This window comes from Tyto alba, unplaced genomic scaffold (assembly GCF_018691265.1).
Source record: "Tyto alba isolate M040663 unplaced genomic scaffold, T.alba_DEE_v4.0 Super-Scaffold_14, whole genome shotgun sequence".
NCBI lineage: Eukaryota > Metazoa > Chordata > Aves > Strigiformes > Tytonidae > Tyto > Tyto alba.
The window spans coordinates 43678101-43820527 of NW_024881276.1; the positions used below are offsets into that span (position 1 = coordinate 43678101).

At 50.3% G+C, this 142427-nt stretch overlaps 2 protein-coding genes across 4 annotated transcripts; one reads left to right on the plus strand and one right to left on the minus strand.

Moving 5' to 3' along the window:
- The first annotated feature begins 3043 nt into the window (after positions 1 to 3043).
- ADPRH (ADP-ribosylarginine hydrolase) lies at positions 3044 to 14359 on the plus strand. Of its 2 annotated transcripts, XM_032988241.2 has the most exons (5): positions 3089 to 3192; positions 3488 to 3554; positions 3918 to 4264; positions 11768 to 12128; positions 12869 to 14359. In XM_032988241.2, exons 2-5 carry the CDS (start codon positions 3529 to 3531, stop codon positions 13254 to 13256), a joined length of 1122 nt encoding a protein of 373 aa, XP_032844132.2. In that variant the 5' UTR covers positions 3089 to 3192; positions 3488 to 3528; the 3' UTR covers positions 13257 to 14359. The 2 variants fall into 2 exon arrangements, with proteins under 2 accessions (XP_042644541.1, XP_032844132.2); XM_042788607.1 differs by lacking the exon at positions 3488 to 3554 and having other exon boundaries at positions 3044 to 3192.
- A 268-nt stretch (positions 14360 to 14627) lies between these two features.
- IGSF3 (immunoglobulin superfamily member 3) lies at positions 14628 to 113724 on the minus strand. 2 transcript variants are annotated; one of them, XM_042788605.1, is made up of 10 exons: positions 113258 to 113724; positions 85442 to 85819; positions 50244 to 50654; positions 48995 to 49384; positions 46919 to 47320; positions 42940 to 43344; positions 25317 to 25727; positions 23154 to 23561; positions 18407 to 18844; positions 14628 to 17653 (listed from the first exon to the last, which is right to left on the minus strand). In XM_042788605.1, the coding sequence occupies exons 1-10, from the start codon at positions 113298 to 113300 to the stop codon at positions 17403 to 17405; spliced, it is 3537 nt and encodes a 1178-aa protein (XP_042644539.1). In that variant the 5' UTR covers positions 113301 to 113724; the 3' UTR covers positions 14628 to 17402. The 2 variants fall into 2 exon arrangements, with proteins under 2 accessions (XP_042644539.1, XP_042644540.1); XM_042788606.1 differs by lacking the exon at positions 46919 to 47320.
- Between the last annotated feature and the right edge of the window lie 28703 nt (positions 113725 to 142427).

Genomic DNA, 142427 nt, shown 5'->3' on the forward strand with positions numbered 1-142427 from the left:
GCAAACATCCAGCCAGAGCGAGCGCAGCAGCCCCGAGCGTCCTGCAACGGCGAGCGCTCCCCTCGCACGTGTGTGCGGGGTCACGCACCGCTGCCCCACCAGCAATCGCTGCCGTGGCGAGCCAGCCAGGTCCTGAGCAGACTTCACGTGGCGTTTGCTGCCCCTGTTTTGAATGCCCCTGTTATAGCGTGTTATTATATACTGGCCAGTGACAAAGACAGACGTGCACCTGGGGACTGAGAATTAGGGTAAGCCCAGAAATATTCCCCACTCAAAATGTGCCTGCTGTCCTTACAGAGAAAAAAGGGCTATTAAAAGAATGAGAGACTGTTAAGAGGTTGGCACTGGTCCAAAATGAACATGGTTGAGGGTCCCAGAAGATCCTGTGGAAAGTCACCTTTGAACCTGGGGGGCAAGGAGAAGATGAATAGGAGAGGTGAAACATGAGAATCTCAGATGTTTCCTTGCAGTTGTGCTTCGGGGACAACTGTAGGATCTAGAACAGGGGCACTGCCATGTTTAAGAGGGTGCACCATGCACTTTTAATGTTCATCTTCTTCCAGCTCTTGACCTGAAGGTCTTATGTAGTTCTGAGGATATGTCCCACATGGTCTAAACCAGCACGTAGTTCCAGTGCCTCAATGCTACCCTTCACAGCCCCTCCAAATAGGAGCCCTCAACACTGGGCTCATCTAGAAAGGCACGGTTTTTTTAGTCAGAAAGAATTACCCATTTTTTCCAGATGAATATGAAGGAAAATTCTGAGTCTAAACAAGTGCTAACCACAGTGTCCAACACATGGCAGGGGCATGCCAGCAAGCTGCTCCAAGGTGGTACTTTCCAGAAGGCACATCCTGGCCATTGGTCCACCACAGCTTAAATTTTTATTAAAAAAAAATACAACAAAAACCCCAGAAAAGCGCAACACGGTGAGTCTTTAACTCTTTGCATGGCTCAGCACCAAAAGGCCATCCTTGCAAAGGGGGAGCAACCGTGCCCGCCTCCTCACACTGTGGGGTGACTCAGAGCACCTCTGCCCTGCGCCATCTCGGAGCTGGAGGTGCTCCCTGACAGAAAGTGCTCTCCTCGCCCACCTCGTGGGAATCTCACAGGACTCTCACAAGGAGATCCCTCTGGGATCATTGCGTGCATTCAAGCCTGAAGACTGCTGCTCTCCCCACACGAAGTTTGCAGGCTCCTGATGATGGTTCCTGATGCTGGCTGTGAACGAGGAGCCCTCTATGTTTTTCTGTGACGTGTCTCAGATACACTTAACTGCATTGCATGTCTTGGTTTCAGTTTTTAGGAAGCTGAAACTGCTCAGGAACCAGGAACCAATGATAAGGTCCAAAGATTTCTGTGTTGAAGGCATTTTGTGCTGATGCAGTGGCGTTCGCCCATCTTCCTGTCCTTTTGGGAAACCCTGCAACTTCCCTCTCTCTGCTCCTTTGCCCTTCGGGCTGCAGCAGAACCTGTTCCTCACAGATAGCCAGCCAAAAGTGGGAGGGGTTTTCCCTCTTGCAGGCTCAAACCTTAGGAGAGAAAACCCCCACTTTGCTTTTAAGCACTGCGCTAACCTGAGTAAATTCAGAGTTGTTCTGTATAAAACAAAATGAAGCAGAGAAGCAGAAAAGGTCAGCAGGCACCGCTGGCAGTGCTGAGACACCAGCAGCTTCTTTTCCCACTTCCTTTTCTGTTACTATTTTCTCTACTAGATGCTTCTCAGTCTCCATGTTTGCAGCGGGGTGCAGAGGAGCAGCAGGCATCTCAATGGGCACGGCATGCCAAACCACCGCAGCCTCTGGGGCAGAGGCTCCCGCGCAGCCCTGTGCTCTCAGCTACCTGAAATCCCCCAGGGCCCTGCTTTGATCCCCCACTCTCACTTGCCCCTAAATTCCCCAGGGACTCTGTTCTGACCCTGTGCTACATTCATGATTGCCCTGAAATCCCCCAGGGTTGCAGCTTAAAAACTACCACTGCTTTCTCTCCTAGGGGGGGATTTTTTTTTTTTTTTTTTTTTTTTCCCTTCATGTAAGAGGTGCCGGTACCTTCTGGGGTGAACCGGGGCTCTGGAGACCTGGAGTGCGGCACATCAAAGTGACCACCGGTCAGTCAAAAGGTTTGGCCTCCGCAAAATGCAACCCCGGCCGTGCTCAACCTTGTTTCTTGCTCGTGCTTCCTGCTGCTGTCCCTTCCTTGCCCGTTCGCTAGGTGCTCTCAGCCGCTTCACCACCACCATCATTAAAAGTAAAGGATAAAGCAAGGCAATGGGACCACCAAGTGCCTCGAGGCGCAATGTAAAGCAGCACCACTGGACGCAGCAAAGATTGGCTCCGGTTTGGAAGAGGCTGGGGTCACCAGGGCCCTGAGCTGGGCCACGTCGGTGGCTGCGGGGAAAACCCTGACACATAACACCGAAGGACGGGGCAGGTGCGTAGGCAAAGACTCCCATTAAAGGCCGGAGGCTCTGCTCAGGCTGCAGCGAACGAATGCGGCAAGAAGCGGGGAAAGAAAAACGAAGGCTGGGGCAAGCCCCTGCCAAAGTTTCCCCCCGGCGCAGAGGCTGAGCGGGGCCCGCAGCCCCGGCCCTGCTCCCCCCGGCAGGCAGCTGCCCCGGCTGGGGCTCTGCCAGGAGCAGGGGGCTGCTTATGCAACTAGTGAACACTTTCAATAGAAAAAGCGGGGGGAAATACCGAAAGCGCCTTTCATTTTTACTTTTTTTTTTTTTTTTTTTTTTCCCTGTTGTTTGTTTAAATGAAATGAAATAGTTCATTTCCATGTGGTGACTTCATTCCCATGCAGCAGCTTCATTTCCGAGTTGACTGTTGTATACCCGCAGCGCAGCAATTAAGAGACAATCCAGAAAATGAAAGAAAACACCCGTCTCCCACCCCCCACCCCCCACCCCCGTTCTCTGGGCCCCGCGGCCCGGGGATCGAACCCTCCGGCCGGCAAGGAGGGGCCTGGCTCGCACCGCCCCGGGGGAGGGCGCGGCGGCCGGGCCTGAGGCGGGCACCGGGCACCGGGCACCGGCCGGGCCTGAGGCGTGAGGCGGGCACCGGGCACCGGGGGGGCCGGGCCTGAGGCGGGCACCGGGCACCGGCCGGGCCTGAGGCGGGCACCGGGCACCGGCCGGGCCGCGCCGATGTCCCCGGGGAGCCGCCGGCGGCCGCTGTTCGCAGGGCTGGCAGCGTAAGTACCCGCCGCGCCCGGGAAGAGGCCGCCTCGGCCGGCGGCGCGGATCCCCGGCTCGGCCTCGGCCGGCCGCGCTGCCCTTCCCCACCTCAGCTTCTCCCAAGCGGAAGGGCCTCGCCGTCAGGCAAACTCTGAGGAGGCGTGTGTTTTCTGTTGGGTTGTGGTTTTGGTTTTTTTTTTTTTTTTTTTCTGTGGGGTGGGGCATGGCTAACGGTAGCCGCTGGCTTTGCCAGCTCTGCCTGTACGAGCACCCCTGCCAAAGTGACCGAGCTCAGCCTTACGTTATCCCCAGGGTACAAGAACTGCCGGGAGCTGACCCCAACCTCCTTGCTCATGCTGTGGGCTGCACGCCCAAAGTGGTAAGCGTGGGTACGGTCACATAACCTGTACACATTTCTGCAGGCGAGCCCTTACTTTTCGGTTGTTGACCCGGCTACGACATGCAGCGTCGTCCTGAGCTGCCGCCGCTACCCAGGGAAGACATGGCCGGCTGGTCTGCCCGGGAGCTTTTGCATGCTTACCCACTGGTGGGCGTGAGTGGGCAGAGGTCCACAGGGAAGCAGGTCCTTTGAAAAAATATATCCTCTGAGGGAGACACAGGTGCTGGGCCAGGTATTCAGCCTGCTGGAGCTTAGCAGTAGAGGCTTGTACTGAACTGGGAAAGATTGTAATTTTAGTCTCCCTCTCTCTCTTTTTTTTTTTTTTTTTTTTTTTTTTAATAGGGTTTTCTGCATTGAAGCAGTCCTGGGGCAAAAATTGTGTCCTAAGGCGATGGAAAACTACGTGGCATCGATGGTGCTGAGCGCAGTTGGTGACACGCTAGGCTACTACAACGGGCAATGGGAGTTCCTGCAGAGCGGCCCAGCCATCCACAGGGAGCTGGCAGAGATGGGGGGACTTGGCAACTTCAGCATCCAAGGTTGGAAAGTCAGTGATGATACAGTGATGCACTTGGCCACGGCTGAAGCCCTGGTAGCTGCCGGGAAGAACCCAAGTTTAGCACATCTCTATTCCCTGATTGCAAAGAACTACAAGGAGTGCATGAATGACATGAAGGGCAGAGCTCCAGGTAACCCCTCTGTAACACTGTCTGGGTAGGGCTGTCCTCTCGCTCACGTCTCTCCCTTTCTTGCAGCTTGGAGCTGAGGCTGGGCCAGGCTCTGCTCTTGGCTGTTCATAGCATTAAATGTAGTTCATGTAAAGGCAAAAGTTTTCCACACTCAGTACCTGTTTCAGAACGAACTAAAGAGAACAGAATAAGGCAAGCTGAAGTGATTTGGGCTTCTCTGAATTAGATGAAAAACATTGTTTTGTCCATGTTCACAAACCATTCTTACAGGTGTGTTTGAGGCCTGGCCTTGAACTCAGGGGATATGTGTTGGCTTTTGTGCTGGGAATGCCTTTCCCTACACTCTGGATGAAAAACACAAACTCAACCATGTATAATGCACACCCTGAGATGCTGTGTTAAAGCAACACTTTTAAACAGAGAATTAATAGAGAACTTCGCATAATAACTGCAATAAATTATACATAAAATATATTTAAAGGCGCAAAGATACTTGCTTGGAATAATTAAGTTTATTAAACCCAAAGTCTGCTTTTAACTAGCTCCGCATGCCTGCTTTCTGTGACAGGGCAGTCAGGCCATAGTTGTCTTTTCTGAACCCTGTACCTCCATCATCTCTCTGTTCTCTGCATAGACACAGTGGTGCCAAGTTTGTGTGACAGGCAGTGGGGACTGGCAGTGTGTGGCAGTATTCAGGAGGGGCACCTTGACAGGCTGCAGCAGCCAAGCCATATACAACATATTCCTGTAGTTCCTACTTTACCCAGGCCTGATGTCCTGATTCTTCCATGTGGACCCCATTTCTCTCTGTGCTCCTGGCCCAGCCTCTTCTGGGTGCTTGAATTAATCTTAAATCGGAGCAACTGAGGCTGGGCCTCTACTGTGACTAGTGCAGGCAGGGTAAAGTGTCTAGGAAGCACTCATTCAGCAATCCTATGCAAAGTCTATACATCATAAGGAAATTGCCTAGACATCCCTATTTGGAGTGGCCAGAATATATCAAGAATGTTCTGGATTTACGTTAAATGTGGGAAAAGTCAAAGCATTTGACACCATCCTTCATGACATCCTTGTCTCTAAATTGGAGACATGGGATTGATGGATGGACCATTTGGTGGCTAAGGAATTGTCTGGATGGTCACACTCAAAGAGTTGCAGTCAGTGGCTCGCTGTCCAAGTGGAGAGTGGTGACGAGTGGTGTTCCTCAGGTGTCACTGTTGGGTTTGGTGCTGTTTAATATCTTTGTTGGTGAGACAGACAGTGGGACTGAGCGCACCCTCACCGAGTTTGCTGACCACACCAAGCTGTGCAGTGTGGTCGACACACTGGAGGGCAGGGATGCATCCAGAGGGACCCGGAGAGGCTGCAGAGGTGGGTCTGTGCAAATCTCATGAAGTGCATCGAGGCCAAGTGCAAGGTCCTGCACATGGGTCGGGGCAATCCCAAGCACAAACACAGGCTGGGCAATGAGTGGATTGAGAGCAGCCCTGGGGAGAAGGACTTGGGGGTGTTGGTTGATGAGAACCTCAGCATGACCCAGATGTGCGCTCGCAGCCCAGAAAGCCAACTGTGCCCTGGGCTGCATCAAGAGAAGCGTGGCCAGTGGTTCAAGGGAGGGGATTCTCCCCCTCTACTCTGCTCTCGTGAGATCCCACTGGGAGCACTGTGTCCAGCTCTGGGGCTGCCAGCATAACGAGGAAATGGACCTGCTCGAGCAGGTCCAGAGGAGGCCACGAAGATGACCAGGGGGCTGGAGCACCTCCCCTGTGAGGCCAGGCTGAGAGAGTTGGGGCTGTTCAGCCTGGAGAAGAGAAGGCTCCAGGGAGACCTTACAGCGGCCTGCCAGTGCTTAAAGGGGGCTGCAGGGAAGGTGGGGAGGGACTCTTTGTCAGGGGGTGTAGTGATAGGGCAAAGGGTAACAGTTTTAAACTGGAAAAGGGTAGATTTAGATTAGCTGTTAGGAAGAAATTCTTCCCTGTGAGGGTGGTGAGACACCGGCACAGGCTGCCCAGAGCAGCTGTGGCTGCCCCCTCCCTGGAAGGGTTCAAGGCCAGGTTGGACGGGGCTGGGAGCAACCTGGTCTGGGGGAAGGTGTCCCTGCCCCTGGCAGGGGGTTGGGGCTAGATGGTCTTTAAGGTCCCATCCAACCCAAACCATTCTATTTTGGGTTGATGATGAAATCTTGCATTGCTCTCTTGGAGCTGCTGAGCATAGTATGACAGAGGTGTGAATTTCCAGGATAAACCAGATTGGAAACTCAAGCAGGAATTTATTCTGCTTACCTTTCCACAGTGACTCCTACCCTTGTGTAAAGAGCTAAAATATCAGTATTCTTTAACACAGATAGTCTCAGTTGTTGGAGTAGGCTAATTAATAAAATATTTAGGAAGGGGTAACGATGCTTGCCAGGATTATATTTCCAAGAGACTAACTGCTGTTTGGGTAAAGGAGCATCTTGTAGTTCCTCCAGCTGATGGGGTCTGTCAAGGTGGACTAATCACAGCTGGCAGTGAGACAGCACCTGGAAGTTATTTTTGCCTCCGCTATCTAAGCTTGGTGACTAAAACAATTAGTTTTTGAGATGAAAAGGAGAAGATTCTAAAATTTAAATGTTAGTAATTAATATCTAAGGATAATAGCACACCTGCTGCAGTCCTTCTGTGAGTAACTGAGCTTCAATATGCCCAAAAGCAGTTCTCATTTGGAAGTGAGTAAGTTTAAATTAAATTTGCTATGGACACTAATTGGAGTAGACAAGGAAAGGTCAAGTTATCAAGCTAAACAAAGAAATGCATCTTCTTTAGTGGGTCCATGGACACTTCACCTCATAAAATTTTGAGGCAAGTGGGGGAAGTAATGTGGAAAAAGATGGAAGTCTGTTGGGAATCTTCTTGAAACAACGTTCTGGAGTGCTCCTGCTGCAGCCACAGGAAAGGCACTCGGCTCTGAGAGCTTAAATCCTGACACTTAACAGTTTAATGCCCACTGACATGCTACCAAAGGGAATACCTAATCCATATCGTGAAAAGCTGTCTGCAGTCTAGAGCCTCTGTGCCATATTGATGAATCCTAATGGTAGAAGTTGTATGTCGTTAGCTTCTTCCGGCAGTTCAGAGTAAATGGATTTTAACTGAGAACATAACCCAAGGTCTCTTTGGGCCAAAGTCACAGGGGAATTGCAGCCCTTAAGGCTGAGAATGGAAAGTTGCTGCTACAACTTTCACCCAGAAGAGAAGAGATTCCCCCAGAACAGTGGGGGAAAGTCACATTGCTCGCCCACACAAGGGAGTCCAGACCTGAAAACCAAAACCGGCAGTAACAAAGGGATTCCCACACTGTTATGAGTCATCAGAAGGCCACGCCAGGGTCCCTCAAGTGTGTTGCCCCAGGAGAGAACTCATTGTACTAATTCAATGACAAGTTAATCCTTACATCCATTATTGCTATTTGTGATGTGCCACAGTCCCAAATTCATTGTTCTTTGCAGATAACGAAGCCAATGAATTAAGTGACACAAGTATAGACATATTTCTTTTTTCATGGTACAACTATATGTGCCTCCACAGCTCTCCAGGAAACCTGCTTCAAAACTGTCTTTCGCTCTAAGTCCTCCCTGTGGAATTATTTACCACTATGTGGTTGTTTTAACTCACCTTTTTTAATATGCATTGATTGATCCCAAACAGCATGCCTGTGCTCATGAAGAGACTAAATAAATGGAATGGAAGTTTATTCAAGAAATAGCATCCAGTTGTACTTGAAACTTTTTCAGGTTGTCTTTCTTCACACACTGCTCCTTGCTCGTATTTCTTCTTTCCTTAGACCAGTATCCTCCTCGGGTTACTTTTAGTTTGTTACTGTTAGTACAAAGGATTCCTAACCAGGATTTGGTGGTTTTCCAAAACAGAATTTCCTGATTCAAAAACTCCTACAGCGCTTTTTTTTTAAAACCTGTTTTTTTAAAAAAAGACCTGGCAACCTGATTTCAGCTTAGTCTTCCTAAATCGGCTTTCAAATGTTTGAATGTTTTAACTGTTTAAAAGCATGAGGATAATACTCGTAATACTTCATAAATCACAAGAATCTTAGCTGTTGTATACTGGTTTGTTTTACACATTTTTTTCCATTTACAGGTTATCAGTAGTCATCTCCTAAAGTAGTATGTGCAGGCTTAAAGCTGCAAGCAAATTGTATTGCAAAATAACCAGTCTTTCTTTACAAGTTAAGCCTTGTCATTTGCCTCATTTCCTTTTGACTACACTTAATGCAAGAACAATTGCACTTTTTATCAAGAACTGAGTTGCCTGGTCTCAACCTGCCCAAACATGTCCTGAAGAAGTAAGTTTCTCACAGTTCCAGCAAGATTACAGAGTTCGTTTTGCTTTTGTTATGCAGATTTTGATTTTAAGCTACTCTAGTACCTTTGCTCTCTCCCCTTCCCCTTGTCTTCCTGGCAGAAGGACTGTTTTACCAGGAACATATGAATAGGTTAGTTGGCACAGTTTTTAAAAACATGGCTTTGTTTGACAGGTTCTTTTTAGTGTCCTGTTACAGGTCATGAGTGCAGTGCTTAGCATAATTAGATTTTTGAAAAAAGTGCCTCAGTTTTCTGTTAATCATCATAAAACTGGAAATTATACCGATATCCTTCTTAACGATTTTGATACGTAGCAGCCAGCACTGAATTAATAAACTACATGTAAAGCAGATCTAGAGGCCTGAACATGTTCCCACTTTGAGACGTCACAGAAAACAAACTCCCAGGCAGTGCTGTTAGAGGTCGGTGGCTGTCGGTCCCGGCAGAGCCTGGTGCTGCCCACACCCAACTCTCTGCCTACTGCTTCTTCCAGCGGAGAAACACGGCCCTGCAGTGTTCACTCTGTAAATCACCGGGAAGCAGGAGGTGTGAGGAACATCTGGGCTGACCCAGGGCTTGTCCGGCTGCCTGGCACCGCAAAACCTGCAGGTCTCATCTCCTGGGCCGGGTGTGACGGTGGTGTCACACGCGCGGTTGGTGTGCCGGCACAGCAGGCATGGATGAGGCCGGTGAAATTGCAGGTCTGGTTGGTGCCCGGGACACGCTGCGGGGAATCCAGGAGAGCTAACGGGGCCTGACGCCATGGGCTGCGCCGATCAGCAGCCTGTCTTTTCTGAGGGGGGGGGGGGGGAAGACTTGCATAGGCCATTTCCATTCTCAGCGTTGATTTCAGCTGGCAGGCTCGCGGGGCAGAGCCCCGACAGCCACAGGACGGAGCGGCTTTTCCGGTTTGAAACTGCCGTTCACGGGGAGCTGGCCTGCCCGTTCACACTGCACAGGGGGCTGTATCCTGGCTGAGCGAACAAGCCTCGAATGTAACAACCCTGTTAGAAAAGAAAGACGCTACAGACACTTAGACCAGCACGTGACCTTACGCCTGACAGCGGCCAGCCATTATTTATTTTTAGCGAATGTCCAGAAGCCAATCATAAAGCTGTGCTTGGGCATGGAGTTATTTCAGTTGCAAGGCTGCTGTAAATGCCACGTGCAGGTAAAATAGACTGCCGTGTGCCAAATCCTGCTGCCAGGCGTATACATGAAAATGCAGAAGTGAAGAGCTCTGCAGAGTAGTACTTGGTGCAGTGCCTGGCTGTGATTAGCAACGTCCCAGATCATGGTGATTGAATTGCACCAAAGGTAGTTGAATTGTGGAGCTAGGTGAACTTTCTCGACCAGGCTTCTTCCTTGCTACTCTATTCTATTTAGTTTGACTTTCAAAGTAACGGAGCATCTGCAAGTTTATCAGCTACCTGTCCCAGTTAGGCAGCAGGGTACAGGAGTAATGGTCTAACTTCAGGTCTGTGACCATGCCAACTGCTGCTATTACCCTGTGTGTCTGAGAGAGGACTGGGCATGCTGTGGTTAGGAAAAGACTAGTCTTTTAAGAGTCCACTTTTGCCGTTGTCCAACACATTAACGCTTAAATTAAGCTGCTTGAAATCTGCCCTTGATTTATCCTTCTGCTGGAAAAGAAGTGTTTCAGATTTGGTCAAAAGAGAAGACTAGGTGAAAAAAGGCAAAGTAGAAGGGAAGCAAAGCTAATTTAATGTTTCAAACCTGTTCCCTCTTCCTTGCACACAAGCATTTGGACTTGGTGCTCAAAACATGTTTCACAGTCTTGGCTGGAGAAGCTGGCCTGGGCTCTGAAATTTGGATGTGTTTGTGCAGATGGCTTTATTCTATGAGTGTGCTGGACTAACAAGTGAGTTTCTGAAGAAGCAGCACTGGAAGAAGCAGAGTAATTTCTTTCAAAAGTAAATAGCAGAACTATGAAAGACATGGAGGTGGGCAAGGAAGAGTTATGGTGTGGCTTCCCACCTGAAGAGAGGCAAAGTTGGACTAGTGTGTCAGCTCAGAGCGGGAGAAAACTGAGGAAGAGGGACAAAGTATATACAGTCTTGAACAGAGTTGAGCCTGAAAAGTCATTATTTCTTGTAAGAATTAGAGGGAAATCTAAGGAAATTGTCAAATGGTGGTTTAAAACAAAAGAAAATGCGTAACAAAATCATGGCTGTGGTTACCATGGGATGTTGAAGGAGTCTGAAGGCATGCATGGGCTCAAGCTAAGGAGACCAGTTCATGGTGGCTAGGTCGGCTGGGGCTTATTGACCATCTTCTGACTCGAGCAGGCTGTGCTCCTCTGTCTGCGGGAAGCCAGGCAGGTCTTCCTGGGGAAACACTGTACTTGCCTCGTTTTTTGTAGTCTTTCCGTAGTTATCAGTTAGCGGCTGTGTTTGGGGATGAGCTACTGGGCTGGAGAAACCGCTGGTCTCACCTGGTGCAGCTGCTCTTCAGGTTACTGGAGTACAGTAAATCCAGTTACGCCGGCCGTGTTGCGGTGAGGGAGATGCTGCAGGCGTTGCTTTCTGACAAACTTAAACTGCAGCAAGGGGGATCTGGAAAACATTTCCCATCAGTGAGGCAATGGGAAAGATTCCTGTGGAGTTTGTGGGGTCTCGGCCTTTAAAAGGCCCTGTAAAGAGGCTAAACAAATAAAAAAAGCAGAGGTGCTTAGTGGGGCCTTGGGTCAGGGATCCTCCAAACCTCGTTTCTATTTATATATATCTATCTAGATATATATGTACATAATATACCTGATATATATAGCGTGTATGTTTTATAGATAAGTTATTAAATAAATAACGTTAAATGTAAATATAAACAATCTAAATAAATCAGCAGTGGAGTGTTTCTTACCCCTCTAGACTTTTAAATTGTTTTCACAAGCAGGAATTATCAGGTCTGCTTGGGAGTATGCAGGACGCACTGGCAATTTCAGGCAGGGTATGTGTGTGAGGCAGGCAACTGATGTTTTTAAAGGGAAGCTCAAATCTCTTAGGCAGAGCAGTGCTTCCTTCCCCACTACCTTGCCTGTCTTCCCTTGATGCCCAAGCTACGTGACGCTGTCTCCTACTGATGTCCGCTTCTGTTTCTTTTCTTTGTGGGGCTCGGCCGCTCCTGTCCAGGTGCCACGTGTCAGGAGAACGCGCTGAAGCTGGATGGGGGGCGGCCGGACGGCTGGAGGATCCCGTTCAGCCCCCGGGCGGGAGGCTGCGGGGCCGCCATGCGCTCCATGTGCATCGGGCTGCGTTTCTGCCGCCCCGCTGAGCTGGACACCCTGGTGCGAGTCAGCATCGAGAGCGGCCGGATGACCCACCACCACCCCACCGGCTACCTGGGGTCCCTGGCTTCGGCCCTCTTCACGGCTTTCGCTGTGAACGGCGTGCCCCCCCCGGCCTGGGGGAAGGGGCTGCTGGAGGTGCTGCCACGGGCGAAGGCCTACGTGCGGGACGCCGGCTTCTTCGTGGAGGAGAACATGGGGCAATGGTGAGCCGCACTCCTAGCACCCGGTTTTGTTATTAAAATAAACCTCACGTAGGAGAGAGCGAGCTCTGTTTATGCTTAAGCTTCAGTAATCACATTATGGTAAACTCCCAGAGCAGCACATGCCTGCTGTGGGATCGAATCCATTCAGAAAGTCTCTGAAGTCCACTTCAAAAAAAAAAAAAAAAAAGGCAGGTCGTGTATGGGTCATGTAGTTGTGACATTTTTTGGCTCCAGTACGGGGTAGCTAGACTTGTCATCTCAAGCAACCATGATCTGATGAAAGATGGGAAGCAGGGCTGGGGAACAGCACCAGGCTGAGGGCTGAGCTCACTTTGAAAGTTATAACCAAATCTGGCTGCAGATTCGGCGCGGCTCTGTGCGCAGGGACGCGCACAGCCAGGGGTGGAGGTGCTCTGAATCTGGGAGGATGACTCAGTTCTCGCTCTGAGCCTCTGAATCCTGCGTGGCGCAACAGCAGCAGGTGCTGGGCTGCCTTCTCCCACGTGGCTGGAGGGAGGGGAAATCTAACTCCCTGACACGCGTTCCTTGTGCCTCTTACTGTAAATCATGTCCTTCGTTTGACAAAGGGGGGATGCCTGCCATTTCGCCGAGCCATTGCTCCGGGCTCTTGACGTGGCATGTTTTCAGCTGGCGCTGGGCGGGCCTGCGGGGAGCTCGGGTCCCTGCTTCTGCGGCGGGAGGTCTCTGACAGCTCCTCCGTCCCGTCTCCCGTTTTGCAGGCATTACTTTGAAGAGCAATGGGAAAAATACCTGGTGGAGAGAGGCCTGTCGGATGGGGTCTCGCCCCCCACCTTCCCCCCCAAGTACGGCGTGGAGGAGAGAGACTCGTTCTACACCTCCCTCAGCTACGACGGCTGGGGGGGCAGCAGCGGGCACGACGCCCCCATGATCGCTTACGACGCGCTGCTGGGCGCGGGGGACTCCTGGGCAGAGCTGGCTCACCGCGCGTTCTTCCACGGGGGCGACAGCGACTCCACCGCCGCCATCGCGGCCTGCTGGTGGGGGGCCCTGCATGGCTTCCGGGGGGTCCACGCCTCCCTCTACGCCCACCTGGAGTACAGGGACCGCCTGGAGCAGGTGGCCAAGGGCTTGTACAACATGGCCTAGGCGGGGCGGGGGGTGGCAGGGCCCCCCCAGGGGCGCACTGACCCTCTTCCCCCCCCCCCCCCCCCCCCCCCCTCAATGTTTTGCACGAACTCTGTTTGCGAACCCGCCGGATTGAAGCGCGCGAGAGCCAGGCCTGCTTTTTCTGTTTGTCTGTGTCGGCTTCGGTGGGCGGGCCATTTTGGAGCGAGCAGCTTGGGGCTTGTGGGCGTAGGGAAGCAGCGGCGAGGGGGTTTGATGGAAGCACGCAACGGTGCCTCGAGCAGCCAAGCCCCGAGACATCCCTCCTCCGCTGCGCCGCGGCGGCCGCGCGTCGTGCCGTCCTCAGGGGGAGCGGGAGCCACGCTCCAGCAGCAGGGCGGGCAGCAGAACCCACTCAGGCCGCCCCAAACCAGGGTCCTGCCCGTAGGAGCACGCCAGAGGGGGCCAGGGGTGCGCACCCAGAGGCGCCCCCCTGGCAAACCCGCGGTGGCTAGCCCACACTCGCTGCCTGGTACTGTCAAGGGGCAGTGCTGGGGACACCACTTGCCGTCTAGCACTGAGCAGCTGTGGAGCTGAAACCTCCGCTCCTTAGCACAGAGACTGTAGCCCAGGAGAGCCTACTGGGGGCAGCGGGCAAACTGCCAGTTGTGTCTGGGGACAACAGTTTTCTCACACAATTATTTCAGCGGAGGGTATTTTTTTGTTTTAAATGATTTTTGGGGAAAAAAAAACAACAACAAACCCAACCTTAACAGCTGTGTTAGCAGTGCATTTTGCACAATTTCACAGCGCTTTTGCTATACAGGTAAGAAGGTATCCCACTACTTCCCTATTTCAATTTATGTGGGAGTTCAAGACTACTGACCAAACCCTTACTAAAGGTAAAAATGCGAGTAATGAGCTTAACAGGCTGCATTTTACATCAACTTAAGCAACTTCTGTAGTGAATTATATTATTCTGCTTACATCAAGGTTACTAAAGGATATTTGCTTAACATTTGTTATCGATAATTCTATAAAATGTGGTTTTTCTTCAAACCCAGACTATGGAACAGCAAAGTACTTAATACTGTCAGAGCAATTTCAAAAATGGTGTATCCCATTCAATAAAGAGCCCTGACACATCTCTCTTTCAATGTTATATTCTATTATGGGATGAATTAAGGGATGGGAGAAGTATGAACAGTCAGAGGGTGCAGGGTGTCTGCAAGCTCCAGCCCACGAGAGAGAGATGCGCTACCAGGGTGGGAGGAGAGGTAATGGATCAGGGAACAGGGGTGGTGGGAGAGGGAGAGGCTGCCTAAAAAGGGGAGTTCAGCACACCTTTATGCCGGGAGTGCGCATAAAGGCATAATGAAAGCCCAAATCTGACAAAAACCAGCAGCAATAGGATTCACAATTTCAACACGGTTTACTACAGCTCTCAGGTGTGTTGTATAAAACATGTTTTAGTGCAACATAGTACAAAGGTTTGTGGTTTTTTTTTTGTTTTTTTTTTTGTTTTTTTTTTTTTTTTTTAAAAAAACCCAAACATTTTTCCACATCATGCATGGATAGGGATATCTCTCTTCTTGGGTTCATTACAGAAAGTAGACAGCAGAGAGAGTGGTTTGAAAAGCTTCGTGTTAAAACTCATTACAGGAAGAGTCTGCCTTATAAAAACAGAAGTTTGAGGCTGGGCAACACACTGCCAGCGCAATGGAGAAATGTCACCAGCAAGGTTCCTTCAGGGACCACCGTGGGAGCCGCTTCCCGGGAAAGCCCAGGCTCAGAGCAGGAACCACAGGGCTCAGAGCAGGATCCCGTTCCGGCCGGGGGGACGGGGCTGTGGGGCAGCCCCCCAGGAGAGCCCTGCGCCGGGGCAGACAGGCTGGCGAGGAGGAGCGTGGCTTGGACACAGAGCAGCGCTCTCCCAGGGAAGAGGCGCTCCTGGTGACTTCGTTTTCTTTTTTTCCGTTAAAGCTGAAATGAGCTGCAGTTCCTGCCCGGGAGCAGTATGTACAGGAGATACTACATTTCCGAAACAATACCCACTGGCTGCAGCTGCTGCTGTTTGCGCCTCGGTTCTTCATTTCCACTCACTTCTCATCCCACTCCTCTCTTTGCAGACGCCTCATCCAGAAAGGGAAGACAAGTGTGTGGGTGTGCGATACATACATATATAGGGGTGTGATATTACGCATATGCTGGGGCCAGTAAGCAGTTACGTCTCGAGGAGGCAGACTTCACAGAGGGATGAGTGAAATTTGGGCTTCCCAGCAGAAGAAGAAACCAATGCCATTCTGGTGGAGGAGCAGAGGCGGCTGACTTGGAATGCCCTGGCACGGGATGGTCCGTGGCCACGTGGGTCCTCTCCCAGCTGGGAGAGAGGATGCGCGGTGCAGATCTCCCGTCCGAGGCTTCACCACCTCTGAAACATCAAGGCATCAGGGTCTAACCTACTAATGCTACAGAGCATCTGTTGAGGTCCCCTTCTCTTCACAAAGAGCAGTCCGACCCTCCCGAAGAGGACAACGGCTGTGGGTATGGCACCTCTCACACGCGAGGCAGGGGGGGGTCTTGCAGCTTGCGCCCGTCTGCCCCGGCTGGCTTCAGCTAAGCTTCAAAAAATAAATGGCCGGATTTGCCAGGAAGACATCAAGGAAGACAACAAAAGGCCATTTTTGGCAAACATTTTCTTCCGCCGGACATAACGCTTAGGGCGTATGGGGGAGGAGGCGGTTTCCTCCACAGGACAGGGCAGGGGTACTTGGCATTACGGGGTACGGGAGCTCAGGTGCCCCACGTGGCGAGAGCCCTGGTTTGGTTCATGAGAGCCATATCTTTCACAGAAAGAACAGCATTTCCTGCCACAGCGACTGCCTATGACAAGAGCAGGTGACTGCCAGAAGGGGAAGCTTATGGAGAAATGTTTTCTCCTCCTAAAGCCCCAGAAACGAAAAACGGCAGATGCACATGCAAGTGCAGGGGAAGATTTCTCTTGGCCCAAGGGGACAGGGAAGCCCCCAGGGTGCCGATGCGGTGCAGGCTCCTTGCCTCGTCCAAGCTCGCGCTGGGAAGTAGTGCAAGCTGCAGGGAAACTCGTGACACGTGGTGGTTAATCGCATGTCCCCGCTGCGTGGCATGGCTGCAGCTGGGCTCCTGCAGGACGAACCATCCAGGGGCCGTGAACCCAACTGTGGAGCTTCCCCGTTCCCCCTTCCTAGAGTCATTACTTTGGTCATGTTGAAGTCTTCAGAGACTGGATTCAGCCACCCATCCCCAGGTGACTGGGGCACGGAGGGGACCCCCCTAGCCAGAGGTGGCAGCGTGGACACCAGGGGGGAGCACGACTCTGGTAAGCTGGACCGTACCAGGACCCTCTTTGCTACCAACAAAGTCAAGGCTTTCAGGTGTCCTCCTTCCACTCCCCTCCTTCAGTTCCTGGAGACAAACTAAATTGCTTTTGTCCTGACTGCAAGCACACTGAATATTCAGTCTCTCCAAGACCTGGGAATGCTCCCAAAAGGTGAATTGCTCCCTCCTGAGAGGGCAGTAAGATGGAGGCAAGAAGATGCTGAGGCTACAGCCAGTCTTTGAGATGGACCTCCCGATAGCTCAGCTAACCCCTCTGGAGGTGGACCTGGCTGTGTCTGTTTTGGTAGAGGGAGGAGCTAGCTCAGCACGCCTTGGGAAAAGATCTTCTTCACCGTGGCACCGAGTCTGAGGAGGACAACCAGTCTGTTTTGGAAAACATACACATTTACTTCCAAAGAGATCGTCCCAGGACCAAACGCCCCCTGGGAACTCCTCACTGTGTGGAGGGCAAGGAAAAGCCTACAGTTCTTTGAGTGACTGAAAAAGAAACGACAACAAAAAAGTAACGGCCCAAAAGACAGCAACTGATGGGAACAAAATTAATCCGAGAGGAACGTCTGCTATGTACAGCAAGCGCAGGGACCCTCTGTCCGTTGGGGTGAGGGGGTGCATTCCCACAGGCGCTGGAGGAAGCCGCGGGCCTTCCCGTCCCTGCCGGCTGGGCGCTCCGCAGGGCTCAGCCGCCGCGTCGGAGCACAGACACGGAAACAAATGAAACAAGAACAACAAAACCCACTCTGTTCCTTAGGGTTCCCGGTGTGTCTCTGCTTCTCTCTCTCTCTGCGCGTCCCCCCGGGCGCCTCTGCCTCTTTAGTCTATGGTTCCCGGGTGGATGCTGAGGACCGGCGGCTCTAGGCAAGTGGGAGAGTAGTTGAGGTGAGGCTCTTTGATCCACAGCAAGGGGACCCCATTCTTGCCCTCCGAGTTCTTGCTGGAGTTTCGGCTCTTGAACCGCACCAGGAGGATGGTGATGATCAAGATGCCAAAGATAGGGAAGGGGTAGAAGAACACAAAGTAGAAGAGGGCGTCGTTGGAGCAGATGACAGACTGCAGGGTGGAGCCTGGAAAGAGACACAGAGCGGTCACGTTTCACGGCTTCTCTGCAGCGCAGGACCTACAGACTTCTTCAGAAGCACAAAACCCCAAATGCTTATTAATCTGTGTCAGTGCAGGAGGTGGGGCTCTGAGAAAAATACCAATATGGGAAAACAGCAGCAGAAGAAAGGGCATGTTTTGGCTTTATCCCCCCGAGAGTTTCACGACTGCTTCAGAGAGTCCTCCCTGGTGCAGATTTTATGGTATCTTAAAAAAGTGGGGAGCCTCACAAAGTGTTGCTTCCCTCAGTGATGGTACACAGAGGCAGCACCCCAGCGTACCTCCCTTAAGGGCCCACAAAACTCTCATGAACTCAGTTATCTCTGGGGCCTCTGAACCATCCAGCAGCTTCAAGAGTTGCTGGGAGGAGATCCTTGTGCCACAGCCTGCACCCTTGCGCAGAACTAAGCCAAATTCCAGGGTGTTTCCCAAAGGGAAGGGTTAAAGCCCAGTGGGTGGGCAACGCCTGCCCCCACTGACTTGAGGCACAGCAGGCAGTAAGTGCTGCGGGGCAGGCAGCCCCAGGACAGAGCTAAATGCAGTGCGGATGCTCAAGCCCAAGAAGAGCTGATGGGAAAAGCACCGGCACCACACAGCCTTGCCCCGGTGCAGGGGGCACCCAGTCCCACTCACCCCGTGGCCTTTTTACCGTGGCTGAACCGAGGACGCAGGGGATGCCAGGGCCGTGCCCCCCCGGGAGGGTTGTTGCCTCTTCTCACCTGCATCCTGCACGTGAACGGCGACCGTCCCCGACTCCTCCTCCGCCAGCCGGTACCACAGGCCACTGGGGTCCGCCAGCCACTCCTCCACGCGGCACGAGTAGTTGCCCGTGTCGGCACCGCCGGCCTGCAGCACCGTCAGCCGGAAAAGCACCGCCGACAGCTTCTGGAAGCGCAGGCGGCCCTCCCAGCGCCCGGCCTCGGGGCTGAAGACGGCGTCGGGGCCCACGCTCAGCACCGCCTCCCTCTCCTCCTCCTCCTCCTCCTCCTCCTCCTCCTCTGCGCGGCCGCCCGCCTCTTTGGCCCGCAGGTTGTACCACGTCACTGCGAAGTGGGACTCTGGGCTGGAGCGGGACAGGATGCTGCAGTCCAGCGGGAAGGACTCCTTCTCCTGCACCGTGAGGTTGGCGGTGGCTGTGTCCACCTGCAAGGTGGGATCTGAGATGACAGGAAGGGAGAGGTGAGCAGCGAGCAGAACGGCATCAGCAAAGCCACCCTGCCCTGGTGCAAACTCCAGCGCTGGGCGCGATCCAAGCAAAACCCAAAGGCTCGACGCAGCCTGCCAAGTCCCACAGGTCCCTCTGTGGTCAACCCCCCAGGCACAGCACCCTCGCCTCACCGCGCTACCGCCCTGCCCACGCAGAGCCTCACACCGACTAACGGGCGGGCGTGTGAGAGGAGAGAGCTGCTGCAGCTCATCCAGACGCACTACAAGAACACGTCAGGGAGGCACCGAGGTTTGGTGCGTGTGCTGAGGAGCAACGTACTACTACTCCCCAGCTCCCGGTGTGAAGAGCATTGCGCTCCATGCTTATTTTTTAGTTCTTTGAGAGCACTCAAAGGACTTGAAAATCAGCATGACAGAACAGGAGAGGATTTTTTCCAGCAATTTGGGAAGTTATTTAAGTAAGAGGTTCCTCCATGGAGATGTCCTCAGCGCAGACACAGCAAGGACGCTTCCAAAAGTCTCCCTTTTTTTTTTTTCCTCTAGTGCTTGCTGCAAGGCTAGAGATGTTTTTACCTAACTGAGATACAGCGGCCAGAACCCAAGAGGAGTTGATTAAAGGCTGACTTCAAGAGCAATTAACATTTGGTTTAGTCATCTTGCCAGTGAACACATACTCCAGGGATCGCAATCAGTCCGGATCTAAGATTTCATTTAATGATTAAAAAGCCCCTTCTGACGTGGGAGCTGAGCAAGAAGGGCAAGCTGAGAGCTCACCAAAGAGAGAAGCACCTTCTCCTCCTGCAAAGAGAGCTGGGCAAGCCCTTCTTCATGCAGACCCCGGGCGTCCCTGCAGGAGGGGGCCGCTGTCCCCCAGCTCTCATCAGCCATGGGGCTGCTGTGCCCAGAGGGGCTTCTCATTACAGCACCTGCCCTACACTTTGTAAGTGGTCCCATAATGAAAATCTTCATTAAGGCCAGAGCTGTTCAGGCCATAGGTAAGACAAATGTTTTCAGTTCACATCTTCCCCGGGAAGACTCCTGTGCAGAAACAGGTATGAGGTAAATCCTGAGATTTTAGGGACTACTAGGGTAAAAAGGAGGAAGGGAAGCAAATGGCTTGTCAAAATCAACACAAAACCTCCCCCACCTCAGCACATTAAGCAGAAAGAGAAGAACTGCTGTCTAAAGGTGCTAAGAGACTTTTTTCCCCAACTTTGCTCACGATTGTAGTCCTGAAAGATGAGCACGGAGATCCTCACTGATGAGACATGAGTCACAAGCTATGCTATTTTTAAGTTTAGTCATTTTGTTAGCTACTGGCTGCCATGAAACAAATACAAACAACAACAAAGCACTTTTAGAAAAAATTATCTTGAATTAGTGCACCCCCAACCCCCTCTCTTCTTCTCACTCCACAACCTTCCACAATTCAAAATGAGCCTCAAGGAGTTCCCCTGCTGTTTGTTCCCTGCTCCATCAGGGCTGGCCATTCTCAGCCTGGACGAAGAGCTGCACTTAACAACGGTGTGGGTACGCAGGGTACAGGGGTTGCCTGGCGGGGGGCGTGGGGAGTGGGTGTCTCTGCTCAAGCCATCTTGGCCAGCAAAGTTTCCCAAGCAAGGATCTGGCGGATGAGGGCTGCGCTGTCCCCTGAGAGAGCTCTTCCTTGCAGCACAAATCTTCTCTGCCAGGAACGACCACTAAAACCTTTCCAGAATCTTACCCTTTTGCCAGCTGCGTTGCACAGTGACGAGGCTGACACTGGGCAGGAATGGGCAGGCATAAAGCACCACAGCAGTACTTGCAGAGCAGTTGCTTTACATGCTGGAAAGTACCCAGCAAATGAAGACTGTAACTGTTATTTGACCTACAGCTTTTAAGACAGACATTTAATCTTGATTTATTTGCCTCAAGAACTAGAGAATATGTATTTTCCAAGGTAAATTGTGCTTGTAGCTTATCTGTTGTTACAACAGATGAAACTTAGCAGAGTACCCTGGGAATCTGCTTTTGAGGGCTTAGGAGTCCATGAGTGCTGGTCAGTCTTTATGAACCACCTTTTAGAAGCACAGGAGCAGGCAAATCACTGTGTCCTAAGTCGAGCAAGCAGGGCAGAAGACCAACTTGGCTGAACAGGGAACTCCTCCTGGAGCTCAAGAGGAAAAAGAAATTGTATGATCTCTGGAAGCAAGGTCAGGCTTCACAGGAAGGCTACAGAGCTGTGGTTCGTGTATGCAGGGAGAAGACATGAAAGGCCAAAGCTCAATTAGAGTTGAAAGTGGCCAGTGTTTTGTGAGGTAACAAGAAGGGCTTTTTAAAGTACGTTAATAGCAAGAGGAGGTCTATAGAAAACACTGGATCAATACTTGTTGAAGATGGTCATCTGACTAACAGGGATGAAGAAAAAGCAGAGGCATTCAATGCTTTTTTTTTGCCTCAGTCTTTAATAATACTGATAGACCTTGTGCTATCTGCTCCCCTGAGCCAGAGGATGACAAGTTGGGAACGGTGACTTTCCATTTGTGGACACTTGAAATTGTAAGGGACCAGTTGCACCAGCTGAATGTTGACAAGTCTGTGGGGCCTGATGGGATTCATCCATACTGAAGGAGCTAGTGGATATTATGGAAGGATCCCTGTCGATCATCATCTAGAGGTCTCGGGAGTCTGGGGAGGTCCCCACTGACTGGAAGCTAGCCGATATTATTCCAGTTTACAAAAAGGGCGTGAGGGAAGACCCAGGGAACTACAGACCTGTTAGTCTAACCTCAGTTCCTGGAAGATTTATGGAGATTATACTGGTACTATTGAAAGGCATTTAAAGAACAATGCAATCATCAGGCACAGTCAACACGGGTTCACAAAGGGAAAGTCCTGTTTAACTAATTTAATATCCTTCTACAATAAGGTCACCTATGCAGTGGATGAAGGGAAGGGGGTGGATGTAGATTTTCTGAATTTAATAAGGCTTTAGTATCTCCTTAGTAAGGGATACTGTCCCTCATAGCATCCTTCTGGACAGAAGGAGGGCAACAAAGCTGGTGAAAGGCTGGAAGGCATGTCCTATGAGGAGCAGCTAAGGACTTTGGGTTTGTCTAGTTTGGAGAAAAAGGAGGCTAAGGGGCAAATTCATTGCTCTCTGCAGCTTCCTGAGGAGGCAAAGTGGAGAGGGAGGTGCTGATCTCCCTGGTACCCAGTGATAGGACATGTGGGAATGGTTCAAAGCTGTGCCAGGGCAGGTTCAGACTGGACATTAGGAAGCATTTATTTACCATGAGGGTGACCAAATACTGGCACAGGCTTCCCAGAGAGGCGGTTGATGCCCCAAGCCTGTCAGTGTTTAAGAGGCATTTGAACAATGCCCTTAATAACATGTTTTAGCTTTTGGTCAGCCCTGAAGTGGTCAGGCAGTTGGACTAGATGATCACTGTAGGTCCCTCCCAATTGAAATATCTTATCCTATCCTATCCTATCCTATCCTATCCTATCCTATCCTATCCTATCCTATCCTATCCTATCCTATCCTTTTCGCAACCCTTTGAAACTGGAGCTGAACTTCTGTAGCACTTTTTTCTCTGCTAGATCCTGGAAACAACAAGAAGCACCTGCAGCAGCTGCAGATGCCCAGGCATAGCCAAAATGGTGGTATTAGGCAGTAGGATCTGCCTGAACCCCTACCACCAGCAAGAGGGTGACCAGGAAGGCCATAAGTACACCCTTGTCCATATAGAGGCAAACTCTGCATAGCCAATTCCTGTCCCATCAAGAAGCCCGAGCCCTTGTCCCAGCTGACAGACGAACCCTTGGAGTTGCACACACTCTGCATCTGCTTCCTCACCCGCAGAACGGGGAGCAGCAGCGTAAGAAACTGCCTGGACACCAGCAAGGGTCTTGACCTCCTCTGCCACCCTCTTTTTATGCACGGATACTGCACCTGAGGCACACATCTGGGAAGCACAGATAGCTTCTCTCATCTCATTCTCAATCAAAATGTGAATAAAATCGGAAACCTATCCTACTGAATCTGCCAAAAGTGCTGTAGAAGACTAAATTTGCAGATGCAGTGGTGACAAAATCCCAAGCCCGTCTAGCAGCGGTTGCAGAGCTTGCTCCACGCTCCTTCCAGAAAAGCAAGGGTGCACCCAAGAAGATGCGCAAGAAAGCATCAGCACGGTCTGTAGCGCAGTGGTCCTGCCCTCTGCCCGGATCCGCCGTCGGTGACGGACAGACAGTGACTCACGAGTTCGGTCCAAGAGGGCAGAGTGCTGCTCAGAGCTGTTGGCACGAGATCCTCCTCACCTGGCTGCTTGACGGTGAGGGTGATGAGTCCGGAGAGGTCCTCTGCCCGCTTGTACCAGCGGTCGCTGGGGTCGAGGAGCCACTCCTCCACGCGGCAGTTGTAGGCCCCGCTGTCCCGCACGGTGGCGTTTTGGATGGAGAGGAGGTAGAGACCCGGGGACGGGCTCTCCAGGTGCAGCCGGCTCCGCAGGTTGCCCAGGGCCACCAGGTCCCCATAGCGCAGGGTGCTCTGCCGGCTCAGCCGGGCCACCGCCTCCTTCTCCGGGTGGCCCGGCCGCCAGACGTACCACTCCACCGAGAGCTGGGATGAGGGGCTGGTCCGGCTGCTGACCAGGCACTCCAGGGCCACCCACTGGTTCTCCAGCACCGTGATGTTCTTGTGGGTCTGGTTCACCTGCAGGCGGTTATCTATGGGAAAAGGCCATTAGAAATGCAAGGTGAGCGAGGGACGCGAGGGTCCTTTGTCCCCCCGCAAGCCCTTCCTGCAGGGCCACAATCCTGGGGTGTGATGAAAGAAATGAGGAAAGGGAGGAAAAAAAAAAAAAAAAAAAACGATGGGGTGGGGTGTGGAAAAAAGGGAAGGAAAAGAAACTGTGACTTGTGGTTTTTAGGGTCTTCTGAAAATCTCAGGCTAGCCACTAACAACACCCCATTCAGCACAGCGAACTGGAAACCCAGTATCTCCCAGTAGGACCTGGGGGTTCTTAAGTGCACAGACACCTTGTGAAGGGAGGTCACACATGAATCTTTTCTCATTCTCCTCCAGGGGCAGGGCAGTAGCCCGGTCACACAGCAACCACTAAGCCCTCCTGTTGTGGGAAAAGGGAAAAAAGCAAGGCAGAGAACAGATGGCTGATTACAGGGAATCACCACTGTAAAACAAGAAGTGGCATGAGGGCAAAGTCATACACGGCGTTTTGCTGCCTTGGAATGTCCCTGGTTTTTGCTCTACGATTTCATTGATACATGTGAGGGTGACTGCAATCAGGTCTTTTATGTGAAATGATGTGACGTACACTCCTAACTCCTTCATGACTTCTTTCCAGGGGCACAGCCTGGACTTCCCTGATACAGCCACTGCAGCAAGAGACAGACACTGTACTTCCCAGAGAAAGGTAGGCCATGCAAAGGAGGGGACAGATCACAGCTCCCCCCTCCCTGACTGCCCCACAGCCATCTCAGGACTTTGCAGACAGAAATGAGGAGCTGGGACTGGCAGCAAGCAAGGTGCTGTGGCCCCAGGCAAAGGGTCTGCGCTGCAGACCATGCTCAATATCCCTCTCGCACCCTCATCCACAGAGCTTGTGCCTAGTCAGCCAAATCCAGAGAGAGAAAAAAGTATTAAGCATCCTAGTCCAGCCCTGCTATCCAGCTGTGTTCCTCCTGCCCTGAGGGATTTTATCCTCCAGAAACAGGCCCCAGGAGCAAGTGGGGACAAGGCAGGTTTCCTCGTGAAGCACTGACACTGCCTCAGCAGCACAGATGGGGCCCAGGCTGCTCTCAGAGATGGTGCCTGCCTCCTCGCTTTGCACAAAATTAGAGCTCTGTCCCCAGTTAGTGGGGGCCATCTTTAGCTCCCCCATCAGCCCACCTTTACCAGTGATGTCAGCTGCCATCGAAACCACCAGCAGAGCAGATTTCTCCGTTTCTGGCACACGGCTCCCCACCTCATTAAACTCATTACTCACATCTCATGTGCACAGTCCAGAGGGAAAAGAGACAAGGTTCCCTGCGCCTGCCAGGATACAGGCACAGAGTAGAATTAAACTGTGTGCAAAACATAAAAATGCTTTCCCAGACAGGCAGACATCAGTTCTCTCTCAGTAGGTCGCTAGTCGACACTCTTGCTACATGATGCTCTTGAGGATAAAGAAAGCTGGCTGGATGCAGCGGCCCTCTAGATCATGGGAGACGGACAACCTTCACACGGGGACACTGAAATGCATGCCAACCCAGCCTAACTGGAGGAGGGTCACATCAAAGGGGGAAAAGGCCCCTCTTTGCGCCTGCAGATGCAGGCATAAGGATGCAGGGAGGGGGCGACAAGGCTGTAGTGGGAAGAAGAGCAGAGGATCCCTGCCGCCCCAGAAAAGCTCCGCGAGCTCACGGGCTGTGCACCCGAGCCGATGCCAAGGGGACCCCTCCCGGCGTGGCGCGCGGTACCTGGCTGCTTGACGGTGACCTCCGTCCGCCCCGACACCTCCTCTGCCAGCTTGTACCAGGCGTGGTTGGGGCTGAGCAGCCACTCCTCCACGTGGCAGTAGTAGCTGCCGCTGTCCCGGACCTCGGCCCGCTGGACCGTCAGGCTGAAGAGCCCCCCCGACGCCGAGCGCTCGAACTGCAGCCGGCCCCGCAGCCCCTCCTCCTCCGCGTAGGTGCCGTACTCAAAGGCCGAGCTGTGGGTGGTCTTCAGGATGAGCTTGCCGTCGGCGTCGGAGGGCTTGTGGACGTACCACAGCACGGCGAAGTGCGAGTCGGGGCTGGTCTGGGACTTCACCGAGCAGTTGAGGGGGATGGGCCGGTTCTCCACCAGAGTGATGCTCCGCTTCGACTTGCTCACCTGCAGCTTGGTCACTGCGAGGGAAGAATGGAGAAGGATGAGGAGAGGTGGATCATTAACACAGAAAAGAAACTCACCTGGTTTGGGGAGGAGCAGGGAGTCAGGCATGGCTGCTCTTGCCTGGGTCCCACTTGCATTGGACCTTCAAGACAAAGGCGTTTAGATGTTCTCCTACCACATCTTCTCTCTTCTTGCACCTCCAGCTCTACTCCTGGACCCTCCTACCCTGTCCCTCAGCAAGATGCTGCTTTTTCACAGTTTGTCCTTTAGAAGATTCCCTTTCTTAATTCACCATGGTCTAAGGCACCAAACCTAAGCAAGAAGACTACACCCAAACTCGCTGAATTTTTTAATGGTGAAATCATATCATTTGCACCTCAGGGCAACGAGCTGTTGACCAGTTTCAAAGAAAACCATTTTCAGGAAGAGCGAATTAAATGAGACTCTACTGCTGTCACGTGCCAGACATCTCACAACTGGAAAAGCAGGAAGACCACCAGACTGGAAAGCATCAGCAGCGAGCAAGCTCTGCTCCGGCAGCCAGGAGATCTGGCTCCAGGTCCACCACAGACCACAGAGCCCAGGACAAGCCACAGGCACGTCACCTCCCTCAGCTTCCCAGTTGCAACTGCAGCTCCCATGTGGGTAGCCAAGTGGTCACAAAGCGTCGAGGATGACACGGCAGCATCACCAGCTCTCGTCCCTGCAGGGAGAGAGACAGAGCCGTTTCCAATTCCCTTTTCCCTGCAGGAGCAGGAGATAAAGCCTCCCCTGCGTGTGCTCAGGCTATGCCCAAGTCCTGACCCAAGGCACTCCCGTCTGCAGGGGAGGACACAAAGCGCCCTCCTGTGTCACTTGTGCTTGGCGTGCCCTGGAGCCCAGCTGGCTACAGACCAGAGGAGCAGCTCCTGGCCAGACACACCACTCCTCCCAGCAGCTCTGCCACCACCATCCTCCTTCGCCTCTCCTTGCATGGCAGCTTCTCTCTGAAAGGGGGCATGCTGTCTTGCTGCCGGGTGAAGGCATTCTGCTGACAGCAGTATATCTCTTCACAAAACCTAGCGAGTGCCCTGGGCACGACAGAAGCGTGGCACCACAGACACGAACAACTGAAGGCTGCAAGGGGAGCTCTGCCCATCTGCACCCTGGAAATCTTTTCCATGCATCCTGCGTTTACAAGGAAGCAACGGCATCTCCTCCACCTCACCGAGGCACAGGCTCCTCGCTTTGCACCACGCTTAGCTTCCAGCTTCCCTTGGGCCCCAGGGTCTTGGATGCCTGTTGGCACAAGTGATGAGTGATGGTGCTGAGAGAGAGGATGGGCACTGGAAAACAACATCAAATGGGAGGGAGAAACTCCCACCACAGGGACACTTTCTCGCTCTAACACAGCGTCTGAGATAGGCATCCTGGTAACGCATTAGACATTCCCCTGGAGCCTGGATTGCCTGTGGCTTTAATCAGCATGCTAATAAAGACTCGATAGCTGTGTAATGGGTATGGCATGAACACAGTGGAGGGAGGGAAAGAGGGAAAGAGTCCTTAGCCCTTTGTTTTTCCTCCCCGGGGACTTCAGCCTAATGGAGAGATTTAGCATCACCCTGTTGTATTTCCGCCATACCCCAGACACACTCCTTCCCCTTTGTTTCACTTCAGGATGGCAGCCTTAGGCAGCACACCCACACTCGTCCCACCTTTTTGGCTCACTGTTGGTTAAGAACGGCTATTTCAAGCATTAATCAATCTTCCAAGTCCTTGGGAGATGAACCAATAAAGGGGAAGGTGATTCTGAGCAGTTTCCTTTCTCCCCCAGCCCCCTTTCCAAACAGTTTATTTTTAATTGGTACTGGATTATTTTCTGCAACCGTTACTAAGGAAACCTCTGTTACTATAGCAACCATGTATGTTAAGTCAGTAGCCCTATATCTATTAAAATGCAGTATATACACATGCTGCATGTGGTGGGGTTGCTCAATATCAACACACGCATAGAGACAAAGCCAGGGGATGCAAGGTCCCTCCCAGTGCTCTTCCCACATCGCGGCACCTCCAGGAGATTGAAGTGAGGAGGACAGGCACCGAGTAATTTTAAGCTTGGTGTTTGGGGCAACAGGCCTGCACCTTGTACGTGACAAGATGTACTTCACTGAAGCAGTGAGAGCTCGTTCCCAGACCATAATCACGGCAATTCTCACTGTGTACAAACAGCACAGACCCCTGACGTCATGCAAGGGCCCTCGGATGGCCTCCGTGCAGGTCTCCATCGGAGACATCTTCTTTTGTGGGGGTGAGGGTGATGGGGAAGAAATCTTATTAAGTCTCGCAAAAATGAGATCTTAAGTTCCACACATGCACTCCAGCCCTCCTGGACAGCCACTGCAGCCAGCGTTCAGGAATTTGCCCACCCAGGCACAGAGTTCCCCAAACCTTGATGAGATGATCGCTTCTGCTGCGGCTACCACTCAAAGCAGCAGGCCCTGTCAGGGAGTTACAGGTCTTCCCTTTGCTAGACTGCACGTACTTGCACAGGTTCGTAACACCACGCACAAAATTTCGTCTAGATTAGAGGTATCGGTGATATGTAATGACACCCCTGCCAATGCACTTCTCATCTAACATGACTTATTTTCCTAACGGAGGCACACCACGGAAGACGAAAGTGCAGGTTTCGTTTCCCTCCCACAGAATCAGAGAGGATATTCTCAGTCTTTTCCAATCTGTGAACACCAAATGCTTCCCCGTCCAGGCGCTGGCTCCTGCATAGTAAATGCACACCTACCTCTTCTTCATTACCTTCTGCAGATCCTATAGAAATAATTCACAGCTTTTACAGACCACAGGCTGAAAACTGCTGAGTCGGAAACGCTGTGGCACACAGGTCACCTCGGGGCAGCTTCACCTCAGGCTCCAGACTGGTTTGCTTGCTTATGCAGGGGAGAGATACTTTGCCCACAGCCTGGTTAAGACATGGGAAGCTTTGTGGGGCGGCTCGTATTTCTGCTCCTCCACAAGGATGACCATCAGCCATCATTCACAGGTATGCAAACTATACCAAACGGCTCACGTTGCATTTGGGAAAAATGATTTTAAAAGGGGAGAAAAAAAAAATAACCATGAAGTTAGTGGTCCAGGATGATGGTAATGGTGCAATGTCAGGGAGTCCATCTCCTTCTGTCCTGGTGGTAAGTCTACTCCAGCACAAAGTGGGTCTCTATGCCCCCTGCAGCTTGTAAAGATGCTTGCCATGACATGGAAATGATTGTAGCTGCTGGTGCACAAGTGAAACTGCAAGAAGACTGACATCCCAGGCACTGAGCCAGCCAAACCTTGCCCTCCTGACACCTGGGAAATTCCCTTTCCTGGCTTGGGGATTTGCCAGGGCAGTGAGCCAGGAAAGGGCTTGGCCTTCAAACGCCGAGTTATCTGGTCTGGCCCAGGGGCTGGGGTTTCGGTGTGCCAGGGCAGGGCTGCTCCAGCCCTCTGCCAAGCAGCGGGGGCGGTGGGCGCAGCGATGTGCACAGGCACAGTTACATGGCATTTTCTGCTGCGCTGTCAGGAGGCTGATGTTCTCTTAACAGCCTCCCGAACATCTGTTTAGTGAGGGAAACAGGTGCATGTGTCTAGGTGAAGTTATCATGCATATCATCTGCAAACCATAATCCTGTTGCCACAGTGTCTCCTGGCTCCCTGGAGGGTGCCAGTAAAGAGGATATCATACCTTGATGTACTGTAATTGGCCCTACACACGCTATTAAGACTTTCAATTTACACTGGCAACAAGTCATGGTTACAACCCTCATTTTTTTTTTTTTTTTTTTTTCCCCAAGCCAGCCCGCTGGTCTCCCAGCCCCACTGAAGCCACACAACCTGCATGAAGAACATGTGCAGGCACTGAACTCTGCAGCGGTGCTCGGGCAGGGGCCCTGGGGGGGCAGCGCCGGGGCAGAAGACATCAGCTCTTGGATGGCACGGAGACACGCTGTCCCGTGCCACTGAGGGCATCCCGACGCGCCTGCTGGAGGAGCTCTGGGAGGTTAAATGGGTGACGGCACACGCTGGAGCCTGGCCAGGACACGGGGCACCTTCCCTGCCCGTTGGGGTGGAGGGGCTGGCAAGGATGCTAGGGTACCCACAGCAAGCCCACACACTCACTAGACACCTCGCTTCACAGATCGCCCTCCAGCATCACAGTCCCTTTGCAGTAATTCCCAGGCTGAGGAAAACGTCCTCACTCCTTCGCAGGGACGCGCGTCGTCTCAGGATACCTGCGGCAGCCTCTGATCCTCCAAGCTTGTGCCTCAGGGCTGGGGGCCTGGTCAGACACACTCTACAACCACCGCTGGCTACGACACGGCTACGCGCTCTACAAACGGATACACACGGTGGGGGCTTTCTGCACACCATCAAGCAGGCAATCGGTCTTCTCAAGCTGGGCCTGTGGCAAGCACAGCTACACAAATATTTGGGGGAAGGGAGAGCAATCATCAAAGGAGGAGGGCAGAGGCAGTGACGTGATTCACAGCTTTTCTGCTGACTCGCTGCCATGGTGAAGCCACTTGGCTCCCTCCCCCCCCTCTGTTTCCTAATCATCAAGCAGGGGTTACAACACTTACCCTTACTAAAGCGCTTTGCAATCTGTACCTAAAAATGCTGTGATAAAAAGTTGCTCTGTCTCAGACTCCTTACATCATCCTCCCTTGTAGGCAGCAAGAAAATACAGCAGCAAGAGTTTACTTCCCACCTGGGAGCCACTGTTATCAAGTCCTGGGAATGGCAATGTTTAATTGCAGCTGAAGACAACCTCCCCCCCCAAAAGCCCCATACGAAACCCCAACATGCTGCCCTGTGGCGGAGGAGGAGGGGGTCACTGGCCAGGGAAGGAGCCAGCCCCGCACAAGCCACGGCGCAGGGGTGGCAGGGGGACGGCCACCAGCATCCCTCAGAGTCCCCAGGGAGCCTTGTCACCGTAGCAGGGAGGCGGTGTCCCACTTTGGAGGCTGCTGCCCTCTGGGGAGAGCTCCTCCAGAAGACGCTCTTGCTTGGAGAGAACTGATGAAGTGTTGCATGAAGTTTTCCTGAGGAATGTCCTACTTTTAAAAGCTTCCATGGGGATTTCACTGTGCTGAGGTGTGGGGGGGTGGGAGGTGGGGAGGGGAACCGAAATGAGGCCAACCCAACCCAAACCCAGCCCCGGTTTAACACCAGATATGGGGTTTAGCAGCTCGATCAGGAGAGACTCATTTCCAGGAGCACAGCCCCAAGGCAATTCTTCCCATCTCTCCCCAGCACAGACAGTGCACAACCCTGAAGGGCACTGGCCAAGCTTTTGGCACAAACTCAGCCAACCCCTCAGCCTGCTGTCACAAGCCAGAGATGCCTCCCTTGCTAGGGCCTGAAAAGCACTTGGTGCCCAAATTCTTCCAGGGGGATGTTCACCAGGGATTCAAGAGAACCATGTGTGGGTCACTGCCCTGTCACAGGCTCAGATGTGCACTAATGCTCAGCCCTCTGCCAGCCCTTCTCCCTTCCACAAAGCAGGACTGAAGAGCCTCCCCCACCTCCACGCACGTTGCAAGGACACCCGCATTAATGACCGTGGGGAACTGGGGCGATGGGAGTCAAGCAAGTACACGCCAGCCTTCTGACTTGGCGTGGAGGGGTGGGTGACTCACGTTTACTAGGTTAGCAGAAAGCAAACCAATGTTCAAAAGGGAAAGATGTGCGAGCCCTTTCAGAGAAGAGGCATCAGAGGAAAGGCATTCATAGAAGGGAAGGAGATGAGATGCTCCTAGGAGGACCTTGCTCATTAGGCTTAACTGTGGCATAGAAATCATAGCAAAGTAAAGACAAAGACTTCCAGTGCCAGGGCAGTCTCCCCAGAGGTGGTGGGAACATGGCAGCACAGCTCCCAACTCCTGCTATTCTAACAGAACACAATTCCTCTTGAAACTGGATTAGCGAGGTTGTAAATTACATTAGCTAACATGGGAGGCTGCTGGTGCAACAGGAGCAAGAGAAAAGGAAATAGCATTAGACTTTGCCTGCCATTATTACTGCCATTATTAACTTGTCACTTTACTGTAGTGTTCCTATAACAATGAATTATTGCCTGCAAACAGGCTGACATGATTGAATTACTGGGAGAGCAGCTCCATGGGAAGGAGACACATTAACCCTTTCACAAGGAAGGCTCAGTTGCTGTCCCCTCCCAAGTTGGCAGACAAAATGAGCTGAGGCTTTGACTTTCAATGCCAACCTGCCATCTTGACCTTCAGCAGTGCTGGTTTCAGAGCAATGCCAAAAGTTTCTATGGTCCCCACACTGCTCAAGTCCTGGTTGCAGGTGGGCTGCTCTGGGTTAGACACGCAAACAAAAGCAGAATATATGTCTGTCTGTCTGCAGCAGCAATGAAGATCCACAGCTGGAACTCTCCCATCTCTGCAGGTCTTCCTGCAACCTCTCCAGTTTACTAATTTTGTAAAGCCAAGTCCTCACTTTTGCATGATCCTCCTTTCTGTTATACAGAAGATAGGTATCTGGACAAGTCACCAAATAGAATGACTGCTAGTCTAGACAGACGTGGGTCACCTTGTTTCTTGCCCTCCCCCCTCGCAGAGTCGGTACTGCCTGCTTGCAACCAGACAGGCTGTTAATCCAACTGCTCTCCCCTGCCCGACTGCCCTGGAGAGGTGCGATGGCTCTTCCACTGAGAGCTGTACCAGGGCAGAGCCCCTGCATGGAGCGCGAAGTACCAGGCATGCCTTCCCCCACCCATGCCATGCCCCTTGGCATCACCCTGATGCCTCCCAAATTCTACCCCCTGCATGGAGCGCGAAGTACCAGGCATGCCTTCCCCCACCCATGCCATGCCCCTTGGCATCACCCTGATGCCTCCCAAATTCTACCCCCTGCTCCCCTGGGGTTTGAGAGGCTGACTGCAACTCCTGTACGTTTTGCTAAAAATCAGCTACATGACACTTCTCTCCCAAGTCTACTGTTCTGCGTATGAATGCTGCAAATAGTGCCTTGTGCAGCACAGACTGGTGGGTGCTCCCAGCCCCAGGAGCAAGCCTAGGAGCCGGCTGTGACCCACCTCCTCTCAGGGACAGAAAGAGGCCGGGAATAAACCACCAAGTAACCCGCATTTCAGGATGTTCAGCAAGTCACTGCAAAGTCCATAGCCCAGCAGACACATTCTCCAGCCTCACAGCCTGCTGCTGAAGCAAGACGCGCCAGGTACTTCAATAGCCATGCTGACCATCACTCATTCCAACAGCCCCAGCCCAAAATTCAGACCCAAGCGCAGGCACGTGCCCTACTGCAGCTTGGGGAAGAGCAGCTTGATGTGCTCCAAACGCTACCACAGGGTGTTGGGGCAGAGCAGAACAGGCACCTCTCCTCAAACCCTGTGGTAGACCCACTGGCTCTGCTGTACCCCCAGCAGCTTCAGCCCCACAGAAGGTGAGCCCCGCATCAGTCAAACCTACTGACAAGCAGCCCGATGCCCCCCCTCTCCTCCCCAAAAACAGCACAGTCAGATCGCTGACCTACCAAACACACAGGCTGTGGGTCAAGTCCATCACTGCATGCCTCATGCTGTGGTGCAAAGGCGGCAGGCGGTGACAAGGACATCTGCTTAGCTTGGGGACAGACTGGGATTACCAGCTATGCCATGCTGGAGCCTGGGGAGCAGCTAACAAACTAGCAGGTAACCAAGCAGGGCCTCAGGGAAGCGTGCATATGTGACCCAGAAAGTATCTTTAAAGCCCAGAAGCCATACATCTGTGACCATATACGGAAAAGGTTGTGTGTGTAGCTGCAGGGATGGAGAAAGCTGGGAAGCCCACAGCCTCCAAGGTCCGGCCGTGGATAAACCAGAGACCACCGGCTGGGACGTGCTGCTGGCCTGGGAAAAGCAAGAGCTTCCTCAAGAAATAGAAACCACATCTCTCTGAAGGACAGCAAGAAACAAATATACCCCAAAGCAAAACGCCCCACAAACCTAAAACCAGAAACCTTCCTGCCAAACCCTGAAATGAATGTAAAAGTTCTGCAGGAGAGAAAAGATGGGAGGGAGGAATAAAAGATTCCCAGCATGTGTTGTGTCTGCTGTCAGAAAACAATATATGGCTCACTGATCACTTGTAAATTAAAATATGGAGATAGGATCACTGGAATATAAATTCAGTATCAAGCTACAGCCACCGAGGATAAAGAAAGAAAAAAATAACATACTGAGATATTTAATCAACTCCTCATCAGAAAGATTTCAAACAAAGGAGCGCTCTGTCAATTAGGAAAAAAAAGTAATTAAATGTACCCGAAGAGCAAGTTGTAACACATACAGCAACACCACACGCAAACTCCCATGTCATTCTGGAGGCTGGGCATTAACGGCTGAATTTCCTAACAGGGTGTCTGAAAAATATTGAAGAATTTTGTGTAGGTGCATACTAAGAGTACAACTGCACCCGGTAGCACGTGGCTGACTTTTGCACGTGCTGTATCTGACAAGCATTTTCAGCAGCTACTGCTGAAAAGCTGGCTGTTATGCAGAGATGAGATGCTGAGGATGGTATGAAATACCATTTTCTTGCTACCCAGAGAGCAAGCTCTCCAGACAGACCGCAGGCAGGATCATGACATTTTCTCGACGCTGCCCACACCAGCGCTGCCAGCACCAGGTTGTCAGTGCTGCCTTCCATGCAAAGATAAAGTCCCCTGAGAAGGACCCAGCTGAATCCACCCAAGAGCTAGCTCACTCCACACACCTTTAACTGTTCCTTTCCACCAGGTTATTTTTCGGCAGGTTTAGTAAATTGAGCTGTTGCACAGTGGGACCAATGCTGGCACAAGACCTTGCAGCCAGCCGCACGCATCAGGGATGAGGATCACCTCCTTCTGTGCAACCAAGTGCCAGATCAGCTCCACCTGCACCCTAAACGCTCATGATGCTGCTGCCTCCATAAATTAACTGGCAAATTCAACCACCGTGTGGAAGAACAACCAAGTGAAACGAGACTTCTGTCATTTCTTAAGAAATTGTCTTCTTGAACTTCTTAAGGACCTAGGAAGAATTAAAACAGGATGGGCTACATCATTACCTGCACTCCCTGCTTCTCTGCTATATGGGACAGAGAAAGCTGTAGGAATTTTCTTGAACAGAGTCTCAAATTCCTATTTAAGCAGGCAAGATGGCTCTGGGAGCCAACTTGTGTGTATACATGTTAAAATAAGAGACCCCCGAGCCATAGGTTCAGCATGTCTGGAGCCTGCCATTTTTCTCTGAAGAAACAGATCGCAGGTTCAGTGAATCCATGAACTTAGTCTTCAACCAATGTCAGAACAGGTAGAAACCCCAAAATAATCAGGCCCCAATGAACCAAAGTTTGGGAAAAGCATTCAGATAAAAATTGTCCTTGTTTATTCTGCTGTCACAGAGGCATTAATTTCACAAGGTAAAATCACCATGGTAAGAAATGGCTGGGTTTCTTTTACTGAAGTTGCTTCCTTTACGGGTGCATTGCTACACCATGAGGTTAGGCAGGCCACTGTTACGGTGAAGAGCAAAGCCATTGTGTCCAGCCAGCTGTGCCCCACCAGCAGAAGACACTCTCAGACCATCAGTCAAACCAACGCTCACGAAGGCAAGAGGCAGGGGATTTACAGTAATTGGGGCTGGGTCATCTCTGCCTGGCTGTTCAGCACTGTTCTTCTCAAAACAGGACACAGCTTGGCTGTGCAAAGGACTGATGGGGAATACGTAGTTTCTCATCCCAGGAGAAGCATCCCACATGATGCAGAAGATAGAAAAATGGTGCAGGTCCCATGCACAAGGATGGATAGCCAAAGCTGCTGCTCGGGACACCTGGGCCGGGTACTGTGCTGATGGAGGGCTGAGAATGCAGCGAGAGAAAAATCGCACTGTTGCAGCACTGAGCCTGCTGGCTCTGAAGCCACTCACCTTGAGGAGACCAGCAGGGCAGCCAAGGGGCTGGGGGTCCATGCATGGGCTGGGGAAGGAGAACAGTCACACCTGGCTGGAAACCCGCTTATCACCAGTGCTCCCCATCCCACCCGCCCGCCAGCAGCTGCCCCTGCAGACTCTGCTTTTGAAATCTTCAAGGACATGAGGGATGCACAGAGCTTTTGAGCTGGACAATGCCTAAGTACTGTTCATTGCAGAGTATTTTAGTCCAAGGAAGGCAAGCAGGGAATCGATGAGAAGCTGAAGTGTGTGGAGAGAAGATGTTCAAGACAACATCAAAGAAGCTGCATGTGCACAGACTGCAAACAGGCTGACACCATGGTTCTGTATATGCATGCTGCAAATGGGAATGGAAAACCACTCAGGAGATATCAAAGAGAGAAGCCGAGAGTGCTTTGAAATCGAAGTGAAAAAATTGCTCCTAAAAAAGTAACCGTGAAGAGAGCTCATTTGAACAGAGCAGCATATTCTGAATACAGCCCAGGTGTCTCCGGGCATCGTCATTCTTGCTAGGGGGCTGAAAAGCAAGACTGCCCACAGTAAGATCAGCAGGCACACAGCAGGCTGAGCCTGGTTAGGGTCCCACCAGGTGCAAGGATGCATTCCCACACCCTTCACCCTCGTGAAATGCATCCAAGATGCTTCGTACATTTAAAGTCCAGCTTCTCAGGTTATGCCCATGGGTGTGTTTTCCAGGCTGAAGCCCCAGGGGAAGCCCTGAACATAAATAACTGCAATCAGCTCAACACGCTTGGCTCTGACAGAAACATTGCACTGGCAAACCTGCAGAGGAGCCAAGTATCACTGCTCCCAGATGGGAAACCAAAGGCAGGGGGAGGGGGAGGTGAATCACAGCTCTCACCCTGCAAGGACAGTGTCAGCACCTCCAGCACGGGGCCGGGAACGCTGCAGCGCATCCAGCATGAGCTCCCTCCCCTGCTGCTCACACTGATGGGCTTGTTTCGATATGGCAGTCTTTTTGTGGGATTAAGATGGCATTTGCTCTGGGTACTTCGGCTCTGCTGACACCAATGTCACCTCACACCAACGTGAGCCTGCATTGGGCTGGATCTGCTCGATGGAGTGATGTGGCAGAGCACCTCTCTGATACCCATGACTGAAAAACCACAGCTGGCTTGACAATGCCAGCCAGGAAGGGTCCCACTTGGAGCGGGGCAGGGAGAACATCCTCATGTGGATGTGTGCCCACGGGCGAAACCCCACCTCAAATCTATTTAGAAACCTGTGCCCAAAAACTGTTACGCACCACAGCAGCAGTGAGGAGGCTCTCAGGGGTGTGTGACAGTGACATGGAGTACACGGACAAGATGGGGGACAGGGATGTTGGAAGCAGGGTGTGATGGCACAGTGTGGAGGAAAAGCACCCTGGGGTGCCAGCCTGGGGTAAATAACTGTGCCAAGGAGACAGCAGCAAGTCTAAGTGTGGAAGCTGTCCCAGGGGACCTGGGAAGTGTGGAGACAGAGCTCCCCAGGGCAAATGTGCAGGGGTAGGAGACTACCAGACATATGAGGTGGAAGAAGCAAGCCCACCTGTGCTACCTGGAACAGAAAAAGGGCTCCAGCTGGGTTTCTAATGCAGGTCTATGCAAGGGGACAGCCTTGGGTCACGCAACACTGGACCCATTCATTTTGTCTGTTCAGTGTGCTGGAAGCCGATAGCAAGAGCAGCAGCTCTGAGGCGGAACAGCCCGTCTTACACCGCGGGCAGTGAAGGGAAAGGAGCAAGTCCCTGAGCACCCAGGGGAGAGGAGACTGCTCTGTGCTGCTGATGAACAGCCTCCTGTCTCTCCTGAGCACTTCTTGAACTCCTTCATCACTCAAGCAAGAGTACTATTATCTGCCAGATGGAGCAGAAGGCTGTAAAGCAGGGAAGCAGTGCTATTCTACAGAGCAAAACCACGAAGGGATCAAGCAAGCAGCAAACTTAAGTTTCCAGACTTCACTTCTGTGAGGAAGTCTCCAGCTCATTAGCTTTCCTTGTTTATTGCTGGATGTTGCCAGCAGCAAAAAGTGTCAGGTTTTTAAGCAGGCACTTTGTGGCTTTGAGCCTGCATTCAGGAGTCTGGTCAGTACTCCACTAGCCACCCCTTGCAGGCAAGGGTCCTCTGCTCTCTTCAACTTAGCTTTCTCTGGCCACTGCCAGCCCAAGGCAGCAAGGCTGCTGTCAGTGGTGGTTCCTCATGGACAGCAGGAGAGCGGCAGAGCGATCTGCACCCACCCAAGCGCTGGGTTTCAGGGGGAGCACAGCTCTGGCTCACCCTGCTCTCAAAGTAAGGTTCAGACACAAGCGTCCCCCAGCTTCTCCAAGGCCAGCTTGAGGAGTCTCCACCTCTCCCTCCCCACCATGATGGTTTCAACCTGACAGCTCCTAATAAACCAAACTTTATGAAGCAGCTCCTGGAGAGCCCTGGAAGCTAATTAATGCTCTAGTGAAGAGCCTGACTGCCTTGCTTGCTTGACGGCTCCCACGTCAATCAATCTGCCGTAGCTCGGCTTGCAAAAAAGCAGCGAGGAGCCCAGCACTCCTGGCGTCTGCTTGGTTATCATCCTCCGCCACCCCTCCCCATCCCTCCTCCCACGTTCATTACTGTCAAAAACCCGGCAGCAAGAGGGCAGATTTACAGAGGCGACTGCAGCTTCTCCCTGTGAGCCTGCTCCAGGATTAGTCATGAAGGAACCATCCCAGGGACAATGCGAGGATGGAGGGGTGGGAAGAGCACGGGGGCATGGGGAGGTCTGTGCCTGAGGATGAAAGTGGTGAGGGGGGTGTCTGGGCCAAAGGCTCCTGCTTGTGTGAAAGCCCTGCTTTTTTATTCTGCTGTTGCCGGAGAGACTTCCCAGCTCTCACACCCCAAGCCCTCTCAAAGCTCTGCCGAATCACCCCCTCGCTTGTGCTGCAGGGGAAAGATAAGTGCGGTAAATGCATACGAGGACAATGGCGATTTAATACACCAGCACAAATCTGCTCAAGCCTCCTTGCCAAAAGAGTCCTATCCAGACGTCCTAGCCTGCCCAGATCACAGCAGAGTCCTCATCATGCACAGTGCTGCCAGAGACTGTCTGCGGCCCTTGTCTGAGTCCCACAGACCGCCTGGATGCACGCTGCTCCCAGACAGCGCCTCCTGTCTCAGCCAGTCCATCCCTGAAAACCTGGCAGGGAGAAGCAAGATCCAAGGAGGAGCCAGGAACAGAGCTCGCCTGACAGCCCTCAGGTCTCCCCTTGACCCGCATGGATCTACCTACCACCTTCCTCCCTCAGGCAGGACCCAGAGCCCAGGAGCCCAGGCACCATTCCCCCTACACGCTGCGTGAGCAGCCAGGGGGTACTGCTCAGCCAGCATCCTCACACCGACAGCTCAGCCTGAATCCAAACCCTGCCAGGGTCACCTGGATTCAAAAAGAACTGCCTGCACCTCTGCCTGCCCTGAAACCCATGAGATCAGCAAGTGCCAGGGAGTCACCACCCTTGTCCCCTCCAAGGACAGGACCTATCTGTCCTGACCAGTCTCTTGCAGATCAACCCAGTAAAGCTTGCATGGAGGATGCTCTCCTCCACCTGGAAAGGGGCAAGTGTGCAAAGGGCAAGGCAACATCTCTAGAAGGGAAAGGGGTGGTGAACCCTCAGGGGAAAGAGGCAGTGAGACTTTGGGGCAAGCCCCAGCTTTCAGGGATGAAAGAACCAGGGTTTCAGAGGCAGGCCAGATACCGCAGCAGAAGGGGAGCCCCAAACACAAGGATGTGTGTGGGAAGACATCTCCAGCCTGGCACTTGTTGTTCACTCCAACCTCAGCCCGTGCTCCTCTGCGTGGTCTCCTGCCAGCTTTGGATTCTGAGAAGCAGCTGGCGTGAACTGAGCCCTACTTTTATTGTTCCTCCCCCTCTGATGCAACATGAGCTCACCGAGAAAGAAACAACAGGCAGCTGGAAAGATGGAAGTAAAAAGGAGAGCACTGTGTTGTAAGGACGCGAAACACCCACAGGTGAGCTAGCTAGCCTGGTCCACGATCCTGCCCGACAGACCCTCACACCAGCCTGGATTTCTGCCCCAGCCTACAGAAGTCAAAACCCAGCACTCACCCTAGAGCAGTGCAGGTCTATCTCCCTGCAAAGCACACACGAGCTACGTGGGTCTGTGTGCCCCTTCCTGCGCACAACTCTCCCTCTGCTTTGCAGCCCAAGGTGTGCAGGCTTGCGTGACATTGAGAAGCTGGCCATGAAAGGGAGCTTCAGACCCTACTGGTGCTGCTGGTGAGTTTCACACACCAGAAAGTGATGAACACCATACCCTCACGATACCTAAATTCTGTATAAGCTCTCACACATACAGCCAGCAACCTTCATAGGGCTCTTCCTCACACTGCCAGTCCTTTTAACGGCTTTGTGCCCAAGGGGCCAGGAACGTCACACTCAAAGGCCAAATGTGGCTCCAAATGCCACACAGGACACTTGTGCCATCCTGCTTACAGACCTTCTATTCAGAGCTGGGTTAACGCTACCATTGCCTGCCTTATTCACTCCCTCCTTCAGGAGCTATGTGTTTCACTCCTCAAGTACTGCTCATTTCTTCCTGGGAGTAGGAACAAACCAGAGTGTTTCAAGCTGCTGACGTTTCCTCAGCTTTACCTGTTGGCCACGACATAGCTGTAGATTACATTACTTTGCAGCCACATTAGTATATGCAATTCAAAACCAGCGCTGCCACATCTGCAGTTACCCCTCAGCACAGGTGACAACTACAGATATTACCCACTGCAAGAGTGCCAAGGAGAAACAGCCTCAGCACTGAAACAGCAAACTAACAGACTAGGAGAAGCTCCAGCAGCCAGTCCCTTGAGGATGTGGGATTTCATAAAGCAAAGAGATTAATGAAGCAATCAGGCAGCCACTATTTTACCTTTCTCACCTGAACACACTTCAAAGGCTGACATATATCGATTGCCAGGTCTGCACCTGGAAACTGTCAAATAGAAAGGTTGCTCTGACAAACAGGGAGCAGGGGTTTAAGAGGAAACTAGAATCTCAACATTAACTTACAATCTGGAAACACACGCTGGCTCAGTTTGCCAGAGGACCTCCAGACAAGCCTTCTTTACAGTGTGGATTGGTAGTGGAGATAGTTCACCCCAGACTCACTGGCATATGGGTCAAGGCAGGAACCTATGGCTAGTGGCAAGGGAAAGGAGAAAGCTAGGACTAAGACACCTGATAGCAGCCTGAAGTTATCTCAGATTAAGGTGAATATAGAGGTACAGAATTGGACTGACAGCACTCTCGGGTGTTCAGTCCTTCAGGGTCCTGGATATTAACCTGAAAACCAGCACCTGCTTCATCACTCTGACTATGGGGGCTCTAGGACATTTATTCAGAGGTGTCCGAGGAAGGTGCCTCCCACAGCATCCTGGATCGTCTCTGGAGATTATCCATCCAAAGACCCAGAATTGACATGACACAACCCCCTGCAGCCTGCAGAACCAGGGAAATCCACAGCAGTTGCTGGTACAACTGCCAGCATTGCATTCATGGAGGACATCAACTGTCCCCTCTCAGAGGCTGCCTGGGACATGGAAACAAAAGACAGAGAGAGTGCAACCATGGTGCTGGAGATGCTCTGAGGAGTCTCCCTCTACTGTTCCATTCCCCCTTGTGAGCGATAAAACCACAAACATTATGCAAGGCTCATTGGACTGACAGCTAAGATTTGTGTAGCAGTAGTTTGTTGAGCAGCAGGGAGATGGGGAGAGGTAAAAACCATGGAGACCTAGATGGCTTGTTCTGTTAAGGCATCACTTGATGGTTACTGCTTCAGTAAAGAAGAACTGGCTGCCAGAGGACAGTTTAAATGTCCTTTAAATGGTCTCCTTGCCACTCTGAGCTGTGACACAGAGGCTCTCTTCTGGAAGCTGTTATCAAGGATTTCTCTTTCTCTCTCTGTCTTACACACATATGCATACACAAAGATGTGCCACAAAGAAGCATATTACTCCAGGGACCATATCCAGTCAACGCTGTTTCCCAGGGAAATAAGCTAAAATGATGAACATCACCAACCTGACCTTGACAGCAGTAAAACATGTATTACAAGGCAGTATAATCAAGATAAATGGAGAAGATTAACCCAGAGATGAGGGGAAGGAAAGAGAGAGGGAAGAGAGATGATGGAGAGCTCATGAGGTGCCTGGAGCTCAGAGCATCCCCTGACTTCTCTAAAGATGTGCTAAGGGCTGGGGAAGGTGGAGGAGACTATGAGAAGGGTCACTGAGGGGAAAAACACAAAGCCCAAGCCAGAAGGCAGACCCTAGGGAGGAGTCCCCCTGCACAGGAACACGAAGGGAGGACGACCTTGCTGCAAGGACCTGAGCCAAGAGTCTTGACAGTGCTAAAAGCCTCACTCCAAACATCAACTCCAGCCCTAAGGCCAAGACAGTAATAAACTGTTCAGCTCAGCGATGGCCCAGAGCTCTGCCCCGACCACGTATCTCTGCACCTTTCATGGACAATAGAAAGCACCACCCAAATATCAGTGACAAGGCCTGCAGGAGGCACCTGACTGTTTCCACTGGCTGTACAGGGAGCATAAGCACCCTGTAGGTTTTCTGACTCTCCCTGTCCATTGCCTAGCTGTTGCACACTCTGTGTGGGCAACCATGGCCTTGGCGACTTCCAGCTGGAAAGGGCTCAATTTCTCATGGGGATAAAAGTCAGGCTCTTTGATCACTAGCTGCCTCTCAAGATGCCTCCAGCGAAGTGAGAGATGCAGCCAGTTACTAGACAAGAGCTGCAGCGCCTCAGCTATGGTGCATGTGCACGTGCAGGCTTTGGTGGGAGCATGTCTCTTTTCTTTGATCCTGTTTGCCCCATCCCTCTTCTCTCTTCTCCAGGTTAGTCTGCTCTGACAAACAGAGGTGGCAACCTGAAAGCCACCTTCGCCTCACAAGAACAGCCCAGAGACTGGACCGAGCTTCATTGACCTTGCTTCCCAGAAGAAAACCCCGTGAAAAGCATATGGAGAGCAAAGAGAGGACCTAGTTCCCCAGAGGTGGATAAGGGAGCTCCAACGTATCCACGTCTGAACAGCTGAGCAGTTCCACCTGAGCCACGCACAAGTGTGAGACATCAGTCGCAGCCACGAGAGCAGTCCTCACTCCGGAGAGACCACCGCAGCACTGGTACGTACCCCGTCCCCGCAACACCCTGCCCAGCCCCTCTCACGTACTCACCTGGCCTCAGGACCCTGATTTCCAGCAGGTTGGAGGTCCTGTCCGCCAGCCGCGTCCAGCTGCTGTTGTAGTTCTTCCTCCAGAGCTCAGCCACGCACTGGTACTTGCCGGCCTCGGTGTCGCTGGCCCTGCTGATGCTCAGGCGCACGTTGTTGCTGGACTCGGCCTTCTCGATGGCCGTGCGGGTCCGGAAACCCACGTACCTGTCGCCCCACTGGACCCCGCCATCACGTGTGAAGGTGACCAGGTCGTGAAACTCGGTGCTGCCTGCTGGCTGGAAACGCCACGTCACCGACACTGGTACCCACGACGGGTAGTGCGGCTTGATGATGCACTGGAGGTCGAAGGACTCGTTGTAGGTCACCCCGGGGGTGCGGGAGATAGCTGTGACAGCAAAGCCGGCCTCTGCGGAAAGAGAGAAAAGGGCTTTGAGAGACACCTGCCTAACGAGGCCCTGCTGTGAGCGCGGTCATCCAGTTGCAGGCCTGGAATAACGAGCTCGCGTTGTGTCAGGTCCTCGTTTGCAATTGCAAAGTGGCACGAACAGCAGCAGCAAAAACACGTTCCAGTGCCCGCATAGTGGCGAGTGCCTGCGGGAGCACTGGCTGCAGCAGCAGCAGGATTGTGCTCGATTTCTGCCCAGAGGAGCAAGATCCCCCTGCGACCCCGAGGGCGAGCAGCCAGCCTCTGCAGGCTGCCAAAGCCCCGTTTGGAAATGCAGCAGCGCAGTGTCAAGGGAGCAGCTACCCGGCACCATCCTGACTATCTGCAGACCCCGTGAGTCACATCCAGCTCTCAGGCAGGGGGTCCCTCCCCCATCCCCCACCCCAGGTCTGCAGCTGGTTGCTGCAGGTGAAGGAAAGATGAGGAAAGCGAGAAGCAGCAGCTTTTGTTCGTGCGTTAGTGGTTACAAAACCCGAGGATGGAGGCAACTGAGAGAGAAGCTGGTTGCTCCTGTTCTTCACACAGCACAGCTTGTCTCCTGTTCCAGAGCATAGCTTCAAGACGGCTTTATGCAGTTACCCTCACACATCCACCACTCTGCGAGCCAGCCAATACATTTTGACTTGTCTACCCCCAGCACTTTGTTTGTTTAGAGGAGTTTAAAACCAGCAGTCCATGAGTAATTCGAAGATAACATATTCCCAGTTGACTAGCTTACATTTTGGGTCAGAGTACTTCCATTGCTCATTTGTTCCGAGCTGCAGAGAGAAGTATTTTCTTCTCTTTCAATCACTTCAGTGTGGCCAGCAGATTTAGCAGGGACCTTGTTTTCTACTGGTGACACCCCCAGGAAGCGTTCCCTTCCCGGGAGGCTCCGCAGGGTGTCCCACGCTGACTGGCAGCTCTCCCCCCTTCCCCTGCCATGCTGGCCGTCCCGGCACCCAGCACAGCTGCCCCGGCCAGTAGAAACAGGAACGTCTTCTGGATCAGCGCGGAGCTTCAGCCTGCCACTGGCTCGAAGTTACAGTCTGAGAGACAAGCCAGGAGCTCACCGCAACCCACAAGCTCCTGCCGTGGGCCAGACCGGCCGCAGCACAGACACGGCTGTATCTGCAGGCTTCCAGCAAGCACCTCTGCAGCCCCACAGCGTCACTGTGCCAGAGCTCCGGGATGTGTAATTACTGAGAAAACAGGTCAACCCTTGGGATTAAAGCCTCTTGCAACATGCTCAGTGATTACCCAGGAGAGGAGAGCGAGACATACGCTGTCTCTCCTGCAGGACTGCTGCATCTTATCCCCGTGTAAGCCCTCATCTTCAGACCCTGCAGCAGCTCTCCTGCCCCAGCCAGTGTTTTACCAGGCACAGCTCAGAGCACTGCTGAGCCAGCAATGGCCCTGGAAAGCCAACTTCATTTCACTAAGACCAGGTGAATTCATAAAGTTTAATCTCCAGTTGGCCTGGGCAAGGACGTTTCATGAAGGGGCTTCTCTTGACTGCTGTGAGAAAGCCAGGTGTGTTTCTCAGGTCCCCGACTCAACCAACACACTCATGGCACTCAGGTTAACACATGAAGACCCTTCTTCCTCTGGGACTTGGTACAAGAGGAGAGAAGCCATGTATAAAAGCAGGCATATTTTCTGCAAGATCTCCCTACAAGAATACAGCAGCACCCCCCTCACCTTGCCTACCCCGTCTTTCCCCAGACAGAGAGGGACTGCAGTCCCTGCCAGGAACTCAAGATCCTCAGAAGTTCAGGGACATCTGGTCTCATCTGACAGCACATCCCTCTTCTGGCTGTCATTTCTGAACCACCCTGCAGATAGATTTATGGGCTTGAACATAATCTGTGCTGGTTCAGCTAAAGAGTTTCTTACCCTGGCAGCCTGGCAAACAATTAGACCTTAACTTGAAATGCGATTGTCACTAAATTTACTGCATTTTTTTTTTTTATTAGCAATTTCTGTAGCCATAAAACTCTTGTTTTTTCTTAGCACCTTCCATCTGAGTTTCTCAGGACACTTCAAAAACATTATGCTCAATGAGAAATACCAGATTCAGCAGCAACGAAAGAATTCTTTCTCCACTAAAGTATTTTCTCCACTAAATTTTCATGAGCTACTTCAGCTTTGCTAATTATAGGAAGAAGACCTAGGAATTTCTTAGGACTTGACAGAACATGCTCAACAGCTGGCGATTTCTCTGGGAAAAGGAGCAGAGGAGGAGGGACAGCTACCTTTCCATCACATCTTTTGGAACTGCTAGGCAATTCTGAGCATCTTAAATTTTAACAAGAGTAAAAGTCATAAATTTTAAAATCTCAACACTTCTACAAGTGGAAGAATAAAGAGAAGGGCCGCTAATGTGGGCTTACAGCAGGTCAAATGCTGCTGACCTCATGAGGAAGGCACCATTGAAACCAGATGAGAATCTGCCTTTACACCCCTACCTGCTTTTGGAAGCTACATAGCAAAGATTTCTAGCTCCAGACAGAACAGTCTCAGAAAGAAGGTCAAAAGTGAAGGGGAGGAAAGGAGGAAAAAAAGCGAGATTTTAATCAGAATACGATACAACTTTGAAGTCTGGTCTCTCACACATCTTGCCAAAGCTTAAGATTAATACTACAGAGAGCCAAAAAGGATAAAACAACCCCAAAACTCCTATCTCAACCTTTCAATAGAGCTCCCCGATTGTTTATAGCCCTGTCATCCTGCAAATCAGTGGCCTCATAGGAGCAGTCATCCCTTCTTTGGTCTCCTGCACAGCACTTTGGGAACTAGTCCAGGACTTAATATAGCAAGGCCCGAAGGGGAGCAAAGTAATTCACATTCCTTGCAAAATCCCTAATTCCCTACCTGCCCTCTCCTAAACTGATGTGGTTTCACTCTGTTTGAAATGGAGGAGCCCTTTGGCAGTGCAGTCACCAGCTGCAATGATCCCACGTCCTAGTTTGGCTCGGTCACGGACAACGTTGTGGTTCCGGGCCAGCAGCTCAGTGCCTCCTTGCAGAGGCAGTGAGGACCATTCCTGACCCACGTCTTCTGCAGGCTTCTGATGCTGTCAGAGACGCTCACCATTTCTAGTGGCTGGGCCAACCAGAACGCCCAGCGTTTTGCTCTCTTGGTCCGGCAAGCAGAGGTAAGGTTTACCCAGGGCAGGCTTTGATGCCCACAGGCTGCCAGCGGAGCACCACCACCGCACTGCCCACAGCCTGGCTCCGCTGCCGGGGGGCACACGTCATGGGACTGGCAGCCTCTCTCCTCAGAAGGACGCCAGAAGCACTGCCCCTTTCCTTAGCCAGCCCTTGCTTTGCCCCTGCCACAGCCACCCCTCAGACTTTGCCCCCCCCACACAACGGGGCGGCGCAGGTGTTTTGCACCAACCTACCGAGAGCTGCGGGCAGGCTGCCGAGTGCCTCCATTTTGCTGCCAAGCAACGGTCAGAGCGCCCCAGTTATTTGCAGGTGACCTCCTGGGGGGGGGGGGCCGGGCACACAGGGAGCACGGCCCCACGGCCCCCCGCGCCTCAAGTACTCACCCAGAGCAGTGATGGACACCGGGGTGCCCGCGTGCCGCTCCCCAACCATCTGCCACTCCCCATCCAGCGTCCGCGTCCACTCGGCCACCCGGCACTCGTAGTGGCCCTCGTCCGCCTTGACGCTGTTGAAGACCTCCAGGGTGAAGGAGCCGGGCCGGACCTGCTCCGCCTGGATGCCCCCGTAGCTGCTGCGCTCGGCGTACGAGGGGCCCGGCTGCAGGGTGCCCTCCCGATCCAGACGCACGATTTCGCTGCGCCGGTTCAGCTTGTCCACCAGCTGCCAGGTGACGGAGAATTGGCTTTGGGGCCCAAAGCCTGAGCGCACGTTGCAGCCAAAGCGCAGGCTCTCCCCCTCCAAGACATTGCTGGCGTTGTTGATAATCTCCAAGGAGATGCTGGTCTCTAAGGAGAGAAACGCATACACACAGGGGAGATGATACACACTCGCCACTTCTCGGTCTGCAAGAAGGACGCTGCCGGCCAGAGAGGCTTTCTACCAAGGTGCAGGAAACTGCCCACGCGTTTGGGTCCAGGCATGTCTTAACCTCATGCGTGACCACATCCAAAAACAGCTTGTGGGCAGCGAGCTGCTCCTGGTGACTTGTACACTCAAAGCAGGTGTAGGCCAAAGCTGGGAGAAATCTCTCTGCCTACGGCTCATGAGACATTGCCGCGTCTTCTGGTTGCGGGTCCGGGATGGGATCTCAGCAAAACTTGGAATCTGTGTTGCTACAACACGCACTGCATGCAAGCGGCTCTGCCAAAAAATGCTTCCAGCCCCCCGGGCTTTTCAATTCATGTCATCCTGATCACCATCTTGCCACGTCCATTCCTACAACACCTTTTGGCTCTCCCAAACTCCCATCACTAGTGACACTAGAGGTAGCTATCAATGTTTGGTAACATCAAAAAATAGCTTTCCAGAGTCGTAAGGCTTTATGGCTGGTTTTTCAGAGATACTGAGTGCTGATTACTCTTGCTGTCTTCCGTTGGAGTTATAGACACTTAGCACCCTTGAAAAATCATCACATCTGTTCCTAGAGCTGGTGAATTATCAAATGGCAAGAATGAAATCTGTCTGAAAGGTGGCTGTGCCTTGAAGTACTACATTTTAGACATTTGTCCAGTGCAAGATTTCTAGCTAGAGTAATTTTCAAAGCCAAACAAATGAGACCAAATATTGGTAGGAGAGAAAAGAAATAGAATTTATTTTGGAGAAATGAGGACGGAAAATAAAGCTAGAGGAAAAGGCTGCATTTCCCTACAAACCTAAGAGACAGGAGACAAACACTGTGCGAAATCCTTCTGCAGCTACCCTCTGCTTGGCCGGAGCCCACTGCCAAGGTAGCCTGGGCAACACACGCGTGGTTCATCATGCCACAGCAACCTGAGTTTCAGAGAGCAAATCAAGGAATGAGTCAGTGGACCCTCTCCTCTAACCCTGCTATTTCTGTATTTATCAAGTTCGTCTGACAAACATAAAAGGCATTCAGGCAAGCCGTTGGCAGGGTTGTTTTCACCAGGGTTGGCAGACACACAGTGACCACGACAGAGCTCCATGCTGAAGAGCACACCAGGGCTTGAGGAGCACATGAACCCTAGTTTCTCCCAGTACAGCTGTCTTGCAAGGCAGCTGAACAACAGCCACTAAACAGCCTGCAGGAACCTAGCAGCTCTTAGGATAAACCAAGGCCAAGTCACTCTCCCCGTTACGCCTGCCAAGTATTTTAGAGCACCCAGCTCCTTGCAGAGCAAGGCAAGGAGAGAGGTGTGAGCGGCAAGTAGGAGGCTATCATGCACCTTCAGCTCAAGGCCAAAACAGCCAGCTTGAGGCCATTACCAAGGCTGGGGCATGTTTCCCCACCTATGAACCTGACACATATCCCTCCTTCTCTATCATCCCCTTCCCATCAAAAAAGCCCCCAACATTGCCAGTTGGGATTTCAAGCCTACACAGCATGCAAACTCTTATCCAGCCTCTTCCCCACTGCTGAAGTCTGGGCACATCACGGCCTCACCAGCTAGCTGCCCAGCAGAGCAATGGCCCCATGATGGGATGGGCAAGTCTCTACTTACTGAGGGGCAGGACGGTGATGGGGATGTTCTTTGGCCGCTTGCTCTCCTTGTCAATGAAGTCCCCTGTCACGGTCTTTTCCCGCTCAGTCACCCGGCAGTTGTACTTGCCGCTGTCCTCAAGACGGAGGCGGTAGATCTTCAGCACAAAAACGTTGTCGCTTTCTTTGGCTACCTTGAGCTGGCCCAGGGCCTCGCGCTGGGCAAACTCGTTGTTGAGCATCGGCACGGCATTGGGTCCCAGGCTGGCGATAAGGGAGCTGTTGAAGGCCCAGGAGATGGAGAAGTAGCGGTCAGGGACATTCTGCGCCTCCAGGATGCACCGAAACTCCACGGGCTCACCCACGATATACGTCCGTTTCTCTGTCTCCAGCCGGACACTGAACTCCTTATCTGGGGAGAGACAGACCAACTCATGTCAGCATGGCAAAGCCCATCAGAAGAGCCAGCACACCTCATGTGAGGGATTTACAACTTGCTAGTCCCTGCACAGCCAGCATCCCTCGGACACATACATCCACAGGTGGAGGGGTTAGGGACTTGCCTTTGCTGTGAGAGCCCAGATCAGCCATGCTGCTGGAGAGGCAGCTTGCTGCCCAGCATGCAAGAGCTGCGAGCCTTCCCCAGTCATGACCCTCTCCTCCAGCCGTTACTCCTGGGAGCAGCTCTGCTGCAACATCAGCATCCAGTGGCACTCTGGGATGTGACTTGGAGCCTAGTTGTACTCATACCCTGCTCAGCCAGGGTCAACAGGCAAGGCCTTTGGGGATATCAGAGGGAAAGAAAGAGCTCAGCTGGGTCTTCAGATCCTTAGCAGGAACCTGTGCTGCTGTGGGCTGGGAGAGCGATTTTGACTTGCAAATGGACTTTGTGCAATACAGAAGTGCTTGCTGAAAGTTTTGTTTTCATTTCCTGCTGTGTCATTTTTACCTCCTCACCTTCCAAAATTCTTATTGCCTGTGCTGGCACCAAGTGTTTAAGATGTATGTTTTAGCTCCTGTGTCAGCCCCAGATGGCTGGCCGTGTCAGGAGTCAGGGCCTACCACCCTTGCTGCTCTGGTGTCCCCTGGTTGCTGACATTTGCCCTGCCCGCAGGCAGCTCTTGGGCCCTGCTTCACCCTGCCAGCAGCCTCACCAGTGGAGCACACGGCAAAGAAGGGAACCAAGCCCCAGCCACCTAACAAGGCACAGTCCCATCTTCCACCTCCTCCCACTGCCCAGCTGAGCGAGAAAAGGCAGAGGAGACACTGACCGGTGGCTTGCACGTTGACGATGGCACCCTGGGAACGCTTGCGCGTCATGGCATACCAAGACTTGTCCGGGTCCTGGATCCACTCCGCAGCCTCACAGTAAAACTCGCCCTGATCCGATGGGTGAAGGTTGTAGATGGTGAGCTTTGAGGTGGTCTCCCCAACTTTGTCCAAGCGAACGTCCCCCGTGGCTTGCCGCTGGGCGTAGGCGCTGCCAGACCGCAGGACGAAGTCGCGGCTGAGGGAGATGACCTCCACGGGTGCCTCGCTGCCTCGCTGCCGGTACCAGGCGATGGAGACGTGGCTGTGCTGGGCTGTGCTCTTGGACACCTCGCACTTCAGCTCCAGGGAGTCGCGCTCCACTTTGTTCAGCGTCTGCGGGACTGCCGTCACTCGCAGCGAGTCGGGGATCACTGCAGAAAAGGGGATGGGGAAACAGAGCCCGAGAGTTAGCAACGCTGAAATGATGAGTCTAAAGCTCAGACCCATGAAAGGAGAGCCAAGGGAAAGGTTTCTTTTTACGGTTGTAATTAATCTTTAAGTATTAGCGACGCCCTGTTAGCTCACATCTAGCCCCTAAAAAGAGGAGAACCATCCCCAGAGCCCTTGGCTGCGAAAGACTGTGACCTGCAGGACATACTACAGTGGTGTACTTAAATTCCTGCTCAATGGCCCCAGTGACTATTGCACAGGGTTTTCCATCACGCTGCAGAGCAGCACAGCTTAATACATCCTCTTTACATCAAGGCATTTTGTCACAGGCAGCCTCCCCTTCATCGTGTGCCCCCCAGCATGTTCATGACTCCCCTCCTGCCCACATCCTTCAGGCATTCCTTATAGCCCTGCACCATGGTCTTCGCCCCTCAGTCTCCACTGGGGCCAAGCTAAACATATTTAGTTCCTTTAATCTTCCCTCATAAAAAAATCAAGAGATTCAATTCCCTTCTCCTTTGTTTATATCCTTTCGCGTTTTAATGACCCCCTCAGGCCAAAGAAAGGGGTTTCTGCATTTGGAGGGAAGTGGCTCCTCTGAGGGCAGCAATGCAATTGCAACATGCCCAGTGCCTGCTCCCAGAACACAGCCACAACAAGGCACTTGGTAATAAAACTGCTGGCTGCTTTTCCGGTTGATTAACCAGAGGAAAGGAAGTACAGACGCTAAAATCAGGATGAAAAAAAAATATGCAGACCCCCCAACCTTGTTTCATTTTAGCAAGCATCTTAATTTTAGCAAGAAACTACCATGGGAAGATAGACTTTTTAAAAAAGAAGCCTTTCTAGGCTTTGCTATCTCAAGAAATAATCACATGGAAAGAAGAATGCAAACCTTCTCCCCAGCTCCGCAGACAAGGCAGCGCCAGTGAGCCTGTTAATGCCCATGGTTTCAGCGTGTACTGGTGGAATATAATTAACATATCTCAGTTCAGTTTCATTGACAGCACTGGAAGGTTTGACAAAATTAGCTGAGCTGCCGAGAGCTGCATCTGTTTTGTTCAGGCACAGCTACAGAAAGCAATGAGCTGCACTGAAGACAACTGCTGGCATTATTTCTGTCAGAAAAGTCAAAGCAGAAGAGAGGAAAGAAAAAAAGCCACGAGATGGGAGTAAGTGAAAGGGAAATCTGCCAGTGTCCAGCCCAGATCAGGGCATTCACTTTTACCACGTGTTCACTACCCAGGGAATTTACTGTCCCTTACAGGGAAAGTACGTGGTAAGGACATTTATCGCAGACCATTGCCCTCCTTCCCTGCAGCCACGTCTCCTCCTCCCTCCCTTCCCCTCATCTCTCTCACCGGGGCTCCCATCCCTTGCTCACCAGCAACAAACTCTGGCAGACCATGGCCTGCAGCCCCCCCTCACTTCGCCTTTCCCCCTCCTTCACCTCCCCCTGGCTCCCAAACCAGTGGTGACAGCGGCAGCTAACCTTGCTGGTTCACGCTGCCTGTATGATGAGATTTAAATTTCTCATTTCAAACCTTTCTGAATAATTTCCAGAGCCACACAGCTCCTTTCTTTTTGCCCTCCAGCCACGTGCTCTTACAGCTTTTCTTATGTTATTTAAATAAATTAAACCTGATCATCATCTTGCTGGAGTTACTTTCCTGCTGAGTAGCTTCAAAGGCAGAGCTCCCTGCTACACCAGCCTCTCCACAACCACTTATGGTGTGAAAGCAGCTATCCATGAAGCAAGTGTGCCCGTCCTCCTTCCCCCCAGTCTGAGAGCCCGGGTTACTCCACTGAGTGCCTGCGTGCCCCCCTCGCCCTGCTCAGCAGCACAGCCACTGCTGGCTATGGGCAAGGCTGTGCCCTGCGTGCCCCAGGCGCCTGCCCGCTCCCTGGGAGTCATGCTGGGAAGCCTGTCCCACCGCTGGGCCCCGAGCAAGCGCTTGCCACGCCGTTCCCCGAGCAGGTTAGAGGCTGGCAGAGGCACCGTTTCGCTAGCTGGAACCGTGACTTTGTATTTCCAGGTCATAACCTGGCTGGAGGGTTAGCATCTTTTACCACGTGGGTAAGCTACTGCAAAATGCATTCCTGGAGAAAAATCAGGAGGCGGTGGCGTGCTGTTAAAGGCTGTAATTTAATTGTGGTTAACACCTGACATGGCTTGCTGCATTCATTCCTCCTGCTCATTTGGGTAAAAAAGCCAACCAAGGTCCTCCCGTTAGAGGAATCAGTAAGACCTTTTGAGTCGCACACAGCCTTGAGGCCACTGTCTTACATCAGCCTGGCATGGTTGACATTCGGTTGGTGTCACCTCCCTAACCAGGAGGACTAGAGACCCACTTGCTAAATGAAAGCCCGGTTTCTGAAGGATCAGATGTTGGGAGGGACAGGCAAGAGCCCTGAACTGGGCAGGCCAGCGGGAAGGCTCTCTGCTTTGCACCACCGCTCTCGCGCTTGGCCAGCGATGCACAAACGACATTTTTAGCTACAAAGCAAGATACACCCCGGGTACCAAGTTTGTGGAGGGGGGAAGTGGGTAGGAGAAAGGGGAAAATGCTGTTCTCAAGGGGCAGCCAAACATGTCAGCAAGTCACAGCTCATTTCAGAAGCCCAACGAGCATTTCGTTCTGAGTGCTGCGGAGCACCGGGGACTCCCACAGCAGGGCCGCAGGTCTGCTGGGGCTCACACACCACCCCAAGGCACAGACCCCCCTGGCCTGCACTGACAAGAGGGCTACAGGCACAGCTTAGCCCATGAGGCTGGAGCAGATCAGGCCTGGAAGTCACAGAGAGAAAAGCAAGCAGGGAACACCATGAAGGCGCTCACCAGGGCACGACACCGCACGTGGGGAGGCGCGTTATCAGAAGAGAAGTTCCACCCAAGCCAGTTGCCCTGCTCAGGCTTCAAAGACATCAGTTTGCATATCAGGACACGAGTAGCTCTTTCCATGGTGTTCACCCAGGAGCCTTGGCTCCACTGCCAGCCCTCACGTCGCCAAGCTGCCGGCACTCATCCTGCAGCCGCCTGCCGCGGGAAGCACCAGCGTTTCCGCGGGCACTCTGCAAGCTGAGCTCTGCTTGAAAGCAAGGGTAAGCTTAGATGAGAGTCATCGCCGTGTGATAGGGAGTGGGGCCACACCTGAATCAGAGCCAAGAGGGATGCTGCAGGACAGGTCCTCCTGCCCGCTCTTTCTCACCCAGCTCCTGACTGTTTCTCCCTTCTTTTCAACGTGCCATCCAGGCAGCCTTCTGCCGTGGTTTGAACCTGGCTGGTAGCCAAACACCATGCAGCCGCTCGCTCACCTTCCCTCCGCCCAGGGGGTGGGGGAGGGAATTGGAGGGGTAAAGGGAGACTCCTAGGTTGAGATAAAAACAGTTTAATAATTGTAATAAAATAAACCAGTAACAGTAATAGAAAGTACAAACAGGTAATGCACAATGCAACTGCTCAGTACCCGCTGACTGATACCCAGCCTATTCCCAGCTAGCAATCCCAAAACACCAAGAACCCATGATCACAATCCCAGAAGTAGGAGAGAACCCCTTCCTTTCCAGCTGCCCCTCCTTTATACACTGAGCATGATGTTACACGATATGGAATATTTCATTGGCCAGTTTGGGTCTGGTGTTCTGGTCGTGTTCCCTCCCAGCTTCTTGTGCACCTGTGAACGGGCAGGACATGGGCAGCTGGAGAGTCCTTGATCTCTCAGCAACAACCGAAAATGTCAGTGTATTATCAGCATTCTTCTCATATCAAACCCCGTACTGAATCCAAAGCACAGCACTATTCTAGCTACTAAGAAGAAAAATTAACTCTATCCCAGCCAAAACCAGGACACCTGCCTTGCACTTCCCCCAGCGTCCAGCCTTGCTTCCTCCTTGGCCCCTCAACACAAGTCCACCCCTGCAGCCGCCACGACCCCCCGGAGGTGTCTGCAGAGCTCCCCTCTCTCCAGCATGAAGGTTAGGTTTGGCAGCAAGTGGCTGGAAAGGCAGATGAGCGGCTGAAAAGCACTTCCTGGGAGCAAACCCACTGTGCTACCCCACCATCCCTGAGCCAGTCTGCCGAGCCTGGCCGCAGCCAACTGCACTGAGCTCACAGAACCATAAAATGAACAAGAAATACGGCATTTCCAATTAGTCCCCAAGTTCCAGGTCACTGCAGAGGGCACGGGGACAGGAACTCGGTGGTGGTGGGCTGCTAAGCACAGGGTGCTCACAACCCCCTGCCGAGTTGTGAAAGCTCCTGAAATATTAAATGTAAATATTGCCACTAGAGGGTGTCAGGGACCCAGCCAGGGAGAGTCCCAGGGTGCTGCTGCTGGGAGGAGGAAGAGGAGTGCCTGGAGATGCCCCCCTTCCATCAGGGTGGTACCCAAGGGCATCCCTCCTCAGGAGGCCTGCGCACACAGCTCCAGTCAGCCCACCCCAAATGCACACATCTCAGTAACGCGTAATCAATGAGCACTTGGCGAACTAATTAAGGCTAACTTTAGGACAGGGAACTGGCTTACAGTCTCCCAGAAAACAAGTGAGGAGCAGAGTCTGGAGTTCCTGGGTCTGGACTTGGTGCACACCTCAACACGCTTTCCTCTGAGCCCCAGGGCCAGGTCCATTTCCAGCAGCACCCGGCACCATGCCGAAATCTGTCCATGCAGACAAAGATGACCCAGGCATCTCCCTTTTCCTCAGGCTGACTCTGGTTCATCCTCGGGTGTCCAAAACCCCAATGACTTCCCGGGGTAGCCTATCAAAACTTTTATGCTCTGGACACAAACCAGAGAGCTACCAACATTTCACCTACTCCCAGGCGAGGCAGCAAACTTGCCTGAGATGCAGTTTCCTTGTTAAGCAATGCAGGAACAGCATCAGGCTGAGAGCCAGAAGCTCCCAAGCTTTAGCTGGTAAAACAACGCTGTGAAAATCACTTAGCACCATGGCAGCCTTACACTGGAGGCTCTTCAGTAGTAAAACAACTTACACAGGCTACCCAGCACAGCGGGACACTCTCAAGGCCACTCCAGGACAAGCAAAACTCACCAGTCTCTTCTTCCCTTGGACTTCATTATAGCTTTTACCCACTGATACACTTTAGAGGCACCCTATGGTGCCACTCTCTGTCCCCAGCTGCCCACTTCGTACTACCTGGACAGAGCTAAGCTTGCCAAATGTCAAGTGTGAAATATTTAGGAAAAACAAATACATGTACTCCCTACTCCTACAGAGCTGCTTCTGGCTGAGAATTCTGGATTTTGCAGGGAATTAGTGCAAGAGTTATGTTTCCATCTGCCCCGCGACATCTTGTTGCCCTGCAGGGATCCCAGCTCAGTGCCACAAACCTCCTTCCCCAACCCCTCTGGTTGTGCGTGCAAGACAGAAACAAGCTGCTCAAGAGGAACTGCAATGCCAGTACCACCAGCCTAAGGGTGAGGACTGGCAGGCACGGAACAGCCCTGCAAAGGGCTGCGCAGGTGGGAGTGCGAGGTGCAGGGACGCAGCGTTTCATTACCCTCTGCTAACTGCTAACCCTCCTGCAGCCAACCGTGCCATCCCAGGGAAGGAGGGGTCTCCCACCAGAGCCACCCCGATGCCACAAAAACAGCTGGAAGGGACCTGTCCTCTCCCAGACACCGCTAGCTCTCAGGGAGCCAAGTACCTTATATCCCTCCTCCACACCACTACTGATTTCCATTCCTTACAGGATCCAAATACGTGTGCGTGCGTGTGGCAGGAGGAAGAGGGGGGTGATAAGGCAGGAAAGATATCTAGATTAGCAATGTAATCCTCTCAAGACCTCATGCCTGGCAATTAGCTGTACGTGCCGATCTGTACCTGATGCAGCACACCAGACACTGCTCTTCCTCGTCAATCAAAAGCTCGTGTAATGCCTTCAGCACAGAGGAAAATACATGCTGTGTTATGCTGCAAAACTGAAGAAGACCCTTCGATGTCACCTTTGCAAGTGGACAAAACTGAGCAGATCATGCTGTTGGTAGTGTTCTTTGCTTGCCTTATTTTAAGTCCTGACTAGAAACTCGCAGGTGGTTTGGGGCAGGCAGAAAAAAGCTTTTTTCCTGCTGTCCCACACCACCCAAGGTCCTACCTGAGATCAGAATTTGAGAAGGCAAATCTACCACCCCAAGATGTACTTTCACTGTGACTGAGGGTGTGGGGTGTCTGGAAAACTTTCCCTCTTCTCCTCCTTGCCTACCAGTGTATAGCAACAGGCTCCTGGTATCACAGGGAAGACATAAAGCAAGTGTTAATAATCTGGTTGGTTTGGTGACTACTTTCCTTCAGTAAAGCCCCACCTGCACTGAGAAATAAGGATGGTTAAAGACAGGTTTAAATAAAAGGCAGCTAAAAGATTACTAATTGTTTAACTAAATTAAAAAAGAAGTCATACACTTGTCTGAATTGGTCAGTGAATTCACTTCAAGCTCCTGAAGGGGTGAGCAGAACGTGCACTGTGGTCTAAATCAAAGCAGTCAGAATATACTTTCAATCCTCATGCAAATATTTAAGCCTTATTTTAAATGAGAATTTGAACCACAAAGTCACTTTCAGTTGCTGCACAATCAAGAAATGCACGGTGAAGCACTGACATCACTTACAATTGTATCACTGCAGCATTCTGTGGTAAGAGCAGGAAAATAAAAAAAAATAAAATAATAAAATAAAATAACACGTCCCCAATTTGCACACTTGCAGCTTTTTAAAAGAGAAGTTTGCTACTGATTCAGCTGCCGGCAGAAGGCAAAAGGGGAGCCGAAGAGTTAAGACCACATGGCAGTTGTTTCACAGCAGTAGTAATAAATCCTCTGATTACAATAGTATCCTTGTTGGTACATTAATGACTGGCTGGAATGATTACGCTGATAGAAACGCATCTCCCAAAGCAACTGGGTGAGTTCAAGCAGCCAGTGAGAAAGGTCTCATGAAAAAAAAAAAACAAAAGTAGCTAACGTAGAAGAAGAAAGGGGAAAAGAGAATCAGCCAGAAGATGCAAAAATTGGAAATCAGGTCATCTTTCTGACTCAGGGCCCGAATTTCTCCTTGCTTACTGCAGGCTCCATTAGTCGCGTGCCCAGCCGGCCCCGCACGCCCGTGGGGGGCCGTCACCGCGCTCCCCCCGGCAGCGCCTGAGGATCCCATCGCCCAACCTGCTCCGGCTCCACGAGGCACCTCGCGAGGAGAGCTCCCCGGCCGAAGCCGCGCACCCGAGTTGCACGGGACCCCCGAAGCCGGATGGTGTGGTCGCCAGCCAGCGCACCCACCCGGGGCAGCGACGCTCTCCCGCAGCTCCCCAAGCCCCACGCGAACCCGCAAGGGTTGGCAGCAGCTGCCCCCACGGCCCCACCAGCAGCTCCTTCCCTGTGGGCCCAGAGCAGGAGTGCAAGGGGAACGGGCGTGCTCAGCCCCAGATACAGCTCGTCCTTGAGGGACCCAGGAGAGCTACCGCTTTCCCAGCTGCTTCCGAGTGCTTCAGCTCCTGGAGCGAGGACACCCGCCCTCCCCTTTCCCCCTGGGCTTCACCCTGAGGCTCCAGCCCCGCCAGCACAGTGCAGTTCAGCACACTGCTCTTCAAAAATTGCTGGTCCCCTTCCCTCAACTGCTTCGGATGCAGGGTGGCAGGTGCGGGGAGCACATTCAGACCCACTGCCCCTGTTCCGCTGTGCCCCATTGCCCTTCTGTCCTCAGCTAATGCCGCTTTGGGGAGCAGGGGAAAGCAGGCTCCTGCTAACAAGCTCCTCTGCTCCCACCCCGTCCCAAAGCACCCCAAGGAGCATCTCGTTATTAGGACAGCTAATTTAGGTGGAGAAATTCAAGTGACCTCATTAAAAGAAAAAAAAATTAAAAAAAAAAAAGAGGAGAAACCAGAAAGACGTAGTAAAAGGACAAGGCAGCACCCAGAAGGGAGAAAGATCATTTGTTCATTAAGCAAAAATTAGCCAGAGCATTGGTGGAGTGATCCCTGATGACGGGCGGTCCGAAGGGCAGGGACGCTGGGGACACAGAGGTGCCCAAAGAGCAGGGAGAGCTGAGTGTGTGGCAGGGGCAGAGCCTCGGGCCTGCCTCCACCTCTCAGCCACACCAGGGAGGAAAACCTTTACTCCCTCACACACGCACGTGCCTTTTCGCGATCTTGGTCTGCGCAGCAGATGCTCTCTGTGAGGAGGAGTGTGTAAACCAGCCTGCAAGTAAAAAAGGGCACGAGGGGCTGGCAGAGATGACATCCAAAGGGGCAGGGGCTTTCCTTTCCCTACAATAGGAAAACTTGTGCTTCGTGACAGCCTGGATGTCCCTGCTCTGCTACCCAACACCTGACAAGACACGGTTCCTCGGTGGGGTCTGTATTTGGGCTCTGTGGTCACAGCACACCCCATTCAGCAGGCCGGCACCCCAGGCAGACCCTGGTAAGATTCAGGCATGCGGTGGCACTGCCCTGCTCCTGCAGCTCTGTCATGGGTGATGCTCACACGCTGGCCTCTGCCCAGCGTGTCCCCGGCCATGGGAGCTCCCCGTGCCCCGGCTTCATTGCTCAGTGACACCTGGACAGGCTGCCAGCCCAGCCCAGCAACCACCAAGCATCCCACCTACCCCCTCCAAAACAGAGCCTGGGGGCAGCATCTCATCTGGGGAGTGCCGAAGTGGGCTGCAGACCACCATGCACCACACCAACCGCCCACCTGCAGAGGCAATAACCTCCGGCAGCAAGCCAAGGTGAGTCAGCTCACAAATCCCTCCTCTGTCTCCCTCCCTCTTCTACTATCTCACCTTTGTGAGGCTTTAGCTCTCCTGCTGATCCCGAGTGCCACCAGTGAACCACCGCAGCTTAAGACAAGCCTAAGCCACTGCAAACATGAGGGCGGAGCACCTCAGCACATACCTCTTCCACTGAGGGTTGAGCTGATGCGTTTTACTTAACAGCACTTGCGAGCTAAGAGCAGGGACAGGGGAATTTGCTGTGGCTTAAATCGGCACAGGGCAACCTGCTAAGGCACAGCCTCCTGGAGCTTGCGGGACAGGCAGGGAAAAGCAAAAAAAAACCCAACCCATCAAACACGGAGCCAAGGAGCTGATGCATCCTGGGTTCCTCTGAAGCTGTGCATGCAAAGCTGTCTTACTGTTTTACACCTCTAAAGCTGCAGTTAAGAAATTACAGAAATGGGAAGCTTGGAAAATTCTCTTTTCTGCAATTTTTAAAAAGCCTTTTTTCATTCAACCTATCACGCTTAAGAAGGCAGGCAACACAAACAATTGAACGGGCAAAGTTGTGTAGTATTGTTTCAAAACAACCAAAACACATCTCAGGCCATATTCCTCTTGGACTATAATAATGTTTGTGGTGCTTTATAGTCAGGTGAGCCACCCTTCTCAAAAATTAATTTTCAAGGAGGATTCTCCTACACTGTAACTATGCAAGTAAGACCAGGAGCAACAATGAAGATAAGAGTGCAAGAGCTGCTTTCAGAGATTAGTGCCTCTGCCTCAAGAGCTCGGCAGAGATTACAGAGGAGGTCAAAGTGTGCACGCAGGAGCTGTTTTTCCTTCATTTATGTAATAACGAAGGTTTTGAGACCTTGCAAGTGCCTTTCTCCCAACTGCCTTTGGGGACCTGACCTGTCCCGAAAGCTGCAAAGCCCAGGACCAGAGCTTCCAACGACTACTTCTGGTCAGCCAGTCCTTAAAATCAGCAGCAACGATTTGGTTTTGCCTCTGCGGCAAGATGACAGAGACCAAGACATACTTGGGAGATGATTTTTGTGAGCAGCAGTTTTTAAACTAAGGATTCTAAAAGCTCCCAAACCAAGAATCTGAGTCCATCCCCTCCAAAACCCACATCCCTGCTCAACACACAAGAAGGGAGAATTTCAGCCCTTGCAAACAAAGCACCAAAGGAAGCACAGAATTAGGCTTTATTCTCTATTACAGCCCAAATTTCTGTTCAGCCCAGGTCTGTGTCTTAGGTTCCCAGTGGAAGACAAAGTGAAAACACTGGTACAAGACAGGAAAGGAGGGACCAGAATCACATCATCTTCTCAAGCAGATTACTGAGAGACATAGGGTGGCTAATAAGTAGATGAGAAAAAGTTTTGAAATCTAAGAACAAAAAAATCCCCCATACAAACTAAGACTGCAGAAATCTTTTCATTATCAGTCCTGTTTAAAGCATGGTAATTGTTCGTAACATGTTATATAAACATACATCTTCACCAGACAACAATCATCTACTGAGCCACTAAGTCAGCATGAGCTAGAGGGATTTCTGGGAGCTGGAATGAAAGATGTTGGTTTTTTAGGATATTTCCAAGCTACTTTCCTCCAACAGGGTTTTGGCAGCTCAGAACCATTATTCTGAAGCTGGCACTCCCATGATGAATGAAAGGCATGGTCTGGCTCTTGCAGGATGGAGTCCAAGTTCTCCAACCACGAGGACCAGCTGCTCTCCTCCTGCACTAGACTGCAGAAAGCAGAATTAAGACGAGTAACGCAAATTCAGCCAAACAGCTGATAGACTTCTGCCATCTGATCACGTTATTATAGATAAAACCAGGTAACCTCCACTTCTGCATATCTGTCTTCTTGAAGAGTTTTTTTTTCTACTGTACTTCTGCAATTTTGCCTCATATGCATGTGGCTATGGTCACCTCTCCTCATTAAGCTCTTCATGCTCCAAGGGGCTTCTAGATCAGGTGGCAGTGATTTGGGGAAAGAGGGTAAGAAGCGGGGAGCTGAAATACTGTGCTCGGAAGGGCTTTTGAGACTTTGCAAAGAGGTGTTCTCTTGCTCTAGGTGTAGAAATCTGGAAAAGCTAGTCTGGGACGCACAACCAGTTGACTTTCTGCATGAGAGTACTTGGCATCCTTGTATTGTAATCTTTTAATAAATGTATTTATTTTTATATTCATCAATCTAGGCATTTCAAGGCACAGAGTGCTCTTCCTTCCTCCCTCCTCCCCTTCTCCCGTTCCGCCTTCTCTCAGATTTCTGTGAACCTCTCTGGTTATCACCCCAATGACAGATGACCACCATCAAGTTGCTCTCCTTGTAAAAGGGCTTTGCCTGCAAGGCTTGAGCAGCATCCCCACACGCAGCTACAGAAGGGGACATCACTTTTCCCACCAAACTGTGCTATGTTTGAAGGAGATGAGGAAGATGACAAAGCATGCCGAGGCAGCAGAAAGAGCTGTGAACAAGGATCAGTTGGTGGAAATAACAACAGCTCTCCATCATGAAGTTCTGCACTGCCCTGGTAACGTGAGTGAAGAAAGCCTTTTGTTCACTATCTCTAAGGCAGCAGCTCCTAAACCAGACAGACAGGTGGAAAGGAGTGACTTAAGAGATAATTCCTGCCATACAAGTTGTATTCCAAATGCTTTTGGAATAGCAGACCCTTCTTATGTGGAAGGGGTGTAACGATTATCCAGGGGAAACTTCGCTCTTCCCCAGCAGTGAGCGTTCCACACAAGCTCAATGAGCTGACAGCAGTTAGCCACAGAGAAACCACCATGACACATGCTAAATGCTGAATGGCAGCATCGTTTCAGAAAGAGCAGAACACTTTCTCCAGCTTTAGAGCCACTGGTTGCTTGTCTTGCTCACCAAGTGACCCCCATGAGGCGAGCAGCCCCGAGGGAAGATGGCTCACTCAGAGTCAGCAGCACAGAGGCACACCACTGATGATTGCAGTCAGAAGGGAAAGGTCTGAGTCTTGCAAAATACAAGTAGCTATTCTAGGGCACAGTGCTCCAAGTTTTCCAGGATACCCCAAATTCTCTGCAGGAGTCAGTGGGCATTTAAAAATAAGCATTCAGGAAATAAATCTCCTATTAAAATAATGAGAAGGTGCTTTTGGTGCACCTATCATTAACTTGAAGGCACACACTGTATCAAAGTAGTGCATTAAAAACCCCACTCAAAACAGTAAAGAAAATAAGTCACAAAATAAACTAGTAAATAGGAAGCTTCCCTGATGTCTCCAGAGAAGGATCAATATCACCGACTCCAGCAGAATCCAGGATTTTATTTATAGCACTTCCAGCCTTCTACTGGTGAAGCCTTTGAGTGAGAGCCAAGCACAGATGACACACTGCTGTCCCCAGGTCTCCAGACAGCTCCAGTTTTCCCAGTTTCACCATGGTGTCCGAGTGCAAAGGGCTCTGCAAGCTGCCAGCTTCCCAGCTGCTATTCACTACCCTGCAGGTAAAAAGCAAAATGACCATCATGAAGCATTTCACTTGCACTGCTGATTCTCAGGAATGCCCTCAGCAGAGGTAGGCTATGGAGTTTAACTGGCTGAGTCACCAAGAGAGACGTGTCCAGGAACAGCAGCAGATACTCTGCTGGTTGCTGTCTGCTCAGCAGATTGAGGAAAGCACAGTGTAATGAAAATAACACCAACTCACATCAGCCTGAAAAGACTCTAGAGCAGATGGAGGGAGAGGGAAGCTCTTCTCAGCTGTTACAAAGAGAGGGGATCTCTAAACGTCCTGGACTCCTATGAAAGAAAAATAAGGGAGCAAGACACAAAGACAGTGCTTTTGAGACTGCTGAAAGACTGAAGTCTTCAAGATGGGCTTCTCAGCACTGCAGTATCTTTGGACAGTATCTTCTTGTATCTCTACCTTTTGTATCAGCCTCTGGCTGGTAGGCATTCTCAGGTTAACCTCTTCTTACAGATACTTAGGCTTCCAGAGTAGACAACAACGGGAAATATTTTCTCCTGTACTGCTTCAGCCACCTATGTTTCACATCCAGGAATACCACCAGCTCTGCCTGATTTGCACCTCAGGCAGAATCTGCTCAGGGCCTGTTCCACCTTCTCCTGCACAAAGGTAACGGCTTGTCTCAGAAGCACCTGTAAAGTATGAAAGCCTCATGCAGATGAGCTATGATATGTAAATAAAGAATATATTGTGTTCCTGATAAGATACTTATTCTTGCATCACCCTTGCTCTGTATCGTCTGTGGGGGGAACAGACCTCTTACAACTATATGATCCAAGTGGCTTTTTTACAAACAAGTAGAACTGGAAATCAAGATGGGTCGATCTGCAGAATTATGATCAACCAGCCGATGTGAGCGATCATCGCATTACCAAAAGCAGAGCACACCAATGGCAAATAGTCAGAGCAGATTGATTATTTAACTCAGGGCAGACGCACGGACCCACAACCTGTTGAATAGCTTTTCTCCTGCCACACAAAAGGAGCTGGTGTGGGAGCCTGGCTGATCCCCTCTTAGTACCACTGCGGGGACTGAGAGTTTGCTGTAACACAGTCCCCGTGCACAGCTCAGTACCAGGCGATGATGCTTGATGTTCAAGCTGCATGCTCTGCAGAAGCATTACCCTTCTGACTCAGCTGAAAGAAGAGCAGGATACAGCGGGTGTCCCCACCAACGAAATGAGAGTATGCAATTACAGTGCAGGTGTGTGCACCTGTCTCCCACCTAACTTTAGCAAATGGATATTACTTTGAGAGTGGTAAAGCTCTCAAACAAATACCAAGAGATGGACAGCAGTCTCAGGATAAGTTTCACAGGTTTCATGAAACAGCCAGAGAAGTAGAGGAGATAGCCACCACATATTACTAGTTCTTTGTGGGGAACAATGCAACGTTTGGTCAACCCTCGGACACCAAAGAAGTCACCTGGAAGACAACCATGGGGATACCCCAAGCAAGGAAAAGCAGTGATTGCACTTTATTAGATACCTGGGAATTCAACCATGAAGCAAAACCCACAGGAAATCAAGCTTCACTAGTTCCCCTGCTCACATTTATTCTTCCTTCTTTATAAAAGAAATCTCCAAACAGCACTGATATCGGCACGCTATCCTGTCTAAAACAGGGGACCCACACATCCACTCAAAGAACCCACCAAAGGCAGACTCAGAAACCTTGTTCTGTGGCACAGCTAGGACATGTTCTCCCTCATTGCCTACCAGTGTTTTGTTCCCTGTAACCTAAACATACAAAGCAGGACAGTTTTAAAGGCTATTGTATTTCAGATCACAGTTAAATTCCTGTAAATGCGACCTTCAAAAAAGGAAGAAGAAAAGAGCTTTAGCCTGTTCCTTTTTCTGTTACATTAAAATGGCAAGAAAGATTTCTTTTTTTTTTCCCTTAATTATTCTGTTTTTTTCCCAAAACCCTTGCTTGAGCACATTAGGTATTCAGGTCTCCTGCGCCCTGGCAAACTCAAGGGTGACTGAAGAACTAGTGGAATCATGACAGCACAGAAGGGAGAGTGAGGAAATCGATAAAGGAAGGGAACTTCAGTCAGACTCTTACAGCTAGTAAGTCCTGGCTTGTTCCTCTTTAACAGGCACACTTGGCAGAAAACTTCCTTGAGAACAACTTGCTACCTGCGGCCCGTTGGCAGAGATGCGAGAAGACTCTCTGCTCACACCTGAGGCTCCAAACAGCTCTTCTAGGCAGGTTCTTCCAAATGCCATCACTCCGTAGCAAAATTAATTATACATCAACACTGCACACTACTCCCCCAAAATAAATAATCAGGGAAGTGATTTAAAAAAGAAAAGAAACGAACACCCTTGTTTAAGAAAAATGTTCATTCTTCTAGCCATCATTGAAAAAAAAAAAACAAAACAAAAGAACATAAAAGAGACAGAAAGCTATTTCCCCTTAAAATTCATTGCAAGTTTATTTGAGCACTCGATCATTCTCAGACATTTTGGATCTATTAAGGACTGGTTTCTGCCAGAAAAATCCATGCAAAGTGATTTCAGCTAAACTAATGCAGCCTCTTATATTTGCCTGTTGAAATAGTTTTGCAGCAGACATTAATCCATGCAGTTTACTTTGATAATTTAAGGAATTTAAGGGTGACCACATAGTAGGGGGGGTAATAAGACTGTGGAAAAGACACACAGACCAAATGCAAAACTCACTACCTCACATGTTGCAGTTGAAAAGCCAATTCCTTTCATGCCACCAATGAAAATTCAACCCCTAAGAGTGCCCAAAAACTATTTGAGAAAAACATGAAGATTAAACTCCTAGGAGGCTGACAGATACTCCTCCTTTACCCACAGAGCTGCTGAGGGGCACACCACCATGTTGAGGGCATTGAGAGCACGGTCTCTGATCGGCTTCAGTTAAGTCTGATGCAGGAGCACTTTTCCCATGGCCCGCGAGATGTCTGCGCCCTGGAAACACAGGCTGGGAGTGGGGAAGACGCCACCACGTCCCCGACCAAGTCACCACGTTCACCCTGAGCACAGCCGTGGAGCTGGGGGGGATGGATGCACAGCCTAACAGCGGCTAAGGGTGATGACTGGCTTGCTGAGTTTCACCTTCACCAGTCTCCTACCGCTTTTTTTTTGTTTATTTCAAGCTGTGGTCAATTAGGTCCCTGTGATTCAACCTTTTTACTTTAGGGAAGAGAGGCTTACATCTGCTTTCTACCTCTAAAATTCATGGTGACTGCTGTGGTCTTACCCTGGGTGTTGACTAATACACTGTTCTGATAGGTTTTGAGACAGGACTTTCCATTAAACTATGGAGCATCTCTACTGACATGTTCAACTGCATACACCCGTAAAAACCTCTTTTTCCTTTTAAGTATTTCCCTCCTTCCTGGCTTCCACCTTTTTTTTTTTTTATTATTATTATTATTTTCATTGTTTCTTTGCGGGCGCCTCATTTATCTTCAGACCCAGCCATTTAAATTTTAATAGAAGGCTTCACTGTCTATCCTCTTTTTCTTCAAAGGCCCTGCTGTATTGTTCTGCCTATTCTTGGTGACCCCCCCCAGCCTAATTGTTGTTTTTATTTTTAACCTTCAGTAGTTTCCTTTGCTTTCTTCTCCATTCTAATCTCTCCCCGTTTCTGTTCTCCCCCTCTGTACTAAGCCCCTTTCATCCCTCATCTCCCTCCTGCTCCCAGCCAAGCATCCAAATACATGTGGAGCAAGCGTAACCAAGCTTAAATACGAAAGGGATCATCCAATTTCAGCAAAACGCTTGCCCCTACCTATTCAAATGTTTGACTTGCAATGATTAAGTCCAAGAAGATCACTTTTTTTTTTTTTTTTTTACAGAGCTCTGCAGGTCTTTAATAAACCTCAGCCTCTACCTCCATGGCAGCCTGGACTGCAGTTGCTGAGCTGTTTCCTATGCATTACAGCAGATTTGCTCCAAGGTAAGCGAGAGGGACGCCTGAGCGGAGAGCTTGAATTATAAGCGAGGAGATTTCATTCCCCAGTTGCTGGTTTATTGAAATTCAATGCCTCCCCCTCACCTGCCGCTTTGTTATGCTAACCTCTTCTGGCTGGCCTAAAATTTCCAATCGACAGCGCAGGCAAGCAGCTGCACTCCCATCAAACTCGGGAACTGTGCCCTGCAGCAAGACCTGCCGGAGGTGGCACCGGCACAGCCTCTTGCAGGGCACATCCCATCGCCAAGTGGTGGGGCCACTCCTCCTAAACAGGGGTAGATACGGGGGTGTCACTACAGGCTGGCCTCAGCGCCAGGGGATACCAGGTAATGGTCACACCACGCACCAGCTGGTGAGAAGGGCCATGGGGTTCTCCTCTTGCCTTAGGCGGGTCCCACTGGGGCTCTGAATCCCCTGCAGAGAGCACCTGCCACGGTCTTGCACTTTCTCTGAGCAGTATGAAGGACCGTTTCACCTGTGAGGGCAGGGAGGAAGAGAGGAAACTGTCTCCAGCTGGCAAGGTACAACTCCCACCACATTTCCACCTCTCAAAAAGCGCAGGGGCTTGCGAGCTGCACCTGAGAGCCCGCAGAGCAGCTGAGCTGTAGGAGTCCAGGGCAGAGCAGCCAGCTGGTGCCTGGGACGCCAGCTCCCCCTGCCCCAACTCCCCAGCATCCTATGTCACACACTGACATCCAAAAAGGAAGATTTAAACCTGCAGGCAGCTCACGGTGCCCTGGGATAAGCACGTGCAGGAGCTGCCAGCCTTTTCCACTGCTCCTCCTGCCTGAAAATGGAGAGGCATGAGGAGGGCATGGCAAGGATGCTGACAAGGAAACCACACTTGGCATATAACAGAGTCCTTGCTGGAGAGTCATACTGCACTTTGCAAACATTTCATTAAAAGCAAACTCTCCCGAAGGGAAAAAAATAGCATCTTACTTTTCCAAAATAGGGGAAAATATGAAAAAACTGAACCATTACTTGCCTTTGGGTGAGGCAGTTAGATGGAGCCCATCCTATAAATGCCCACCAAGGGATATGACTGTTTTGACATAGCACTGACACAACATTAGCAAAAATACTGCGTTTGCAGAGTGGAATAGGACGGGAGTACGAAGTAACTCCCCGTGTCATCTCCCTATTTCTAGAGGAGACAGAAGGCTGCTGCAAATGGTAGTGAAGACTTCACTTCTTGCCAACCTGGCTGAAAAAGAAAACAGAACACATCTACTTTTGTTTTAGCAATATTTTGATTTAATTCCCACACGGTCACCTAGGTTTCAAGCTGTCTCTTTACACTCGTCCTCAGCCACAAAGATGCCCTCAGCAACCCAGAAAGCCCGGGGTGAAGATTTGCTAGAGCAAGCCTACCACACCCTTCCAGATGCTGCTGCCCCGCGCCAGGGCTGGAAGGGCCCCTGCCTGCCCGGCACACACCCATGCTCCCCACCGAAGAAGGTGCTCACGTTTAAGTTTAGCATCCTGCAGGAAAAGCAGGTCTCGCCAGTACAACCAGCCCCACAGCAGCCAGCTGTAAGCTCCACAGAGGGAAAGTTTTTGAAAACACCCCAAATTCCCCAGCATCCCTTTGTCTGCTTTCCCCCAGGGCAGACCTCAAACCAGGCTCTTGCCAGGAGGAAATAAATAAATAAAATAAAATACACCCGTGTGTGGGCTCATGCAATTTTAATCAAACTAATGTCTGCAAAAAGGAGGGTAGAGGGGCGGGGGCAGAGAGGGATTATGGTGCCACTTGTTCAAAGCGCTCCCATTTATTCCACATCTGCAATCCCTTTTGAGCTCCCAACAGCAGCGAGGAGTACGAGACCTACAAAGCGAGCGTGTGGTGTGCGCTGAGCTGTCTCTTTGTTTTAGTCACCGTCTGCTGCTAATGTCAGCGAGAGAGCACTCTGGGGATTGACGCCTCAGTGCCGTGCCAGCTAATTACACACTGACAAAAGCACCTGAAGGGGGGAAAATGAAGAAGAGAGGAAACCAAGCATCCTAAAAAACAATGGATAACTTACTGGGGGGGCAGGAGCTAGGAAGACCAGACCTGCTTCCCATGGGGCTGGGGGAGAAGGGGTAACATGTGGAGGGGGACAGAGAGCACCCTGAATTCCACTGGGAATGGTTTTGCCCCATAGTAGCAAGGGTGCTGGAAGAGGGGAAGAGGACAGCGTGACAGCCCTGCCTAGGCAGCAGTGCAGTGGGGTGGCAGAGGAACACTGAAAAGGCAGTTGCAGGCATCGCCAGGGGTCCGGCAGAAGGAGATGGCAGCAACATGGAGAACCGGCCTGAAAAGTTTTGGGGACTGTTTCCTGCAGAAGTGGCAGGCAAAGAGTTGGAGCTGCGAGAGGGCGAGAGAAGCTGGTGGGTCACAGGGGTATAGCAATGTCTGTGCCAGCCGTGACAATGCCTGCTGTGTTTCAGAGGTGGACGAGAGGAGCTCATGGCAGGAGCAGGATAAGGGGAGCTCTGTCCCTCTCCTGACCACGCAGCCCTGCGAGCCCGCATCCCTGTCTCAGCTGGCCTGCTGCTAAGCTGGCAATACTGATCACCGGCCTCACAGGGAACACAGAATGCTTAATAACCATTTGGGAAGTGGTCTGTTCACTACAGTAGCTCCCTCAGAGATACCTGAGGGACACCCACCATGGGGACAGGCAGAGGCGACAATGATGCTCAGGAGTGGGTTCCTGTGGGGGCTTAGGTATTAACCTACCCCGGCCACGGAACCTGGTCACAGCTCCCAGTCAAGGATTAAAGCCAGCAAAATGAGAATTTCAAACACGCATCCAGTAAGCCCATGTGCATTCCCCACAGCGGCAAATAAACAGGTGCCAAGGAGGAGATTAACCCTGTGGGACTGAAGGAAACAAAGGCGTAAGAGCTGGTCTGTTTAAGAAGCTGCTGCTTCTCCCAGACAAACACAAATCTGACAAGGGCAGTGCTTGCGTGAGAAATACCAATTGCCAGGAAAACACAAGCCTGTGATTTTATGCAGGTCCACAACAAGCAGCACGAAGATCCCTGCAATAGCTATTACAGCAGATGTGGTGAGCCAGGTAGGCTCCTACCCAGGTTGTACCATGGAATGCATTGCTTTAGAGTATACTTTAACTGATGGTGAGCAGGCCACGGGGCCCCACGCACCAGCCCCTGCTCAGCCAGCTGCCAGGCCTACAACAGGCAGCACGCAGCACCCTTGGACACCGACTGCCTTGCCCTGACAAACATGAAACTGCTCCTTGCTTGGGGTCGTTGCAACACAGGCTATGGACTGAGCAGCAGGGCTATGGGGATGTCCTTTGCAGGTCGCAGAGACTGATTATTTTGGAATGGGGGCACACACCAGCCAAGCTGGAGAAGTTCCTGTACCTGCAGAGGTGGAGGAACTGTGTCCTGGTCAGCATTTGCTTGTTCAGGGCACCACCCGTGCAAAGCTGAGGTGGGGCATCACCCAGCACAGAATGAGAGGCTGCTCCTCATTTGCAGGCAGATGCAGCCAGTGCCTCTTTTGGGAGGAGGCTCTTCCTGCACGCTGCTGGCAGGCTAACAACCGCAAGAGAGACTTTCACGTGCTCCCTACTCAATGGTTAGATGTGTGTCATGACAGGCTTCAAGTGACACATCCCTAACGCTCATGCTGCTGCAGCGGGAACATGGTTCCCAGTCAAGCAGCCTCCAGCAATACCACCTTGGGTTGTGATCTTGTCAGGTTTCATAAGCTTAATCAGGCTCTGCTCTGCCTGGTGTACAGGGGTTTCACCAGCAGGTTTGCTGTCCTGCTGCTCCAGACAGCATCCCTGACCACTCAACAGCGGCGCTACATCCTGGTAGTCACAAGGAGGATCTGCACGTCAGTCCTGACAACTTCAACCAGCAGATAATAAGAGATAGGAGAGGTGGCACTTTGGGCATCAGCTCAGTGGATTAGTAATAGGACTCAGACTGTGGTGGCTGGCTCAAATCCATCACAGTTCAACAATGATAGAAAGCACCTTCTAACCTTTTGGGGAGAGGTCCAAGGAGCAGAAGGATATGGAGTGGCTCCAGGGGCACACATGTCATCTAAAACATCTTATTAGTCCAAACTGTCCACAGTTACCCAGTTTGACTTAGCCCTACCAGAGCATCCTGTGGCCTCAACATACCATGGGTGATGACAAGTACATCTTCCTGCACCAACGGTCTGCAACAGGGCTGCCTGCAAATCCCACTGCTGCCCCTCGCTCAGCACCCATGCAGCACCCTGAGCCAGCACTGCACTTATCTGCAGCAACAGGCACTGGTGAAGCCTGACCCCACTGACACGATCAAAAGCCACTGCACTGCCACTCAACCCAGAACACCTCTGGTGTCCCGGTTCCTCCTCTCCTCTTCCCTCCACCCACATCAGACCCTCAGCTGGAGCCTCTTGAAACAGCCGAGATCTGAGGAGCCCAGTGTCTCTGAGGATGGGCACGCAGCACGCACTGCTCTGGCCATGGACAAAAGGGAGCCGAAACGATCTGAGAGTGCCGGGCATCAGCATCTCATTCCCCACCACTCGCCAGCCCCTGCGACTCACAAAGTCACTTCAAAAGGAGCTCCTCAAAGCGCCATCGCTGCCTCTGACTTCCCAGTCTCAAGGGGAAAGGAAGAAAGGGTAGGAGGCAACAGTGCAAGGGTAATTACTGCATCCCAACGGCCCCAGTGGAAGACAGCACTGAATCCCCCAATGCCTGCCTTGGAGTCAAGAGACTGAAACAGCATCTAGGGCACTCGAAGGATGCATGGAAAGGGTGGGGAAAGAGACCCCACAAGGCCCCTGCAGAAGGAGGCCAGCTGGAGAGGCCAGGACCCATGTTTGTGGCAGCTTTGGGGTCTCCTTGCATTACAGGAGGGAGCAAGGATGCTCCTTTCAGCACAGCCACAGTCCCTCCCTGGTCATCCCCACATGCAGCTCTCCCTGCTCCAGCACCTCCAGGATACCATCCCCCTACATGCCTTGCTGTTCTTCACAACATAAAATCTCCTTTCCAAGGTCTTCCAGCTGCCATGTCCACACTGCCTCCTCCTCTTGCCTTCCCAGTACTGCTGTTGCTGCTTCTCCTGCTCCTTTTTCAGCTCTCTTTTTTTCCCCCCCCACCTTTTGCTTGTTTTTATCTCCCTCACCTCCAGTGTCCCTCAGCCCACTCACTCCCTGCCTTGCACACCTCCATTCACTCCCCTTCATGTTGCCTAGCCCAGCATTGGGATGCCCACAACCTTCTCTTTCCCCAGCAAGAGCAGGAGCCCCTCGATGCCCTCTGACTACACCACAGCCAAAAGGCTCCATATTCTTTGGCTCAGCCTACCCTGCACCCCAGGACTTGGTTTGGAGGCAAGAGCCCCTCCTACAAATGGATGCTCACCCCCCAGGGCCACCTGCGCCAGCCACTGTGTCCTCTGGATATGCTCGTACACTCAATGCAGCTTCAGCTGCTGCACAGCTTGGATGATGACGAGCTGTGCTCCTAACTTTACTCGCTAGATAAGCTCTGCAGTGCCACCACACAGGTGTGGCCTGAGCCGCTTCCCTCGATGGTGACACACTGGCCCAGTGCAGAAGAGAAGAGGCTGGGAGCATCCCTACGGCCGCAGCGCATCTCCACGCTGTCCCGGAGCGGCTGCTCCCCTCTGCGTGGCCCTTCTGGCCAGCACCTGCAGCCAGGGAGCACAGAAGTCTCTCCAAACGAACGGCTCCTGCCTCTGGCAAGCCCACCTCTCCACCAGCTTTCCCTTCCCCCTAGGCTGGCATTGCTGAGCCAGTGCTCCCACCTGCCAGCCGTGCTGCCGGGTGGGCCGTCCCTCGTGCACCACCGTGGCCTGCAGGTTTGCAAGGCGTCCTACCCGCGGACAGGTGGCATCAGCACACCCGAGAGAGCTCACATGGTGACAACAGGCTGAGAGAGCGCCTCTGGTCATCTGGGGCATGCTGACGCAATTATGCAGTGGGCAAGGCTCAAGAGCCTAACAGTAACCCTCTGATAAGTAACCCGCTTCTTTGGGATCTGTTTCCATGCAGCAGCACGGTGCCATAAAAAAAAAAAAACAACCTGGTCTCTTTAAATCTTGTCACCCTCAGTAAGTTCGGCATCACAAGTTACAGTCGTGAAATGCTTTTGGTAAGGAATGGCTTTATAAAAATCTTGCTCTCTTGAATAGGCAGATAAAAATGAAGAATGACAGGGTCTGAGAAAGTTGTGTGTTCAGAACACACTGTGCCTAGGACAGAGGCATCCCTGTCTGGAAAACCCCGCCTGCTGTGACACAGTTCCCCAAGGCAGGTATCCCTAGCTACGGTATTTATTTGCAGAGCCCTAAGTTATCACTTTAATGAGTACACAGTAAGGAATAAAGCCCTAAAGGATGTAATATGTTGAAACACAGTGTCAAGGAACCAGAGCAGGACAGAGCAGGGACACTGAAGGGCATCCAGCCCATTAGTACCACCAACTCAGCCAACCACCATCCCTTAAGGCAGAGGCTCATTCAGATTTTAAATGGGGAGCAGAGCAGCCCCACCTCTTGCCTCCATAGGGCCAGAGGGTAAAATCACGCTTCTCTCCACATTCAAAAGCGCCTTTGTTCAGGTTCCCCCCTTAGCTCTGGCTTTGCTCTTCTTTGTGGCTCTCTAGAAATGTCTCTTGGTGATGGCGAGGGCAAGTGGGGCAGCTAATCCCATCCCGTCAGCATCCTCTGAAATACTCCAAGGACTATGGACGCCGTCCCAGTGCAGGCAGCCAGAAGGCAACTCTCGCTAAGCCAGCACGACTCCTGGATGTGTGCACACACATCCAGCCCCTGAGCCATCCACCACCAATAAAGCCTGCTGGAAGGAGGCAGAGGATAAAGAAACAGCCTGCATGTGGCTTGAAAGGAGGCTCTCTTCCTACAGGCACGGCTTTCCCAATGCCAAAGGGCACCACTGCTCTTCTTTTCTGAAGGTGGCATGAAAACCATAAATTGAGGGGAACACATTAGTGCAAAACTGACTGAGCACCATCCCACAGGGGCTTGGGAGGGTGCATGAGGCACCCCGAGCCCCCCATGCTCCTGGGGCTGCAGCAGCACAGCCTCTGGTACCCGCAGGGGGCAGACACACGGTTGATAGAAGCTACCCCCTCCCCAAATGATGAGCCAGCACTGCCTGCAGCACACTCTCATTCCTTGCAGCTCTCCTTCCCATTACAGCTCCTATTTATAAACAGCTGTTTAGCAGTATTACTAATCAGTGCTGCATGGAATAATGTTACGTTTCCTTCAACATTACTATTTTATCCTCTTTCCCCCCTACCTCCAGCTGCTGCTTTCTTTCCACCACCCCCAGCCTGGAAAGCAATAATACATTTCTTCATTTTACCCAGGCTCTACTTCTCTGATAATGTAAACAATTTACTTAGAACCCATGCAAAAAAAAAAAAAATTAAAATTAAATACTGTTAAACCCACTTAAAATAAATACTTGCCAAAGGAATATCAGCTGGAGACTGCTCTCTGACTTATAATAATCCCACTGTGCCCAGGGAAATCCTCTTAAACCTGTATCAGCTAAAGATTGTAAAACTGTTATAGGGCTAAACTGACAGGGCAGCCACAGAATCAAGATGGAAAATTTCTCCCCCCAGCATCTCCCTACTAAGGGGCAACTCTGTACCAGTGCAGGTCAGGCTTCCTTCTCAGCACAAGAAGCAAAACCCTGCACAGCCCAGCAGGAGCTGGAGGGAGGGGGAAAGGCCAGTCCTGCCAGGGCTTTGTGCTGGAGGAGGAGGGCGACTGCCTTGGGACCCAAAGCCTACTTCTGGAGCACGAAAGCATTTCTCTCCCTTTCGACCCCCCAGCAGGCAGCAGAAACAGAGCAGAGAGCCTCTAATGCTTTAAACAGAAGAAATATTTTCCCCCTAGGGTGTTCAATATCAACATCTCTAAATTATCAGATAAGGAGCCCAAATCGGAGGGGACCCATGTACACTTCCAAGCCCTCCTGGAGGTGGGACAGAAGCAGTAGGCTTTCAACTTTTCTGCTACCCTATCTGATAGGACAAAAAGGAACTGATGTATGATTGGTAATGCTGCTAGGGGCTTTTGGGGTTTGTTGCTGTTCTGCCATTTGCCTGAGTGCTGGTCCCCAGCTTGACTTTATTTTGTTCGTTTTGTAATTCTTCAACAAAAAGACATGCAGCCACACTACAATGACCATGCAGCTTTGTGGCACAGAAGCAGACTGGCTCATCAAAGGGCACTGTGTTCTTTCCCTCTGCCACACGAGGACTTGATCATTCACCACCAGACCTACTTGTTCTCCAAGATGACACGAGAAAAGCATTGGCATCAACAGCAGAAACAGCTGCCCCTGCCTTTCAGGGCAGCAGACCGACAGAAATGCAGAGCAACTAAATCTAAGGGACTGGAACTAAAGAACAAATAAAGCAGTCCTCCAGGGGAAATAAATTAAAAAAAAAAAAGTGAGGAGTGGGAGGAAAGAGTAAGCATAGCAAAAACCTCCCCAGGGAGGCAGCAGGAAAAATAGGCAACGTGGAACATGAAATTTTTGCTGGTAATCGAATAACGGGGCTGCTCCATTGTGGGATTTCTCAGCGCTGCAGCTGGCTGGAGCCACGGGGACTGTATTCCACTTTCAGAGTTCACTGAGCAATTGCTAAGGCAGGGGACGGGTGCCATATGTTACCAGCTGCGCTCACAGTTATTGCTTTCCCCATTTAGCGCTGAGAGACTGTTTGGAAGCACAGAAGCAGAGAAACCTGCACACTTCGTGACTCTCCCCTGCCACCCGATATTTTGGCAAAGCTGCCAGAAATGCCAACAGGCTCTGCCGGCAGGTCTGGGAGCAGGTCTCCACGCCAGGGCATCCATCTGCTGACCGTTCAGCCCCGCTGGTACCCATCACAAGCAGGGAGGCACAGGCAGGAGAGATGGGTACCCCACAGCAAGGCGGTCCATACAGCCAGAGGCAGCCCCTGGAAAGCTGCCGAGGGCACAGGAGGCAGGTACCAGGCTCTGCCCATCCCACAGTACAGCCCGCTGGCTCCACCACCTGCTCGCCTGACCCAGCCCGGCTCCTCCTGGCTCTCCTTTTGTGCTCCGGATTTTTTTTTTTTTCATCTGCCAGAGCTTCTCTCAGTTGTGCATGTAGTGAAGAAATAGTCATCTGGGGAAGAAAAGAGGCTGAGGGCTGCTTGGAACACCTTGGGAAGAAATATTAAATTCAGGATGGGAGGTGGCACCAGGTTGTTTCTAATACCAGATGACCTTTTGCTTCCCATGATTATCAAGCAGTGCACAACCTGAAGGAGCTCCCTCACATGACGAGTTCACATTCTTGGAAAGGATGAAGAGCCCAAGATTTGAACCTAAGGTCCCATGTCTACTTGTGGCTTGAATCTACTTGTCCTAGAGCTGGCCTTCAAACACACCAGGATCTCTGGCTAAGGACTTTTCTATCCTAGTTAAAAGCCTTTGTATCCTTTACCTCCTACCAGCATGTCACACTCAGACATTGTGGAAATATACACAAACACCTATACCACCACTGAACATTCTCAGAGGGACTGCCTGAGAAGCATCCTATAAATCAGTAAAACATTTAGGATTACCAAATACTTCATTTTACCAGGAACTGGCAAAACATATGAGAAGAGTCGGCAAGACAAACAAAAAGGGCATGTGGGCTGAGCAGAGTGTTGCTTTTGCAGCACCTCCTTTCCGGGCAGCAGAAGACCCCAAGCCTTGCAGCCTTCAGCCTCACCAACACTGAAGCAGCACAGGGCTGGGCAGAAGAGCAAGTGTGGCAGTCCCACCAACCTGAGAGATGCCCGTGTGGAGCCAAGCACGGCTGGAGCCAGGGAGCAGCCCAGAGGGCAAGACTCTGAATCTTCAGAAAAGAGGCTTTTGTGGGAAAGATTGCTTTAGTTTTCAAAGAACATTTTAAATGACTGGTCTGATTTTATTATTCAGGCTCAGTGCTGCACAGAAACCCACCCAAGCAAAACATTGCAGCTCTTTACAGTCTGAAGGCAAGTCAGCATTTGGGCTTCTGCGCCTCCCTTCCTGACAAGTAAGAGACATAGAAAGTCTGGAAGCAAGAGGGCTCATTTTAAAGACCAGCCTGGATTTGCAAGCAGAGGGCTGTGCAATTGCCTGAGGCTGTATTCATTTACATTTTCAGAAATGCATTTTAGAATACATTTTTTCTTACAATGCACAGGTACAAGTGTAGAGACATGCATAAAAAAAAGGACACGTATTCTTATTGTAAATCTCCACATGCTAGCTAAATTTAAATAAGAACCTCTACCTCAAAAGGGACAATGTAGGAAAAACATATGGAATACAGTGATGTGCCCCAAATGTGTCTAATGCTGGGTTTTTGAGAAATGGGTAGGTGGACGGGGGGAACAAAAGAAAGAATCAGTTCCACAACTGAGAGCCCTCCCCACAAAGCATGTCACGTCACCAAGTTGCCTGTGATTTTGAGGGACAGGGCAGAAAGGCGAGGGAGGGGGAAAAAAAAAAAAAAAAAACAGCAAAGAAGGGCGAGCGTGGATACAATGGATTAGCCATTTTTTCAGGCATGGTTTGCTTTAAACTTGTTCCATTTCTCCTATGCAGATAGAGGTAGAGAAGTGATGTCACATAATACAACAATAAGAAAGTAAAGATTAGGCAAGCAATTCCAACAGGAAAGAATAGAAAGTGTAGTGCAACAAAACAGGAGTAATTGGAAGCGTTTAGCAGGAAAATACAGTAACAGGGGATGAGATAAAGATATACAAAATAATGAGTGAACCTTGTCTAGTAATGTGAGGACACATACACAGATTTCTGTTGCAAGCTTTCGGTTATAACCTGAATGGTATCTACAAAAAAGTGTTTTAGAAAGCAGAAGGAAGACCTAGCCCATGCAATTAATTGCCAGATTGTACGTGACTAAAGACAAGATATAAAAAAACCCAAGCAAACAAACAAACAAACAAAAAATCAAAAAACAAAACCACTGGAAATTTCAAAAGGTCTTGGTGCCTTCCCTCTTGCCAGCAAGAGCTTTAAATCTGGAAGGGGTATGGAGCCTCTGGACTGGCGTCACGCATGCCCACGGCGCAGCAGGCTGCAAGGAAGCAGCCCCTCCTGCCAGCTCCAGAGCCGCTGGCCACAGGGCTACCTGTGCCAGGCTCCTGCCCGTCACACCACGGGCCACAGGCCCCCTCAGCCTGGCAGCACCTGTGAGCCTCAGAGCTTCTGCAGGGGCAGAATTGGGTGAGCTTAAGCAGCTATAATTTCAAGACATCAAAAATGACTAAGCAGGACTGGAGATCCTATTCAGCATCATTACCAGGCAGAGCTGAAATATAAGCCTTTGTTTTTAACTCCTGCTATCTGAGGAGCTCAAAGCACTTCACAATTATTTAGCTTAGTCTTTGTGAAACACTTCTATGCTATTATCCCTAATTCTACCAGCTGGAAAATGGTGAGGGAGACAGTGAGTGCCGTACCCAGGGACACGCGGCGAGTCGTCAGCGTGACAGGACTCGATGCCTGCAGCCCCCCACTGCTCCGCAGCATCAGAAACTGGGTACTGTGGTTTGCTGGTGCAATTCCCCGGGCTGTGCGCAGAGGAAATGCCAGAGGTAAATATGTTTACCCTTCCTCATTCCTCACCCACTAACAGACAAACACTACCTTTCCATCCACAGCAGGAACAGAAAGAAAAAGCAGAGCAGAATAGGTCAAATTTATTTTCCAGACTACTACAGAGAGATTTAGGCATGTACAGGAGGACAGTAAGAACAAAATACTCTGTGTCTAGCTGCAAAGGACCACCTAGGAGAGGTATTTGATTTTTTTTTTTTTTTTTTTTTTTTTTAATGTCAGCTAAAGGGTAATTTGAAAGTGAAGGACATTTTACTCCTCTGGGGAGCTAATTACTGGAACAAGCACAGCCCAAACAGGCAAAGATGAATGTAACTCACAAAGCAGGAATTTCAACACCACCAGTCCCAGAACTCACTTTGGTTAACTGACAGCTTGGCCAAATAAAGTGTACACATGCTTCACGGAGTTAGCAAAGCCGCCAACATGGCCTCAGAGAGATTAGGACATCTGAGTTTAGGATCTCCAAATTCTACCTTCGTACACCAAAGCAGAGCAACAGTGACAAACACCTGCAACCTCCCTAAAGAAACAAAAAAACCCATATGAAATATGAAAAATATGCCAGACAAAAGAGTTTGGGGATGTACAATAGGTCACCGCTGTTCTCACCTGGTTGAGATCACCAATGTTGTGCCATTATTTAGCACTGACATCAACACTATATACCATTTTACACCTTTCCTTAAACGCCCTCCCTCCACACTGCTGCCTAACAGTGGTTCCTACTGCACAGCAGCCCTGCGGTTCATCATGGGATCATAGGACAATTCAGGGTGGAAGGGGCCTCGGGGGGCCTGTAGCACAACTACAGGGTCAAGCAGAATCAGCTATAAGGTCAGACCAGGCTGCTCAGAGCTTGATCCTCTCGGCTCTTGAAACCCTCCAGAGATGGAGCCTGTGCAACCTCCCAGGGCAGCCCGAACTGCTCATTTCGATTTTTGCCTGTTGTTGCTTATCTGCAAAAAGCCTGGCCTCCCCAGGACATGAGCTGCTTGCTCATGTACAGTGACACATGCTTTCCCCTGTCTCTCCGGAGAAGGTGGTGGCAGCATAGAAAGAAAAGACCCCAAAGACTTCTATCAAAACCAGCAGACCCTTGTCTGCAAGATCATCATCCCTCTCTTCGACACCTCCCTCAAGCAAAGCCACCTTCAGACCAGTTGACACCTGGAATAAACCACGTGCGCCATGTGAGCAGAAGTGATTGCTCTCGCCCCGAGTTCCCCCCGCAGGTTCCCAGGAGCAGACAGTGCTCTCCCAAACACGGCAAACCTGAGACATGACTTCTTCCCTCTGCTCTGCACGCAGACAGATCACGTATGGCAGCGCTTGATGAAGAAGGGGGGAAGCTGCTGGCAACAAGCAGCAGCAGCTGGTACAGGCTAATAAAAGTTAGGTTTTTTTCTTTTTTGACTGCTACATGCCCTTTAGCTCTCCACAGAGAGATTCAGGAGATTTTTGGTTGCAAGTTCAACCAAAGAGGCCTGCTTTCTTCTCTTGAGCACTTGTCTGAGATGCATGCAGCTCCCTCCCTTCCAGTGCTAAGTGTCTGGCCTGTATAAATCTTTCTTCCACCTCCCGTGCCACCAAACCCTCTCAGACACACCCTGCAGATATCCTTCCTGTTCCAGCCGTGGGTTTGCAGCTGGCCACATACCACAGTTCAAGGGCACAGAGAACCGCTACAAGACATGCTCCTAAAGGCATGGTCAAAGCACTCTTGGACTGAGTTTTGGTCTGTAGAGAGCTGCAAGAGACTCAGGCACTTGGAGATGAGACCCCACCAAGTGCAGCCACAGCCAGCACTGCCCTCAGGCAGAGGGGCAGTTGGCTTTTCATCCCACCAGTGCCCTTGCCCACCACTCCCAAGATTGGCACCATGCTGAAACTCCACCACAACGGGGCTGCCAGCCAAAAAAAAAAAAAACCACACACAGCCCCTGGGAGGCCTCACAGCCAGGCAGGACCCAGGGGAACAGGGCAGAGATCAAGGCACCAGTCTACGTGGGCAGGGTGAGATCAGTGAGAAATAGCAGAGAACGCAAGTGTGGCCGAGCTGAGAGGGTGGATAGAGGAGCCACTGAATAGCACCCAGCTAGCACGAGTCCTCTCTGCCCCCCTTTCACCTAAGCCTGGGGCAGGAAGGAGATGCTGGTGACCGTCCCTGCAGGCACTACCAGCTCCACAGCAGCTCCTGCCTGCCACCGAGACAGCCACATCTGAGTGCTGCTTGTTTCTCAGGTCTGTACCAAAATTGCTCCTTCCCACTCTGCAGTACTGTGAAGGCTGTGGTCTCCCTCCCCATTCAAACCCCTTACATTTTTTTGCTTTAACTCATTTAGGATTAATGCTGTACAGCTGCTTCCCCACAAAATAGAGTACAAGAGCTGTGACCTCCTCAAGTGCTTTGAAACCCTTTCTCCCGCTTTGTCACTAGGTTTTTTAAGAAAAACCTCAAAGCTTGATTTCTTCCCTCAAATCACTTACTGTGAGAGAGCTCAATGTCTTTGGAAGCAGAGAGAAAAAAAACACTTGAGATAAAAGTCTGAAGCTTCTGAGGCGGTTAGACCTGGGACTCTTCACTGTTATCTAAGTAAGGGTACAGGCACACAAACAACTCGTTGCAGAGATATAGTGGAGTACAAATTTGCAGTGACTCACACACTCTGAAGTAACTGCCATGTGCTCGCTTCTACCCCACAGCAAAACAGAAGTTTATTTACCCATCAACATATGATGAGAAGTACAAACCAGTTTCTCAGATTGCACAGCACTCCTGGAGCTTTACCACCTAAATTACTGCACAGAAACCTCCTCTTCTGCCCACATCTCAAGAGTTAAGACAAGGGAAAATTCAAATGACAATCTGGAAAATACTGCTGTCCTGCCAGTGGTGATGCTATGTTACTGGGATGCTGCTTTCCTTCACCTGCAAATTCTTTGTTGTCCTTCACTTCTTCAAAAAGCAAAGGAGCAACCCACATAGTGCCAGCAACAAGCAGGCCATGACCTTGATACAACTGCCAGTCAGGTGTGCATGGTTCCCAGGGCCCCCATTTAATTGATCCAGTTTTGTAACTCCCCCCTTCAGTATGCCCAAGTGTCTCCCCCAATACAACCACAAAGCCAAAAATTTCCATCAGTTGCTTAGGCACCCTGTGAGGGAAGCTTCCAAAAGCAGCCAAGTCTTCAGCCACTACTGGAAGAATTCATTTCACTCAATACCAGCTGCTTAACCCAAGTCTAACACCTAGGCCCTCTCTTCAGTCAACTTAGAGAAGGAATGCACTTAATTTAAACAAAGATGGGTTGTTCTACATATTTGCCCCTCTCTGTCCTCTGATGGCAGATATTGCCTCAACATCTACCTTAGGCAAGTTGCCTGGTGTTAGATGAGTGGGAGGCTATTTGTCCAATTTTCTAAAAATCTTTTCCCTCCTCACTGAGTAAAAGAGCACGAACTAGCCTCAGCAATTTTGTGTCAGTCTCAGGGAACTGAACTCTGAAGGCAAATAATGGAGTTGCAGACTTTGTACGTGGGCTAATCCTTTCTCAATCAATCGCAAGGCCATGGTTCCACAACATCCTGAAGAGCTGCACCCGTTTTTTTTTTGCCACCTCCCTCTGTCCCAGCAACTCAGTTTGAGATGTCCTAAATTCTTCCTCCTAACACATCTCACAGTCCTGGTGTAACTCCTTCTTCTCAGTGATGTAGCTCAGGAGGAGATGAGAAGAGGGGTAGCAAGATAAAGGAAGACTTATTTTTGAAGCAACTGAAGTAAATTGAAGACTGGTGAAAAAAGTTAAGCCTCAATACATATTTCCCCATGGCAGAAAGCCCTTGAACCACATTACTGGCCTCACTCCTAGCTTCAGTGAGATTAGCACTTGTGCTGCATGCTTGAATTCAGGTAAGAGTCCCACAATGTGCCTGGGGAACATTTCTTACTCCAGACCATTAGAGACTTCAGGGCCTCACAGTGGTACCAGATCTTAGCTAAGATCTAAATGAATGAAAAGGAACCTCAAGTGGAGACACCAAAAATGACAGAGGGACAACCAACCACACTTGCTGTTCGTGAGGTGGATAGAAGTGTACTTCAAGCCCAACTGACACATCTTTGAAGCTGACAATACTATTATTTAGCTGCTGCAGAGCCCTGGATACATAGCCTTCAATGCTGCTCAGATGGTAGGAGCGAAGACATATCCCAGCTGCTTCGCTGCAAGCTGAGATGTCCCAGTGCAGACAGCAGCCCCATATGCTGTTGCACCACTGTCCCATCCAGCTCCCCCCAAAACTCCCAGCTCCCTCATCACAGGGCTGGATCACCCAGGTGAAAAGGGGAGACTCTTCCTTCAGCCCTTCCCTCAAACCACAGGACACAACAACTCAAAGCTCCCAGATCAGCAAGTCTAAAATCGACACTGCTCCAAACCTACCCATTTCACACAAAACCAGAGAGAATAGAGATGCTAACAAACCTGTCCCCCTCCAGGATTTGCTGCTGCCAAAAAAAGAGCCACTCAATCTAATGAGTTAATTAAAAATTCATAACTGGATGAAAGAACAAAAAAAAAGTTTGGTTCTGTTTCTGAGAAAATGAGAACAATAACTCTCATTTAGCTTCCGTGTACTACTTCTCGCATATTGTCTGCTCCAACAAAGCTGGCTTGAAAACCCATGACCTGTAGCTGAGAGCTAACACGACAGAGGAGAAAAAAAAAAAAGGGCACGTGCTCTGCTCAGCCCTGCAGAGAGGGGCCTGTTTCCCTGGCAGGATTTAAGGGCCCGACGGGGCTGAAGTCAGCACTGGTTCACGTGAGCGGAAGCCGGAGGGGACACCCTCCGTCAGGGCTTGTTGTCTACAGGTCATCCCAGGGGGCACTCTGGAAAATTCAGTTTCTGTCAGAGTTTGGTTAAACCACAGGAAACACCTATGCAGATAGACGCATTCAAAATGCAAGTGACTCTAAGTCACATCTAAAGTGGCTTTTCAGAAATAAATTAAGCTAAACCAAATTAGGGCCCCAAATTCTGAGCGCAAGCATCCATGAAGGTGCATAATGTGATTTAATTAATCCACTAGAAGTTACTTCAGATCCATTTTCTTTAGCATCCCTGACACACGTAAACCCAGAAACCAGCGTCCTCAAAGCACTATTCACAGGTGGTTGCAGAGTCCCGTATCTTACATGACTTGTAGCTGTGGCAAGGGTAGGACAGAGCAAAAGCACATCAACGCAGCAAACCATGGGCCAGCCACCGAGGCAGCTACTGAGCTATGGTTAAAACCTGGAGGGCACCGGCTCCCCAGCCCCCAAGGAGAGGGGTGGCAGGGCTCCCCACTGGGCAGGCACTGGTCGTGCCAGCCGTGCTCGCCCGCACCCCGGCCCGTGCTGCACCCCCCGACAGTGGCTAGCACTGGGACTGGCACTGGCTCTAATGGCTCTCCTGTAAGGTGCCCAGCTCACCTGCTGGTTTCCACCCACTGCAGCAGCCTGGCAGAGCAACCCTGCTGCAAACTCTGACCGCCACAACCCCACCCTGACCCCCAGGCACTTTTTTTTTTTTTCACCGGGTGTTGGTTTTCAATGGGCTTCCCTCCCTGAGGTGACTTTACAGCGGCAGCGCTGACTCAGTCTTGTTCAAACTAAAAAGAGAGAACCCCATATGGGGACACCGGAAGCAAATCACAGAACTACATAAAAAATACAGAAAAGAGCATTCGGGAGTCTACCTCCCGACTGCTCATGAACATCAGATGGGAAAGCAGGCACCTAAATAAGTGCTTCACCTGGGAGCATGGCTGGGTTGGCACGTCTGAGGGGAGGGAACCAAGGCGCACACAAGCTGGAGGCAAGCAGCACAACCTGAAGGAGGGCTATTGTGATTTAAATTCACACCTCTGCTCCTTTCACAATGGGTTTCCTGTGTCAACACGGCCTGAACAGGCAACACCCTGACTGGATAGCACGTCTTGATAATGCCAAAGTGGTTTCTAAACCCGAGACTTGCAGGCTCATGAACATCTCCTAAAGAAAGCACGCCTGTCTGTGGGCTTAAATTTGCTAGAGGGGTGTCTGTGCTACAGAAGAGCTCTTTCAGGAGTCCTTCAGCCAAAGAGCTTGATGGAAGCTATGTGACTACTGTTAGCCAAGTTAGACTTTGAATCCAGTCGAAGCTCAAACTCAGAAATGTGTCATGGAAATACTCCAGATTTTTAAGAACCTATTTTCAATTTTTCTAATGCAGACAAAAAAACACCCCAAACCAACTCCCCCCACATTCATCTACAGACATCTCAATTTGATCAGTGTGCTGGTTTCAGGACCCATTCAGCACGGCCCACTGTTAAGAGCCTGAAGACTACAGTTTCTCCTGTTCCCTTTATGTGCTGCTCATTACTGCTTCTCTCTTCCCTGCTTCATTAGTTTGCCAACTTTGGTCCACAGTGCTCTCCTCTGCAGCTTGTGCCAGCTGGAGCAGCCTCCCTACTCCACTCTCTCTCTGTAAATCAGTTCCATGTCCCTCCTGCTTTTAGCCATGGATTAAAATTTTCCTCTCCCTGGCTATGCTGCCTGGTGTCTCTTCTTTATATGGGCTTTACTACTAGAGAAAGCTTGGTAACTTCTACCTCTCTGTACAGTGATTTCCTGCAATTCACACCACCGTGTCTCCTGCTCTCTGCTCCTATTCTCCCTCACGGGTATTTTTTCTGACAGCTTAGTTGGACTACATTGCACACGGAGGGGTTTTTCTGACAGCTTATGTGGACTACACTGCACATGGAGGGGTTCATGGGCTTGTGCCACACTCCGGCTGGGAGACTCCTCGTTGCCTCAGCCACATCGTTAGCAGGACAGCTTACCCACGAGGTTCATCTTGGCGCTGTAACTCCCAAAGTACCTCTCGTCGGTGTTGGGCGTGTGGCACTCGTACTCCCCGGCATCCCGGTCCTGCAGCTCGGTGATGTGCAGCAGGACGGCATCCCCCTGCACCCTCTCCACGTAGATCCCCCGGCTGCGCACACGCTGGGTGTAGATGGCGTAGGGGAAGGAGGGGTCGACGGTGCTGACGATCTGCACCTCCCGCTCAGGGGCCGAGGGCAGGTAGATGGACCACTGGAAGTTCTGCTCCGCCGGGCCCTGGTAGCCGCTCACCTTGCACCACAGCGTGACGTGGGACCCCTCTGTGCGGTAGAGGGGTCCCTCCTGCACCGCCACTTGCCGCTGGGCCAAGGCCATGCCTGCGGGAGGAGAGGAGCCCAGTGTTACTTCCCGACAGCCAGACCCGGTGCCTCCCCTCAGATGTACCCATCCTACCCCCTTTCGCAGCTGTGCTCGGCAAGGCAAACTCTCACACACCACTTTAAAGCTGGCACATCAGGCTCTGGCACAGCATACCCCCCAGCCACACTGCAGCTCTCTTGCTGACTCAAGGGAAGTGTTTTTTAAAACATCCCATGAAAAAAGCAGTGCTAAGGTAACATAAAACCCTTCTCTGGTAGTGATAAGAATCCAGGCACAAGAAAGTACTGTACCACACGGCAACAAACCAGCAACTCAAGCTGACAGGGCTTTGTTTTCAGTGCTACTTCTGTTTTCCAACCCCATCATGCTGCAATCCCAAGCAGAGGTTGCTGTTGGAGGGCACTAGGAGGTGCCCCGCGGCCGCTCTGCAGCACCCCAGTGCACATGGGCGGCCAAGGAGCCGCGGCTGGGGCTCCCCGCTTCAGCGGCCGCTCCCTCTTCTCCCGGCACAGCCCAGCGGGGACTGTCTTCTACCAGGACAGAGGCCCACATGCAAGCCAGGAGGCCACGCTCCCTTCTCCTTGGGTTTCCAGGCCACCCAAATGCAATGCCACAAGCACTTGTCCTCCATCAGCAAACCCACTGGAGGCTTCAGCTGGTACAAAATCCCATACGGAAATAACCATACGGTAAACGCATACGGGGAAATACCATGTTTCCAGCACTACCTTCCCAAGTCCATCTGGAGGCAGTATATTTAGTACATAACAAACCCAATTAAAGTTAATGGAGGGGGAGCAGGCATATTGCACCAAGACTCACCACCGCTGGCTGCTGGAAATCAAGACCCAGTACCGTGTGTTGTATGCATGCAAACTCGTGCAGCATGGAACAAAGACAATCCCACAGCACAGTGACTGCGATCTGCTGTATTTTTGCACAGATTATGGATGGCTGGCCCTTGGGCTCATGGCACATTACCAGCACAGCCCTCCAGGGGCCAGATAAATTACAGCAATCTATCTTGTTTGTTGCTACATCAAAGGCTTGAGGTCTGGAGACCACGCTGGGTGTTCATCGGTTATTGAGTTACCAGCAGCATGTGCACATGGCCAGGCCAATCACCCTGGCTTCTGCGACTGCTTGCCTACCATCACAAACCAGCAATAAGCCGATTTAAAGCAGGCCCTGCATAATCACGTTTACAAATTTCATCCTCTGTGTGCGTGTGTACATTGGGGTTTTTTTCCCCCCCTCCTCTCTAATTTTCAACAACAATGTTCAAGCCCAGAGAATAATTTAATCTTTCAAAAACTAGAAACTTGCAGGTGGAAGAGGTAGCCTGGGATCTGGGGATTACTGGCTCAATCCCGCCCTCTGGACGTGGATGTCCAGATACGAAGTTCATCTCCACAGCCAGCCTGGACCGGAGCCAGGAGAGATGGTTCTTACCAGCTTAAAACAAATTGTGAAAAATGGGTTCAGTACATCCATCAGGCCATGCAGCTGAACAGATGGAGTGCAATTCAAACTATTAACTTGGGCTCAGCTTGCTGTTGCTCCAAATTATGCTTCTTTTTACTCTTTATGAAATAATGTGATTTAAGGGGAGGACAGGGAAAGCTATCAGGTTCGAAACTAAGAGGGAGAAGAACAACAGAGGCAAACACTCCCCCACTGTTTACTGTACCAATCTCTTCATCCTGAGGAAAGATACCGCTAGAGACAACTAACACATCTAAGGTGCAGACAGTCTCTTCTCTCACTCCATAAAGGCCAAAGGACAAAGCAAATACTACAGCCTTTGAAGTGAACTGTTTTTAAAGCAGCAGGAAGGGTAAGATCTTTATTGCACACCTAGAGACAGCTCATAATACGATTTTTGTATGCACATGTAGCCTTGCTACAGCATACAGATACCCTGCACGCAATGACACAATTAAAATTGCGCCACAAGGCAAACATGCAGCGGTAAGAATTAAAAGTTGCACACACAACACTCATTCAGGTGTTTCTCAGCTGAGTGCACTACCTTGTTTTGCAGGCTTTTAATGCAGTGCTCTTTTTTCACATAGGAATTCTTTGAGGAGTTTTCCAACTATCCAGTTGAAAAAACATCATTTTATCAGAGAGACACATTGGCCCTTCCAAAGCTCGCTGGCAAGATCACAACCTCAGGGACCCACAGCGCAGATCTCTGTGTCCTGAGGCACACAGCCTTCTGGTAGATGTCAAATCCCACCACCCTCATGGCCAGCACTAACGTGAGCTTCCTTCTTCCCTTGCCAGTGGTTTTTGGGACCTCACTTTTAACCCCACAGCCTGGATTCCTGCTCCAAGTTGGGAAGAGACCCACCTTCTACATTCCTCCTCTCCTATTGCCTCTTGCCCAGGGTTGCTGCACCTTCCTGATCCAGCCAAAAGTGAGAGGTAAGAGCCAAAGAGCTCCCTGCTTCCTGTTCTGGCTCCAGGAGCCCAAGCAGCTGAGTGACAGAAGAAGCCAGTGCAGAAAAAGCCCTGCCCAACCCCAGCGCAGAAGGAAGACAAAACAAAAAATTCAGGGTTTTGCTACAACTTGCAGCAAGTTGCTGCTCAGCCTCCAAGAGGTGAGACACAAAGGCTGGGGAGTTGGTTGAACAGGGTGGATCTCCAGAGGGGCAGGGCGTGGCACATCCACTGCCCTCTTCCCCCTGCCTGGCCACAAACTCCTGCTCCAACACAGATGGGCACAAATGCTTTTCAACACTTCAAAAATCCCACACAGCAGAAGCAGAGATACTTCCTCAATAAATCATTTTAACCGAGAAAGGGAAGAAGAAAAAACAAATAGCCTGAGACAGACATCCACCCCTAGAAGTTTCCCCCTCAAAAGGTTAACTTTTTGCACAGTGAAGGGCGTTTGGCAGTTTTCAGGCTCTGGGAATTGCCGTATCCTCGAATAAGCAGTATCAAGAAAAGAACTGCATTTCTTAGCAAGCAAGCGTTCTGATTAGCAAAAATAATGCGCCTGAGATCCCATTTTAAACTCTTATCTTTCCCTCTTGAAGTGAGAGAAGAGCTCACTGGAGGGGGGGCTGTGTGCTGCACACCTCCCCTAGGACGCCCAGGAGACAGTTATGGTGGCATTTGGCTGGTACTTCACTGGCACAGCTGGCTTTTAATTGCAAATCCAATATAATTTACTGACAATGCAAGGGCTGATATGGAGGAGGTAGAGAGCCAAGAGCTACTTTAAAATTAATAAGAAATGATAGGTTTCTGCATCTGCTTTTTTTCCAAAAGGCAGTAAATCCCCCACGATAAGGAGGAAGCATTCCCTACTCTTTATCCTCTACAGATGAGGGCTATTGTTGCCGGCCTTTCGAGCTAAGAGAAAGCCACACTACAGCCGGGCAGCTCCCAACACCTCCCCTGGCTTACCCATCTCTCAGGCCCCGTCTGGGAGACAGAGGTGAGGGGCAGCAAGAGGGGATGGTGCAGCCGGGCAATCAGACTCAAGGTCATGCAGCAAGGGAACCGTGCCAGACACAGGCACCAGCAGACACCCAGTCCCAGTGCCCCCGCTATGCAGGACTGCTCAGCAGGCTGCAGGGCCACGGCAAATGTCACGGGAAGCAGCTCTGAAAGGAAGGTGAAAGGCAAGGGAGAAATGCACTATCAGAGTCACCTAGCCATTTGCATGTCCTTTGTCATATCACAGCCAGAACTTCAATGCCTCTCAATTCAAGCTATGGACAAGAAAGGAGTGTCAAGCATCTCTGCCAGACAGGCATCTCACCCAGAAGTGCTGTAGCTCAGCTTCTGAGCACGCTTTGTCTTTGCAAAATCTACGTACTCCAAGCAACATCAGCTGACGACAGCAAGATCTGATCTTTCCATGGAGAGACATGCAGAGCTGTGGGCTCAAGTTTTCCAGACACGAATGGTCATTTCAGGTGCCTGATTTCAAATACTTTGAAGATGCCCCATTTCAGAATGTGCCAAAAACTTACTCTTTGGGAAGGAGGTGGACCTTCAGGTCCCTTTCAGAAGACTAGGCGTGCAAAATTCTATCTCAGAACATTGATTCAAGGCCTATAGCAGGGGATAGGCGAGTGTAATAAAAGAAAGAATGGCTGTGCACATAGAAACTCTGCTACAGCATTGACACACAAGAAGAATTAACAAAAATTAGGGACAGAATGACCAGGAACCTCCTGCACAAGCACTTTCCCCCATCTCTGATGGGGGTGTCCAAACGCACCGCAGCAAGTTGTATCAGGGTATCTTAGATACTAATAATCAGTCAGTAGACCTTTAAAAGAGAAACTTGAGGTTTTTGAAGGAGTATTATCCAGGGTCTCTAATCATTAGAGAGCAATATAAAAAAACCAGTCTATATTTTCCGTATCTTCCAGAAGCATAGAGCTGACAGTGCTGAAAACCAAATGCATTACATAGGCTGAGGAAACATTTCTACCCCTGCAGCTTTACAGCAGTCTTCCTTCACTTAGAAGCTCTAAAGCAGTATTTGTCAATAACTGATAATGCTAATCCTAAATTTCCTTTAAAAATTACTTTGTGCCTTTGACTACAACTATTAGACAGAAAGCATTTCCAAAGAGATCCCTCTCCCCCCTCTCCCTGTTGCTTGCACAAATACACAGCACTCACTTGGGGTTTTTCTGTTGTTCCTACTGTTTGTTCAATTTACAAGCGCTCCCAAAAAACTGTCAGAGAAGAGCAACAATAATGATAAACACTAGAGAATGGCTTCTATGTAAGACATAATGGAGCAGGTGAGGACTCTGGCCTGGAAAAAAAGATGATTTTGAAAGGATCTGGTAAAGGTCTATACAAATATGCATGCCATGGGAAGGATGGTCAAACACTGACCCATTTACCATCTCTTCCAGTTTAAAAACCAAGGGCTGTCAACCAAAACTGGTCAGATCCGGTTTTATAACAACAGAGGCAGTTCTTGCAGCTGCACATAGCAGACCTGGGGACATCCTTGCCAAGGGATGCTGTAGATATGGAAAGTTTAGATGGGTCAAAATGTGGGTGGGGACAAATACTTGAAAGAAGACTACCAAAAGGCCAGATGACATCAGGTTCAGAAGACTCCCGAAACAAGCCACAATTGCATAGCTGTCTCCCTACAGTTTTTTGAGACGTGATCCTGAGCTAGGTGGAGGACCCTTAGTCTGAACTGGTACAGCTGTCCTCATGCCCCTTCACAACCTGTGTCATCACCGCCTGTACTCTTCAGCCATATGGGTCACACCGGGTCTGCAGACTATTCATTGCTATACTACAACAGAAGCTAGCAAAAAGGCACCACTTCAGCTTTTTCTCTAGAAACACGGCTATCTTTGCTCTGAACATGGCCAACTGAACTGGTTCCCCCAAAACACCCCCAGAACTGAAAGAGGAGCCTGTGCCCGTGTACAGAGAAGAGAAGGGGAGAGTGCATAAATCCTACTTGGCTATGACAAACTAGCATCTGCAGCACACCACAGGACCTGGCAGAAAGTCCCCAGTAATGAAGACAATTCAGACGCAAGTGCTAAAGAGCGGTTATGCGAAAGCGCCCACTTCCGAGCTGGAGAGATGCTCCGGGCACGCACAACCCAAGAGCAGGTGCAAGCGCCAAGCGCGTCGCAGGCCGTGGCAGCTGCTGCCCTCCCGCAGGCCCAGGGCCCGCTCGGGCGAGAGCGGTGCGGGGGCCCGGGCTCGCCACCCGGCTGGCCCCTCGCGCTCCAGCACGCAGCACGGCGCGGTTCGAGGCGAGGAGAGTGCCAGCAGGCTCTTCCTCCGGCTGCATTGGGCACCTCCGGCCTGGCCCGGCGCCACGGGAGGCAGCGGGCATACCTGCACCCCACTCCGACCGCGGGGCGAGGAAAGGATGCCGCGTCTTCACGGAAAGGAAACGGCGTCTTCACCCAGTCCAAGGGTGCTTTTGCCTTATCAGCTGGTGGTGTTAACTTGTTGCCTCCCCCCTGCCCCCCGTAGGCTGGCAGCCCACCACAGCCAAGGCGGGCGGCTCTGCGGGACGCTGCCACCGCCCGCAGCTCACAGGGAACAGCAGGGCAGGCAGAGGCAGCCTTCGAGCTGCAGCAGTTCATGCGTTGGCCGCTTTCACAAACTAAGAGGGCACCCGCGGTTAACAGTAGCCCAGCAAGCAGGGCTCCCCTGCTACTCGCTCCTCCTCAGCAATTCTATCCCCATACCCCGAATCAGGAGCATCATGCCCTGCACAGGCCTTTGCTTCTAGTGAGTAGCTCAGGGACAGTTAACACCCTCCAGGCTCACGTTCTGTCTTAATTCAGATTCATTTTTCAGTCTCCCCCAGGCACGATGCTTCTCGGGGGAACGACCCTTCCTCTCTCCCCTCTGGCCCCCGAGGAAGACGCAGATGGCTCTTGTCAAGACTAGCCCCTTACTTAGCCCTGCTGTGGAGTGCAGAGAAAAAGGAGGGACTGATATCCACAAAATGGTGTTTCGTTTCAAGAAGGTTCTTCCAAGCTCACTGTTGTCCAGCCACTGAGAACAGTCTTCCAAGTGACCGTCTTTATTTTTCATCAGCTGAAGACTACCGTAATCTCTATGGGGGACTCTGCCCCAACACACAACACCAAAACAGAGCCAATCTTTAGCAACACACACCTGCTATTCCATGAAGCCTCCTGTTAACGCGCACAAATAAAAATTAGGTTCAAGCTTAATTTTTGCATAAGCAAGGCACAGCAGGGACAATCTCCGTACACTGCAACCTGATGCCAGATGGAAAAAAATAATGCTATCACCAGAAAACATGTGGTAACCCCCTCTCTTATTTCTGTAAAGCCCCATTCTGGGAAAATACAGTATTTTGCTTGGTGTATTTTTTGTCATGCCAAGAGAGTTCACTGTACTGAAAGGTTGGCTAGAGCTACCTGCAGAACTACTCTGTCCCTATCCTCCAGCTTTTTGCTTTGATGTTTAAATCGTGCTACCAAGGGTGCCTGATCCCCTGTCCTCCTCCTCCACTCCTGCCACCATCCCACCACTCCCAGCACATGGACCATCCCTCCTGAACTGACTCAAAAAGCTATTCATTCCTCATTCAAATTCCTCCCACTGCTGAGCCAACTAAAGATGGCTAAGTAGAGAGGTCAGCCAGGAACAATTTATACAATAATTGGTATGGAAATATCACAATCAGTGGGGAAATATCAAAGCACAGGCAAACAAGACAGGAGCCGCCAATGAAGCTCTTTGTTCTCCCAACACAACTGCTTTCACTCATCTCTGCTAGCTGCTCCATCTCACAGCCACACACTTCAACAGCAGATGTTTACTGTCTTTTAAGAAAAATGTTTTCAATACATATGAAAGAGGTGACACTTCTTTTAATCACCGTAGATTGTTCTGGCCTGTGACTAGCTTCCCAAGTTCTGACTGCAAAAGAGGTCTTGTACCTCTGCTATAATTATGCATCCAGTCAGACATCCAACCCCCTCACCAAGATCAGAGCCATTTTTCATCCTTTGGTTCTTCTCAGATCTGGTCCTCATATTGACAGACGACTTCCTTACTTTCCCCAGTACGGCATTGGTATTCTACAGCTGCACAGTGTTAAATGTGATCTGCCCTTGTGATTTTTATTTATTTAATTTTTTTAAGCAAACCTCGTACTATATGGATGTCACATTCCGCTAACTGCTCCTTCTTTGTGTCTACAATTAGGCATGCTAATATATGCTAGTTTTAACACCATCTTAGAACGGCATTTTCTTGAACTACAGATCATCTCTATTACTACAACCTTTAAACTTCTAAAAATGCTGGGGAAGGAGGAAGGAATAATTAATTATCTACATTGGACACTGGGATGACAATAAACAATAGGCTTGCACTTCAGCAGCACAATCAGGTTGGACCTGGAGGTGAGGTATATTTTTAACTTCCCAGAAGCAAGGAAAGTGAGGCACATGAGAGAGTGCTTTTTGAGACTGAAGTCTCTCACACTACAGCTCCCTCTGACAGACATTTACCTTCTTCAGGAATACCAAGGGTGGAGATGAGCCTCCCCCCAGGGAACGCACAACATGAGATCTCCCTGCTCTTACAGTTCTATCGTTCTCGATCATCCCATCAGAAAGTCGATTTAAAGTTACTTGGTCAGACTAAAGTCTGAAACTAATCTTTAATCTAGTATAGCTTTACTTTGAAAATCCATGGAGCCAAGCATCCAGAAACCAGCCAGCCACACCCGTGGTCAGAGAAAAGAGCGATAGCTCGCATTAACAAAAGGAAGGAGGATGGCAGGGCAGCCGTTCTGCACACAGGTCCCCAAGCTTGGCAGCTCATGGTGCTCAGCTTCCTTACTTCACGTGGGCTTTGAAGAAGCTGGTGGATCAAAGTGTACCTGATGTACAAGGTGAATAACAATATATGCTGATGTACGAGGGAAAGACTGAGCTGACTGTCCTGCTGCTTCAGATTCATAATGGTAAATGACTATTGGGGGCTCAAATATCTTTGTGCAACACACCTAATGCTTATTATAGTTTGACTATTCTCCTGCAAAGCTGCTGAGAAAAAGAGTCCCTTATACTTGTATTGTCCGAAGGAGATACCAGTTTCAACTAACCCCACAGAATGGCAGAGAGCTCCAGTAGCACTGTATGCTCTTTTCCGTACTGCAGATAGAGTCCAACTTGTGAATTTATCTGATCAACAATTCCTCCAGGATCAGCACAGAACCTTCCCAGTCCTTTTCCAATTCTCAGATCGGGATGTTCTTCATATACCATACCATCATTACCCTTACCATTATGAGAAAAGCACACAAGAAGAAGCTCCCTGGCAGATTATATTAGGAATACGCAGGCACTATGTGTTGGTTTGCCCATGCACTACTTCTAACTTGCACTGCTCCTTGTGTCTTATCCTCAGGAGTTTCTTCTTTCCTACAGCCCACTGAATACACGCCCTAGTGACTTGTATCACTACTGCTGGTTCCAGGTCTGGTTAAGCACTACAGTACACAGCAGCACTTACAGTGGCCTGCTGGAACGCCCAAGGCAATGCCTACTTTTATATTTTGCAATGAAAAGCAGTGATGGCTTCATTACTGCCTTCCCAGCCTGAGCTTTGAAGCTGTAAGCACAGGAATTCACCATAAGATTTAGTATAGACCTGCACAAAAAGTGAAGTCTCCCAAGATTCCTATGTGTGGTTTTTGTTCTGTTCTTTTAGCTCTTAAAATCACATAAGGACACACCATTTACCCTGGCGTCTCTAGTACTGCTTCCAGACCTCTAAAAGATTCAGCACTGTCACGCTAGTACCAAAGCTATGAAGCAACAACACGCATTTCAGACCACTGAACTCTTAGCTGGTATGTGTTCCCAACCTATCAAGGTGGGGGGAAACAAAATTGTTTGAGCGACAAAGCTAGGCAGGAAATTTCTGACATAGTTCATTATGCCCTGCAGCCTCTGTATTTCTTTTTATTATCATTCTTTAGTCTTCAGGTCCTACATGTTCAACAGCCAGGGTCACTCAGAATTGTCAATCGTTATTCCCTGTGCAATCACTCACTCTCAGACAATAAGAAACTTCATTTTGTTTCACAGTCAATAATGTTTTAATGCCACTTTTTTTTCATCTTCCTGCATGCTCTGCAATCCCTCCCAATATTAAACAACTGAATGCCCCTATTATTGCTGTAATTCAGCTCGTAACATCCCAGATGCTTAAAATACTCTCCCAGGAGAAAAGAATATAGAGTCCCAAATCTCACCTTCACATTACCCTTGCTGGAAGGAAACAGCATTCACTACCCAGCCTTTCATTAAAGGAATTCCCTCTCTTTCATTAAGAGGTCTTTCAAAATATTTCTGATCCACGGAGAGCTTAGTTCCTCACCTTCCCTCAAATTTGCTTTTCCTCAAGAAAAGCAAAGCTTCTTGATCTCTATCTGAAACATATGGAAGGAGGGAGCATACATGGGTGCTTCCCTTTACCTCCAAAGAGAAACCCCAGTGTTTTGACCCATCTTTCCATACTCCTGGAAGTTGCTTATTTGGCTTCCGCTCCCCTTGCTCCAAGTGACTCCAGGTTTTCCCTTACTTTGGTAAGTAGGACGTTTTGGAGTTCAGCACCCTGACTTTCTCTAGGACCTTTACTTGGATGCTTGTTCTTCTGGGCAGGGCCTGAGAATCCCTTTTTCAACCTCCAAATCAGCACCATCAAGTAGCCATTTATGAATTTCTTAACTTCAAATTGTTTGGTTTCTATGGAGAGAGATCTAACAATAATCTGTTAGATATTGACAGGTTTGCAGAGATGATGAAAAACAGTCCTGCTGCACATCCCTCCCTACCTCCCAAAGCACACTATTCCTCCAACACTCCAGCAGTACCCTTTGGCACAGGCTCTGCACCTGCTCCCCACCTCTTTTTGAGGACACAGTTCTGTAGAAATGGCACTGCAAAAAGTTAGGAAGTGTAATATCTAGAAACTAATGCAGCCACAAGCAATCTCTCCCACTTCCTTCTGGCACAATAAAGAAACATGTGTGCCCCTCAGCCATGGCCATTAGCATGAGACAACACCCAATTTGCAAGGCAAAGCTGCCATCTTGTACCTCTTCTTCAGCAGAAAGAGCTCTCAGGTAAACAGCAGATTAAGTCATACCCAAAGTCAAGTGTATTGGCTAAAAGCATGCATTTGTCTAAAACCATTTTCCCACCCATTCACAAGAACACAAAGCATGGCTGTGCAACAGCAGCCAGTTTCCATTCCCCCCTCTAGCCCCCAATTCTTCTGGTTTCTTCTCTGTTCACCAAGCACCAGCAAGATGCTGCCTCTCTAAACCTCTGTGATTCAGTTAGACACCATCCCTGAAAAAGAGACACAGATCCAGTGAGATTCTTCAGCTACCTGCTGCCTCTTATTGATGATTAAGATGTCAGAACTCTTCGTCTCCTTACACTGTAATTTATTAGTTTGACATGCTACAGAGACTATCAGCAGTTGCCACCAAATTACCAAGGCTCCCATTTCAAATGTGAGGACAAGTGCCTTCTGGTACTTGGAAAAGAAAACCAAAAAAAAAAAAAAAAAAAAGAGAGATGCAGAAGCATTTACATTACTATTGCTTCCAGTCTGGGAGGGAGAAAGGTACAAGCATTCCTTCTACACAGATTCATAACACAATACTATTACCAAGTAAGAAGGACAACCAGATGCGATTCTCCTCCCTGGTGATGATCAACCCATGTACCATGTGGGACTGACTAGCTGGAAAGAACAAGAAAACACTTTTTTCTTTCTTTCTTTCTTTAATAAGCTGTGAGGGGTGACTGCACACTGGCACAGCTTGCCCAAGGAGGTTGTAGAGTCTTCATTCCTGGAGATATTCAAAAGCTCTCTGGACATGATCCTGAGCAATCTGCTCTTAGGCGGCCCTGCCTGAGCAAGGGGCTTGGACCAAATGACCTCCAAAGTCCCTTCCAACCCCAACACTTCTGTGAAGGGCACGCTAACAGGATTGCATTCGTTGCGGCTGTAGGCTCCTATTTACCTTAGCTCAGCACCAAGCACCTACTCAGAGCAGCCTCACTGTGCCAGCTCCCCTAGAGAGAAAACAGCAGCAGAAACATCCTCATCCCAGGAAATTAATTTAGAAGTGTGGTTTCACAATGCAGGTTAAGCTCATCTAGGGACCAGCTGCCACAGGGAAAAAACAGTCTTGATTTCTCACTCGCTTTATTCCTAGCAACATACACACACTCCTCTTCCTGTGCTTGACCCCCATAGTGAGCTGAAAGAAGAATGACCCAAGGGAAGTTATTCGTTTCCACTAAGACAGCAAGAACACTTTTTTCTTTGGGGTTTGGGGATGGCAGCAAACAACCCTGGGATATTCCACCAGCTCAGCCATACTGTGAAGCGACACCTTCAGACAGGCAGCAGATGGGTCGAGAGAGGCCGGGGAGCAGGAGAGAGTGAGGCAGAGTGTGAGGAAGTGCCATGATCTCTCTTTGCTGGGAGACCCTGATGGCGGGTCTCTAACAGGCCTCGTGGCACGGCATCAGGTGAAGCAGCGCTGCAGGTGCTCGCTGCAGGTTATTCCCAAGCACACAGAAGAAAACAAAAGGGCTCCAAGCCACCATTTTTAGCAAACAACCCTAAGAGGAGGAGACTTAATGAAGCCTAGCTTCCTATGCCTTCAGGAGGCAGGCTGTCTCTAAGACAAATGATTTGACTGCAAGCTTCAGCTGGAGCTTCTCCTACAGCTGGCACAGCCATTTGGAGGCACTGTTAGAGCCCTTGACGAGAACAGTCTCCTCCAGTCCCCTGCCACACCCCGCCAATTTAGCTACCTAGGCTTCACAAGACTTGAAAGAACTGGTTTACCTCCAAGCTTCCCTCAAATTTGCATGAAATTGGCCAAAGGGCTGCTAGGTTATCCAGGATGGGGCGGCAGACAAGGCAGCACAATCAGATAAGCCATCTTTCTCTGAGAACCCAGCCTGAGGAAACCCAATGAGAAGCAGAGGCTGGGAATCGAAAACCACACAGAGGGAAGAAGCGCTAGAAAAGACAAGGTAAAACAAGGCTAAGAAGGGCTTTTAAAGGGAAGGGAATGCAAGCATCTTGCATTTGGCAGGGCAGAGGAGGAACATCTAATTTGAGAGTTAAGGGGAATGAGCAGAAGGCAAAAAAACCTGAACAAATTTCAGAGGCAGAGATGGATAGGAAGTGCTGCAGTTTACACTTCTTAAGCAGAAAGACTCAGGTGTATGCACATCCATGTAAGTAAGCGCCAGAGACAGAGGTCAAGATTTTAATTTGAACAGAAATATGAACTTGTAACATCAGCAGAGAGAGGCCAGTCCAATTTTTACTAGTGGATAAAATTACCAAGAGGCAGGGACTGTAGGAAGAGGTGGATAGCATCACAGAATAGTCCCCTTGCAGCCACAAAAAAAAAAAAAACCAAACCCTGAAGTTGGGCAGGTTATACTCATGAAGATGTAAGAAAAGCTCTGTCAGAGAGGCAGAAGAAAGAAAAGACAACAGGACTTGGAGGAAACGATTCCAGAAAATGAGACTAAAGCTGGTTATCACAAGGGCTATTGCTAAGTCAAGGAAGGTAACGCTGGATCACGTCTGAGATGTAGAGCAGTGGGGGCTATTAAGAAAACCCTTGCAAGGTAAATCACAGAGACAGTTTAAACTGGCAGAGAGCTGGGAGACAAGAGCTCCAGACAGAGCATCCCATGGGACTTGCGGAGGACAGAGCAGCTGCTGAAGGAGGAGGGAACAAAGCAGCTTTGCATAGAGGGAGAGAGGCTCTGAGTAGCAAAGCAAATGACAGAGAGAAGGGAAAATGAGCTGGGACCCTTAAGTCAAGCAAAATGGCTAGAAAAATTTACTTTTGTGAAAAGCATGAAGAAGGGGAGTACAGGACAGACGCTGGGGTAAAGGTAGGCCATTATTTGTATGTCAGTCCTCTTTGTAAAGTCACTGAGGTTTGAGAAGCAAATCTGAAGGTGGGGAAGGGGCGATCCAGGCTGGGAGAGGAAGTATCATTAGCAGCATTCAATAAATGCTTTTACTTCTCAGGCTTTATGAGGAACAATGCAGAAGGAAGCAGACGAGGGCTCTCTGAGACCATGAGGTCTGTGCAGCGAGGGGACTCGTGCCGGCTTCACGCCACTGCATGACAGCAGGAGCAGAGGCAGCAGATGGTGGGGCTGGGAGATGGGAAAGAGGGCGGAAAAAGTGTCCCAGAGGGTGGGGGCAGATGCCACTGCGTTGGTGGTGTAAACAGCTATGGGACACAAATACCGACAAAAGAAGAGGTGTGGGGAGAAATCCAAGTCCAGGGTGTAGAAGAAAGGTGGCACAAGGGGTGGCAGGGGAGGGGGACAGCAGACAGACCCCAAAGAGGGGAGAGTGGTGTAGTCTGAAAGCGAAGACAAGCAAAAGCCTGGCTGGCAAGCCAGGTACCTCATTATGGCATGAGTGATCCAGGCCCAGGGAGGAAGAACCCCTGACTCACCACCAGCGCATGCTGAATAAGAGGGGCCCCAGCCTTTGGCACCAACACAAGAACTACATGAGAGACGTGATGGAGAAAGGGACATGACCTTAATGACTGCAAGTCTCATTTGATGTATGGAGCCTAGAAAAAGCTGCAAGTTGGATTTTTTTCAGGATTACAGCATCAGCTCAGCAACACCACCACAACTCAGTCACAAGTCCAGACGCCCTCCTGCCTCCCAGAGCAATGCATCTTGGCACCCATGTGGTGAGACGGGGCAGTGCAGCCCCAGAGATGCTCCAAATGTGATACACCCTGACTTCAGCAAGAGCAGACTTGTCCCTTCACAGGGCTGCAGGTTTATCTGAAGGTCTGGGAAGAAAGCACAAACCCAGTTTCTAGACACAGACTATGTGTCTAATGGTGACCAAACAGCATTTGTCACTAAACAAGAAAAATCTTTCCCAGTCAACTGAGAAAAGGAGAGCGGGGGGTGAGGTAAACCTTTCCTCTGCTGATACACCACAGTGAACGTCCTCCTGCCTACCTTCCCTCATGAGCAGACATATTCAGAAGTTTTGATCTTCAGCTACTTACTTAGCAGAGCTTAGTCCCCTCTGATCAGGGAGTTAAGGAAAGGCTTACATAGCTATCAGGGAGGGAAGCTTTTTATTTATCTGATTTCAACATGCCCAAGTTATCAGACTCTAGAGGAATTCAATTAATGAGAATAAAACTCTTGTTTGATGCAAGTCTGGAAGGGTGGGTTTTTTTTTTTTTTTCTGTAAATAGCTGCACCCCAGAGATTTTAAACTGATTATAAGTCTTAACATCATCTGACTGATGCAAGTTAAACAGATACAGCAACTGCACCGAAATGCCACACGTGCTCCAGACCTGTCGGGGGCTGACAGAGCTGGAGGAGACCAGTGCAAAGACAGGGAGAAGGGAGGGAGGGCCAGGAAGCTGGGAAGAGCAAGCCCAAAGGTGCTGCTGCTGCCATCCCCCCTCCTCACTTTACTGCAGTGGACTGCAAGGGTCGAGGGTTGACACTGGTTGCATTCAAGCACCCACTAACACAGCTTCATGAATACCGACACACAGCAGCTATGAAATACCACCTCCAGACAGGGAGGCAGAATTAAATGCCCTGCACAAGCTCACAAGGAAAGGCCAGGGCAGCCCTGGCACGCGTCTGCTCCTGGTGAATGTCCCAGAGCACGCAAAAGCCGCCCCCGGCGCCCAAAGCCATGGCTGTTGCAGGCCGGGGAGGTGCCCCCAGGCCCACCGCAGCCGCCGGCTCCCCGCCAAGCCCTGGGGAACCTGGCACCCACTCCCACCGGGCCCTCCTGCGCCACGGCATCCCCTGGGTGTCCCCGTGAGGAGGCAGGATGACCCGAGGGGGCAGCGGGAACGAGGGCACCCGCTGCCTCAGATTTCCACCTGAGGGGAGGCCACAGGGGTACGGCACCAAGTTGCCTCCACCGGGACAGAGCTGTGGATGAGGGGCACCGGTGGCTCCGACGCATCTGGCGGGCTCCAGTCTCCCTGGCTCCCTGCTGAACCCAGGCTCCCTCACCCCCTGCCACCCGGCAAAGCGGCACAACTGGGACCCAACTCATCTCCCGCCGTGGGACGCGGGGACTCCGACAAGCCCAGGGGTTGACCCCGGGACATCACTACAGCAATGGGTCACGCCTGGGCCTGGGTTAGCCACCGGCACTGTGGAAGAGGGGGGGAAAAAAGGAACTCTGATGGTAATACAGGCTTTGGAGAATTTTACTTGGATAATCCTCTTCTAAGGTTGGCTGGCTGGCTTTAAAGGGAACATAAGGAGGAACATTACAAATCACTGAACCAATGGGAACCAAACATAGGGTACGAAACTCTTCTCATATAAACGTTTTGGTTTTTTTTTTTTTTTAATCCTGCCATGATGATAACCACAGCTCCCAACACCAGCTTCCAGCCGGGGCTCATCCTAGGAGATTCACCCAGTGTTTATTCAATGCACATTTCACTAAAACCCGCATGGTTATATCCAGCCAGGAGACCAAACAAACATCCATAATTTCCTTTGACACCTCCTAGCTACACTGCTCTGACAAAAGCAAACAGAGGCATCCAGTACCATTACATGCCAAAGAAAAAAGAAACTCCAGCTCCCTTACTAAACCCCTTCAAACACAGCGAGCGAGCAAGACGAATCGCAGGCTGAATCAGCCAGAATCTATCAGCTGGTTAGGACAGCACCAATAATACCTCCTGGCTGTATACCTGGGGAAGACACGTAGGTGTTTCTAGAGTCTACTTACGCAGAAACCTCAGGAACTCTTCCTCCTCTTCCCTAAGGGAGATTCAAGACATTTGAGGTTTAACAGCTGCAACAAACAGTCTCCTCTTACAAAAGAAAATACTCAGGAACAAGATAACAAGAGACACAGTTACTGAAACAGGATGAAAACACAGAAAAAGCCTCTGGGGTCTAAGCACTGCCCTAATGACTGCAGACTGCTACTCAGAAAATTTGAATTCAAGTATACAGCTCTTATCACCACTTGCAGATCAAATAGGAATGGCAAGATGCAAATCTTGTTGCCTGCAAGAGAGGTAATCTAAGCCACCATTTGTGAACAACCTGCTAGCAATGCCACAGCCCCTGAAAAAAACACAGAAATAAAAATCTGCAAATGTCCTTGATCTTGCATTAATTCCGGGGTAGATTACTGTGGTGAACTCAAACATCACTACTTTTCCGTTTGGGGGAGTTGAGGGCACAATTTTTATTACACTTGAAATGGCAAGGGAATATATTCCCTATTCAAATTTGATTGCAGGCAAGAGAGATGGGATTAAAAAAAACGGTTAAAAGGGAAATAATGCCAGCTATGTGCCTTTAAAATAGTTTTAAGAAAAGTATTTACTTATTTCACAGCCAAGAGGTATTGCAGTTCTACAGACAACTCAAAATTAGCAGATACATTTTCTCTGAATGCTAGAAAAGAATGCAGATGCTAAACCCATTATATAGACAGTGAAGTGTCATCAGAGCAAAGAAGGTAAAAATAGCAAAGTTATCTGTAAGATGACTAAGCAATTGGATTTATAAAAATATGCTTTCAAATACGACACCCTTTTCTTAGAGCTGCATACATCCGTTTAGCTTTGTTAATTTCTCAATTCTTTCTTTTGATAATTTATTTTTGGCCTCCTGCTAGCATACTTCCCCAGAAGCCTTGCTTCACCCTACCCACACTCAAGACTCACATTCACACACAGAGAACAATTTAGAAACTCATGCTGATCACCCCAGTAACTACAGAGAACCTCTACCAACATACACGCATTTCTTTTACATCTGTCCATCCGCTGGAAAACTGGATTCTTGCTGTCTTCCACCCTCATTTCTACCCCTCTCTCATCACCCCCCACCCCATCTCAGGAATCTTCACAGCTCCACTGGCATCTTCCAGGACTAATGGATCCTCCCCTCTCATGCAACCCTTGCTTTCACCATTTTTCAGGCACCACCAGTGACCAGAGAAGGAGGCTAGATGTTGCCACCTCAGGGACAGCGGTGGTTAGAAGCAATGGGTGTAAGACAGCCAGTTGCTGCTCTCGCAGCTCAGGTGGGAGCCACATCCCCCAGCACCTCTCCCTCCCGCATGTGCTGCCAGCAGCTGGATTTGGAAGCTGCTGGCCTCAGCTACCGCCATGCTCCTCTGTGCATCTCCCTCTCTTCTACCAACACCCAGATGTCTCAGTAAAGAGAATTACCCTTTCCTCAGATTACATCTCTTCAGGGACTTAGTTGGCCTCCATACAGCTGCAATCACTGCTAATCTACATTTCTGAGGTAACAATGGTAGTTGGTGCTCAGCCAAGAATCCCAAATCACTCCTCTGCCACGCCAAAGCTCTGTGTATGGCTCCCCTCTGGCTCCTTCTCGCAGAAGGGTGGGTACCTGCCGGGACCCTAAAGAGCCACCTCCCAGTTCTGACCCCTGCCAGGAAGCCAGCCCTGCTCCTCCAGGAGCCGAGAACAAAGCCCTAGGCTGTCCTTCTCAGCAAGTGGGTTTCCAACGCTCAAACCCATTACAGCAAGATCATTAGGATGCTTTTAGTAATGTATCCCAGTGGATCTGCTAAAGCAGCTATGCGGTATTTGACACAATTTTTGCGCACGCTCACCCCTCTCATCCCTACATTGTTCCCCAAAACAAGCCAGCCAAAAGATGGGGACAGACTGAACTACATAGCTTTGCAATTCAGATGAGAGCCAGACACAGTGTGGCACCAGCCCAGCATGAGCAGGCCTCCAAGAAGGGGCAACAGACCTGAGACCGACCCCTCGCCCACCCTAACGCCACCCCATGCAGCTCAGGGCAGTCTCATATGGCTTCCCTGCCTCTGCCAGGAGGAAACCAGGCTCCTTCCCACAAAACATTCCCTGCCACCTTCTCCCCTGCAAAGGCTGAAAAAAAAAAAAAAAAAAAAAAAAAAAAGACAAAGTCAGCTGGAGCACCAGGTCCAGGGACAAATCTGAATAACCAGGGCAGTAAATGCTACCCTTTGCATGGTGGCCGCAGGGAAGCGAAGGTCCCCCCTGCCACGCTCCCTGGGAACACCCAAGCCAAAGCAAACCAATGGCAGAAGCAACCCGCAGTCTTCATCCTTTACTTTTGCAAAGTTATTCCATTTAAAAGTTAAATAGGGTGATCTCTGATGACTTGAACCACAAAGGCAGAGGAAGCTGCAGTAGAAGCAAGTTTTTAGCCTCTTCTGTCCCACCTTCATCAGCAGAAGGAGGTGTACTTCCAAGCACATCATGGGAAAGCTTTTGCTATAGAGGGGAAAGGGGAACCCTGCAGCCACAAATGGAAAATTCAAGAGGAGTGGATTGGGTGTAAGAACACCAGAAACGAGGAAAGAACAGAACAAAACAAAACTAGGCATCTCAGGCAAGATTTAAACACATGCAAGAACATGTACAGGGTCCTTCTATACTCTAATGACAATGGCAGTACATGAGAGGCCACCTCTGAATACACCTCTCCTTACATTTAGGCAAGGGGAAGGCAGAGGGAAAAAGAGTGATTTGAGATGAGAAAAAGGAAGGTGTTTTGATACCTACATATGAAGACGAGCAGGTAGATTTACATCCACCTTGCAAGCCTCCATACTCTGAACAACCTCTGCCCTGCAGCAGCATAGACATCTGAGGATGAACTCTGATCCCTGCTCAGAGGCCGGGCATCTGAAGCTGATCTTGTTCAAGCCTCCCTTATTTACAGCAGAAAGGAGCGAGTGCTTGGCGACTTAAAGCATCTGTCAACTACACACTCTGGATTAGATTTAACTGCTGACTAGCTCATGGCATGGGACTGATTAGATGTAGCAGCTCCTTACATGTCAGTGACCCATAGATTAACCGTGCTGTAACAGTGATGGCTGGAATGAACTGCAGCAGCTCCAAGCTACAGTCAGATGGGCTGTGCCCCGCAAGCATAATAGGGTGGCAGGAGATGCTGGTCCCATTCACATAGGATAAGCGAGAGAGCTTGTGCAGGTAAGTAACACCACAGAGCTCAAAGTAAAAATCAATCTTCTTCTTTTCCTAATACCGAGAGTGAAATCAATCAGGGCATAACAATCTCTTCCATGTTATGCTTCCAACACGTATAAGAAAAAAGCAACTTGCTTGCTTAACAATAGCAATCAAAAACTCAGCCCTAACACTGCACTTCTCCAAAAAAATCCCATGACACCTTTTAAGCCACTTGCCTACAATTCTATCACAAGCCAGAAGCAAGCACTGGAATTTGCATGCTGTGACTCCTGCTGTAGGCACCGGATAACACTGCAGGCATAAAGGTCAAACCCTTCAGCAGGAGCTCTTCAGATATTGTCTGCAGGCCACAGGCAGTCAGCAGAAAGCTGGCAGATGGCACAATGCCAGCCCAGTTTTTCTCGGTGTCCATGCCCTTCACTGCAAAGCGCCTGAGCACCTGGCAGGATGGTTAAGCAGTCATCCCCTGCAAAACAGAGCAAACATCCCTCCTCTGTAGTGGGATTAAACAGCAGAGTAGGAAGACAGGCCACGGGAACCTCCAGGAGAGGAAAGCAAAGCTTGACAGCATATTCAGGAGGTGGAGGAGGCTGAGGATCAAGGATTGTATGAGAAGGGAGGAAGCAGAAAGCACTGAGCCAGGGAGATGAAATTATATGGTGAGAGGGGGCAGCGTACTTTGAAAGCACACCGGAGATAAACACATTCAGATAATTGCTTAGAAGGGAATAAATATTAGTAAGTACTATAATTACCTCGAACACTTTATAAAGCCGTAAGAAGAAGCATGACTGGAAGGAGGGCTGGCACACGTGCTTGTTGGGAGCTCCTATTTCAAGATAGCAAGAAGGAATCAACAAGGCCTGACACCCAGGTTGGTAATTTCAGCCTGGCAGCCAGCCACAGCCCTTTAGCTAGATCCTAGGTACTGGGTAACTTGAGTTAATAAGTGCCAGACTCCAGCAGTACAGTTTTCTGGAGTAAAGAGCTTCTGGACTACTGGCAAGAAGCACCTGCCCTCTCCTGTGGCTCTTACTCAAGGTCCAGTTCCACTTTCAGAGAGATCTGGAGGAACCTGGGCAGATTCCTATGTCCCCGGTGATGATGCTGAATGAAGACTGAGAGATTCATTTAGCTAAGCAACCAAATCTTGATACCCACACTATGAGATATCAGAGCTCTTCTTTCCCTGAGAGGCAAACAAAAACTTCTTTGCTTTTTTGGGGTTCAGTATCTCATCTTCAAGCTTCCATTCCTCTAAAGGCTTCAGGAACTATCCATTTCACATAGCAGCCTGGGTCAGTGCCGAGCTCCTCTCAAACACAGGACAGACATTTAGCACTATGGAGTCTGCAGAAAAATGCATCTACCTCATCCTGTGCTCCCAGATCCCTTTTAACAAGCTTATCAACTTCCATACAAAGCCCAAAAGCCATAAAAGTGACAATGTGCCTCAAGCAGAGAGATGCAGCACGGGGGGAAAACAACCACCAGGAAAGCAAACAAAAAAATCCCCAGAAAACCCAGGTGCATCACCAGTTCCCTGCTATTCCCCTGTAATCACAACTACTCCAGAGGGGAACACATGTGTTGGGAAGCAAAGCTAATCACATTTGTGTGCAGAGCAGGGAACAATGGGTGAACAACACAGATTCCAGACTCATGCCACTAGTTAAAACAAAACAAAACTTAGGAGTGCCACAACAGCAGTGGTCCATCAAAATTACCTCCAACCATGTCAGACCCTGATGCGTTGTTCTGCAAGGGCCAGAAAAACAAAACCCAGAACACCAAACGACCGGCATTAGTGTAACGCTCGACAGTGCTAATGGCTGTGCAGCTGCTCCACAGCATACGCTCTGGGTCCCAATGGGGCCAACTCTGTTGCCAGAAACTGCACAGGAATCTCCTTATTCCTGCACTTCAGCAGTAGTGTCAGCCCTTCCTGACTGGCAAGGTCTTACAGCTGCCAAGATCAGAAGAGACAGGAGAAGTGCTAGATGATTTTTCGAGGCCCGAACGGAATCAATAGCTTGGTAGGAAAGGAGAAGTAATCACACTGCTCAGAAACAAGAAAACAAATACAGATGGATCCTCACTATCTCTGCTTCTTTTGTACTCGGGAGTCTTTGATGCTTTAAGAACTATGGGTGTGGTGGAAGGCCCAGCATTTGGTAAGATCCATCCTCCAGAGTCTATTCTCATCTACCTTTCTTTTCAGCTGGGTTCCGCACCTTCCTTCTCCTGCTAGTGCTTTCCCTTAGCTCATCTTCTCCCCACCCCTTCATTAAACAGTGGGCCACCTCTTCCTTTCCTGTGAATCATAGCCCAACAAGAGCAAGAAATGGGCCTGGAAACACCAAGGAACCACCAGCAGTGGAATAAAATCAGAAAGAAGCCATATGACAGTACAGGCAGTGGCTTCAGCCACAAACTGCAGATTAAATCCAGGGCAGAGCAAGCAGCCTCTGTCAGGAGCCAGTAAGAGTTAGGAGAGTGGCTGTGGTCACACACTGGACCCACCTCACCAGTTTGGCAGGGCTGAGCAACTGGTCATGTGTCCCAGACCCATGGTACCGAGCCCTTGGTGCATGAACAGCAAACCAGGGTAACCCCGCCAAATTAATTCACCGTGCCTCCCAGCCACCTGCCTCCACTGCTTCCCCCCTTTCCTTGGGCCACCATAAACATCTGCAGGACCATGTGAAAAATGGATCTACCGTCAAGTCAGACACGCCTTCCAACCCCTCTATGTATTTACCGGTTTTGCCAAGTTAGTTTTCTGACCAAGTCCCTCCAACCAGTTCCTCACGCAAGCACCCTGGTCTGCACCCTCCCCTCCCCACACCAGGCAAGAACCAGCCTGGAACAATTCCTTCCAGGAACAGTCCTGCTTTTTGGAGTTTGTGCAAGTACTGTGCAGCAACAGTACAAGTCCTGAGTGCCAAAGCCTCTCCCTTTTCGAGAAAAGCTTCTCATCACTTAGCCGAGATGGTCTGGTTTTATGCTCATGTTCAACTACCTACTGAAACGTGAGTTTAACAGCAGCTAGAAAGGCAAGATTTCCTCTTGTCTCATTGCCATTTGCTAATTAAAACTCTTAATGACAAAAAGCTTACTAGCATGCATTGTTGGAAACATGTTCTCAGTACGCTGATGGAGACAGGGTAAGCAACAGGTTAGAGCTGGAAATGACATATGCACACAGACATCCTATACCCACCGAAGGCAGCTGCAGACCCGATTTTTCTTCCTTGCAATTTGATCAAACCCCACTTTGTCAGGAAAGGCTCCATTTTAGCCTCTCCATAGCTTATAAGAAACAGATGCTAAACGTCTCCTAACATTTAACCAGGGAACTATTCCTTAAGAGGATTTTATATGACTAGGAAAGAGATGCCAATATAAAAATGGAGTCGAAACCAATTTAGCAGGTTATCATTAAGGAGTATTTAGCAACTCAGAAGCCAGAGGCAAATCACAATACTGCAGTTTTCCAGACACTGGCTGGAGGGCCTAAACGTCCTTGATACCAGGAGACAAGTCCAATCACAAGCCGTGGAATCCTAGCAACAAGAAGAAAACCCAATTGCGCCTGAAAAGTTTCCTCCTTTCCTTCAAGCAATCTTCCTGGTGCTCTAAGTTTCTGGGTAGGGTCTGCAGATTGCTAACTATCAGACAGTGAGAAGTAGTACACTTTCAGGTTAAAGCACTCTGATTAGTCTCAGTTAAACCTACTAAAACAGTTCTGGCTTCATACTAGATGGTATAACCTTTAGGTCAATGGCTGGTTCCACAACTGATTTTGTAGGGGTAAGAAAGAAGCCGAGACCAAAAGAAAGAACTTTGAAATAAACTTAAAACAAAGAAACAAAAAAACCTAAACAAACAAAAAACCAACAGCAAAACAGTTTCCTGGTCCAAAAAATTCAATAAGCCTCCCAACACAGAAGCGATGCTCTCCCTACAACCCTCTCTCTCTCACCCCCCTCCCTGTGGTCTGCAGCACTGTTTATTCCGCCTTTCACTTTATATAATGGGTCTGGTAAAAGTGTTCCAAGTACACATTCGATTTACAATAAAAACTGCTTTAATAAAGACATCTAACTTGACAGAAGGTCAACTAAAAGACGACAATTCGCATAAACCAAAACCTCCTGTGTAAATAAATAGGATTTGCAGGAGCCTCAGGATGTCAGGCAGTCTGGCCAAGACTGCAGGGAGGGAGCCTCCCCATGAAGAATTACATTTGGGGACGCCAGCCTGGCACCGACGGCCACGGCAGCTCCCACCACACTCGGGAAACCGAGAGCTGGCTGAACCACATGCAGCAATGAGGCAACAGCCAGGGCCATCTGCAGAGCCCCCATCCAACACGTTCCCCAAAAGCAGCAGAGCCACAGCCCACCCCGGCACACCCAGGATGGGTCCAGGTTCAGCACTGCACACCCCGGTGATCTACAGGCAGCAAACACAGGGGTGAGGGCAGCACAGTTGCCTTGCAAAACGAAGCTCGTGGCGGAGGACTTCGGGCAGACGCAGATGGAGAAAGCACGATCTTGGCCACTGCTGCTAACAATGCACTGAGGAGCAGATGAGGCGCCAGAAACATTCCGGGGCGCTAGCTTTGGCAAACAAAAACAACCCCAAACCCCGTGTGTGCAAACACCCACTCTGCCGCTTTCTCCGTCTGCTCCCCTCCAGCCAAGCAGCCTTCAGCTCTATGACACCTAGGCTCGTGTGTCAGCCACCGAGCCCCTCAACCCCTGCGCCCAGGCTGGCAGCAGAGGAGCAGGAGGGTGCCATGGCAGAGCAGTCGGTGCCACGCTGCTGCTGCCCAGCCAGCACCCCTTCTCCTCCAGGAGACAGGCCTTTGAGATCATCCCTTCTTTCTCCAAGGGTCGCCCCTGCATCGTTATTTCACTCCAACATGCCATTTACAAGTGAGCTGCAGTTTCAAGACCGTACGCAAGCTCTACTCCCCTCTAGGAATCGCAAATAAATCACCAATTACTATGCATGAATAGAGAGAGGAAGAGGGTAATGAGTCTATGTACATATATACATATGCAATGTTTGAACACAAAGAGCTGTAAATTGCATTCACAGGTGGTATTCTGGAGACTGCAGGAGACTCAAAAGCAGAACTATTCATAAACCAGTCACCGACATGAATGAATTCAGCATTCCCCAGAAGCCTATTGTGTTTCCTATATATTACACTATAAATATGAGGAGTATCAGATTTTGCATCCGTGCAAAAAAGAAGGTAAATCTTGCAACTACACATAGGATTAGCACTGGCTGGCACAAGTATTAATGGTCTCATCGCTGCATGAGGATTATTTACAGCACTTGCTCTATTTTCCCATTTTGTACTTGCTGTGATGAAGTGCCACTTGTTTAGAGAACCCTGTAACAAACACTGCAGCAAGTGGGGAAAAAACAGCAGAGATCTACAAATGTTACACCCACGTGCCAGATGTGGATTTTCAAACCATGGTTTTGCTGTTACTTGGATTCTGGTATTTAGTTAATGCTTGATATATTATATTAAATCATCCACTGGCTCTTTCCATAACCACAATCCCACCTTCAGCGGTTCTAATGAGTTTGCAAAAGGCTAAGGAAAAATTGAGTTGTATTTCTTTTTCTGCATACTCAACCCATAGTACTTTATCCACATATTCAAGCGTTAACCTTACTTGTTTGGAAAGCAACAGTCCTTTTCTAGACAGTCAGAGATGTACGTTAAGAAATAAGGCCTTTTACTCCAGCCTCTTCCCCACTAAGTCAAACGATGTCTCACTTTTGCAAACAGCAACCTAAAGCACTTTTGTGCAACTCGAGGCTTTGAGGCACGGTCACGCAGCCCCCGTTTTGTTAAAACCAGCAGCTGGGCAAAGGCAGCTCAACTGCCTAAAGAAACCCAGGCGAAAAACACCAGAAGAGAACTAACTCCAAGCATGCACGTGGTATGCTTCCTAGCGTTAAAAAAAAAAAAACGTTTACCCCAAGGAGGCCAGCGCAACGTTTTTAGATACGCCCATGGGATTGGGGGACCACTGAAAAGCAACCGCTTCTCCAAGTGACAGAAGGCGCCTCGCAGCTCATCCCCCCCCCCCCTCCGCGGGGAGGGCGAAGGCGCGTTAGAGCCAGTTTTAGGTCAAACCCAGGAAGGCAGTTCCTGCAAGAGGAGAGGCAAGGCAGCCTTGGCGGGCGGCCAGGCGCCGGGTTAACCCCGCCGCGGGGTGTACAGCGCGGGTCCCACTTCTGTACCGCCGCGGGAAGCCGTCGGCAAGACGATGCCCTCTGCTGCTATGCCGCCGCATCAGCCGGGCGCGCTTCGGAGAGGCGACCGACCGCTCGCTTGCTCCATATTAGGAAGACTTAATCCAGAACGGTGTTATTGTTCTTCAACAGGAGAGACCGAGTGTGCAGAGCCGAGGCAGCAAGCGTTTGTCGTTCGCCTACACCCATCTTGCGGGCTACGACAGGCTGCCTGTACTCGCGGAGCAAAGTCACCCTGGATAAACTTAGCTTTAAGCCGGCTTTTTTTTCCAGGGAACCCAAGGAATAAAGCTACTGGTTAAGGGAAGTTTGAACCTTCTCCAAAACCATTTCAAAGAGTCATCTCTCCCTCTGTCTTCCCTAAAGACAGAGAGACAGCATGAAAAACCGCACACACACACACACACGCAAATTAGAGACATGGAAGCATGACTGCAATTCAAGTAAAGATGTCGTTTCCAAATTGGCTGAGCAGGTATGTGACAATTCTGAAGACAGTAAAATTGCCAGCCTTGCTGCTTCTGCTCTCAATAGCATTAATGCCAGCAGAAAAATCTTACCAGTGAGAAGGCAAATCAAAACAACTCCGAGGTTGCTCTGTGCATACACAGGCTGAAAGCAGCGCGAGGGTGCTGTGCTGTGTTTTCCACAAGCGTTCCTATCGACTCATCAGTACTAAGGCAAGGCACATGGGCTGCCGCAAAAAAACCTAAGAGGCATTTTAATTGTCTTTGCATTCTGCTTTTCCCAATATTGTAGGAAGGGACCTCGCCTTGCTACAGCATCTCTCACCCAGCAGTGGGGTCCCAGAGGACTTCGCAGAACTGCGTACAGCCATCCCCTGGGCAGGCGCTTGCGGGATGGGACAAAAAGCACACGTTTAACGGTTCACAGGGTACAAAACGCCGGCAGAGAGAGAAGGGACTACGGGAGGAGTTTGGAGAGACAGCACAAAGCAATCAGATTGCATTTTACGACAGCAGGGACTGCCTTCCCTCTACATTTCAACGTACTCTTCGAGATCCACGGACTTTGTTTCCGCAGCCTACCTTACCCCAGGCGTCTTCTCAGCCTTCGCCGTGCAAGCTGGACACCGACCCGCCGTCACCCCCCTTTTCCCTCCCGATCCCCCCCCCCCCGAGCCGCCCCACGGCCCCGGCCCGGCCGCTCGCCTTCCCAAGTTGATGCCGGAGCCCGGGGGGGAGGAGGTGCCCGGCCCCCCCGCTCCCCCCGCTCCCACGCCCCGGCAGCCGGCTCCGGCCGGACCCACGCCGCGCCCCGGGGCTCTCCGGGGAGGGCAGCCTCCGGCGTGCGGCAGCTGGAGAGGGAACCCTGCTTTATTTTATATATATATATATATATATATATGTATATGTATGTATTACGTTTTTTCTCCCCCTCCGACCACAGCGCGGGCAGTGACAACTCCTGGCGGAAGGCGCCGGGTGTTCTCGGCAGGGGTGACCCCCCGCCGAGGGTCCCGCCCGGGGGGACCCCCCGTCCCGTCCCGCCCCGCCCCGCCCCGGCCCCGCCGGCGACCGGCACTTACCGAGGAGGAGCAGGGAGGCCAGCTGCGGCCGCAGGGTCGGCATGGCTGCCGGGGCGCGGGGCGGCGGCCGCCCTTACCTCCCGCCGCGGGGCGCCGCGGGGCGCCGGCTCCCGGGGCAGGCGTCGCGCCGGGCCCGGCGGCACAAAGGGAAGGCGGCGGGGCCGGTACGGGGAGGCGCCAAGGCGGGCGGGGGCATCGCCCCCGCAGCGGGGCGGCCGCCGCGCCTCCCCTCCCTCCCCTTCCCTCCCCGCTCCGCGCCGACGGATCCCGGCCGAGAGGCGGGAGGAAAAGGAGAAATCGGCTCGTCCGAGGCGCGGAAAATGAAAAAAAAAAAAAAAAAAAAACCAAAAAAACAAAACAAAAAACCACCAAGAAAACACGGGGAATGCACGAAGCAACACTAAAAAGACCTCACCCCGAAAAGTTACAAAAAATAAGCGGGGCGCCTCGCCCCCCGGCTCGCCCTGCCCCGTCCCGCCGCCCTCACCTGCCCGCCCGCCCGCCCGCCCGGCGCTGCCGCCGCGGGGTACCCGGCGCTGCCTCCGCGCCGCCAAACCCCGCCCCCCGGCCCGCCCCGGCCCGCCCCGCCGCCGGCGGGGAGAGGGGGGGAGGGAGGGGGAGAGGGAGAGGGGGAGAAGGAGGGGGAGAAGGAGAAGGAGAGAGGGGGAGAGAGGGGGAGAGAGGAAGAGGGGGAGAGGGGGAGAAGGAGGGGGAGAAGGAGAAGGAGAGAGGGGGAGAGAGGGAGGGAGGGAGGGAGGGAGGGAGGGAGGGGGGCGGGCGCGGGGTGCCCGCGGGGCGTGGGCGCTGCTGGCGGCGGGGCTCGGCGGGGCGCGCCGCGGGGCGGGGCGGTCGGGAGGGTGCGGCGTGGGGCTGCGAGGCCGTGGGGGGGGGTGGGGGGGTGGGGGTGAAGCCGGGGTCGGAGGAGAGTGCAGGGATCGACCGGGTTCCTTTGTGTTAAGGGGGAGGAGAGAGCCCTGGGGCGCTCCTCGGAAACCCGGCTTCTCGGGAAGTGGCAAAAACGCGCCCTTTTGCTCCCACGCAAAGCAGAAATAACAGCCAGGCTTTCCAAGTTTCGACCAACTCGTGACCGGCCCGCTGCGGTGCGCTGTTCCCGGGACCCGAATCCGGGGCTGGATTTAAAGCCAGGTTGCCAGATGTGAGCCCTCGCCGTGTGCGGGCACGGCTGCGCTTGGGACGCTGCCCAGGCAATCGGTGCTACAACGCGTCAACGGCAGAAATGCATCAAAGTACATCCAGGAAACTCCAAAATGCATGAATAAGGCAACCCTGGGGACTCGGTTTAACGTTGTTTGTAAATAAAAGATGACTGAGAAAGCCCTTCTCAAGGGCGCAGATGTTCAAATGTCCTTGCAAACGAAACCCCCAGTTGCTTGTTTGCTCACAAAAATAAGAAAAGAGGCCAGGAGTTACAGCAGTAGCAGAGTGAGGTGCCTTCCTAGTGCTCTGATCCTGCAGGGACCCTTTTCAGGAGACCCTTCTGCCTACACACAGAGTCCCCAGTCAAGTCTTGGTGATGCAAATGCAGAAACACAACCCTTCCGTGCCACAGAAAGGCAGAAACCAGCACAATCCCAAGCCGTCTAATAACAGATGCCGAGTCCTCAGAAGTCATACCCACCAGAAGTCAGAAGCTGTCTGTATTACCGTATGGCCGCGCTTCCCGACGTGGCTGCCGTGGCAGATGCATTGGTTGCCAGCTTCTAGCGACCCAGCAAATTCTGCTTCTGCAGACTAATGGTGTTAAGCTGTGCCATTTTCAGAGTGGGAGGTTTAGTCTGCAGCTTCGTCGTGCTCCCTGAACAGAAGAGCCAAAGAACAGAATAACCAGAGACATGTGGGAGAGAAAGGGTTAGCATTGTATTTGCACTGAAAATGAAACTCGCGCTTTGGCCCTTAAGCTTTAATTACATCAAGACTGCCTTCAAGTGAGACTTGGAAAAGGAACAGAGGTGATGATAAGAGTTGATAGAAAATACCAGTCTATTTGCCTTTTCTCTTAGGTGATCTGAGGGCTGAAACGTCATCCAGTGCAATATCACTCAGCTTGCTCAATATTTGTCACGTGCAGTCTCCTATTATAAGTCCTCACGGAGAAGCCCAGGAGTATTTAGAGCAAGCACTGAGGGGTTACTTTGAAGTAAACTTCCAGCATCTTTAAATGGATGCAAATGGATGCAGGATGAAGATTGTTTACTCTAATGCTTCAAAAGATGTACAACTAGAGAAATAAATAATAGCAAAAGAAAAAAAAAAAAAAAGGCAAATTAAGAAATACAGGGCACAGGCAGGAAAAAGCATTTTTTTCAGGATAAACTCAATAAAAAGGAAGCATTAAAGCTTGATGATGCAAGAAAGCTTTTCTAGATGGCTAGGGATACAGACCACAGACCCACTACATTTCTATATGGATGAATTATTTCCATCTCCAGCTGAAGAGACGGGGAGGAAAACACTGGCGTGATTCAGGTGAGCTCCCGGCGCAGGTCAGGGACAAGCTGGGAGCAGACCCCTGGTTTCTTGGCTCTGAATACACTGCTTTCACCAGTGGAGCTGTCACAAGATAATTCAAGGTGAATTTGGGTGCATTCTTGCTATTTCCAGGCACCGTGTGACTTTACAGTATACGAGGCTAACAGGAGCATAAAAATGCCCTGCAAAAATGTTATCAGAGATTCACTAAACATTTACATCCTCTTCTCAGAGCTCTTGCAGAGTATTGCATTAATGCGTAGTAACAATAAAAATATAAAAAGACCATGGAAATGACATTATAGCATTATAAGATTAATCCAATTCCAGTCAAATTAGATTATAATAAGAACTCTGTGTGCTAAAGACTATTAATGGGAACCTGTGTTTCAAAAGCTTCATCACCTTTGCGCGTGTTCTCCTCCCTGACCCCAATAATAAAAATAGCAGCTTGGCGTTCACGAGAGCGCCCTTCTTCAGAGGACTTCACAAATGCTCCCTGGCCTTTTGAGGAAAACACTGGCCTTGCTCCTGCATCGCTGGGGAAACTGAGGCTCAAGCAGTGTGGCTTTCTCAAACCTAGGGAGGCAGCCAGCCCTCCCTCGGGCTTGGGTCCGGTGGTTTGAGCTCCCGCAGTGGGGCTCTGACTCCCTGTGGACGTCTGTCTGTCTGCGTGGTTTGTTCACGGGGCCGCATGGGAAGGAACGCCACAGTCGCCTCAAAGACAAAACCGTTCCAAGCACAAGGTTACTGCGAGGCGCCTCTCCAAGAAGACAGATTTGGGCTGCCTCGTACTCGCAGCACAACTGAGTCATTGAGGAGCGCCGGCCTCGGCAGCAGCCGGATCATTTCAGTCGGGCCGTGCGGTTGCTCTTTGGCAGCGGGATGGCTGTAATAGCTGGAGGCAGACGGGCGTGACTCAAGCGATGCTGATGATATAGACATTAGGTCGCAACCCACACCACGGTCTGCCTTGTTGCTCGGTCGCTGCCAGCGGTCTGCTCGGGCTTGCTTCCCCTTCGCTCGCCTCGGCGGGCAGGGGTAAAGGCCGGACCGCGGGAGCTCGCTCGCAGGGCGAAGGGGAAACGCTCCCACGTGCTGCCTTTTGCTGAGCTGCTCTGTGCTCGTACCAAGTCACAGGCGCTTCCCACCAGCCCTGCCTTTTCTAGCAGGAGAAGCACAACCAACGTGTGCCTGCAGCCCGGGCGAGAGGCGAGACTGGGCGGCTGCTGTGTGGCCGAGGGCCATCAGCGTAGACGTCTCCCAAACCTCTGAGGCTGCTGTAATACAACAGCTGTGACTGAGAGCTGCAGCCTTTGCCCTAGGGAAGCAAAGTGACATCAACATCCAGGCTCTCAATACCCCGCTCGCTCGATGTGCGCAGGCTTCCCGTGACCCCACGCAGATGAAGAGTGAAGTTAGACTATTGTCTGTCCCTCAGAGGAAAGAGGCTTGGCAGAAGCACAACATATGTACGTTATGAAGTAAGAACGCCGGTCCTTCTTCAGGACAAAATGCTGCACACCCTCAAGTACTGGACCCAGCAGGTATTCACCCCACTCCTCTGGTCAGCAGGCAGGAGAGGAACAAGGCACAAGAGAGATTTGCAACCTTTAGATTTTGGAGCAGGCGATAACCTGTGTGGCTAATGGTAACAGAGTATATCAAAAAGGGGACTGGGCTCAACCAAGCAAGGCAGGAGACTCCTGGCTCCTCCACAAGTCGAGAGGAGTGATTTCTGTCCTCTACGGGAGGAAAAGAGATACAGGAGAAAAAGAGGAGGGGAGGATTTAACTGCAGTTGCAGGAGCAGTCAGAATCAAACCATCCAGAAACAGAAGGCCCTTTCAAAAAAAAAAAAAAAAAAAAAAAAAGTCCCATGTGATTTTCCCAAGTTCACAAAACAAAAAACACAGAACTCAGGGTCTTCTGGCTACTCCAAGCCTGAAGATGTGCTTGGGGGAAGGTCACAATTGGGTCAAAGCTCCTCTGCCACATTGCAAAAGGGAGAGGAGACACGTCTAGAGCTCCCGGCTAAAGCGGGGAGGAATGGCTGGAGCCATTTAGTTTGATCAGAACATTGCCTAAAACATTTTCTCCAGACCTTATTTACACTGCGAGGTTTTGAACATCATTTTCACCCAGAGGAAAAAGAAGATATTTATATTTAATGGCCAACATTTAAGCTCCTTTAAAATGAGCTGAGGCACTGCAGTTGGAAGAGAGAGAAAATCCTAACTGCCCTGGCACAAAGCAGCAGTGCAGCCATTGCAGGGAAGGTGGCACCTGTAACTAGACAGAGGTTTTGGGTCTAGCTCAGCCTAGATTGCACCCCAGGACCATGGGTCAGTCTGCGGATGGCACCAAGGCAGTCCCCAGGTAGCCCTGTGGATGTGAAGGAATTCCCATTTGTGTGCCCTGGGCAGAGGGATGAGGAGAGGGAGAAGGAGGGAGAACAAGAAAAAAAAAAAAAAAAAAAAAAACAACCAAAAACCAATCCTGTGTAAAGATAGATCGCCACATTTCCAGATTTTCAGGACATCTGTCAACAAGCCCCAGAGTGTATGGCAGCTAATCCCTTTGCAGATTTTCTTTTAACTGTTGCTTGACAGAAGAGTACGCCAATTTTTTTTCATAAACGTCCCCATGTCTGAAGTTGTACTCCACCCGATGTTATGATCTATCTGCAAGGAAAAGCATTACACTGGCAGCTTGGGAAATGACATTAGGGAAACATCTCGCTGAGAAGCATGCAGCAGCTTCAAGCTTTGGAGTATGTGCGGAGCAAAAGATGTTCCCTGAAGGTGAAGAAGGCCGGAGGTGAGGTGGCTACCTGACTAGATATCCTCAGTGCCCCCACCTTCTACGACACCCCTGCCAGCTCGCTCCTGGACTGGGCAAAGCCAGCTCAGGGCAGAGGGCTGGTGCTGCAGGGCTGGTCTGACGGCCACCTCTGGTTTCAAACCCCTGCCAGAGAGCTGCAGAAGCCCTCCCGTGTGTCCCTTCCAGACACAGCTGGAGCGGCAGCGCAACTTGGCGTGCATTTCGGGATCTGCGAGAGTGAAGAGCTGGAATAATGCAAAGCTTCATTTGCTCCTGATTTAATTCTCAGATGCCGTGTTCTCATAGAATACCAGGTTGGAAGGGACCTCGAGCATCATCTGGTTCAACCTTTCTTGGCAAAAGCACAGTCTAGACAAGATGGCCCAGTACCCTGTCCAGCTGAATCTTAAAAGTGTCCAATGTTGGGGAATCTATCGCTTCCCTGGAGAGATTATTCCAGTGGTTGATTGTTCTCATTATGAAAAATTTTCCTCTTGTGTCCAATTGGAATCTCCCCAGAAGCAGCTTGCACCCATCGTGTTTTGTAGAGTTCAGCCGCTGCATTGTTCGTCAGCTAAGGGCAGGCAGAAAGCAGTCCATAAGATTATTCTTCTGTACTGCAGTGGTAAAATGTCTTTGTCCTGACATCGACACGCACAAATTAGAGGGGCAGAGAGCCCTTCTGTACCAAGAGGACTGGGCTCATTAAGCACAGATGACACAGGCAAGGCCCCAGGTACTCCTCGGCAAGCTGCTGTAGGCTCTGCTCTGTGGCCAGCCAGACCCGCAGCTGCTTCTGGGACCTTCCAAGCTTCTGTAGGCTCAGTCTGAAGTACACACAGGAATGAACATGCAGGCATGCACACGTTTTTCTGCTTTCTAACCCTACCTACCAAAATCAAGCTCAAGTCCCAGTTTTGTGATGTTTTGCCGGTTAATTGAGACCTCCCCATGCTTTGAGCTTGTGCCAGAATAAGGCAAGTGAGTAAAAGGTTGACTCCAAGCCTCATGATTACTGATGGAGCAGCAGTTTATCTCTATTTTCTTTCCCCTGGGAAGAAAAGTGACACAGAAAAAGGGGCAAATGGACATTTCCATTATCAAGTGTTTTTCGATGGCAACCAGTGAAAAAATGGGTGTTTCAGTAGTAAAAAGAAGACAAAAAAATCACCTTTGACAAATACACTTTTAGCCGCCAATCCCACAAGACTTTCAGCTCTTGGTTGCACTTCACATTTTTCCACAGAATCACTTTGAGGAAAGAAAACCTATTTCCTGGCCTGATCTAACAATGTGAGACTCTTTGGGTGTGCCTGAATTCTTTCTAAACAGTCCTGGGCAACTGTACAAAAAAAAAAAAAAATGCAATCTCTCAGCTGCTGTCATTTATCTTAAAACATTTCTTTCATCCAGTTAGCTATGATAAACACTTTCATTGTTACTCTGGAAGAGATGTGTAATCATTAGGTTTCAGAGTCCACACCTTCATTTCTGTGATTGAAGCCAATTCATACCTCTCAATATTGGCCTAACAGCAAGATAGCAGCTGATACTGAAAGACAGCAGCAATTCTGCTTGCATTTTGGTGTGGGCGTTGGTCACCTTTATGTAATAACCAAATTATTTGGGACTCATCTAGGAGGGAGAAGTCCGGGACACCATGCCCTTACTCCCAGGGTTGGTTCTCATCTTACATTTCAGAATCATTATATAAAATCTAAAATATTTATGACAGCAGGAATGAAAGCCCAGAAATCTCACCTTCTACCAAGGTTCCTGAATGTTAAATTACGAGACTTGCTCCCCCATTCATCCCCTCCACCAACGTGTTCTTTTTCTCCCTCAGCATTTCATCCCCAATCCAGGGAGCGCACCTCCATGGGGTCGCCGGTCCCAAACACAGCAGGCTTTGCTGTCTCACTTCAAACCCAAACTGAAAGCACACAGCGCAAGCAACCAGATACTGGCCTGCGACACAAGCAGGCAACGAATGGCTTCTCTACTACACCGCAAATGGCTCATCACCTCCAACCTTTCAGTTCCCAGAGTCTCCCAAGGGAGGCAACAGGTTTTGTGCGTTATCACTGCAGCCAGGTATTTTACAATAGTGCACTGGCAGAGCAAACACTGCCCCTTCTCCTTGCGGTGAGCTATAGGTAGGAGCGTGCCCAAGCATCCCTGCACCACCCTTACAACAACAGAGCAGGCAGGCCTGCAGATGGAAAAGCACCCCCAGAACAAAATGGAGTCAAAAGCGCTTTCTGGAGAACCAGAAACACCTCTCTCCCCCCTCCTCTTTACTGTCACCCCCTTAAATTCTGTGCAAATGAGAAACCGTGTTGTGGAGAAAGCTACCAGTTTCAGTATGGAGCAGGGGTGACCTTCATTCACCGCTTTCCATCTTGCCCACCTGACAACATCTTGCACCCCCAGAGACACCGTGCTTGGGGTAGGCGAAGGGGCCATCCTGCTCCAGGGCTTCCTCAGCCCTCTTGGCTGAGCCTGCCGGCAACGTGCCCGTGAAACGTCAACAGCCGGCACGGTTTTGTGCCGATTCCTTACTTCCCAATGCCATTCACTTGCGTGCTGAGAAGAGCTCCTTCGCCACGTGGGTGATGTGATATTCGCTGCTCAAGAATGAGGGAAAACTGACTTCCCGTGTCTGAAAGCTTGTTTGGTGTCACTTCTTCACAGAGGCCCTGGCCGTGGGGAGGAGGGAGCCCAGGCAGCCTTCCGCTGCTGCCCTCGCCACGCTCTGCCTCCTGCCCCAGCAGTGGCCGCGTCGCTGGAGACGAGGCGGGCGCAGGGCGAAGCTGGGAGAAGAGGCAACAGGTTTGCAGGATGGTTATAGCCAGGCTGATTTGCTGCCCTCAGCAATTTGCTGCCTGAAAGCAGCTGCTGTGACTAAACCTAGACCTGATAGAGTCAGTTACCAAATCCTAGGGCTATTATCTTACTCCTACTTTACCCTGATGGAAAAGACAGATCAAGGGACAGAGCAGGAGAGAACTTAGGTTGTGGGTTCCCCTGAAGCAGGACCTGGTCGTGGCCCCCTCAAACACTCAAGGGATGCAGACTTTGACTCGCTATCCAAATCACCCTGGCCAGCCAGCATGGACAGGTTTTCGTTTGCAGCACTGGAGCCATCCAGATCATCCCGTCCACGTGGAAATGTGATTTAGAGCAGGGCTGCAAACTGAAAATCTGAAGCATTGCTCCAGTAAAACATATGCCAGATTTCCTTGCTAACCTCCCTTGACAGATTAGCTGTAGCAGAGCCTTCTTCCCCAGGAGAGAAGGGGAACCGTCAGTTGCCCTAAAAAGGCTTCTGGCTCCAGCCAGCGGAGTTCACCAGCTGGTTTGCAAGAAGAGCTGTTTGCTCTGCTTTGTTTTCTTTTAAGTACTGTTTGAATTCCTCTCCTGACACGCGTTTCAAGCCAGAGCTAACACTGCAATGGGCAGCCGGAGCTGAGGAAGAAGTGTCATCTGCAGTCTGTCCGCCAGCGCCAGCCCCCAACCCTGGGGGGACAACAGAAATGGCAGCATCTGGCCCCAGCAGCAGGGAAGAGGTTGGCCCAACCCCTGAGCTCTATCCTCAGCTTTCATCCTGGCTTGCTTTAGAATAACCAGCTAGCTACTGCACCCCTCTTTGCCTTGATTTTCACCCCAGTAGGAAAAAGTAATGCTCTCTACAGTGTTTCATGAATTTTCTGGCAAGTACCTCTGCCAGAAGAGCAAGAGCTGCCAGTACCTGCACTAGCACTTGGACCACATGGATGCAGACAGACCTCACCTCAGAGGTCCTGACATAGCCAAGAAAGATCAAGTTTGATATCATCATACTCCTGAGACAAAAAAACAATCAGAAAAAAATACCCAAAGGACTCTAGTAGAAATACAGCAAAATGGGATTTTTGCAAGTGTGTCACAGACCAGCAACAGCACCCAAGAAGGAGCAAGGCAGGAGTTTCGCAACCTGGTTATAAGCTAGCTCCACTTTCACCTCAGCAAATACAATGGCATTATAACGCAAGCATGGTGTCACTGTGTTATTTCACAACTCACATGGATGGGGTGGTCATTCACATTCATAAGAGGAATCTTCCTGGTACCAGCAGTACACGAGTTGCCTTGTCTCTGGGGAATGGAGTGGTGTTGGAAGCTGTCATAAACCTTAGGAGCAACAGGCACGGACTAGAGCCCCCATGCAGGCAGGGCGGAGAAAGGAAGAGGAAATGCCCTGATTCACAGCTATCGATTAGTAGAGCAAAGCAACAGCAGATGGATGTGGATAGAAGAGCATAAAGAAGCCATGAGACAATGTTAGTCATCATGATTAAGCCATGAGAGTGTCTACATTTGCAATTATTTAGTTTACTTGTTTGTAGACACACACGATGGGAACTTAGAGGAAATGTGAAAAGGGATGACAACAGAGCATTGTGGATATCCACAGCGGGTTCCTCCCTGGCAAGCATGGTCATGCAGGTATAACCCTACAATGTTTGTCCAAAGAACTGTGAAGAGAAGGCTGGCACAGGCCTCCGTGCCTCCCAGGTAATTTGGAAAAGGGCAGCCCAGGAACAGCGGAAGAGCTGTGGAGGTGTGGGAAGTCAAAGCAAACGAGAGGGAGCCAAAAAGCCAAGCACGAGGGGGATGGCCCAGTCTATCATCGTTCTGAGGGGTGTTTTCAGAGCTCTCCTGGTGAGGACGGAGGAAAGGGCACTGGCCATTATGAAATGTCAGGAGTCTGGATGAGTGGTTCAGCGTGCAGACGGTGAGGGAAGGCTGCACATCAGCAACTCAGTACAAGAGAAGGTTGTGTGGATGGGAAGACAGCAAGGCAGCCAGGGTGGAGGGACCAGGCGCATGGTGGCCCTGAGTGCAGGCCATGTGGTGTGGAGTGGGGAGACCATGAAAGGCATCAGTGGCGCGGACTGTGGGCAACAATGGGCTGGTATTAGCATTGCTGAGGTTGAGCTTTTGACAGCCATTCATAAAGAAACAACAACAAAACAGAATTAAATTTTAATTTGGACTAAAGAAGATGGATGTGAAGATCAGACACAGGTTGACTTGTGTTCAGCATAAAGGTAGTGGTTGGACTTCTGTTGGTTGATGTGGCTGGGGAGCTGACACAAGTCCTGTTCTACCCTCTCAAAGAGGCAACAGAGGCATTGAGGAAGGAAGGTGGCAATCTGAGGGATAGCAGGTTTACTTAATCTGCATGACAGCGTTTCCACCTGAGGTGCTCTGCAGGGCCTGAAATGAAAGTGCCTATGTTGAAAGAGAGAAGAAAAACCCAAAACAGTGGGATCTTCAGCTCCGTATTTTGTGTATCCTTCCTTCCCTCGCAGGTCAGTCAGCAGCAGCCCTGCAGCAGGTACATCCTGAAAAGAACAACAGCTATCCTTCACCTTCAGCACACAGCAGTCCTACATCTGCTCAGTGAAACTACCAGCCCTCTTCAGGGCAGCACATGCATAAAGTTTTGCAGGATTGGGTTTGAAACAGGATGTAGGGAGATATGTGTTAGGAAGGGCTCATCACACTGAATTATCCCATTTGCAGCATGGACCTCACAGTCCTGCCAGACAGAAAGCAACATAACTAGGTAGAGCTTCCCAGAATGGAAATTACAGTCCAAATATGTTTTCTGCATAGGAAATCCAAAAGAAGAAGAAGGAAAAAAAGAAGCCCTTATCTATATTTATAAGATGAAGCTTTTCCTACACGAATAAACCTCTTAACACATTTTTCTGGGCGCTGAGGTTATATATTTAATAGATTTTTCTGGTATCACTTAAAAGTAGATCACCACCATGCAATGACGCCTGCTGCACTCTTTTTCTGGCATCCTCACTAGCTCCCTTCACCCATGCCCCCAGTAACTAGAGCACCGTGTGTTATTCTCACCAGACTGCAAGAGAGGATTTTTCCTTTACTTAGGAAGTTTTGCTACAGAGCTGCTTGCTCACCTTTTTTTTTTTGGCCCTCCATGCTTTCTTCTTTCCAACTTAACAAAGAACAGAGGAGACACACTCCAAATGAGAAGGGAAGGCACATGCTCGGCTGAAACCCACCTCCTGGTTCTTCATTAGCATCCTGGGACTGCAGGTCAGCTATTCTGTCCACGAGCACAGAGCACGGATAGCAGAAATGTGCACAGGCCTCCAGTCAGCCTCAGTGCAAACGAGAACCTGGCCCCTTATGCAGCGAGCAGTGTGGCTAACACCTGTATTGCGCCTTTACAAAAGTTTGTAGGGCGATGGAAAAGCAAGTAGCTGCCTTATCAGCACTCCCAGGTTTTTCCACTCCCTACTCTTTAACTACCTCCTTATCCAGAGGATAGCTCTCGAGGCCCAAGGAGCCCTTCGTGTGCATCACTTCCCTGCCTTGGTGAGTGCTCCAGCACAAACAACCTTTTGAGCAAGGACCTGCAAATTACTGATGGACATACTAAAATATACAGACCAGGCCCCAAAGAACTAAATCCTGCAGAGCTATCTCACCCCTCAGCCAAGACTACTTTGGTTTCCTCCTTCGTAATGCCAGCAGTTCTGCATTGCAATGCAAAGAGCAGAGCTCTTTTCCCATGGCAGAAAACTTTAATGGGAGAGATGTTAGCTGTAGGTAACCAAAGGGAGAGTGCATCTGTCATGTTCAGGGCCAGCTCTGTGGAGTAAGTGCTTTGTAACCAGCACACTCCTGCTTTCCACTTTTCAGACTTGGCATTTGGACTTTTGTCTAACCTCTTTCCCCTTCCTGCTATGTTGTTGGCAGAAGTTTCATTTTGTTGCTTTATTGTCTCTCACCTCCTTATTAAATACAATAAGTTAAAACCACTGCCTTTACAGCCATCTCTCAAGAGGGAAGAAGTGAGTTACTGTGGTGTCATGCTTGTGTTCCTGACCTAGGAGTTGAAAAATTGTGGGACTGCTCTCTTTTGCCTCTGCAAGGAATAAATATCTTGCACTGTTTCTTAAGCTGTAGCTCACTGTAGACTCCTCTCTGTTTCCTGCATCCACTTCCCACTCTTTAGGACAAAATAACTGCCTCTTCATCTCAGGAGATTTATCTATTCACTTTCGTGCATGGACAGAAAAAACATTTCTTCCCCCGCAACAATGCAGCTAACTCTGGGGTAGAGCATGACAGCTATTTCACAGCACAGAAGGAGTGGCAGGGAAAATGCAGTTGTTTTTGCCTGCAGAGATGGAACAGCAGATTGGAATGGCAAAAACTGCAATTTAACTGGAACCTTGAGAAACCCTTCACGGTTTCTATAATTTAGCCCAAAGGAAAAAAAAAAAAAAAAATAAACCCTGCCTGTAAAGGCTGGATCACCAAAGCATGGGCTGACTCAAAGGGAAGGGCTCTGTTTAGTGAAGTACAACACTATCTACTAGAGCACCCACATATTTCTTAGAAGTCTTTTCATCTGCCTAGTGAGTAAGCCCATTTCTGCTTACCTGTGGAATCGGGCAAGCTCAAAGGCAGGAGCACAAGGGTTGCAGGTGAAATAGAAAAGGTGTGGGTCGCTGCTCCTTCGCATGACCCACGTGTGGCTCACCAGGCAGCTATCCCACCTCACCTGATTAGAGGGTGTGATACTCATGTGAGAACTGATCACAAGCACTTTTTCTCCTGGCATTATTTCTGACATAGGCATTAGCCAACACTACTCCTTTCCCCCCCTACATTTCCCTGCCCAAACCTGCTCCAGAATATGAAAGCTTCAGCAGAACTGTGTCCCCACCGAAGCTGGTTCAGGGACTGCGCCTGACTGAGAGCACAGTAAGGTGAAAGTGCCAAGGTATCACAGTGATTAGCTCAATATAGTTATGTGTTCAAGACATTACAGATAATTTGGGGGTTCTGAGCTTCTGAGCAGGCAAAAGCAAACCCTCTCTACACTGGTAAGAGTGGGAGGTCAGGACACGGGAGAGGTAGGTTAGTTAAGCAAAAATCAGCCTTCAGCGGGACCTCATATATCAATGTCACTCATGTATAAAGTAGTAAACGGAGTAGATGTTCTGTGCATATTCTCAAGGAGAAATCCAGCTAACAGCCCTGCACCGTCCCTGCCTGCCAGCTTCATTCTCTGCTCCTTCGGTGGGAGGCGCACTGGAAATTACACACACAAGCACATCTCGGCATGACACTGGGAGTCAGAAGGGGGAATACGCTCCTTGATTTCACACAACACCAGCAGCCTCAGCTTCCATACAGCTCAGAGGAGCACCGGACATCCTCGGTCTTCCTGATAACGTCTCTCTGGTTCCAGCCTCCTTCAGCGGCCAGAAGGAGCTGGGCAGTAAATGTCTCCGCTGGAGCTAATTTTCAGTGCAGCATGCTTCTCTGCCCAGCAGCTTCATGCAGCATGGTGCCAAACATCTACCACATGAGAGCAGCGAGGCAGAAACACACCACGCAACAGCTCAGAGTTTTCATCTCATCCCCAAGCATGGCTATTCTGCTTTTCATAACGTGGTTCTGGCTCACAGTCCTGGCTCTTGCATGTTACAGCACAGGGCTGTGTGAGAGGGCTCCCAGGAGACAAGGGAAAAGATCTGGGGTCCCCTGGGGATCTGGGGATGTTATAAACAAAATCTGAAGACTCAGAAGGGCAGACACCTCTTCCACTGACAGAAATCAGCTCTAGGGAAGATGCGGGATGTGACTTCCAATTACTTCCAAGCCACATGTGCCCTCTCTCCAGTCCTGGCCTTTTTTTTTTTTTTTAATTCATTTGCCTGGAAGTATTTTGCAGCAAAGGTCTCTGACTGAGCAAAAGAGGCTGGATTAGAAGTGAAAGAGTGACTGTTGCATTATGCAGCATCCAGTCACAACAAGGGAATTAGATTTTGATCTGCTTGCTGAAGTTTGCTATTTCTACTCTGGTACCTGGTGGTCAATTTGTTGCCAACATCTGTATAACATCAAACATTTGCATCCATATGGAGAATGTATAATTAAAGCTTGCTGCATACAACTGTGAAAACTTTCTCATATCCTCCCTAAATCGCACTGCAACCCCCAGATGAGGGCTGGGTGCCAAAATGGAAAAAGTCTGGCATAAATATTTAACTAACTTGAGATATGTATTCCTCAACTATTAGCTAATTATTTTTTGCCAGCCATAAATGGCATCTGGTTCGTTAGCACAGGACACACAAGGATGCTGCAGGTTGGACACATAAGTGGGAAATGAAACGTGACTCCACGCTAATTAATATTAATGAATGGATTGAGAACCAACATCTCTTTGAAAATACGAGCTCAACAGGAGCCTGAGTGTGATTCATTATGATTATTGCTGGGGTGACAACCATTATGAATATCAGAAAAGCCTCTGTTTCATGTAGCATCTCTTTGGGAAGGACTTAATTGGCTTCTGGAAGAAGTGAAGATGAACAGGGGAGGTGGTTTCAGACCAACCTGCAGGTATGTGTTTGATTATCACCCTGGAATAGGAGTAATAGCAACAATTCCTTTTATGTGCCTGTGCTGAGGTTGCCTTGCTTTGGTTGGCTTGTGGAGGAAATAGCTGTAGACTGCTGTCAAAACCCCAACGTACTTATTCCTACCCCTTCAAACTCAGTCCTTTCTTTCAGCCCTCAGTCCCTCTTCCTCCAAACTCGGTCCCTTCTTCTCTGGATAACACCCACTTCGCTGCTGTTTCAGACTGCCTTGGCAGCCAGCTCTGAGGCCTTGTACCTGAACTGAGTGTATTTCGCCTGGGAAGGGGGAAGTTTGTCCTCTCTTTCACACAGCGTGTCTCTGGGATGTGCTCACCATGGTGCCAGGGGAAAATCTGGGTGATTACCAGGGCAGTTTTCTTCCTTAGCTAATATATAGCCATGTGATAGGAATTGCCAAACATTTCTGTTTCCTTCTTTCAAGTCTATCTGAGTTGTTCTTCATTTCTGAAACCTTCTAAGCCATTATCAGAAATGTATGTCTTCATATGGAGATCTTGAACAATCATAATTTGGTAGCCAGTTGCTTTGTTTAGCTATCATGTCTGTAACATCACTTGGCTCTAGCACTGAGTGCCTGTGCTGATAGACCTGGAGCTTTAGCAGGGCTCAAAAGGAAATTCTAGACTCTCTTTCTCTGGTTAAGCCTATTCAGTCCAGGGAAAGGTCTCCAAGTTGGTTCCTGACCTTAAAGCAGCTCCTGAACTTGCATTATTATATACTTTTGGGAAGTATATTGGGTTTTTGGATTGCATCAGTCTTTTTGCTACCTAGGAATTTTCCCTCATCCCATCATTCACCAACTGTTTCTCTGCTGTGTTCTCCATTTCTCTGTCAATTTTCTACTAACAGCTGACTAGTCCACCAGCTAATTTCCCTCTGGTCTTGAACAAACATCAGCAAAAATCATCTGAAGCTGAAAGCCTGGTGCTGCTTTACACTATAATTTTCCTGAATCAGCCAAGTCCCCAAAACCCACTAAGACCAATCGTATGCCTCCAGAGAGGGAAGCAGACCTCTCTCTCTGAACTATTATTGCAGTTTGCATTAGTACAGCCTTAACATTGCCACTCTCGCATTATCTTCATCACTCTCTTAAGTCTTTGTAAAATCAGTCATGCCACTGAAGACTAACAGAGAAAGAGAGTGATTGATGTATAACTTGTGTTGTGGGCTTATAATGGGAATCAGAAACTCCATCTAGGAATATTTCCCCAAGGTAGTCCCATATCCTGGGCTGCATCAAGAGCAGTGTGGCCAGCAGGTCAAGGGAGGGGATTCTCTCCCTCTACTCTGCTCTCATGAGACCCCACTGGGAGCACTGTGTCCAGCTCTGGGGCCCCCAACATAAGAAGGACATGGACCTGCTTGAGCAGGTCCAGAGGAGGCCACGAAGATGACCAGGGGGCTGGAGCACCTCCCCTGTGAGGCCAGGCTGAGAGAGTTGGGGCTGTTCAGCCTGGAGAAGAGAAGGCTCCAGGGAGACCTTACAGCGGCCTGCCAGTGCTTAAAGGGGGCTGCAGGGAAGGTGGGGAGGGACTCTTATCAGGGGGTGTAGTGATAGGGCAAGGGGCAATGGTTTTAAACTGAAAGAGGGCAGAATTAGATTAGATATAAGGAAGAAAATCTTCCCTGTGAGGGTGGTGAGGCGCTGGCCCAGGTTCCCAGAGCAGCTGTGGCTGCCCCCTCCCTGGAAGGGTTCAAGGCCAGGTTGGACGGGGCTGGGAGCAACCTGGGCTGGGGGAAGGTGTCCCTGCCCATGGCAGGGGGGTTGGAACTAGATGGTCTTTAAGGTCCCTTCCAACCCAAACCATTCTATGATTCTGTGATTCTATGATTTATGTAAAACCCTTACATTTTCTCCCATCTTGCTCAAGACTGGATGGAAAACTGGGTTAACAAAAATGTAAAGAATCTCTCAATGCAGCAGAGACTGCTTTGGAGCCAAGCTTCCCAAGGGAAATAAATGATGAACAAAAACAAACAACAGCACAGCTGAAATGATTCCTCCCCTCACCACAGTCCTGAGATTTCATAATTGCTCCCTTCATGGCCATTTTGGTTTGTAATATGCAGAGTAAAGATTTCCATTATAGCTGTGTTTACTTAATCGCTATAATTTTTTTAAGTGAAGTTCAGGCTGTTGAAAGCACCAGGCTGCCAGCCCCAAGCAAATCAGCCATCAGCTAGTTGCACTAGAAGCTGCTCTGCTGTGATCCGTAGCAAAGGGTTTGCTCCCTGGCAGTCTCTTGGTTCTCAGATGGATCACCCACCTCAGGGAGTGAGAAGGCTATTTAATGTGTAATGCCCTTTGCTTTATCAGGCAAGATAAGGAGGTGGTTTTTTGTGTTTGTGTGTAAAAAAAAATCAAGTCTCTGTGAATGGGATGATCATGTGGACATCTGGGACTGGTCTGATATCCATCAGAGGGAAGCTGAACAACCGACAACTGCAGAATTCATTTCAGAAAGCAGCAAGACACTGACTACATCTTCAACATAGTCTTTCCAGTGAGGTTACATTGAATATTCTCATTGTGCATGGCAGAATATCCTAGCATGAATATTTAATCACACAGGGCAAATACAGTAGATTGAAATTCTAGGTGACAACAACTTTCAGATGACCTGGGCCCAGACTAGAATTTGTGATTTCAGATGGAAAGGCTCCACCTCCCATTCCTGTCTTCCCAAGTCATTGATCCCCTGTCATGGGAACTGGGAAACACCTTAGCCTTTATAAAAGCAGTAACAGCTACTACACAGGGGACTTAAGCCAAACGAGACAAACAAGTGAAAAAATAGTCAACACCTGCAAGTGCTGGAATGAAGGCACTTGCTTGGTTGAGGTGTATGAAATTTGCTGTCAGTTGAGGCAGTCAGCAACATCAACATTGTCTTGGCACTCTCATGGTTTCCAGAACCCTAAATCGTTATGCTTAAAATGAAGCTAAGCCAGATTCCCATTGCCATTTTCAAGCTGCATTGACCTGAGCTACTCAGCAAAGCCATCCCATTGTGTGTGTTGGTCACCTTTTGGGAATAAAAGATCTATCCTGTGAAACAAAACTCAGGAGTGCAGTAGATGGGCTTCCTTGGCCCTAGTAGATCTGTGATCCCCAGCAAAGATCTCAAATTAGTCCAGGGAGCCTCCTTCACATAGGCGTTTCTGCAGGTGCTCCACCCTCACCCGCCACATTTCCCAAGTCTTTACAGATGAAAGAGAGAGAAGAGAAAACAGAAGTGCACGTGCATTGGGTTTGGGTTTGGGAGAGACTGTAGACCAGCTCTATCACAATATCAGGTGCCCAAATCCCATAGAAACAACAGAAAGCAGACTCCTCGGTTCTTCCGGCCCGAAGCTACTACAGCACTGGGACCCAGTGCACGATTAGACAAAAAAGGTGCACATTGTGAAGAAGATAGGACATTAACAAGCTTATTCCTTTCTGTAGTTAGAAGTGCAAATTTCCCTATTCCCTTGTTTAACTAACTGTAACTCATTTTATACTTTCTGCTGATGGGAATATAATTCAGTCATTTCAGCAAGGTTGTCAGACACCATGAATGGTCCCTGCATTGACAGCTCCAAGTATTATCCTCATTTCCTAGTGGGAGAGATTCTGAAAGTTCAATATCGTGTCTGTTTGCTGAAACAAATCCACATAAAGTGAAGCTATCATAGCAAATTTTAGTGAACATGTTTCCGTCACAGAGAGGTGGAGGGGGGATGCAGGAAAAATCTCACTGTACAAGCAACAGGCAGAGATTAGAAGAGCACCAAGTGGCCAGGTGGTGAGAGAACCCACTTCTGATTTACAATTGCAATGATTGCGATGAATAGGGAGAGTCTGTGATTAAAGACATGTCTGAAAATAACAGTAATGATTTCTACTTGTATGCCTTTGATCAGACAATCTCACAGTATTGTATAAATGAAATCTCCCAATATCTCTGCAAGGTTGGAAAGCCTTCTACTGACATCAACATGTTAGAAATGAATGGCAGATGAATGGTGTTACACAGGTGACAGCCTAGATAATTCATCCTCTCTTGGAAGAAGAGCTTCTAGAGATGGAATTTGCCCCAATTATAAAAGAGGAATAGATCCTCAATATGAGCTATATTGGACTATATGCATAAATTACTGTGCAAAATGATCATCCATCCCATTCAGTTCTCATTTCCATAGGTGAAAGTGCCAATAAGGGAACTAATCACCTGTCTGTAAGGATGATTTTAAAAGATGGAGACACTATCCATCAAGACTGATCAAACAGGCTGCTGGTAACCACCAGGAGGTAAGAACTGTAGTTTCAATCAATGTCTCCATAGGATTATTTTGAATTAGCCACCTGGAGTGGAAAAATGTATATCCATTACCATGCCCTTGTGCACTACATTCACTGGAACAAAATTGTACAGGACCATAAGCCTGATGTGGAGAATTCTGGACACATCACCCCACCTGCCCCTCTGGAAACCAGGAGCCATCTAGGCAGCTTTTGCACAGGTTTCACTGGGCTTTGCAGCTAAATCCCAGCGAAGGGCAGGAGACATCACTGAATATTTCTCCTGCAATAGGGGAGGTGGACCCAAAACTGAATGGAGGGTATTGTTTTCTGTGGCAAGGCAATTTTTTTATGTTTGGAAAGCTTGAAACAGTTAAGTTTGGTCTTGCTGGAGTGCTGAGAGGGTTAAATATGGCTCGGCACTTATTTTGCTTATGATTATGTTCGTCCTCCTGTCACCAAGAAAGAGCCCAAAATACATTTTGATATTCAGATCTGGCTATTTTAGTTTGCACTTTTCTCTATTATTCAATGAATACAAAATGACTTTTCACCAATTCAGAAGCAACTTGTGTAGTAGTATTTTTCAAGGATGAGTTGTAGGGGTCAGACACCTCGACTTCACTGTTATGGTTGATAACCGTAATTCCTGCTCCTCCTCAAGAGCCAGTAATAAGCTGCCTGCATTAATCCTATTTAGATATTTGATTTGGGTATATCTGTCAGCAGACAGATTATATAAATACAAGGTTTGATGAAAAAATCCTCATACTGAAATATAACCAAGTGCAGTTTTACCCTGGTCAAGAAAAGGAAAACGTTACCTGGCTAGTCAAATGCTGAAGGTGCTCTCCAGGTGGCCAGAGGGTCCTCTCTCCAAAAGATAAGGCAGCCCTTAATCTATTTAGGGAAATGTCAAAACACGACCCTTAATAACTTAGAATTTAGATCTATTTTGTGAGGAAAGATTAAATATACCTGAACTCCCTGAAAGCCTTCATAAAGGAGACTAGATCTAAAATCAGTGTATTGTTCCTCCCTCACTGCCACTGTCCCCTTCCCTGGGGACACTCTTCTCCAAGGGGGCCACAATGATATGGATAAAACCCAAATCTGTTCTCGCCCGCACGCCACCAGCAGCAGCTGCAGCTTCTGGCATGTTTACGTGTAACAGCCCAAGCACCCCTGGAGTGTTGCCGGTCCAGGTTCCCCAAGCCTGCCTGGCAGAGGCACCTCTTTGGCTCCTTCCTTGACCTGTTTCGCTACGAGAAGCCCCCAGGAAAATGTCCACTTGCTTTTTGAGGGGTCTTTATCTGCTAGTTTAAAGCCCCAAGCGGGTCAGATGAAAGCCAGGTGGGTTTCAGTGGCAACATTAGGCTGGTTTAGCTGCTAGGTAAGCCTCTGCCTGGAGGCGTGCACTTGGTGGGCTTTGGGGGAGGAGGGCTGGTGGGTACGTAGCCCTGGCCCCTGCCGTGGCTGCAGTGAGGGACAGAGCAGGTGGTGGCCCTGGGCACGGCGCGCAGGTGGGGCTGTTTGAAGAATTGGGTTGGTTTGGCCACAGCGGTAAAAACGCCGCGACAGAACGTGTCTGGGGCTGCGAGGACCAGGTCGAGCCAGGAGGGCAGGGAGGGATGTGCCGTGTGGCCCAAAACCCACTGCCACCCTGTGTCTGCAGGAGCCGGGCATGCGGGCAGGGTTCCTCCACCCCAGCGTTTTGGGGCTGTGGGAGCCGGCTAGGCACAGCACCCCTCTGCACACAGAAGGGATGGAGTCAGGTGCAAGCTGCTCCACACTCTCCTAGAGCAGAGCAAAGGCTGTCCAGCAGCAGCAGAAAAGGTATGAGCTGCATGAGCCCTCCAGCCAGCCAGCCCAGAGCAGTGACTGCAGGAACATCTTTGAGCTCTCTGATTTATTTTTTTGGTAAGAAGCCGTTAGCAGCAGTAGCCTCAGCAAGTATCAAAACACCGTCGACTCCTTCTCTCCCAGCCTCCCTCACTGCCCAACTTCACACGCCTCTCTTTGAGCCTAGCCAGGGTTTGTTAGAAAGAGTAAAGCCACACAGTTATTGCTCTGTCTGCCCTATTCATCCTCTTACTATGTTCTGTTCCTCTTAACAGGTGCTCTGTTAAGTGGGTCCTGCTGAGTTTAATGGTCTCCCCTGCCCCCATGTAGCCTACTTACATATTTTCTGTGAGCCTGCTGGCCTGGTGATATTCCAGTTGTACAGTCTCTGACAGCTGCTCCAGGAAGGGTCACGTGGCTCTTGTAATTAAGACATGGTGAAAAGGCAATTCCTCTGCTTACACTGAGGAAGAAGATTGGGGAAGAAGGGAAGGAGACCCTTAGCTGCTAACATGATGGATAACGAGACAAGGCTGGAAGGTCTTTAACTTAATTTTTAACACAGAGTTGCACCAGAAGTCATCAGGCCCTGTGTTATCAACAGATCACTCAAGTAACATTAATGATTATGCTCATATATGGAAAAAGTATGGTCATGTTTGATTTCTTCTAGCCTTCTTCCCTCTCCCTCACTTCCCTGAAATAACTCACCAAGGTCTGGCACACCAAGCACAGGCTTCCACTTCAGTTACACCCCTCATTGGCAAACCCCAGTTCTGCAAACAGCAGAAGCAGCACTCCTTAGAAACATTATTGAGCACAAATCTCATTTGAGTTTGTCCTGCCAGTTTGTTACCTGGGATTTTTATAGGGCTGTGTATATGCTGCTATCATCCTCTGCTTTTCTTCTAGTGTACATCTACATCTGATCTTGGTGTATTTCAAATGGAAAATTCTCAAGGCAGAGAGATATCCTCCTGGGTAGCACATGCACACCATGTCCCTGCTAATGAGAGGGTCAGGGAGGAATTTCCCAAATGCACAGTTGTTCAGTTGGTGAAAGAACCAGGTCGGTGGTGTGCCAACATTGTCTCCATCACACATTGGGCCGAACACACACTGGTGTCCCATTGAAGGTGAATATTGCACGGTCCTATTTGGCATCGCAGTGGCACTGCACATTGTTAGGGGCCACCTTTGCGTCTGGCTGCCCGCAGGACGCAACGCGGTGTGCGCGGGAGCTGTGGTGCAGAGCAGCTGTGTTTGTAATGCGTGCTGTAGAAGGGGGCTGCGTTCCTGCCGGGTTGGAGGCACGGAGAAGGGTACGACAGCTAGGTTTCGGAAAACTGAACGCTGGGATGCTCTGCTAGAGAGGACTTGGGGCATGGCTGTGAGTTGTGAAAAGGCTGGGAGAAAGATGGGACCTGAGGGGAGAGGGAAAGGTGGGACAGTGCTAGAGAGAGCTTTCATGAAAGGGAGGCATCCACAGAAGGGAACTGTGAGTTTAAAGCTCCCTCCAGGCTGATGCTGACCGCTGGCGCATCAACACAATGTGAGGAAAACCTCTGTCCTTTATAACCTGACAACAGGGGGAGATGATCTTATGCCAGGGGCTGCATCAGGCAGAGGCATCACTAATATGTCTGGTGTGGTCTTTGTGGAAGTGCCATAGGGTAACTCAGGTTGTGGGTGTCAGATTTAGGGCATTAATTCTGGGGGGAAGGGGGTTGTAATCAGAAAAAAAGTACAGTTTTTTTCTGCAGGTTATTATGAAATCACTTAAGAGAGCATGTTGCAAGTCATTCTGCTGAGGAACAGAGGACCCAAAAGAGAAACTGCTGTAGGATCCTGAGGAACTCATATACTGAGTAATTTGGAGAATGGTGCAATGGAAGTTTATGAGTACCCTTCAACTGACTTATGCTGAGAAGAGATGAGAGCAGAGGCAGAAGAATCAGAAGTGCAGAGTCCCTCTTCTTAGCAGCAACGGCCGCTTTCAGAGGAGCTTACAAGCACTCCGTTAGTAGTCCCACAAATGCAGTATGGCTGAAGCAATGCCACTCTTTAAAGAGAGACCTTAAACTAGCATAAAATAAGGGAATTCTGGAGACCCTGACTGAAACATCATGAGTCCCTGTAAAATCCCCAGCAATACCTTTCAGCGCTCTATTTTCATTCTACAACTCTCCTGAAAAGGTAGGAACATAAATAATGGACTGTAAGAAAAGGAGGGGTGGCTTCTTGAAACTTTCTCTGCCAGTGAGAGCGTTGCTAGAATAAACTCCCGGTTTGGGCACTGAATGAAAGAAATCTGGATCTGGCAGGCAGGATGGAGTTAAGGTTGCAGGCAGATGTCAGTGGAGCCTTCTCCTGTTTTCTCTCTCCCTAACCTTGTTTCAAGAGATAGTAATCAGATGTTTAACTTTTATTTTGGTATAGTAAACTAACCTTGCTGTTAACTCTGGTAATAAAATGTGGTGTCTCTATAAAGCAGATTTTCAACTCCCTTTTTTTGTTTTTTTTTTACAGGGCTTAGAGATCTTTTTTTCAGGAAGAGTAAAGTTTTTTCCAAGTCTTTCCCAGACAGAGCTAATAGTGGCATTCCCAAGAGCTGGGACACAAGTTTTACATTGTCCTGCAAGGGTTGGGGCCCAGTAACATTCGTTACTACACCCAGAGAAGGGAATTTCTTTTGGCATGTAGCAGGAGAGGCAGGAGCGTGACTTCCACTGCTGAGAATAACCTGCTCATAAAAAGCGACTGTAAAGGATCCTCCAGGCTGGGGGAGCTGAAGGTACTGTGTGTGCTGGACAGGCTGGCCTCTATATATTAGTCCAATGGGCCATGAGGCTCAGAAGGAAATTTGGCCATTATTTCTTCTGACAGGGGTGGAGGTAGCATAGGGCCCTAGACACTGAGTTACCCATCCTGCCACAATAATTCTTCCCAAAATGCTATCATTCCTGAGGCCATTTAGCATTTTGGCAGTTCTTCTGATCTACTCAGGGCTAACACTTGCTCAATAAACTATAATAAAGCTATTAGATAGGTTTGCTGAAGTGTACTGCCAGATTGGGCCAGAGTAATTTTTCACTGCATTCGGTTAGATCCAAAGTAACAGTCCAACATGAATTAATGTTGATGTGATGGAGTGGTGCGGTCTGAAAATGACCTTTTCCTTTTATCCTCATACTATTTTCTGAAAGCTCTTGTTCTGTGGGGTAGAGCTGGTCTGCATGCCACCTCAAAGGTATCTTCTCCCCAGATGTGACATGCAGCCGCTCTTACCCAGGTCTAGTGAACCATGTTCTGGCAGTTTCTAAATTATAAGAGAAAGAGATTTTTTACTCCTCAGTATCTCAGGGCTTTTAGTATCTACAGTGTACCCTTTTCTTTATTAATTAATGTTATGTTTAAAACATAAGTAGGTTCTTATTTCTGCTTGCTACTTATTATAATGCCTCGTCAGCACTTCAGTGCCTTTTCTTTCCCGTCAGCCTCGGAGTTGGGTTCAACCCTTGAGGTCTTATCCCTGGTCAAAATAGCGGCTCGCAACGCCAGCACCTGTAATGCAAGGGCTGGGGTAACGCGTAACCCGGGAAGGTGACCCCGCGTTTGCCTGCACGAGTGCAGATGAGGGGTGCCCAGCTGGGCTTTCTTACCAGGCCCCATGGCTGCCGCAGGGTGTCCCGTCCCAGGGCTGGGGGATGCCCACCCAGCTCCGCAGCCCCTACCCCTGACTGTGCTGGGTGGCCCAGGCCACACTGTGCTCCCTGCTGAGCCTGGCATCTGTGGCAGGGGTATAAACATGAGCTTTCTTTTTTTTTAGCGTGTTAACTAGCTGAAGTGATATCCACAGGCAAGCTTTTTCACCAGTTTCAGTGTTACACATCTGTTAGGACTAAAGCAGTAGTGCACTTTTTTTCTTGAAAAAAAAAAAAAAAAAAGGGGAGGGGAAAAAAAATCCTCCCCCGACAGCTGATTCTCTGGGAAGGGGTTGGGCTCAGCACACCCCGGCAAGCTGCCAGCCTCAGCTGGGCAGGACAGTGTCATCAGGCTGGGCTGGGGTTTAACCACCAGCCAAAGGGGCTTGAGTCTCATCGCCGCCCTCCGCCAGCGAGGCAGGGCGCGTGGGGGACGTGGGATGGAGAAGGTGCTGCGTGGGCACCGCCACGCTGGCACAGTCTACGTGGCCCCTTCTGTCCTCAGCAGGGAGAGACCCCTCATTAGCGAGTGGGACACCAGGGCAGACGGGCAGGCGGGAGCTCGCCTTCCTCCTTCAAAGCGCAGCTATATTTAGAGGCAAATTGCAAACAAAGCAACGGTGAGCTGTTGCTGCCCATAAATTATCCAGCTGCGTGGGATGCGGAGGGGCTCTCACACACCGCCTGCCACTCCTGCTCCGGTGGGGACAGGAGGGGGACCTGGCGGGAGGAGACGCTGCCTCCCCAATACTTGCGAGGTTCCCCCCACATCGCCCCTGGCCCCCATCTCACCCACGCTCCCCCTCCCCGACCAGCCCCGGCAGTGGGATTTCAGCAGATGGTTGCCATGGGTTACCTCTGCGCCGCAGATACTCCCTTCCGAAATAGCAACGCTAATTGAAAACAGGGGCGCCACGCTGTCACTTCAAGGTTTGTTTCGGCAGGCAAGGTCCTCGCCGGCAAGGCGCAACTGGAGGTCTCTCGCCAGAGAGCTGCAGCGGCACCGGCGGGGCTCGCGGGCCCCAAAAAACCTCCTCGCAGCCCGGGTCGCCTCACAGCATCCCTTGTGGTTGATGTGCTGGGGACCAGGGTTGCTTGCCCACAGCATGACTTGGCACAAAGCATCGTAGCGCAAAACCTGGGGAATTGGGGCCAAAAGAAGGGGAGAACGATGGCAAGATGGTGACCCTTGGCAGGCGGCGGCCCCACTGCACGAGAGTTACAGAGTTGAAGGCCATGTCCCGGGTTAGCACGGTTAGTTAGGTGGTCAGCAGCTGAGCTGGGAGCAGACCCCAGCTCTCCCGAGCATGGCCCCGTGCTCACACTCCCTCTGGTGAAACGGTGCTTTTAGGAAAAATTCAGTGGGACTTTTCAAGACGCTTTGCCACACTGCCAAAAAGCTGGCAGAATGACCACAGCACAAGGGGGGATGGTTGTGAGAGAGCCAGGGTACTGGAGGAGGTACCTCATGGGATGCTACAGGGACCAGTGGTAGGCCTCATCTTACTTTCACCTATTCCTTTCTTAGGATGATTAATGTGCAGTGAGCAGGCTTGCAAAATTTAGATAGCATAACCTGCTGCCACCAATTAGCAAGATATTTCCATTCTGTGGAGGGCTCTGACTGTGTAGCATGGACTACCATTGCAGGGACAGCATCTGCAAGCAAAGAAGAAAGCTGGTCTCCTGCTTGGGAGAGACAGCTTCCCCACATTTCTCCATCCCACCCTCGGGGGCTTCCTGGCTCCTTTTCAGGCTTTGTTCCCTCCTTGCTGTGAGGAGACGGTCCCTGCCCGGCCCAGGGCTGCTCGGAGGACGTACTCACCACACGGTAGGGTGGGGGCGAGCCGAGGAGGGGCTGTGCAGCGCTGTTCCCGCATTAAGTTATTACACTCCCAATTTATTCAACTCCTACACTAGTAACGTTTTACCTGAGGCTGCACCACTTCACATGCAGATAAAAACTCTACCTCCGAGGTGGCGGATAGCCCCTTTGGTGTGCCTCTTCTTGTGTGATCCCTTCCTAAACTTCAGCTCTGCCTTCCTTGATGCCAAACCAAACCCTCTCACCTTCCACTGTTTCAGTCCTAAACACCTCAGGGTTTGATCCTCAGTGTTGCAGGCGTCTCTGAGATCTGCTCCAGCGTCTTCTTAGGGTTTCTCGGTATTTTATGTTAGCTCAGAGGGACATTTGCAAAACTCTGCTGCCAAAATCAGGTCCTAAAGGCGACCTTAGCATCCCTTCTCATCACATCCCTAAAAATTGGAAGTATAGGAGAAGTAACTTCAATATTTTCATTTTGCCAATCATTGCAGGGGAGCAAATTACTTGCCAGGAGCTTTTGTGCCCTTCCAGCATTGCCTGTCTCATTTTGTTGCCCTGACTCTCTTTTTACTGCACAGACTGCTCAGAAGATTTGCAAGAAGTTCTGCTTTAAAAACTGAGCTACTCCAATTACTCCTATGCGATCTTAACCATCCCTCTTAGCTCCTGCAGGGTTTGCTTTGCCCTCTGTTTACACAGACAAAATGTTGGAGGTCGACACAGTCCACATTAGGGAAACCCAACAGCAGATGGAAAGTTGTAGCATGGATGCATTAGGTTATCAGATTCATTCTGCATAAGTCAATGAAATCAGAAGTTTGACATCATCTGTGACATCTGGAAACCATCGGAGTGTCTGCAGTGCAGAGCAAAGTAGCTTGGCAGCACTGCTGGGGGAAATTACACTGCTTGCAATGCACTAGCACAAGGGACAGTGATGTGCCAGACTGTGGAGACATCATATGATGCACTAGAGGATGACCAATCTCGCTGTATCCACATAGGCTGCCAAACACCATCCAATGTGCTATACTGTCAGAAAAGTATTATACTGCTAGGGAAGCTCAGAGGAGGTTTGACTTAGCAAAAATTGAAAGAATTTAAGATGTCTCTCCTGGCCAGATACTAGCTAAGGTGCGTAAGATCCTATTCTGCAAGTATCTTGGGAGGTATAATGACCATAGTGGGAAACTAATTGCATCCAGAAACCAAAAGGAGAATTGATAAATGGATGAGCTTGAGTTAAAAAAAAAAAAAAAAAAAAAAAAAAAGTTGGTTAAAGATTTTCCTAACAGCAAGATCTGTTGAGCCATAAAGGAAGGAACTCCACTGGTTGAGCTGTTTAAGAGTAGGCTAGAGGACACAGCCCATCTTGATCTTTGGAGCAGAGCAGAGAGTACATGCCAAGGAACAGATCTGTTTTCTTTAGTCACAAGCCCGTATCATTGGGAAGGCAGCTTTTTATTTCCCTTTCACAGCTGCCGGAAAACCCAACATTGGATTTCCACGTCTACCTAGCTCAAGTCTGGCAGAACATGAGCAAATTTTAGGGAAAGTAGCCAAACTTTACAGCACAGCGTTGCCAATTGCTCCCCAGAGCAGTCATCTCTTGCTCTCCAACACAGGCGCTGCAGCGCGGGGCTGCAAGCAGCAGGGCCACAGCCACTTTGCTGGCTGGCTGGCTGAACGAGCGCGTCTCATTAACGGGGATTCATCAGCACCGTTGTTAATAATGAAGGAGCTGCTTGTCTCTGGGGGAGTTCCTCAGTGAAAACTGCGCTGCTTCTGTATTTCAAACACAGCCTCTGCTGGCGTGATGGGCTTTCATGCTGACAAAGCGTTTTGTTTATTTGTTATTCTCAAACGGTGTCTCAGTGCTGAGCGGTGACAGAGCTGAGAGGTTCATCCAGAGCAGAGGAGAGCAAAGCCAGCCCTATGCCAGTCTTGGACCTACCCGTGTCTCAGCATCAGCAGGAACCAATGTGATTGCTGATGCGGGGAGTGCTCTGGTCCTGAGGCTGTGTTTGGGGAAGGCAAGGGCAGAACTTCAGTCTGTCCTGGCATTACCCTCTGCTCCAGTCACTCCACTGTAGGGAAGGGGGATGAGCACACAGTGGTGCTGCTGTCCCTGACCTCCTCCTCTTTTAGGATAATCTCCCTGGAGCCTTTGTTGTGGCCATTCTGACCCTGCCAGCACAGGAGAAACTGCAGCTGGGGCCAGACTCTCACATGAAATTGCTTAGTTCTCCCAGTATTGCAGCCTGTGTGAAGGATGGAAGAGGTGTTGTAATTCCCTGTTAGAATCACTTGGAAGCCTTATTTTGTCATCACCCACTCGTGTACGGCAGCACGCGGGATAAGGGATAATTTCACACTGTATGATAGGGATGCTGTACCATGCCCTCAGTAAGGCCCGTCTGCCCTCTGCCAGCCTGCGAGTTCTGTCGTTGGCGCGTCTGGGCAGCCTCGTGACAGAAAAGGTGCCCTTTAACATTCGCCCAGAGAGAAAACCTAATAAGAAGAGACTTTAAAGTGAGCAACCTAGCAAAGCAGCCTCTAGAAAAAAAAAAAAAACAAAAAAAAAAACAACACACCAAAACTTGCCCTTTGGCTACTGTAGACTGTTCTCCAGCCAGGCATCTTTGGACATGCATAGAATCTGCAATCTCATAAAGAAATAATTGCCGGGGCCTGTACAGTGGAGTTCCCCAGGA

Bases quoted from the DNA above. Each gene is read 5' to 3' on its own strand.
- ADPRH (XM_042788607.1), top strand. From the start codon at position 3,146: ATGTCCCCGGGGAGCCGCCGGCGGCCGCTGTTCGCAGGGCTGGCAGC. The intron at 3,193-3,917 runs GTAAGTACCCGC...TTTTTTTAATAG, and splicing joins CTGTTCGCAGGGCTGGCAGC to GGTTTTCTGCATTGAAGCAG. The intron at 12,129-12,868 runs GTGAGCCGCACT...CCCGTTTTGCAG, and splicing joins GAGGAGAACATGGGGCAATG to GCATTACTTTGAAGAGCAAT.
- IGSF3 (XM_042788605.1), bottom strand. From the start codon at position 113,300: ATGCCGACCCTGCGGCCGCAGCTGGCCTCCCTGCTCCTCCTCG. The intron at 85,820-113,257 runs GTAAGTGCCGGT...CTCCTCCCGCAG, and splicing joins GGCCTCCCTGCTCCTCCTCG to GCATGGCCTTGGCCCAGCGG. The intron at 25,728-42,939 runs GTGAGTACGTGA...CTTCCCTCGCAG, and splicing joins AATCAGGGTCCTGAGGCCAG to TGACCAAGCTGCAGGTGAGC.